The 144,179-nt window shown below is 46.9% G+C and overlaps 3 protein-coding genes across 5 annotated transcripts in view; all 3 read left to right on the top strand.

Annotated features, from left to right (window-relative positions):
• LOC137531534 (leucine-rich repeat and immunoglobulin-like domain containing-NOGO receptor-interacting protein 4) overlaps positions 1 to 11,905 on the top strand; it is a 13,206-nt gene extending 1,301 nt beyond the window's left edge. The window contains exon 2 of the mRNA XM_068251453.1: positions 8,969 to 11,905. Coding sequence (XP_068107554.1) covers positions 9,017 to 10,909 — 1,893 coding nt within the window. The 5' untranslated portion in view covers positions 8,969 to 9,016 and the 3' untranslated portion in view covers positions 10,910 to 11,905. The remainder of the gene's footprint in view (positions 1 to 8,968) is intronic.
• A 34,834-nt stretch (positions 11,906 to 46,739) lies between these two features.
• On the top strand, positions 46,740 to 107,824 carry CREB3L4 (cAMP responsive element binding protein 3 like 4). 3 transcript variants are annotated; one of them, XM_068252363.1, is made up of 10 exons: positions 46,740 to 46,974; positions 50,529 to 50,737; positions 80,591 to 80,858; positions 89,467 to 89,606; positions 91,275 to 91,361; positions 94,322 to 94,431; positions 94,512 to 94,580; positions 98,434 to 98,518; positions 98,595 to 98,694; positions 105,366 to 107,824. In XM_068252363.1, the coding sequence occupies exons 2-10, from the start codon at positions 50,564 to 50,566 to the stop codon at positions 105,692 to 105,694; spliced, it is 1,362 nt and encodes a 453-aa protein (XP_068108464.1). In that variant the 5' UTR covers positions 46,740 to 46,974; positions 50,529 to 50,563; the 3' UTR covers positions 105,695 to 107,824. The 3 variants fall into 3 exon arrangements, with proteins under 3 accessions (XP_068108464.1, XP_068108466.1, XP_068108465.1); XM_068252365.1 differs by having other exon boundaries at positions 46,741 to 46,974; positions 89,470 to 89,606; XM_068252364.1 differs by having other exon boundaries at positions 46,742 to 46,974; positions 94,325 to 94,431.
• Positions 107,825 to 111,801: 3,977 nt separating this feature from the next.
• LOC137533406 (cocaine- and amphetamine-regulated transcript protein-like) lies at positions 111,802 to 124,288 on the top strand. The gene is made up of 3 exons (XM_068254807.1): positions 111,802 to 111,963; positions 121,053 to 121,133; positions 124,181 to 124,288. Exons 1-3 carry the CDS (start codon positions 111,802 to 111,804, stop codon positions 124,286 to 124,288), a joined length of 351 nt encoding a protein of 116 aa, XP_068110908.1.
• The last annotated feature ends 19,891 nt before the right edge of the window (positions 124,289 to 144,179 follow it).

Here is a 144,179-nt window from a genome sequence, read left to right as displayed (position 1 = left end):
AAAAATGCACGCAAAACGCTTGAAAAACGTATATGCGGGGGAAAAATGCTAACGCAAACGCACTAAAAACACATACAAAAAAAAAAACCTGCACACGACCTAAAACTCAACCTTTCTCGCACAGCCATGTGTGAACCCAGCCTGAAGGCACGCTGCATGTAGGTCACAACCAGTGGTGGCGCTGCGCTGGGGCATATGATATTATGAATTGTATTTGTAGAATAATTAATAGAACATTAGAAGCAAAGAAAAGAGTCTTATACTTTTATTTTCAGTTACATATTTTTTTATAACATTGCATCATTCTGTCATATTTGCAGTTTACACCCTACACTCTGCATTTTAAACTCCTCTGAAACAGAGCAGAGCTAATGACCCTTTGAACTTCCCTGCAGCAAAATCTTATCTGAAGTTGTATGTCATTGTTTCTTTGATGTATAATTGCCTCCGAAAATAGCACTGCTCTCTGACTAAATTAATGGGAGTCCTCAGAGAAGTTCTTTTGCATAGATGACAAATGAAGTTTCTTAACTCTTCCTGTACTGGAAACATTATGAGACTCATATCTGTGCTACCATTGATCTATTTCTTAGCTGTACTACACAAATCATTTTATATCATAAGTTTATTTTCACTTCAGATTCCCTTTACCTGTTTCCAGGCTCCAGGAGGGTACAGTGAACAGGATAGGGTCTGTAAGAAAAAATTCTCTATGTCAGCCTGAATCTATGTAATCATTACAAGACACATCCAAGCAAATATAAATTAAAAAAAAGTCCCTACCAGCTGTCATGTGCCCTCGCCGCAGCTCCGCTCACCGCTGGTGGCCCGGGGTCCCCTCCGGCGCAGAATGTCCGCAGAATGTCCCTTCCGGCGCAGAATGTCCACTGCGCCTGCTCTTAGAGTCGCACTGACATTATGCCCACTGTATTGCGCAGACGCAGCAGTTCTGCGCCTGCACAGTACCGTCCGGATGACGGCAGCGCGACCAGTGAGCCGCATGGTGGAGCGCAGGAGAAGCCGACCCGGAAGCCCACCTTGTGAGGTCAGCATTTGCACCAGAGGGGACCGGAAGCCACCGGAGCTGCGGCGAGGGCACAGGACGGCTGCCAGTTAAGTGGATTTTTTATTTTTAATATGCTCGGACCTTCCCTTTAAGTAAACCATTTGCCATAAATACCTCACAATCCTTACAAGACCCCTTGTAATTAATGTATCTGGAACAGGGATACAGTCTGAAGAAGGCTTACTAGCTGAAAGCTTACAGCTTTTCTTTTAAATTAGCCAAAAAATAGTATTATCCTAATTCAAAACTTCCTTTCTGTACAATACAAGCTCTATTTCCCAGCAATGCTTAGCTACTAAGATATGGAATTACACACACAGTGTTCCTCTCCCTACTGCTTTTTCCCACTCCCCCTTCTTGTAGAGGCAGGAGACACACAGGCTGGGGTCTGGAATGATTTGTCTGTGATCTGTCCACACTGGAGCAGCTTGCTAGCAAGTAAGGATTAAAGCATGCCAGCCAACTAGCGAAATACATCTGTAGATAACTTTTCTTCGATAATAGCACCATCATCTGGACAATCTGCTCTGCTCAAAAGCCTCTGAGTTCTGTTCGTGATGTTTACATTTGGTTCCTATCATTGCTGAAATATTAAGCCTTAATGTTATCACCTGAGAAGAAAAACAAAAGTTTTCTTTCTTAAAGAGACTCTGTAACATTAAAAAGATCCCCTGGGGGGTACTCACCTCGGGTGGGGGAAGCCTCCGGATCCTAATGAGGCTTCCCACGCCGTCCTCTGTCCCACGGGGGTCTCGCTGCAGCCCTCCGAACAGCCGGCGACTGTGCCGACTGTCAGTTCAATATTTACCTTTGCTGGCTCCAGCGGGGGCGCTGTGGCGGCTTTCCGTTCCGAACTACACGGAAATACCCGATCTCATTCGGGTCCGCTCTACTGCGCACGTGCAGGAAACTTGCGATCGGGTATTTCCGTGTAGTTCGGAGCCGACAGCCGTCAGAGCGCCTGCGGAGGAGCCAGGAAGGTAAATATTGACGTCACCGCTGCACGGACTCCACGGAGGGCTGCAGCGAGACCCCTGACGGATGGAGGACGGCGTGGGAAGCCTCATTAGGCTTCCCCCACCCGAGGTGAGTACCCCCCAGGGGATCTTTTCATGTTACAGATCCTCTTTAAAACAGAAAGAATTTGCGATAATTCAGGTTGGAGTGAGCTTGAGATGTCTCCCAGTGCATCACTGCTGAATATATGCAAATTAACCATTCTACCCTTAGAAGCGAAACACACCTCCAGAACAGCTGGAATGCAATGATGTGTCAGCTTGTTAATTTGTACAGAGCCATAATAATCCAACATGCATACAGACTGTTTCGGATTGTTTGATCCTCATCAGTGCATGGCATGATTTAATTTGGCTCTATGCAGTAGGGCTTGTAACACCGAGAGGTACTGACTAACCAGCAAGCTCATGGTGACCCAGAACTCATTGGAGTGTGTAAGGGACTACAATGGTCCTAAAAGCCCCCTTACTAAGCTGTTAAGAAAAACAAAAGTTTGCTTTCTTAAAACAGAAAGAATTTGCGATAATGCAGGTTGGAGCGAGCTTGAGATGTCTCCCAGTGCATCACTGCTGAATATGTGCAAATTAACCATTGTTACCCTTAGCAGCTAAACACACCTCCAGAACCGCTGGAATGCAATGATGTGTCAGCTTGTTAATTGTACAGAGCCATAATAATCCAACATGCATACAGACTGTTTCGGATTGTTTGATCCTCATCAGTTATCACATTGATTTTAATCACCCAAATGGATCCCACCAGCTAGCCATCGTGCCCCCTTTGTGCCCCCCAAAAATTTAAAACTGCAGCCACCACTGGTTACGACCAAGGTGGGTCCAATAAATCTATTTCTTTTCAATTATCTTGTGCAGGGCTGCAGCTTGGGAGGCTTCTGTTTAGGTGGGAAAAGTATTTCTGGTCGATGAAACTTCAGTGAGTGAGGTTTGATTGGCGCATTGAGCATCCAAATTGACCATGCATGGGTTGATTTCTTCAGCAGGTTTGGTCACTTTGATGCTTACATCAGAAAATGGTGAGAGGTGATTTGGGCACCAGGTGCAGCTACTACCGTGTTTCCCCTGAAGTAAGACATACCCTGAGAATGAGCCCTAGCAGGAATTCATAGCATGCTTGAAATATAAGACATTCCCCGAACGTAAGCCCTAGCAGCAGCCCACAGGACACCAGCAAGTCACGCTCAATACAAAGCCTGGATACAGGAGAGCAGCAGTATAAAGTGAGTTGTACAGTCCTGTATATGTGTGTCAGGCAATTTGTGTTTTTGTTGGAGGCAGCCCTCCTGATCTGTCCTGATAAGCATCAGCAGCACTTCACCTTTTCACCTCTTCCCAGGACTAGGGATGCTCATTCGGATTCCGTGGAAATGCAATTTCCGAAATTCCGATCGGAAATTGCATTTCCGCATCGGAATGCGGAAATCGGTAATTCTAGTGCGGTAGGCGGATTTCCGCCGGAAATCGCGGAAATTTCCGCCGGAAATCGCGGAAATTCCACCCGACTTTAACATTGATTTTCTCAAAAACTATAAGGTCTTTTTGAAAACTTTTTTTTGCATCTTGTTCACAAGATTCAGTTTAATAAACCCTGAAAATAGTGTTTCTAGGACTTAAGGGGGCTTTTCTAATAACCGCTAAAGTCAGTGGATTTTTACTGTAATGTAGAATGCAGAAAATCTGCTTCTGCCTATTTTCTGCATTTTACATTACAGTAAAAATCCGCCGACTTTAGCGGTTAATAGCAAAGCCCCCGTAAGTCGTAGAAACACCAAATTTTCAGGGTTTATTAAACAGAATCTTCTGAACAAGATGCAAAAAAAAAGTTTTCAAAAAGACCTTATAGTTTTTGAAATAATCGATGTTAAATTCGGGCGGAATTTCCGCGGTTTCCGGCGGAAATTCCGTGTTGGAATGCGGAAATTGGCAGCGGAAGGCGGAATCGGTAATTTGCCAATGGCGGAATGCGGATTTACCACGGAATCGGAAATTGGCATTCCGACCATCCCTACCCAGGACACACAGCTTATCCTATCATAGCTCTGGGGAGCCTGCCTGAGAGTTCTCTGCCTGCAAGAAATAGACTCTTACCCACATAATCAGCAGAATCAATTTCTTGTAAGTGAGAGCCAATATCTGCAAACCACAAGCTCTGTGCATGCTGCTTGTGTTTCAGCATGGCATGCAGTATATACATTTTGTATAGGAAAACTACCAGTGTTTTCACACAAAAATACGACATCTTCTGAAAATAAGCCCTAGCACATCTTTTGGAGCAAAAATTAATATAAGACACTGTCTTATTTTCGGGGAAACATGGGTAGTAGAATATGGACAATACTATCAATATTCTACTAATGGTGCTCATACATGGAACAATTTTTAATTTTTTTTGATTAGATAATTTCGTTTGATTATTCTGCTAGATTGAATATAAAGATTATTCCAACACGTCTGATCGGATTTTTATTGAAAAAAAAACGGGATAATCATTCGTTTTCTAGATAGAAAAAAAAAGATTATTTTTGACTTTCATTCAATTCAATCGTTTTGTACGAATAAACGGGAAAATCAAACGTTTTTATTGTATCGTGTGGGCACCATAAAGCTTTTACCTACACCTACACTAACTCTACCCCTAGCTACTGTCTAATCTAACCCCTACTGTAAACCCTGTACCTAACACTACTCATCCCTTCTTAGCTTGAACTCAGGGGCGTAACAATAGACCCTGCAAGGGATGCCTCCACAGGGGGGCCCAGAAGCCACAGGGGGTCCCGTGGGGGCAAAAGTTTGAGAGACTGACAACTAAGGGCATCGAAAGAAAACGTATTCTGCTCTAGTACCATTGTTATATTGACTGCATGTGTCCACCACACAGATAAGGACTCATACACACTTTGGAATTTGTACACTGTCCCTGCTTCCTAGGGTTCGTAAAAATCATCTGTCTCACACTGCAGCAAAGTTCTGATGACTTCATGTACAACGTTACAAACAAAGGAGTCACAGGTTGAAAAAAAGTTGTAGACTGGCCCTTATTCAGCAATCCCACAGAAGAGATTCCTAGATTCTCATCACACACAGGCTAGTGACCTTATGGTGTCTAATTACTGGACAAAGTGGAGTGGCTAAGATTGATGCCTGACTGTCGCTGGCTCATTGAAAGCTTGTTGTCTCATACTGAGTCCAAAATCCTGTAATAACAGTATCCATCAGTGACATTACAGTGACATGAATGTTTTGCCAAAGTTACATTGATACTATATCTTCTATTCAGCGTGTCATTGTTGTTCCTCCATATAGCATGTGCTCTCATGTAGTAAAATAATACAGCTGTGTATGTATGTACTGGGAGCAGAGCTGCAACGAGGGACTTGTCGGCTGCAAGGGGATAGAGGAAGCCCCGGGTAAGTAGATCTGGGGATAGCATAGATTCCTTTAAGTCTAAGTGTTTTTATCTTCATGGGGAAAACACAGTTTTCCTGTGCAGAAAGCGAGGGAGGTGGGGGTGCCCCATCCAAAGTTTCGCAGGGGGGCCCAGTGATGTCTAGTTATGCCCCTGCTTAAACTGAATCTGTAAGGAAGTGTATGTAAGTATTATCCCAGCCTCCCCCCACAGGATACTTACCTTGGGAGGGGGAAGCCTTCCAAGGTAAAGGTACAGGCACACATCCAACTTTTTCTAACACCTTGTCGTCCAACTTGTCGTTTGAACAACAAGTTGGACGTGTGTGTACGCGCTGTCGAGCGACTGATAAAAAGCCGGTTTGCCCGATCCACTCAGCGGATCCGTTGGATCAACTGTCATTCAAACGACCGTTATGCTGGTTACACACGATACGTTTTTCCTGTTCGATTCTCCACTCGATTGTTTTTTCCGCACGATTCTCCATTCAATTCTCTTATCTTCCACTCATTTTTCTTATCTTTTTCCATTCACTTCTATGAGAAATCAAGCGGTAAAACAATCTAGAGGAATATCGGACATGACAGAATTTATCAATCGAACGCATCTATCGAACGTAAAAACGTAATGTGTGTACCTAGCATTAGCTCCGTACATGTGTACAAACCACTCTATTGTGCAACTACCAGAAGTTCAAACAACAAGTCGTTTGATCAGTCGTTTAATCTAGTCCATCGTTTTATCCAGTCCATTGTCCGTTATCAAGTTGGTTAAACGACCTGTAAATTAGGTAAATTAGCATATCAGCCGCTTTGTTGGTCAGTGTGTGCATGACGTCTGAACGACCTGTTGTTTGCACTCCAAGTATTTCAAACGACAAGTCGGACGACAAGTTGTTGAAAAAAGTTGGACTTGTGTACGCACCTATCCCCAGGGGGTGTTCTTACAGATTTTCTTTAAGGTAAAAACACAGAATCCAGACTCGTCGCCTCAAGTTAGGATATTTAACCACTTGCTGACCGCGCACTCATAACACGCGTCGGCAAAGTGGCAGCTGCAGGACCAGCGACGCAGATCTGCGTCGCCGGCTGCAGGCTAATTAATCAGGAAGCAGCCGCGCTTCCTGTCAATTCACGGCGGGGGGCTCCGTGAATAGCCTGCGGGCCGCCGATCGCGGCTCGCAGGCTAAATGTAAACACAAGCGGAAATAATCCGCTTTGTTTACATTTGTACAACGCTGCTAACAGTAGCAGCGTTGTACTGGACCAGCGATCCCCGGCCAATCAGCGGCCGGGGATCGCTGTCACATGACAGGCAGGAGCCTGTAAGAGGCTGCACAGGACAGATCTGTTCCTGTGCAGCCTCCGATCTCCGGGAAAGGGAGGGAGGAGAGGGAGGGGGAATTTCGCCGCGGAGGGGGGCTTTGAGGTGCCCCCCCCCCGCAACATTCAGGCAGGCAGGAGCGATCAGACCCCCCCCCCCCCCAGCACATCATCCCCCTAGTGGGGAAAAAAGGGGGGCAATCTGGTCGCTCTGCCTGGTGTTTGATCTGTGCTGGGGGCTGTAGAGCCCACCCAGCACAGATCAGCAAATACAGCGCTGGTCCTTAAGGGGGGGTAAAGGCTGGGACATCATGTGGTTAAATAAGTAATAAGGGAGGTGCTAAAGGAAAAGGAGGGGTGGCTATCAAAACAGCAAAGTTGGTTAGCCCATTGCACATTCACATGCAAATATTCATGCAAATTATTTCATGGAAATCAATCATACAGAGACCACTGCTATCCCTACTGCTAAGTAGGCTGGGGTCTTTGTTACCAAAGAATACATTCTCTTGCATAATCACCTACACCGCGCAGAGGTATCCCAGTATAATTCCCCAGTGTCCTAATTCTGGTCCTGTAACATGCATATATGCAAATATGCAAACATTCTTTGCATCAAACCTATCTATGGATTAGGTGCACACATCCTGCTGTCTGTCCTCTATTGGGACAGGTAGTGCATCAAACTAATCCCACAAGGGAGCCAACAAAAGATATCCATGTGCAACCCTATCAGTGACCATTGTCAGTAAGCAACTACAACTGGCCTAAAAAGCACAGGAACCAAAAAGTCAGGCACCACCAGGGGGATCTTAGGGCTAGGCACCAACAGGGAGGGGTTAGGCACCACCAGAGGGGTCTTAGGGTTAGGCACCACCAGAGGAGTCTTAGGATTAGGCCCCACTTGGGTGGTCTTAGGGTTAGGCACCACCAGGGGGGTCTTAGTGTAAGGCACCACCAGGGGGGGTTAGGGGCGGGTCCTGTGTGAGAGTAGGGAGGCGTTAGGTCATAGTAATCCCCAGGGGCTGTCTTAGGGTTAGGCATCACCAGGGAGGCTCAGGGTTAGGCACCAAAAGGGGGGATAGGGTTAGGCACCATCAGGGGGGTCTCAGGGTTAGGCACCACCAGGGAGGGGTTAGGGTTAGGCACCACTGTGTGAGAGTAGGGAGTAGCTAGGTCATAGTAATTACTTTTCTTGGCTATAGCCAGAGCCATTTTATAGCCCTACGAATTTTGCCTATAACAGCATCCTTTTTATAAACTAAAACTAGCTTTTCAGCTACACCAGGCACCCTTGTAGCCGAATTTGGCATATGGGCTACACTATGCGCCCTTTGTAGCCGAATCTGGCTTTTTTTTGTCTATATCAGGAGCCCTTTTTTCCAGGAGCCCTTTTCAAATGTATACGGAAGGGGGCTTTGGAAGTGGAAGGGATTAATTCTATTAATTTTTAATTATAAATGTATGTGAATTGTGAATGTATGTGTGTGTATAATTCTCCTTTGTCGCCTCTAGATGGCACTGCGAACACTAGCCTGGTTTACAGGAAGTGTTCACTTTTTTTTCCTACAATTTACTACATACTATTACTACTTCCTGTACTATGAATGGATACGGCCCCTGATCTATTCATTCCAGGCATTGCGATTGGTTAGGGGAACTAATTGCGGAAATGTGACAGCATCAGTAGAAGGTAGGGAGAAGCAGGAATGCTCAAATCCGAACTTTGGATGAATCAGGATAGTTGTTATCCGGATTTCACCCAGTTAAATCAAATCACCTGTGCGGGCTGGGCGGGGGGTCAATCTTATCTCTCTGACTTCTTAGGTCCGTCCCTCGGTGCCTCCTACATTGCGGTCCACGCGCGTCACGTGAGTACAAACTCTTTCTCCTTCAACCCAGAAGGAGGAAGCGTTTGTAATCATGTGACCGCCGCTTGGACCGCAACATAGGAGGCACCGAGGGACCTAACCTAAGAAGACGCCAGAGAGGTAAGATTGACCCTGTCCCCCCCCCCCTCCGCCCAGCCCGCACAGGTGATAGTTTGGATATGAGCATCCCTAGTGAAAAGCAATAAGACATTACTATGGAGATTGTACTACAATCATAGACCTAATTGTCTCTGTTCATTAATCCCCAGGTGAAGACAATCACACAAGATGACAATCAGTTCCGCCTTCTGCTCTTTATGAAGATGGACGCAGGGAATTATATGCAGCAACTGAAACCCATGACCTTGGTGGTGACCCTTGGACTCCTGCTGAGGGGGCAGAGCTTGTGCTGCCCTCCTCCCTGTGACTGCCCATCACATGACAATGCCACCCTTTGCAAGCAACGCCTGCTCAGCTTGGTCCCAGTAGAGATCCCTCAGTCTTCCCATTTCTTGGACCTAAGCTACAATCGCATCCGATCAGTGCAGCATGGAGCCTTCTCCAACCTGCAGGATCTCCAGGAGCTGGATCTGAGCCACAACCAGCTATCTCGCATCGAGCCCGGGGCTTTCAGTGGCCTGCCAAATTTACGCATCCTTTTAGTTCATCATAATCAGCTCAAACTTCTGCCTCAAGGGGTCTTTTCCGGGATGCCTGGTCTGACCTGGCTTGATGTGCGGGCCAATGAATTGATCATTTTGCTGGATCAAACTTTCCACGGATTACAGGAGCTTAGACACCTTGAGGCTGGTGACAATCCTCTGTTGTTCATATCTCCTGCAGCTTTCCATGGAATGCCACTGCTACAGAGACTGGGGCTGGAGAAGACAAAACTGGGCAACGTTCCGTCTAAAGCCCTAGCTACTCTTCCACGACTATCTGAATTACGCCTGGGTGGAGTGTCTACCACTGTCCTACGTGATCTCTCATTTTCAGAGATGTCAACATTGAGAGTATTAGATATAGACCGTTGGCCAGCTCTTGCAACCCTTGGGCCACACAGTCTGGCTGGACTTAATCTTACTTCACTGTCATTAACCAACTGCAATCTAAGTTCAGTTCCAGAGGAAGCACTGAGATCCCAGGTCAATCTCCGAAGGTTAGACCTCTCTCAAAATCCAATTTCTTACGTTGCTGAATGGTCTTTCAGTTCCCTGAAGAAGTTGGAAGAGCTACGGTTGTCTGGCGGAAAGCTTAGATCCATACCTTACAACTCTTTTCGTCACCTGCACCGTCTTCGCTTGCTCGACCTTTCAGATAATCCAATTCGATGGGTGGAGGAAGACGCTCTCCCTCCTCCCGGAGTCCTAGAGACTTTGTTACTATCTGGGACCAATTTATCTTGTGACTGCCGTCTCTGCTGGCTCCTGCATCACAGAATTCAGTTTGGGGGAAGGCCCCCAGTTTGCTCAGCTCCAGCCCCGTTAAAGGGAACAGTTATCCCAGACCACTCGGAGCTACTTTGTCCAGGTCTCTTCACCTGCCAACCACCCAGGATACTAGAACCAGGACCACGTGAGTTTAGGGTTCAGGAGGGGGACAGGCTCACTATCAGCTGTCTGAGTCATGGTGTACCTGAGCCTTCTACCCAGTGGCTTCTGCCCCAACTACCATGGACAGTGGATGATCAGATGGATGCACCTGTCACAGTGGTTCCTCAGGATACTCTAGGAGATGCAGATGAGGTGACCGAGTCACTGAAGTCAATCACAGATTCTCAGAAATGGAGAACAGCAAAAGCAGCTGAACTGTCAAGACATATTCACCAATTAGAGGGTAGAATCTCCATTCTACCAGAAGGCTCCCTACAATTCCTCCCAGTGCAGTCACAGGATACTGGAGATTACCTCTGCCTGGCCACCAACTTGGCAGGAAATGACTCTGCCTTGATCCACCTGGAAGTCACTCCGTTCAATGGCAGCACTAATCTTCCTCCTCTTTCCTTGGTCCACAGTCATCTTCTCGTGGTCATCACTGCCGGTGGCATCCTTCCCTTTATCAGTTCCGTCACTCTCTGCTTCATCTTCATCTTTCTCTGGAGCCGTGGACGTGGAAACATCAAACACACCGCGAGCATCGATTACATACCAAGGACTTCTCGTGGAACTTCCTCCCCAGAGGACAATAAGTTCACCATGAAACTCATCTGATAAATACGAAACACGAATCATGTGGTAGAAAAAGGCACCGAGTTAAACATGGCCAACTGTGGCAACAGTCAATGCCATGCCAGTAACCTGAGTTGGCACAGATATTTCATACTCTAAATCGTATGTCCAGCTGTGGCCTTCAAAAGAGGGAGAACAAGGTTGTCGTGAGGATCTTTGATTAACAGTGCGAAGAAATGAATAGGTGAACTGGTAATTGTTGAGTTGGGTAACAGTAATTAACAAATAAGGCTTTCAATGAACTGAGGAATGGAATCCAATGAGGTAGAATCATTTAATGAAACTCTTTTGATGGATCACTGAAGAGGAAGAAGTAGCGAAGTACTGTGGCGGTTAGCCAACTGGTACAGCAGCCAAAGTCCATAATATAAACTGTAAAACAGTGACTTGTGAAGGAGTGCAAAGAGTAAAACATGCAAAAACATTTTTGAAAATGCAACCTGATCATTCATGATCGTTCATTGCATTACAGTGGGTAGACAAGAATAAAAGACAGAATCCAGAATTCATTTTTATGTTAGTTTGTGGGCCCATTTCCACTATCGCAAATTCGCATGCGTTTGCCGCATGCGAATTCGCATAGCCAATACAAGTGAATGGGACTGTTTCCACTTGTCAGGATTTCTGAGCGTTTTCGTCCGCGTCAAAAATTCGCATGGCAGAGCCATCAGAATTCGCATACCACATACCGCTATGCGGGTGTATGCGAATTTTCAAGCGAATTCGCATGGAATCAATTGAAAAGCACACAGGCACTGCCATGGTTAGATTCGCATACATCGTCATTCATGCGAATTCGCATGAAAATTTGCATACAAACACGTGCGAAATTCGCACCCGCATGCGATTTTTTTTCCACGGCAATTTGCACTGCACAAGTGGAAATGGGCCCTCAAAGCAAACCTGAAGCAAAGATAAACTTATGAGACACTGAATTGTATTTGTGTAGTAGGGATAATAAATAGAACATTAGTGATGGGCCGAACCGTTCGCCTGGCGACCCTTCTGGGCCTCTTACTACTTCCGGGTCACAATGACCCGGAGTAGTACGCCTGCGCTGCCCGGTGGAGCGCGTCCTAGATCGCTCTCCTGTTGCCGGGCACTCTCTGCGCATGAGCGTGACGTCGTTCATGACGTCACGCACATGCGCAGAAAGGGCCCGGCAACAGGAGCGTGATTTAGGACGCGGAATAAGAGATGTTAGCCGGCGAACGGTTCGGGAACCGTTTGCCTCATCTCTATAGAACATTAGTAGCAAAGAAAACAGTCTCATAATGATTTCCAGCACAGGAAGAGTCAAGAAATGTCAGTTGTTATCTATGCAAAACAGCTTCTCTGAGCTTTTGGGCCCGCTGGGTGGAATACAGTCCTGTTTTCTGAAGCACTTAAACATCCAAGACATAGTGAGAGACAGCTTGAGATAAGGTTTTACTGCAGGGAAGTTCAAATGGTCATTATTTCTGCTTTGTTTAATATCTTAAAAGACAGAAGTGGTTTAAAATTGCAACTGCGACAGTATGAGGCAATGTTATTTAAAAAATTTTTTAAAAAAGCTATATAACTAAATATTTTTATATTAAAAATATATGACTCTTTTCTTTGCTATGAATGTTCTATTGATGATCTGTACTACATATACAATTAATCATAAGTTTTTTTCACTTCACGTTTCCTTGAAATAGTGTGTAAAGATGCCAGAACCCTTTTTGGCGCTGTATGTGTCCCCATCTGGAAAAATATCTCTCATTTCCTGTCCAGACAGAAACTGGGTAAACCACAGAGAAGGGCTATCTTCCTCGTGCACACACACACACGCACGCACACACACCACTGGTCCGTACTCCTGGATACTAACCAATCAAGAAGAGGTGGGATGCTGTCATTTTATGGAGAGACAGAATGCTGATGTATACTCTTTTTTTTCTCTGACTGGGAGTAAACCGGGAGTAAAACTCATGACCTCATGCTTCACAGTGAGGGACAGTACCCCAGGACAAAATCAGCTGACTGTAAACTCTAGAGCAGTGCTGTCCAACTTTGCGGGCATGGAGGGCCGTTTTTTTTCCAGGCCACATGGTGGATGGCCCGCAGACTCTACCCGTCCACATCCCGTCCACATCCCCCCCCCCCCCCCCCCCCCCCCGGGGGGAAAAAAAAACTAGCAGCAGTTTCCCCACAAAGTGCATTTAGATTGGCTGCAGATGTCCTCACAAAATGAACTCAGATTGGCTGCAGATGTCCCCACAAAATGCACTCAGATTGGCTGCAGATGTACCCACAAAATGCACTCAGATTGGGAACAGATTTCCCCACAAAATGCACTCAGACCGGCTGCAGATGTCCTCACAAAATGCACTCAGATTGGCTGCAGATGTCCCCACAAAACGCCGTCAGATTGGCTGCTATAATGTAATATTTACAGCCCCCCTCCCCTCGTTCCCCCGTGCTGCCGCCGCCTCACCTCTCAGATCGGACTGGGCAGGAGATAGCAACCAGCCACACCAGCGCACGGCAGCCATGCGATGAATTTAAATGCAGGAAGTGACATCATCGGTCACGTCCAGCATTTAAAGTCCCCCATGCGGCTGCCGTGCGCCGGTGTGGCTGTTTCCTTCCTATCTCTGCCCGCCGCCGATCTGAGAGGTGAGGCGGCGGCAGCAAGGGGGAATGAGGGGAGCGGAGGGGGGCTGTAATATTACCTTATAGCCGAGGAATGGGGGAAACTGTTTTAAAAAAAAAAGTCCCCTCAGCTCTGGGGACTCGGGGGCTAACACTGCCACAGCAGGGGGGCCGCAGCAGAAGGCCTGGCGGGCCGGATGCTGCCCGCGGGCCGCCAGTTGGACAGCACTGCTCTAGAGCAAAAGCATATCGGGGTGGAGAGATAACACAGAGTATGGAGCCCCCATGGGTTTGTGGGTGGGGGAAAAGTTATTAATCCTATCAAGTTTTCATTTAATGTAGCCCAGACCAACAGGGGTTAGCGTAAAATGACTGAGGTCCCAGGGACCTTCAGAACTGCATGAAACCTGGTTATAATATGAAATAATTTTGTATGCCTATTATATCTATAAAGGCCAGCCTATACTTTGCATATGTCATCCTGCATCATTCTGTTCCTTTAATGAATTCTATTCCAACACCGAATGTTCTTTAGTTGCAAATGTAACCTCGCCAAACGGTGGTTTTTACGCACAATCTAAAGCCTGGTACACACTTTCAATTATGGTTGGCCAACCACTGACCAATTTTACCACCTCCATTTATTTATTTATTTGTTGTATTTATAAAGCGCCAACACATTACGCAGCGCTCCATGTAATATGGGGCCAACAGATTCTGAATACCAGGAACAGATTGTGTCGGTAGACCCTCATCCTACATGGAGGTCGTAAAATTGGTCAGTGATTGGCCAATCATAATTGAAAGTGTGCACCAGGCTATCGGAATAGCATTATTACACAGGTTCAAGGGGTGTAGGAAACACATAGAGACATGTCCCCTCTGTTTCGGTTTCACTGAATTTTCCTCTCTCTCTGAAATCACATGAAAAACAAAAGTTTGCTTTCTTAAAACAGAAAGAATTTGCGATAATTCAGGTTGGAGTGAGCTTGAGATGTCTCCCAGAGCATCACTGCTGAATATATGCAAATTAACCATTGTTGCCCTTAGAAGCTAAACACACCTCCAGATACGCTGGAATGCAATGATGTGTCAGCTTGTTAATTTGTACAGAGCCATAATAATCCAACATGCATACAGACTGTTTCGGATTGTTTGATCCTCATCAGTGCATGGCATGAAATAATTTAGCTCTATGCAGTAGGGCTTGTAGCACCCAGAGGCACAGACTAACAAGCAAGCTCATGGTGAACCAGAACTCATTAGAGTGTGTGAGGGGCTACAATGGTCCTAAAAGCCCCCTTACTAAAATGCTATGGAAAACAAAAGTTTGCTTTCTTAAAACAGAAAGAATTGGTGATAATTCAGGTTGGAGTGAGCCTGAGATGTCTCCCAGTACATCACTGCTGAATATATGCACCTTGAGCTTGCTGGTTAGTCTGAAATCACAGAGATGGATTTTGCTTATTCACTATCGCTGCATTACAGCATACAGAACCTAAAGAGTTATGCCTTCAAGCACACCTGAGTAATACATAGAGCTCTGACTCCACCTGGTGGTTACATGTGGAATGACCATTACTTTACTCACAATTTCCACAAGCACGTCAATGACAGCGCAGGAGATTTGGGTGCAGGGCCGGTTCAAGTAACAATTGGGCCCTAGGGCAAAATTATCCTGGGGGCCCCCAATAGACACCCCCGACCAAAAAGCGTCATTAGAGGCCCTTTGTTGCAGCCAAATTTCCCTTCTGGGCCCCTGAGCTGGCTGCTGACCCTCCCCCAATCACCTCCCAACTTAACTGTGAGAAGAAAGAGCTAAAGTTACTTTTAAAACGTTGTAATTCGGCCGCCAGCAGCGTGTGTACAGAGCATGGAGCAGCAGTGTGTGTACAGAGCATGGAGCAGCATCGTGTGTACAGAGCATGGAGCATCAGCGTGTGTACAGAGCATGGAGCATCAGCGTGTGTACAGAGCATGGAGCATCAGCGTGTGTACAGAGCATGGAGCATCAGCGTGTGTACAGAGCATGGAGCATCAGCGTGTGTACAGAGTATGGAGCAGCAGTGTGTGTACAGAGCATGGAGCAGCAGCGTGTGTACAGAGCATGGAGCAGCAGCGTGTGTACAGAGCATGGAGCAGCAGTGTGTGTACAGAGCATGGAGCAGCAGCGTGTGTACAGAGTATGGAGCAGCAGCGTGTGTACAGAGCATGGAGCAGCAGTGTGTGTACAGAGCATGGAGCAGCAGCATGTGTGCAGAGCATAGAGCAGCAGCGTGTGTACAGAACATGGAGCAGCAGCATGTGCACAGAGCATGGAGCAGCAGCGTATGTACAGAGCATGGAGCAGCAGCGTGTGTACAGAGCATGGAGCAGCAGTCTGTGTACAGAACATGGAGCAGCAGCATGTGTACAGAGCATGGAGCAGCAGCGTGTGTACAGAGCATGGAGCAGCAGAGTGTGTACAGAGCATGGAGCAGCAGCATGTCCACGGAGCATGGAGCAGCAGCGTGTGTACAGAGCATGGAGCAGCAGTGTGTGTACAGAGCATGGAGCAGCAGCCTGTGTACAGAGCATGGAGCAGCAGTGTGTGTACAGAGCATGGAGCAGCAGCATGTGTGCAGAGCATAGAGCAGCAGCGTGTGTACAGAGCATGGAGCAGCAGTGTATGTACAGAGCATGGGGCAGCAGCGTGTGTACAGCGCATGGAGCAGCAGAGTGTGTACAGAGCATGGAGCAGCAGCATGTCCACGGAGCATGGAGCAGCAGCGTGTGTACAGAGCATGGAGCAGCAGTGTGTGTACAGAGCATGGAGCAGCAGCCTGTGTACAGAGCATGGAGCAGCAGTGTGTGTACAGAGCATGGAGCAGCAGCGTGTGTGCAGAGCATGGAGCAGCAGCATGTGTGCAGAGCATAGAGCAGCAGCGTGTGTGCAGAGCATGGAGCAGCAGTGTGTGTACAGAGCATGGAGCAGCAGCCTGTGTACAGAGCATGGAGCAGCAGCCTGTGTACAGAGCATGGAGCAGCAGCCTGTGTACAGAGCATGGAGCAGCAGCGTGTGTACAGAGCATGGAGCGGCAGTGTGTGTACAGAGCATGGAGCAGCATCGTGTGTACAGAGCATGGAGCGGCAGTGTGTGTACAGAGCATGGAGTGGCAGTGTGTGTACAGAGCATGGAGCGGCAGTGTGTGTACAGAGCATGGAGCAGCATCGTGTGTACAGAGCATGGAGCAGCATCGTGTGTACAGAGCATGGAGCAGCAACGTGTGTACAGCGCATGGAGCAGCAGAGTGTGTACAAAGCATGGAGCAGCAGCAGGTCCACGGAGCATGGAGCAGCAGTGTATGTACAGAGCATGGAGCGGCAGGGTGTGTACAGAGCATGGAGCAGCTCTGGGGAACTTAACAGAGTCAGGTATGATCACAGCCCTGTGCCCTGCTGTGTGAATGCTTCACTTTCCCCTTCATTAGCAATGTTGGCTGTCCTCATTATCTGTAGCGAAACTGCTCCTGATCGATCCCATTGTTGGTCGGTCGGATGGGAAATTGCATTATGTGTACCCAGCACAATGTCCTACCATATTATTATACTGTATTGTGTGGGGCTGAGGAAGAACTTTCAGGAATCCCCCCTTGAAAATTCTGGGTTTGCCCCTGGTGTGAGACCCTTTTTTTGGGGGGGGACAGGCAGTATAAACTTTAAGGGCGGGTTCAGACGGGCGGCTTCCAGCTTCTCATTTCACAACGTCTCGTTCAGGGCCTTTCTACAGCGATCGTCAGCATCCCATCGCGATCGTCGGTTTTCGTCCCCGCAAGAGGACATGAAGATGCGGCGGTGAATCAACCCTAGAAGCCGCATGAAGCGTCCAGGGTAGCCTGAAACGATGGGGAAAATCGGGATCGGAACGCTGCATTTGCACAATCGATGGTAACCGCACAATGTGAAACGCTCCCATTTATTAACGTTTACCCGAAAAGTCCCATAGTCCCATACGATTGGCGGTAAACACTGCCAAACGTCCGTTTGAACCGGCCCTTAGTTAGCCAATAGACTATCATCCTGATTCAAAACTTCCCATTAAAGGACTTACGAGGCCAACAGAGCAAAAAAGTTAATTACCTGCATCGTCGTTTAAGGCACGGAGGACGCCGTCCGCGCCCTCTGTGCCGATCCGCCGGGTCCCCCGCTCACTAGCCCCCCGGGCCGGCTCCCGACCCCACGGCCCATGTCGGGCTCTCCTGCCTCTCCAAAAATGGCCACTTCCTCTGGCCGCGGTGCGCAGTCCGCCTGGCCGCGGGTGCGGCTGCGCAGCCCTAGGGCCAACCCCCTCCCCGATCCACGCTACGTAGGTTGGCCCTAGAGCTGCGCAGCCGCACTTGCGGCCAGGCGGACTGCGCACTCGCGGCCAGAGGAAGCGGCCATTTTTGGATAGGCATGAGAGCCTGACCCGATCCGTGGGGTCGGAAGCCAGCCCGGGGGGCTAATGAGCGGGGGGACCCGGCAGATTGGCACGAAGGGCGCGGACGGCGTCCTCCGTGCCTTAAACGTCGATGCAGCTAATTAACTTTTTTTGCTCCATTGGCCTCGTAAGTCCTTTAAAATTGGTCTGAAACTCAGCATTACCTCTTTGCTCTAAAATATTATTTACAGCATAAAATCTACTACCACAAAAACAAACTGAAGCAGAAAAGCATTCAAACAGTTAAACACAGCACTTTGTTTTTCAATGGAAAGCTCCTTGCTTCAGTGATAACATTATCTTTTGTTTACATTTCTTTGTCAGATACATTTAGTAAACATTGAAACTGAGATGTACCGAGGTGTACTGCGCTGAGAAGTGATCACTAGATATATTTTAATACATAAATACAGCAGCTATGCAATAAAATGCAATGGCGGCTTTCAGAGCAGATAAACTGTACTTTGGGAATATGTATTTGTAGACAGGCAATATTACTTGTACAAAAAAAAGCAAATACGATAACTGTATGGGTCATAAAAAGTAGGAAAACATAATTTTATTGAATGTTATGTCAGACTTTTCTCCCACTTAAAAGCAAAAATAAACCAATGAGATAAATGAATTGAGTGTGTAGTACAGCTAAGAAATAGAACATTTGCAGCAAAGAAAAGAGTCTCATATTGTTTTCCGATACAGCAAGAGTTAAAACACCTCACTGAGTTTTTATTTGTGCGAAAGAGCTTCCCTGAGCTATTTGACCAACCTGGTAGAAAACAGTCCTGTTTTCTAAAAGATAATCTGTAATTTCCCCCCAAAAAACAAAAAACCCTCTGGGGGATACTTACCTCGGGGGGGGGGGGGGGGGGGGGGGGGTCTCAGGATCCTAACGAGGCTCCCCCCCATCCTCCGGTGTCCCGGCAATCTAGCACGGCATCCTCCCCCTGAACCGTGACGAGGTAAATATTTACATACCGCGGTCCTACGCAGGAACACTAGCCGCTCTCCATTCGGGTTAAGGTGGAAATAGCCGAACCCGATCGATCCGCTCTACTGCGCAGGTGCGAGTCCTTTTCGCCTACACAGTAGAGCGGATACCATCGGGTTCGGTTATTTCCACCTTCCCCGAATGGAGAACCGCTAGGGCACCCCCGCAGGATCGCAGAGAGGTAAATAAATCAGCACTTGTCAAGCTCGTCAGGAGAGGTTTCAGGGGAGCCAGCGCTGGATTCCCCCTAAGCTACAGGCAGAGGCGGGACAAGGTCCTCCAGCACCCAAGGCTGAGACGCCAAAGTGCGCCCCTCCATCCCTCCCACCCCAGCCGTCACACTCTGATTGCTATTAGACTAAGAGGCGCCCCAGGGCCCCCAACACCTTAATATCTTGTTATCTGGCTTGTAGTCACTTCCATGTATCTCCTTTTCTTATTTCTTTCTATTTCAAACACAATTAGGAATGACAGCTGAATGAATTGTGCACCCCCTCCTACACTGCGCCCTGAGGCTGGAGCCTCTCCAGCCTATGCCTCGGCCCGGCCCTGGCTACAGGCATGGCCGTTTTTAGGTACGTGCGGGGCGTGCAACCGCCCGGGGCGCAGTGTGGCAGTGAGGAGAAGGGGGCGCAGGCAAAAGTAGGAGTGAAAGATGGTGACGCGCGGTGCAGCCTAACTGAAGAAGACCAGCGCGATCACCTCTTAGCTGCACTCCTCCTGGGCGTCCTGTTGCCTTGGCTGCGACGTCAAGTGAACACCACATGACCAGTTTGTGGTGACACTGACGTACTGCAGCTGTCGGGGTGCCCTAGTAGGAGGAAGAAAGGACTTGCTGCGGACCATGTGTGTGTTTTCCTGCCCAGGTTCCTGCTGCTTCTTCTCTCCTCCTGGACTTCTGTGACTTATGGCAATAGAGGCAGGTAGTTAGCCCAGCTCTTCCCCTGTCGCTCTTCTGATATGGCTGCTCTCAGTGGGAAGGGGGGAGGCGCAGGTTCCAGCTAGCGGCTGGAATGAATGATAGACAGTGAGTGTGGTCGGGCAGGGGGTTCATAAGTGCAGGGAAGCTGGGTGGCCAGTTATAACGGAGGTGGTGGAAGAGCGGTGGGCAGAGCAACACAGCTGCAGGCATGACACCGCCTGCAGCTCATCTGACAGCATGGCCTGGGATAACTTCCTGAAGAGTGGGTCACATCACGGGCAGCTTCTTCCCCCTCCCCTCCGAGAGTCCGAGTCCAGACAAAAGCATGGTGTCGGGGGAAGGGGGAGAGTGCTCAGCTGAACGGGCAAGATGTGTCTGTGTCTCTGCTGCCTGTGTCCCTGCCTGGCCTGCATGCTGTGAGTAGGTGCCCTGCTTCTGAGTCCTGACAACCCCTCCTCCACCCCACAGCATTAGGGGGCCTATTTGTCCCCTTCTCCATTAAGGTAACACTTCTCCCAGCAAGCCACCCTCCCCTTTGTATAAAGGTACCACTGCTCCCAGCAAGCCACCCTCCCCTTTCTATAAAGGTACCACTGCTCCCAGCAAGCCCCCCTCACCTCTGTATAAAGGTACCACTGCTCCCAGCAAGCCACCCTCCCCTTTCTATAAAGGTCCCAGCAAGCCCCCCTCCCCTTTCTATAAAGGTCCCACTGCTCCCAGCAAGCCCCCCTCCCCTTTCTATAAAGGTACCACTGCTCCCAGCAAGCCCCCCCTCCCCTTTCTATAAAGGTACCACTGCTCCCAGCAAGCCACCCTCCCCTTTCTATAAAGGTACCACTGCTCCCAGCAAGCCACCCTCCCCTTTCTATAAGGTACCACTGCTCCCAGCAAGCCCCCCCTCCCCTTTCTATAAAGGTACCACTGCTCCCAGCAAGCCCCCCTCCCCTTTCTATAAAGGTCCCCGTGCTCCCAGCAAGCCCTCCTCCCCTTTCTATAAAGGTCCCACTGCTCCCAGCAAGCCCCCCTCCCCTTTCTATAAAGGTACCAGTGCTCCCAGCAAGCCCCCCTTCTACAGAAGTACAGCTCCCAGCCTATACAGGTGCTACAGCTCCCAGCAAGACCTCCCCCCCCCCCCCCCTCCCCTTTATAGAGGCATTATACTGTAGCTCCTAGCATGCTCCTTTCATCCATAGAGGCACCACAGATCCCAGCATGCCCCCTCCTCTTCCATATAGTATTGTGATTTCCTTCAGGGCCCCTGAGCTGGCTAGGGAAACAACCTGGAGGCGCGCTCCTCTGTGTGTTTTTCTCTTTTCATCTTCACATGTGCCTCATGAGGCACCCACAAGGATGAAGCACACAGAGGAGCAAGCCAGTTGGACAGGTGAGTGAACTCCCCTGAAAATGTTTTGCAGGGTCCCCAGGTGACCACATTTCACATTGGAGGATGAACACTGCTGTGAACGCTGGTTTATTAATACAAAAGTATAAAATCACAGTGCAGTCTAGCAAACATGGGGAAAGAGATGAAACATATACCAGAGTGAGAGGAGGCACAATGGTGATGGGTACAGGATGCCTGATGTCCGTTTCACACTAAATTGTGCTTCTATGGAGGCTACGCAACTTAGCGTAACATGGCCGTCAGGCATCCTGTACCCATCACCCAGGCCCGTTCTTAGGGCCGTGCGGGGCGTGCCGCCGCCCGGGGCGTTGTTGGGAGGGGGGCGCTATAATGGAGGGGGGAGCCGCGGGGAGGGCAGCCTGACCTCTCCCGGGCCGCCCACCGTGCTCCCCCCTCAGATGCAGTGCGAGCGCAGCAGGAAGCACTGTTTACAACTCACCTGCCTGGCTCCAAGCGTTGCTCTCTCGCCGCCTGTCTCCTCTCTCTGCATAGATGCGGATACACACGCTGCTTCCTGTTTAGCCGGAAGCAGCGTGTGTGTGTATCCACATCTATGCAGAGAGAGGAGACAGGCGGTGAGAGAGCAACGCTTGGAGCCAGGCAGGTGAGTTGTAAACAGCGCTTCCTGCTGCGCTCGCTCTGCATCTGAGGGGGGAGCACGGAGGGCAGCCCGGGAGAGGGAGGGAGAGGTCGGGCTGCCCTCCCCGCGGCTCCGGCTCCCCCCTCCATTATAGGGGACAGCTACCTATCTAATCTATCCTGGGGGCAGCTACCTAATCTAACCTACACTGGGGGCAGCTACCTAATCTAACCTACGATGGGGGGCAGCTACCTAATCTAACCTACACTGGGGGGCAGCTACCTATCTAACCTATACTGGGGGGCAGCTACCTAATCTAACCTATACTGGGGTGCAGCTACCTATCTAACCTATACTGGGGGGCAGCTACCTATCTAACCTATACTGGGGGGCAGCTACCTAATCTAACCAACACTGGGGGGCAGCTACCTATCTAACCTACACTGGTGGGCAGCTACCTAATCTAACCTATACTGGGGGGCAGCTACCTATCTAACCTACACTGGGGGGCAGCTACCTAATCTAACCTATACTGGGGGCAGCTACCTATCTAACCTATACTGGGGGCACTTATCTAACCTGTATTGGGGGCACCTACCTAGCTAGCCTATACAGGTGGCAACTATACTGGCTACCTATATTGCAGGCACCTACCTAAATAACCTATACTGGGGGCACCTACCTATCTAACCTATGCTGGGGGCAACTATTCTGGCTACCTATATTAGAGGCACCCACCTAGCTAACCTGTACTGGGGCACCTACCTATCTAACTTATACCGGGGTGCCTGCCTATCTAACCTATACTGGGGGCAACTATACTGGCTACCTATACTGGAGGCACCTACCTGGCTAACCTATAGCAGGGGCAACTATACTGGCTCACCTATGCCTGGCTACCTATACTGGGGTACCTATTCTTGGCTACCTATACTGGGGGGACCTATACTAAGTGCAACTAGACCTGACTAACCTATACTGCGGGCACCCATACCTTGCTCGGGAGGGGCGCAATTTTTACACCCTCGCCCTGGGTGCATTTTAGCCTACAAACTGCACTGGCTACAGGGATGGGGAAGCCTCATTGGGACCCTGAGGCTTCCCCCTTCCCGAGGTAAGTATCCCCCCAGAGGGCGTTTTTTTAAGTACAGGTTCTCTTTAAGGTGCGTACACATTTTTGACGAATGTCAACGGACCTGATCCCTTTGGAGGACATCGCTGGGCCGGGCTGCACACACTCATGTCAGCTGTGTAGCTGATGAGGCGCTGTGTTCCTATGCGCAGCAGGTGGGGGAGTGGTGCAAACAATGGCTTCAGTGAGAAATCGGTATCGCTGGGGATGAGTAGATCTACCCCGCGGATAGATGGGTTGGGGGTCGCCGACCCCCATACACACGCCTGGTTATCGCCTGATGCGGTCCTCTGCCGACTTAAAGGGATACTGTAGGGGGGTCAGGGGAAAATGAGTTGAACTTACCCGGGGCTTCTAACGGTCCCCCGCAGACATCCTGCGCCTGCGCAGCCACTCACCGATGCTCCGGCCCCGCCTCCGGTTCACTTCTGGAATTTCAGACTTTAAAGTCTGAAAACCACTGCGCCTGCGTTGCCGTGTCCTCGATCCCGCTGATGTCACCAAGAGCGCACAGCGCAGGCCCAGTATGGTCTTTGTCTGCGCAGTACACTCCTGGTGACATCAGCGGGAGTGAGGACATGGCAACGCAGGCGCAGTCGTTTTCTGACTTTAAAGTCAGAAATTCCAGAAGTGAACCAGAGGCGGAGCCGGAGCATCGGTGAGTGGCTGCGCCAACACAGGATGTCTGCGGGGGACCATTAGAAGCCCCGGGTAAGTTCAACTCATTTCCCCCCCCCCCCCCCCTACAGTATCCCGTTAGGCATGTGTACAAGCTTTAAACAACCAAGAAACAGCGAGAGACAGCTTGAGATAAGGTTTTACTGCAGGGAAGTTCAAAGCATCATTAGCTCTGATCTGTTTTACAGCTTAAAATACAGAGTGTGGCTTCTAAACTGCAGATATGACAGAATGATGCAATGTTATAAATAAAGCTATATAACTGAAAATAAAAATATGAGATTTGTTTCTTTGCTACTAATGTTCTATTCCTTATCTGTACTACACATACAATTCATTATTCATAAGTTTATTTTTGTTTCAGTGTTGTCAGTATTTTTTAAGGGACACTAGATGGCAGCATTACAATAAACTTTACAAAGCCTGAACAATTAGAATGGTACAAGCCAATGCAGAAAGACTACTAGTATAAGTGAACCCTAACTGAGAGGAGAAGTGTTACTGTGCAGCCTCCATACATACAGAATAAGAGCAGCTACTGAGAATTACACCCGGCATACAGGACAAGAGAAGTGTTACTGTGCAGTGTCCATACATACAGAATAAGAGCAGATACTGAGAATTACACCCAGCATACAGGACAAGAGAAGTGTTACTGTGCAGGGTCCATACATACAGAATAAGAGCAGATACTGAGAATTACACCCAGCATACAGGACAAGAGAAGTGCTACTGTGCAGCACCAATACATACAGAATAAGAGCTGATACTGAGATTTACACCCAGCATACAGGACAAGAGAAGTGTTACCAGTGCAGGGTCCATACATACAGAATAAGAGCAGATACTGAGAATTACACCCAGCATACAGGACAAGAGAAGTGCTACTGTGCAGCACCCATACATACAGAATAAGAGCAGATACTGAGAATTACACCCGGAATACACGACAAGAGAAGTGTTACTGTGCAGTGTCCATACATACAGAATAAGAGCAAATACTGAAATCACACCTGGCATATCGGACAAGAGAAGTGTTACTGTGCAGTGTCCATGCATACAGAATAAGAGCAGATACTGAGAATTACACCCGGCATACAGGACAAGAGAAGTGTTACTGTGCAGTGTCCATACATACAGAATAAGAGCAGATACTGAGAATTACACCCAGCATACAGGACAAGAGAAGTGTTACTGTGCAGGGTCCATACATACAGAATAAGAGCAGATACTGAGAATTACACCCAGCATACAGGACAAGAGAAGTGCTACTGTGCAGCACCAATACATACAGAATAAGAGCAGATACTGAGATTTACACCCAGCATACAGGACAAGAGAAGTGTTACTGTGCAGGGTCCATACATACAGAATAAGAGCAGATACTGAGAATTACACCCAGCATACAGGACAAGAGAAGTGCTACTGTGCAGCACCCATACATACAGCATAAGAGCAGATACTGAGAATTACACCCGGCATACACGACAAGAGAAGTGTTACTGTGCAGTGTCCATACATACAGAATAAGAGCAAATACTGAAATCACACCTGGCATATCGGACAAGAGAAGTGTTACTGTGCAGTGTCCATGCATACAGAATAAGAGCAGATACTGAGAATCACACCCAGCATACAGGACAAGAGAAGTGTTACTGTGCAGCCTCCATACATACAAAATAAGAGCAGATACTGAGAATTACACCCAGTATACAGGACAAGAGAATTGTTACTGTGCAGTGTCCATACATACAGAATAAGAGCAGATACTAAGAATTACACCCAGCATACAGGACAAGAGAAGTGTTCCTGTGCAGCCTCCATACATACAAAATAAGAGCAGATACTGAGAATTACACCCAGTATACAGGACAAGAGAAGTGTTACTGTGCAGTGTCCATACATACAGAATAAGAGCAGATACTGTGAATTACACCCAGCATACAGGACAAGAGAAGTGTTACTGTGCAGTGTCCATACATACAGAATACGAGCAGATACTGAGAATTACATCCAGCATACAGGACAAGAGAAGTGCTGCTGTGCAGTGTACATACATACAGAATAAGGGCAGATACTGAGAATTACACCCAGCATACAGGACAAGAGAAGTGTTACTGTGCAGTGTCCATACATACAGAATACGAGCAGATACTGAGAATTACATCCAGCATACAGGACAAGAGAAGTGCTACTGTGCAGCCTCCATTCACCCAGTATACCGGAGAAGAGAAGTGATACTGTGCAGTGGTGTCCCAGCATTGTTTTGTACACAGTACTCTGCACACCGTCACCCATACATCTGCAGTAAGTGTTGGATTATCCTGGCATGGCGCACACTGTATTCCCCAGCCAGCAGGGGGCTCAGGTGTCTCCGGTCTCCCCAGTGGCACTGCTCAGTATAGCAGCATCACCAGGAATGCACAGCTTTTCTGCACAGCTTTCCCTCTTGGGACACAAAGATGGGAATTCAGAGGCCTCTGTGCAATCCGATGATGTCTCATTTATAGTTCTGAGTATGGAGAATGTCATCCTTAAGCCTCATCTACACGTGTAGATGAGGCGGCGATCCGGCGGCTCGATTAGCCGCCGGATTGCCTCTTCCGCGTCCCCGCTCGTGCGCCGGAATCAATACCCGCTCGTCCCCGCGCCGCTTATCTTCTGCTCTATTCCCTGCCATTGTCCCCTCGCGGGGAGCGAGCAGGGAATCGGCGGTGGGGAGATCCATCCTGTCGGATCTTATCAATCGAGCCGCATTAGCGGCTCGATTGATAAGGAACATCACGGCCGCATCTACGCGTGTAGATGCGGCTTTACACTCCAGCACAATCTCGCTAAGAAGATCTCGATTGCTTAAAGGAATACTACGATACCCACGTGTTCTAAAATGACAGTGTGCAAATAATGTCTAAGTAGCTGTGTAAACATTTTCCTACTTTTCATGTTAAATATCAGAGGCAAAAGCTGTAATTTATTGAGGGTAGGATTTAGCTATATTGGGACAAATCCATTGCAGAAGGGGTGTCTGCTTCAATGCACAGCCAGAGTTGCAGATCAGACTACAGAAAGCAAATATCAAACATATTAAACTCTGAAAGCAAAAACAGTATGAAAAGCTGTGACAATTAGTTACATTTCCTCTGCTCTCTTCAGACAAGTCAGTCAGAAACACAGGACACAGGAGCTGCAGCTGTTGGGAGCTCTCTCTCTGTCACACACAGAGCTACACATAGAGTTAACTGATCAAGTGTGAGGGGAATTTCCCCTCTCCTCATGGCTCAGTCAGCCATCAGTTTTGGTGTCCGTAAAGTTTGAATGTATTTTGATAACAGTAAACAAAGAAGTTGCTAGTAAAATGTATACACCAGTACTTAGCAGCACTTCCCAAACAATTCCTGTGTCAATTGAAAAAAATATGTGAATCGATAGTATTCCTTTAAGCCATACATGGAGAGATTTACCATTTGAATGATCGGCCTGAAGGTATATCTGGAGCAATGTGCTGATAATCACTCCGCAGCACGGTGGCGTAGTTATTAGCGCTCTCACCTTGCAATGCTGGGTCCCCGGTTCGAATCCCAGCCAGGCCAACATCTGCAAGGGGTTTGTATGTTCTCCCCGTGTCTGTGTGGGTTTCCTCTGGGCACTCTGGTTTCCTCCCATACCCCCAAAACATACAGAGAAGTTAACTGGCTTCCCCCTAAAATTGGCCCTAGACTATGATACATACACTACACGATATAGACACAGGACTATGGTAGGGATTAGATTGTGAGCTCCTCTGAGGGACAGATAAGTGACAAGACAATATATACTCTGTACAGTGCTGCAGAAGATGTCGGCGCTATATAAGTACTAAATAGTAATAATAATAAAAATAATTCAGTAAGCAATGATGAATGAAGAACAATTTCAGAAAATAGCAAAACAAAAAGTCAAACAAAAAATGTTGTGGGTGGCGTAAGGGGTCACAGACAGGTCGGCCACCACTCTCTCAGCCCAGTGCTGTATATAGATTTTCCAGCGTTCAGAACTAGAATATGTGTGCCAGCTAAGAGCACGTAGGTAATAAAGGGCGCTGAGCGCCCAGGAAAGCCGATAGCAGAATATCGATACATTTACCGATGTTCTACTATTAAAGTATAAAAAGCATCATAAAATTTTGTATAATATTGTAATGCTAATATTTTACTACAGATAAATCTAACCCTACTCTCACATAGAATCTTCCCCTGACACCTTACGCCCCCCCCCCCCCCCGCCCCCCCTACACACATACAGACAACTTTCCTGACACCTAACACTAACCGTCAACCCTTCCTCCCCCCACACAAAACGTTGCCTAACCATCCCCCCTTCCCCTGCACAAACATCCTACCTGATGCCTATTGCCTAACTCTAACCGTCCACCCATGCAAACCCTTCCTGATGCCTAACCCTAAACCCCCACCCCCTGTGCAAAAACCCCACCTGATGCCTAACCCTAACCAGCGCCGCGCACAGAAACCCTTCCTGACACCAAACCCTAACCATCCTCCACACACAAACACCCTACCTGACAGCTGACCTTAAAGAGGCACTCCAGCCTAAACAAACATACTGTCATTAAGTTACATTAGTTATGTTAATTAAAATAGATAGGTAATATAATCTCTTACCCACCCTGTTTTAAAAGAACAGGCAAATGTTTGATTTCATGGGGGCAGCCATCTTTTTGGTTGAAAGGAGGTGACAGGGAGCATGAGACACAGTTCCAACTGTCCTGTGTCCTGATTACCTCTCCCAGTTGCTAGGCAACGTGAATAACAACATAGGAAATCCCATCACCCTGTGCACAGCATCAGGGAAAAAAAGTTCGGGCTTTTTTTCTTTGATGGGTGGAGCTTAGCTAAAAATGCAGCTAAAAATGATGCTTTGGTAAGAAAAACAAAGTTCTGATGCTGTGAAACTGTTAAAGAAACACCAAGCCTTTTCAGTTCTGCTGAGTAGATTTTTAGTCTGGAGGTTCACTTTAACTGTCCCCCCGCTTTCCTCTGCACAAACACCCTACCTGACACCTAACATTAAAAACCACCCAAAACAAGCACTCTTCCTGATGCGTAACCTTAACCGACCCTCCACCCCGCACACACACCATATCTGGTGCCCAACCTTAACCAACCATTCATTTCCCATTGTAAAATCTTTCCTCCCCCCGATTTACATTCTGAAATGGATCACTGGTGGCGACATCTTTAGTTTTGCCAGGTGATCTGTATGGAATGTTATTTACTGTTCTATGCACAGAGGGAAAGGCCTCTTGCTTGGAAGTTGAAAAAAAAAAGCTGTTATTTCCCACAATGCAACAAAGTTAACAGACAGGAAACTGTCAGGACCGTGGTCATGACATCACACCGTGGGAGGGGTTTCACCGCAATATCAGCCATACAGAGCCCCCTGATGATCCGATTGTGAAAAGGAATAGATTTCTCATGGGAAAGGGGGTATCAGCTACTGATTGGGATGAAGTTCAATCCTTGGTTAAAGTTCCTCTTTAAGTGTGTCCCTCTTTTTTATGTTATAAAATTGGGAGGTATGCTTTTCTGGTACAGTATATCTCCATGGCAGCATAAAAATCCCCAGTGTGATGCTAGCTATGAGAATGGCAGTTGCTGGCTATGTAGGTACATTTTGTATGTGAAAGTCCTACAAGAGTTGAAGGGTGGAGCCATTAGTACTCTGACATGGAGGTGCGCCAGGAGAGGAAATTACACTAGGCAAGTATAGATTTTCCTGTTCTGTTATTGCTGGACAGGAAATGAGAAAAAGTTTTCTTGGGTGTGGATACAGAGAAAAATAAAAATAGTGATGATTGTAATATGCTAATTTTTCTTACAATTACATTTAATTAAGACGTCTGAATTTCATAGATTTTGCATAATCAATTTGTAATTAAAGGATACCTTAGCGCATAAAAACGGGGGGAGAGCAGGCATGCGTAGTGGGCTCTTCTCATGCCCACTGCTCCCCTCCCAGAGGCGCTTAGTGTTACACTGATCTGCAGCTGTTGTATGCTCCGTTTTTTACTGTCTGATGAAGCAGGGATACGCCTGTGAAACGTGTTGCACAATTTCTTGGAGTGTATAAATAAAACTTTTCACTGTTGAAATTGACAGTTTGTTTGTCTGCTTGAGGAGGTAAGTCCACCACTACCTCCTCTGTATTTATGTTTTTTGAAAACATTTTGTGGATTTCATTTGGCGCCCCTGTTCCCTTCACACAACCACTGCTCCCCTCCTCCTGCCCACCTCTGTTACCGGGTACCGATGCCCTGAACTTACTTCATGCTCAGGGTGGTCATGGCTGACTGCACATGCGTTGCCCGGCGGACACGGGTCCTTGATTGCGCGCCCACGGCCAGGAGCGTGTATACCGCTAATGGAAGAGGGGCGGATTCAGAAAGACAGATGGGCACAGACACAGAACAGTTAATGAAATGTACACATACATGCACATTATACTTTGGGGAACAACGGCGAGGTGGCAGATGCGACTGGGGATGAGCTGAAATTATGCTGAATTCACATTTACGCATAGTAATTGTAATGCAAAAGTTTGGGGAAAAGCGTAATTCATTTTGTATGTAATTGTAACCATTCATAATTACGCATGAATTTACACATAATTTACGTGTCATTTCCTGACGACTTTAGCGTTGAATAGCAAGGCCCTCATACATGCTATTGCTACTAAAATTGCTGCATATATTAAGGAGGATAGTGGGTACAAGTCAAAAAGACCTTGTTGTTTTTGAGAAAATCGTTTTTGTAAATACAAAGAAAAATGGTTTTTAAACTGACTTTTTTTAAAAAAAAAACATTTTTGTTTGCATTTTAAAAATCAATTTTGTCAAAAACTTTAAGGTCTTTTTGAAAAATTTCTCTTTTTTAGGCTTGTATGTAAGAATTTTGGTAGCAATAGCAAATATGGGAGCTTTGCAATTCACCGCTAAAGTCGGCAGGAAATGACACGTAAATTCATGCGTAATTACAAATGCTTATACAAAGTCAATGGAATTAACAATTCATACTTTTGTATAGGCGTCACTGTGAAAATGTACGTGTAATATCGCGTAATTGGCTAATTACAATCATTGCTAGATGCGACGGACTCAGGCGATTCCTGAGCGATTTCATGCTGAAATTGATCAGGAAAGGGCCTGCGGTGTATGGGGAGCCGACAGATCTCTCTCCAATCAGATTTGATGTGAGAGAAATCTGTCTCTTGGTGGCCTTATTTCTTCTATCCTATAAGTTCTTATACCTGTTCTAATGTGGTCTGGATTACTGCAGCCTTTTCTAGTTGCACTGTCTCTGTAATATATCTAATCTTCTTTTCTTTGTCAAGCTTTGTCGACCCAGAGAGGAATGCACTGCCTCTGCTGTGATAGGGAGAAGTTATGCACACCCCCTGCAGGCTCTGTGTGTGTGTGCTTTGTTTATCCCTCACAGACAGGGTCTCAGCTCTCAATTTCAGCTTGTCTGAGGGGGAAGGGAGCTGCCCATGCTGAGAAACTGAAAATCCCTGATAGGAGTGCAGATAATTCACTATGTAATTAAAACTTGCAGTATACTGTAACATTATATATATATATATATATATATATATATATATATATATATATATATATATATATATACAAACATCTCTTTCTGGTTAGCGGCCAAAGCAGCGCAAACGGCAAAGAGGGGCCCCGGAGATCACAGTGACTCACTCGATTGGTATGTTTTTTATTGTACAAATCGGATAGTACAGATTCTCTTTAAGTGACAGGGAAACGGCATTATTTGCATGCAGATGCTTCATATAGGCCTGTTTTTAGAGGAACTCCGGTCCCCGTGACAGATCAGATAAACTGTAAGAACAGCCCTCACCACTGTCTGCAGAGAGGGACACGAGGTAACCCGACAGACAGGATTTTTACTGAAGGAACTTCTCATTGTTAAATTACTTTATCAGATGCCAGATAGAAACGGATTTGGTGTCATGACTTCACTAAGGTAGGAATTTAGAAAACGAAAAGCAACACACACAGGCCTAGTTTGAGTGTATAAATACAGTTTTGTGGTTTTATTTAGAGATGGACTCCAATTTTGCATAATTATAACTTTGCATCAAAATTCGCATTTACAATACAAAGTCATAATGCAAAATTTCCGGTAAGTTTTTACTCAGTTCAGCTCATAACAGTAAATGATGATCTGTAATTTCCTGATTACACGAAATGCCGCCTGCAGCTTGTATAGGGCTATTGGAAGAGCAGCAGATTTGGACTTAATCCGCTACACAGGACAGGTAATGTATAAATACACACATATGTGCACAAAGGGGACAGCGCCGGGGGTTTCTTTGTGTTTGTCGCTCATCTTGATATCGCTTGCCGTTACCGTCGTGCACAGGGGTGCCACTAGAATTAACTGGGCCCCCCTACAAAACTTTGGATGGGGCCTGTCACGGACGATTGCGGGGACGCAGGCGCGTCCTGGACGACCGTGAAGAAAAAGCAATCGCACTCGATTCCCTGCATCGATTGCGCTTCAAAACGGTACAATCCGGGTTGAGTGTGTAGGGGCAGCTGCAGTCTTTTCTCAGCAGAGAGAGAGCCCCAGCCTAAATGCTGGTTGGCCCTTTTGATATGCTAATGAGCCTGGGCCCAGAGAGTCCCTGGCTTCAAGCTGTGCTGATGGCCCATCCATCAGGTATAAGGTGACAAACACCATGACAGAACCAATTTAGAGTGAGGAAACTCAGACACTCCGACTCCTTTTCCCAGCAGGGAGCCGACATGTGGCTTGCTGCTGCCAACTTCAAAGAACCTTTGCCTGGGAATGACCTGGTATAAATCCCAGGGGTCTCTCATATTCCATAAACTGCTATATGTATCATATTTTCTGTGTTGCCAGGCTGGCAGACCCTCCAAACTAACAGAGCAGGTAGGGCCCTGCCTGGCGTTGGTTCTGAGAACATTTCAGAACCTTCTGAGGTAAAGACTGCCCGTTAGGCAGTTCAACAGTGCCCTAATGGTACCACAGGGGTCCCACCCCTCATGTTTGGTATCAGACTGCTGGGTACATCGAGGCAGACCTGAAAATATTAGTAAATCTGCCCTGACCTGTACGGTTCTGTGAGATAGAGCCCATATATGGTTAAGGCATGATTTCTGGTCTCCAGGACAAGGGCAGGACTCATCTCATGTTCTAAGGGGGTGTGTGGGCCCGCCCTCACTCCCTCCTACTGAAGCAGGGGCATAAGAATGGCTGAGGACCCAAACTCAGGGTCCTCCACACTGAAACATCTTGAACTCATGAGATGCCAGCTTGAGGATATGCTGGCATCCACCTGGTCTGAACTCTGGACTTTGAAACCAAGAACTTTATGATTCTTCCCACAATAAGGACATCTTTCCAGGAACTAAGTATTTTTCTCCCTTCTTTTATTTTTCATACTGGCTATTACTGTCTTAATAATTGTGATTTTTAATAAATTGTCTGTATATATTAATTATTTATATTGCGTGAATAAACGACTTTCTCCAAGTCATTCACTTTCCGCTACCCTGCTTATCAGCACACACAGAACTGATCCCGGGTCTCTGAAGATACGCTACTGTTTGTTTGTTGTTGGCTAGACAGAATATCGTGTGTTTAACCGTTTTATTCGCAGGATTAGTCAGTCAGTTAGTGGGCCCCACGGTCCCATAGTAACCGCGGTGGTGGCAGTTTACTCTGAACCAGTAGGTGACGTTGTAATCACCCGTGTCTCACAGGCTCCCTTCTGAGTTGTCTGCGGCTAATTCTTAACGGTTCCTGCGCATTGACTGCGACCAGAGTTCGCACGATCTGTGCACTGGCACCGTTTAGAAGGCTAAGTGCGGTCAGCCACTGAGGGCTCCTGTGACAGTGTTAGGCAGCGGTTGGGACCTGTGTTGTGCTAAAAGTATCTGCGATAGCGCTAGCGCTATCGAGAAACGAACTAATTCGTTGGTGTAGCTGGAAGGCAATATATTTTTTATATATACAGAGAGACTGTGTAGCCAGTACCCCTTCCCCAAAGTTTTATTTTATTTGGCATGGAAATGTCCGGGAACTACCAGAACATGTGCCTAGCAGACCTGGAAAATCTTTGCGAAGAGAGGGGCATTGGCATCCTCCGCAAGACAAAACGGGACCTGATAGCAGACTTGTCCAGATGGGATGCCCAGCAACTGCGGGAGCCGGGAGTGTCCGCTGAGGTGGATACCAGCCCATCTGACAATCAAGGGGAACCAGAGGCTGAAGATCTTAGGCGTACAGAGGTTGAGCATCCTGTGGGCCCTGTTGCAACAGTTACGCCAGAGACTGTCAGTATGGACCCCAATCCCAGAGTTTCTGACATTACTCGCCCGGAACTGGCCAGTACTGGACTGTCCATGGGTGCTGACCCGGTAATGCAGCAGGCATTACAAAAGCTGATGGAGACTGACCTGGAAAAGTACATGCAATACATGGAAGCACGAGAGGAACGGGAGCGCCAATCTGCAGAACGCAAAGCTGCTGCTGCTGCTGCTGAACGCCACGCGGAGAGGGATGCCGCAGAGGCGCGGGAGAGACGACAGCATGAGCTCAACATGGCAAAGGTGCAACAGGCCAGCCGGAGTTCACCGCCCAGCCTCCCTGCTGAAGGAGCTGCAGCACCCGTAAGTGCAAAATTTAAATTTGCTAATATTGAAAAAGACACTGACATTGACTTGTTTTTGCGGTCTTTTGAAAAAGCATGCCGTCAGTATCGTCTGTCCCAAGACCAGTGGGCCAGACATCTGACACCGTTGCTGCGCTACAAAGCGCTTGATGCTTTCGCAGAATTGCCTGCGGAAAAGGATAATGATTATGCTGCTATAAAAGACGCTATCATTACTAAGTACCAGCTGACGCCAGAAGCCTATCGGAAAAAGTTTAGGGCCTGGCAGAAAAAGCCTTCTGATTCGTACCGAGATGTGGCCAGCAGCTTGCTCACCACACTCCGGCAGTGGACTCTAGGCCTCACCAAAGGGTCTTATGATGTCCTGGAGGACTTGATAGTCCTGGAACAATTTCTGAACATTTGCCCTGCTGATGTACGACAGTTTGTGTTAGAACGCAGGCCGGCTTCAGCCACTGTCGCTGCAGACCTTGCTGAGACTTTTGCAACTACCCGGGTGGCTGATACACGCAGAACTGTCCCATCCAGCTGGAGAGGAGGTCAGCCCAATACCTCGGCAGACCCTCCTGCCCCTGTGAGCCGTCCGCCACAGAGGCCACCCAGCGCAGCTGCTGCACCCAGGCCTGCAGCGCCTGGAGAGGTCACCTGTCACTACTGCCGCCAGCCCGGACACATGAAATTCGACTGTCCGGAGCGGAGACAGACACCACCAGCACCTGGATCATCTGCATCACCTGCACCTCACCCACAGCAGAGGCAACCCGCCAGCGAACCACAGCCTGGATCATCCGATTTTGTCCTGTTTGCCCGCGGAAAGGAAATCCGCGACCGAACCGACCAGCAGCAACTTGTTAGAGTGAACAGCAAAGTTGTCACCGGATTTCGAGACACCGGAGCTGACATCACGTTAGTTCACTCACATCTTGTGCCAAAGGAGAGCATCAGCTCCAGCCGATCCCTTGCCCTTACTGGAGTAGAGGGCACCCTTTTCCACATAGCCCAGGCAAGAGTGAAGCTGGATTGGGGAGTGGGAGGGGTCCACGAAAGGGTTGTTGGGGTTATGAAGGATCTCCCAGTCCCTGTGTTGCTAGGGACTGATTTGGGCAAGCTTGTGTCCTACTATGAACCTGCCACGACCGCCTTGTCGCTCACGGAAGGAGACGGACTCTCCACCCACCACCAGGTACTTTATACACTTGGGGGAGCACCAGGGGGAGGTGGGTTGAATGTGCCCAGTTCAAGGGTACCAGGTTCAATAGTGCCTGCTTCAAAGGCACCTGAGTTTGATGTACAGACTGTCTGTTGTGATGATGCTGTAACTGTACCTGAGTTTACTGTACAACCTGTCTGTAATGAAAAAATGTCTATACCTGTCAATATCATTACTGCATGCAATGATGATTTGAGTACTGTCCGTCTGTGCCATTCTGACAGTGTACCTGTGCTAGCAGTACCGCGCAGCTGCACTGCTCAGAACCTGAGCTCAGAACAGGTGGAGGGGGTTCCGGCCTCCTCCCCCTCCTCTGACCGCAGGGATGAGACCTTTCAGCCGCTGGCCTCGTGTGACATGAGCCAGTTGGCTGAAACTGACAGCGCCGTATTCTCAGCTGCACTACAAAGTGACCCAAGCCTGGAGGTGCTCAGGCAGCAAGCCGCTGAGCCCCTCGCAGACGGGGCCACTTTCAAGGTGTACTGGGAAGGTGGGAGACTGTACAGTGAGTCTGTACAGCCCCCTACAGGTAGATCCCACGCGAATACCAAATGGCTTGTGGTCCCGAGTGCGTTCAGGGGACATGTGCTGAAATCTGCACATGGTAATCCTCTGACAGGGCACTCAGGGGTCCGCAAGACACTTGCCGGTATTCGGAACCAGTTTTATTGGCCCCGGATGAACAGGGATGTAGCAAACTACTGCAGGGCATGTGCCGTCTGTCAGGAGCTGGGAAGGTCCAGGGATTCCCGCGGGGTTCCCTTAGGTCCACAGCCACTCAGCAGGGGAACCCTGCGTGGGCTGGCTGTTGACCTAACCAACCCACTGCCCGTTGTCAGCAGTCCCGGCAGGCACCACGTCCGACTGCAGTGGCGCAAACGCCCTGTCCAGAACGGTCCGTGTTGGGTCAACCCTGAGGGTAGCAGACCGCGACCGGTCCAGGGGAACCGAGCCACAGGCTCCAATAGGTTTTCCCGCCGTACCGGCAACTCGAGGCCCGTCAGCCAGGTTAGCGGCGCCGCCACACATCTTGCGGATGAGTGGCTAAGCCACGGACAAGGGGGAGGGCTGTCACGGACGATTGCGGGGACGCAGGCGCGTCCTGGACGACCGTGAAGAAAAAGCAATCGCACTCGATTCCCTGCATCGATTGCGCTTCAAAACGGTACAATCCGGGTTGAGTGTGTAGGGGCAGCTGCAGTCTTTTCTCAGCAGAGAGAGAGCCCCAGCCTAAATGCTGGTTGGCCCTTTTGATATGCTAATGAGCCTGGGCCCAGAGAGTCCCTGGCTTCAAGCTGTGCTGATGGCCCATCCATCAGGTATAAGGTGACAAACACCATGACAGAACCAATTTAGAGTGAGGAAACTCAGACACTCCGACTCCTTTTCCCAGCAGGGAGCCGACATGTGGCTTGCTGCTGCCAACTTCAAAGAACCTTTGCCTGGGAATGACCTGGTATAAATCCCAGGGGTCTCTCATATTCCATAAACTGCTATATGTATCATATTTTCTGTGTTGCCAGGCTGGCAGACCCTCCAAACTAACAGAGCAGGTAGGGCTCTGCCTGGCGTTGGTTCTGAGAACATTTCAGAACCTTCTGAGGTAAAGACTGCCCGTTAGGCAGTTCAACAGTGCCCTAATGGTACCACAGGGGTCCCACCCCTCATGTTTGGTATCAGACTGCTGGGTACATCGAGGCAGACCTGAAAATATTAGTAAATCTGCCCTGACCTGTACGGTTCTGTGAGATAGAGCCCATATATGGTTAAGGCATGATTTCTGGTCTCCAGGACAAGGGCAGGACTCATCTCATGTTCTAAGGGGGTGTGTGGGCCCGCCCTCACTCCCTCCTACTGAAGCAGGGGCATAAGAATGGCTGAGGACCCAAACTCAGGGTCCTCCACACTGAAACATCTTGAACTCATGAGATGCCAGCTTGAGGATATGCTGGCATCCACCTGGTCTGAACTCTGGACTTTGAAACCAAGAACTTTATGATTCTTCCCACAATAAGGACATCTTTCCAGGAACTAAGTATTTTTCTCCCTTCTTTTATTTTTCATACTGGCTATTACTGTCTTAATAATTGTGATTTTTAATAAATTGTCTGTATATATTAATTATTTATATTGCGTGAATAAACGACTTTCTCCAAGTCATTCACTTTCCGCTACCCTGCTTATCAGCACACACAGAACTGATCCCGGGTCTCTGAAGATACGCTACTGTTTGTTTGTTGTTGGCTAGACAGAATATCGTGTGTTTAACCGTTTTATTCGCAGGATTAGTCAGTCAGTTAGTGGGCCCCACGGTCCCATAGTAACCGCGGTGGTGGCAGTTTACTCTGAACCAGTAGGTGACGTTGTAATCACCCGTGTCTCACAGGCTCCCTTCTGAGTTGTCTGCGGCTAATTCTTAACGGTTCCTGCGCATTGACTGCGACCAGAGTTCGCACGATCTGTGCACTGGCACCGTTTAGAAGGCTAAGTGCGGTCAGCCACTGAGGGCTCCTGTGACAGGGCCCCCTTCCTTATCAGTGGCTGAGCAGATGTAGTCATTTGAACAATTGTGCAGAGAGCAAAAAGCTTTTTCTCTCCGTGTCCAGACTCCTCAAGCATCACTACAGTACACAGCTCTTGGGGATGAGGTAGAGAGGCTGAGGGTAGAGCAGAACTGAACACCAGACCCTGCTGTACACTGAATAGGGACTGTCTACAAATCTTTGTCTGCAATGTATGATCCCTTATCAGTGGCTGAGCAGATGCAGTCATTAGAACAACTTTGTAGAGAGCAGATTGTTTTTTCTCTCCATGGCCTTAGTTGTCAGTCTCTCGGGACAGGGAAAAGAAACTTCTCCCCCCACAGGGCCCCCTATGGCTTCTGGGCCCCCCTGCGGCTGCATTCCTTGCAGGGCCTATTGTTATACCCCTGGTCGCGCACCTGATTGACCATGATGGCCCGACATCTTGTAGTATGTCAGATCGACATGCTCGGCCCGAAATCAGTCATGTCGTCAATTGGGCATGCACTTGGCGGCACCCTGTTTTCATCAAATTCAATAGTAATTATCGAATCCGATGGTCGATAAGCCCCACCCCTCTGCGCTGCTGTCTGTGTGCCTTCTCCAACAGTGGCCCCAAAACATACTAAAAAGTAGAATTGACACTCTAATTGATTTATTTGACATGAGCTAATCAAAGAGCTTCACCATAAATAAAGACAAGCTCTGCCACTGAGTGACCCGAAGCACTAACATCTTCTGCAGCACTTTACAGAGTACATAGTCATGTCACTGGTTGTCCTCAGAGGAGCTCACAATCTAATCCTACCATAGTCATAGTGTAATGCCCTACCATATCATTATTACTATGTGTTTATATAGCACTGACATCTTCTGCAGCACTTTACAGATTACATAGTCATGTCACTGACTGTCCTCAGAGGAGCTCACAATCTAATCCTACCATAGTCATAGTGTAATGCCCTACCATATAATTAGTATGTGTTTATATAGCACTGACATCTTCTGCAGCACTTTACAGAGTACATAGTCATGTCACTGACTGTCCTCAGAGGAACTCACAATCTAATCCTACCATAGTCATAGTCTAATGCCCTACCATATTATTATTATGTGTTTATATAGCACTGACATCTTCTACAGCACTTTACAGAGTACATAGTCATGTCACTGACTGTCCTCAGAGGAGCTCACAATCTAATCCTACAATAGTCATAGTCTAATGCCCTACCATATTATTATTATGTGTTTATATAGCACTGACATCTTCTGCAGCACTTTACAGAGTACATAGTCATGTCACTGACTGTCCTCAGAGGAGCTCACAATCTAATCCTACCATAGTCATAGTGTAATGCCCTACCATATAATTATTATGTGTTTATATAGCACTGACATCTTCTGCAGCACTTTACAGAGTACATAGTCATGTCACTGACTGTCCTCAGAGGAGCTCACACTCTAATCCCTACCATAGGCATAGTCTAATGCCCTACCATATTATTATTATGTATTTATATAGCACTGACATCATCTGCAGTACTGTACAGAGTACACAGTCATGTCACTGACTGTCCTCAGAGGAACTCACAATCTAATCCTACCATAGTCATAGTCTAATGCCCTACCATATAATTATTATGTGTTTATATAGCACTGGCATCTTCTGCAGCACATTACAGAGTACATAATCATGTCACTGTCTGTCCTCAGAGGAGCTCACAATCTAATCCTACCATAGTCATAGTCTAATGTGCCACCATATTATTATTATGTATTTATATAGCACTGACATCTTCTGCAGCACTGTATAGAATACATAGTCATGTCACTGACAGTCCTCAGAAGAGCTCACACTCTAATCCTTTTCTTGCCATAGTCAATGTAATCCCTACCATAGCCATAGTGTATTGTCCTACCATAATTATTATGTATATATATATATATATAGCACTTTAAAAAAGTACATAATCATCATCGTATAAGGACCAGTTAACCTGTCTGTCTGTTTGGGGGATGTAGAAGGACATGAGAGTGCCTGGAGGAAAGCCACAGCAATATAGGAAGAACATACAATACACAGTGTCCTGGTCCAGATTTTGAACCAGGGAGCCCAGTGCCACAAGACAAGAATGCTCTGCATTATATATAAACCACGACGCTGCTCACATATTTCCTTCCTGCAGAAGCAGAGGCGGCATTTCAAGTGGAATTCTGACCATCATTAAAAGAGTCCATGAAACTGATGGCTTTATGTTACACTGAAGCAGGGCCGGATTTACCAGCAGGCACTGTAGGCACGTGTCTAGAGGCGCCTGATGATGGGAAGGCGGCTAACTCCCCTTCCCTAGTGCCTTTATCTCTCCTTCCCTATGCACAGCCCCAAGAAGAGCATAAATGAGAAGTTACTCACCCAGCTTTCGGCATTCCATTGACAACAAGATCTCCCCACCTCTGGCTATCTAATGCGAAGGAACACCTGTAGCTACCTTTGATGGGCAAGGGAAGTAAGGGAGAAGTGACAGCTGGGACTGTCAGCACACTTGCGGTGCGGTTTGGTGGGGTTTTGTAGGGTCATGGAGGGCGGAGTGTAGGGTGCCACAACATCTGTGCCTATAGGCTCCTGTGATGTAAATCCGGGTCTGCACTGAAGTGAACCCCAGTAGTAATAGGCAGGAGGCTGCGGGAAACTAGTTTGATGAGCTTGGAGTTCCCTTTTAAAGTGTTCCTTCACCAGTGGCATAACTACAACTCATGGGGTCCCCCAGCTAAACTTTGATGGTGTCCCCAATATGTTCACACCTCTTCCCTTGCTGCCCCCTGGTGACCCTAACGGCCTCGGGGTCCATCTCACAAGGGTCATAAGACAAGTGTGGCCGTCATGATCTTCACACCCATAACAAGTGTAGCCACAAAAACACCTGATCTGAAGTATAGTCCCCTGTATAGGAGGAAGGGAAGGTTAGTAGAAGCCCCCCCCTCCCCCATCACAAGGGCCACTCCCCTCTAGTTACGCCCCTGAGTCCTTCACATGCTTACTAAGAAGAGGGAAGCCTCTGGATCCTAATGAGGCTTCCCACAGCCTCCTCCGTTCCCCCATTGCTGAGGGCTCCAGTTCTCTTTAACTCATTAGCAGCTTCAAACATTTTTTTTTTCTAAATGCTGGTGCATTCTAAGCCTCTGTCGGCATATCTGGTTTGGCTGCCTGAACTTCCAACAGGTCTTCTGGGTGCGTGTATCAAAAAAGGGCGCCTGGAAAAAAGGGCGCGGGGTATAGCCGAAATTGTAAGTTTTAATGCAAAACCATATTTTTCGTTTAAGAGGTTGTAAACGAAAGTTTAGTGCTAAATAGGTTAAATAAACGGAAATGAAATGGCAAAATATCGTCTATAACAACAAACGAATTCTGAAAAGAAACGTCAAATAGCGTCTATAACAAAAACGATATTTACACTTGTATTAAGCATAGCAATGCAATGTAACCCTAACCACCCCCCTGGTGGTGCCTAACCCTAACCACCCCCCTGGTGGTGCCTAACCTTAAGACCCCCCTGGGGGTGCCTAACCCTAAGACCCCCCCTGGTGGTGCCTAAACCTAAGCACCCCCTAGTGGTGCCTAACCCTAACCACCCCCTGGTTGCGTATATTATACTGTAACTATACCTAACCCCCCCTGTACCTATCCCTAACCCCTAGACCCCCCTGGTAATGCCTAAACCTAACCATCCCCACCGCACAAACACCCTAAACACATATAAACAATAATATATTTAATCCTTAAAATAACATGAATAAAATAATTTATATATTTGTAATAGAATAAATAGCCTTTAAATAGCCTTAAAATCACGTATACATTAATATTATAAATAGAGAAAAATATATATAAATATATACAATACAATAGATAGCCTTACAATTATGTACACATTAGAAATCTTAAAATAACAGTAATATTAAAAGCGATATTTTAGTAACTATAATCAACGCATTATAAGTGTAAAAACAAAGTTAATACCAAAAGTGATGTATTTGTAATACAATAAGGTTGAAAACGGTGTTTAAGCATTATACATATGAAAACAAATTTTTAAATGATCAAAGAAGTGTAAACAAAAATTTAGTTGTTATACTTTTGTAAGCAAAATTTTAAAACTAAAAAATAAGTAAAAACTGATATAAGCGAAATTTAAAAACGAAAAAATAAGTATAACACAAACTCAAAATGAACTTGTAAACGATATTTGTTAAAAACCTTATTTTGTAAACGAAAAAACTTTTGTTAACACGATCCCTGTAACCGCTATTTCTCGGGCGCCCTTTTTTCCTGTCTGGCTTTTTGTCCACTATCCCTGTGCGCCCTTTTTTACTAGCACCCTTCTGGGTCCCGATCACATCCAATCACATGATATGACATGTGATCGGGATCCAGGAGACAGTGTCAGCATTAGAGTGGGGCCGAACCTCCTATTTTAGGTTCGCGAACTTCCGCGTAAGGTTCGGTTCGCGGAAAAGTTCACGAACCGCAATAGACTTCAATGGGGATGCGAACTTTGAAAAAAAAAAAATATGCTGGCCACAAAAGTGATGGAAAAGATGTTTCAAGGGGTCTAACACCTGGACCCCCAGGTGGAGGAGTGGGATACATGCCAAAAGTCCCCGTGAAAAATCTGGATTTGACGCAAAGCAGCGTTTTAAGGGCAGAAATCACATTGAATGCTAAATGACAGGCCTAAAGTGCTTTAAAACATCTTGCATGTGAATACATCAATCAGGTAGTGTAATTAAAGTACTGCTTCACACTGACACACCAAACTCACCTTGTAACGCACCGCAAACAGCTGTTTGTGTAGTGACGGCCGTGCTGGACTGGTGCGCACCATGGCGAGAGTGCAGGTTTTGGTGGCTTTACAGCCCATATGGTCGCCTGGCTGATGTAGCTGAATGACAGAATATATCACACTGCGTGCACTCACGTAGGTAGGTTGGTTCACTTAACTGCACAGGTATGCGCACTGATGCGGTGGGTTCACTGAACAGAACAGGTATGCAGTGGCAGGTTCACTGAACAGGTATGCAGTGGTGGGTTCACTGAACAGGTATGCAGTGGCAGGTTCACTGAACAGGTATACAGTGGCGGGTTCACTTAACAGGTATACAGTGGCGGGTTCACTGAACAGAACAGGTATACAGTGGCGGGTTCACTGAACAGAACAGGTATACAGTGGCGGGTTCACTGAACACAACAGGTATGCAGTGGCGGGTTCACTGAACAGAACAGGTATGCAGTGGCAGGTTCACTGAACAGAACAGGTATGCAGTGGCAGGTTCACTGAACAGGTATGCAGTGGTGGGTTCACTGAACAGGTATGCAGTGGTGGGTTCACTGAACAGGTATGCAGTGGCGGGTTCACTGAACAGGTATGCAGTGGCAGGTTCACTGAACAGGTATACAGTGGCGGGTTCACTGAACAGAACAGGTATGCAGTGGCAGGTTCACTGAACAGGTATACAGTGGCGGGTTCACTGAACAGAACAGGTATACAGTGGCAGGTTCACTGAACAGAACAGGTATGCAGTGGCGGGTTCACTGAACAGTACAGGTATGCAGTGGCAGGTTCACTGAACAGGTATGCAGTGGTGGGTTCACTGAACAGGTATGCAGTGGTGGGTTTACTGAACAGGTATGCAGTGGTGGGTTCACTGAACAGGTATGCAGTGGTGGGTTCACTGAACAGGTATGCAGTGGTGGGTTCAATGAACAGGTATGCAGTGGCAGGTTCACTGAACAGGTATACAGTGGCGGGTTCACTGAACAGAACAGGTATACAGTGGCAGGTTCACTGAACAGAACAGGTATGCAGTGGCGGGTTCACTGAACAGTACAGGTATGTAGTGGCAGGTTCACTGAACAGGTATGCAGTGGTGGGTTCACTGAACAGGTATGCAGTGGTGGGTTCACTGAACAGGTATGCAGTGGTGGGTTCACTGAACAGGTATGCAGTGGTGGGTTCACTGAACAGGTATGCAGTGGTGGGTTCACTGAACAGGTATGCAGTGGTGGGTTTACTGAACAGGTATGCAGTGGTGGGTTCACTGAACAGGTATGCAGTGGTGGGTTCACTGAACAGGTATGTAGTGGTGGGTTCACTGAACAGGTATGCAGTGGCAGGTTCACTGAACAGGTATACAGTGGCGGGTTCACTGAACAGAACAGGTATACAGTGGCAGGTTCACTGAACAGAACAGGTATACAGTGGCGGGTTCACTGAACACAACAGGTATGCAGTGGCGGGTTCACTGAACAGAACAGGTATGCAGTGTCAGGTTCACTGAACAGGTATACAGTGGCGGGTTCACTGAACAGAACAGGTATACAGTGGCAGGTTCACTGAACAGAACAGCTATACAGTGGCGGGTTCACTGAACAGAACAGGTATGCAGTGGCGGGTTCACTGAACAGAACAGGTATGCAGTGGCAGGTTCACTGAACAGAACAGGTATGCAGTGGCAGGTTCACTGAACAGGTATGCAGTGGTGGGTTCACTGAACAGGTATGCAGTGGTGGGTTCACTGAACAGGTATGCAGTGGTGGGTTCACTGAACAGGTATGCAGTGGTGGGTTCACTGAACAGGTATGCAGTGGTGGGTTCACTGAACAGAACAGGTATACAGTGACAGGTTCACTGAACAGAACAGGTATACAGTGACGGGTTCACTGAACAGAACAGGTATGCAGTGGCGGGTTCACTGAACAGTACAGGTATGCAGTGGCAGGTTCACTGAACAGGTATGCAGTGGTGGGTTCACTGAACAGGTATGCAGTGGTGGGTTCACTGAACAGGTATGCAGTGGTGGGTTCACTGAACAGGTATGCAGTGGTGGGTTCACAGAACAGGTACTGTATGCAGTGGCAAGTTCACTGAACAGATATGCAGTGGTGGGTTCACTGAACAGGTATGCAGTGGTGGGTTCACTGAACAGGTATGCAGTGGTGGGTTCACAGTACAGGTATGCAGTGGTTGGTTCACAGAACAGGTATGCAGTGGCAGGTTCACTGAACAGGTATGCAGGTATCCAGTGGGCTCACTGAACAGAACAGGTATGGTGGGCTCACTGAACAGAACAGGTATGCAGCCAGGAACAAGCTAAGCCTAATTAATCTTTCCCTATGAGAGACAGTCTGCAGCAGCTCGCCCTACTCTCACTAACGCAGGCACACGAGTGAGCTTAATGGCCGCCGCTGCCTGCCTTTTATTAGGGGGGGAGTGGCTCCAGGGGCTAGTGTAGCCTAATTGGCTACACTGGGCCTGCTGACTGTGATGTAGAGGGTCAAAGTTGACCCTCATGGTGCATTATGGGGCGAACCGAACTTCCTGCAAAACTTCGCCTGCGGGACGCAAACGCGAACCACTGAAGTTCGCATGGAACCGTTCGCAGGCGAACCGTTCGGCCCAACTCTAGTCAGCATTACAGCACCACCCGGTGGTAGAAGAGGGGGGATGGAGAGGTGGTAGAGAATCTTCCATCACCCGGTGGCGTGGTAACGCTGACACTGTCTCCTGATCACGTCATATCATGTGATCAGAACCAAGAAGACATGTTTATATTACCTGTGTTTCTCCGAAAATAAGACAGTGCCTTATATTAATTTTTGCACCAAAAGATATGCTAGGGCTTATTTTCAGAGGATGTCTTATATGTCTACGATCACACAAGTTACTTGGCTGTGTGTCCTCCTGCCTTCCCCACTGTGCCACCTCTCACGGGCCCCTGTGTCCCCCTTGTTAGGTTCCTCCTGGCATCCCCATCTGTAGCCCTGTCCTCCTCTATCCCCTGTCCTCCTGTGTCCAGTGCCCCCCATATGTCCTCCTAGTGTCCCCTTCTTTACCCCAGCTCCAAGCCGCTGTGTCCCCAATCTTCAGCCTATGGGGAAGAAGTACGACAACTTGTGTTTCTACTGGAACCGATGGTCTTGCAGGCAGAGCCATGGCTATGTTATTGAGCCAATCACTGCACTCGCTTAGTAGCAGCAAGTGCAGTGATTGGCCCAGTGATGGAGCCATGTTCCTGCCCGCTAAACCATTGGATCCAGTAGAAACTCAAGCTGCTGTACATGTTCCCCTTACTGCAGCTGGGGCCTACTTTTGGGGTAGGGCTTATATTTTAAGCATGCTCGAAATTCCTGCTAGGGCTTACTTTCAGGAGATGTCTTCATTTCAGGGAAAGAGAGTACATCGCTGCCGCGTTGGAGGAAGAAGAAGCCGATGCAGCCGTCCGTACAGGTAAGTATGAAAGCTCCCTGCGGCCCGCTCTGCATACCCTGCCAGGCTGGTGAAGGCACACTTCCTCAGCCTGGCAGGAAGTTTTACTTTATTTGGCTGCTAAAGGGTTAAATAGCCATGGTACAAAGAAAGGCTTACATCCCTGTCCTGACAGGTTCTCTTTTTTACAGAGCACACTGCATGTCACTGCTGCTTTTCCTGTACGGTGACACTTCCCTCTCTCTCGTCCCTCGACAGGGACACACCTGTGTAATTCTTGGTCACCACTTACAGCTCAGAGTCGCCTTGTGTGACAAGTGCAAGCGGAGAAGGTGCACACCCATCTAACCTGCCAAACAGGAGCTCCTCCGTGCCTCTTCCGAAGACGTGAGGGAGGGCCCTGGCCGCCCCATCCAGGATGTCCAGATCCTGGAACCGAGCAATCTAATCTGCGCACAGAGAGAAGGAGCAGCCATTGCCATCACTGGGGAGACAACAAGAGACCTCTGTGAGGAAGGCCTGGCTTCTGTGAGAGGAATGCTGCTTCTCCAGGTCAGTAACTTGCACTGCCTCTGTCTACTGCCCTCACTGCTGCTTCTGCTAGGAACAAACAGGGACGTAACGAACTACAAACCATGGGGGCCCAGCAAAACTTTTATGCAGCCCCCAAATGTTTTCACCCCTTCCCTTACTTGGGCCGCCTCACAGCCTCAGGGTTCATCTGGCAGGGGTCATAATTGTGTGGTCATCATAATAATCTTCACACCAAAAACAACTGTAGACACAAAAACATCTGATCTGGAGGATGTACACCTGTATCGGAGAAAGTGAAGCTGAAGTTAGGGTGCGTTTACAGCTCTGGGCCCCCATGCACTCACACTGGCTGCACCCCTGTACTTACGCCCCTGGGGACGAGGGGGGTCTGTAAAAAGGGGAATAGAAGACAGTAAAAATGGTGAGTGGTCTTCACTTTAAAATAGTTAAAGCTAGAACTGAGGGTGATGTGCCCATTCTGGGGGGGGGGGGGGGGGGGCATGAGAAGGTGGCACCGTATACTTCCTGAGCTGATGCCACTGTCACATGTGATCATTGTATGTGTAACAGTATATACCTGATTGTTTACTATACTTTCTCCGTGCATCACTAGAAGGACTTGCATGGCCTGTTTCTGTAGGCTTGGATGCTACCCGTTTCCACAACCCACAGCCTTGCACACAGTGGCGTAGCTAAGGAGCTATGGGCCCCGGTGCAAGTTTTATATTGCACCCCCCAAGCACACTATACATAACGATACCAAAACCAATACACACCAATACCTGCCAAGGACAACCACAGTGTCAGAGGTGCAAGAAGGGGATGGGGAACAGTTTGTTAATGATCACTACTATTCAAAGCATCTATAGAAGTGATCATTACCAGCACAGGACCAATGGAGAGCTAAAACGTTGGTTGAAGGAGGGCCCAAGGGCCCCAGTGCAGTTGCAACCTCTGTCTGCACCACTTATTGCTACGCTCTGCTTGGGCACCTGCACATCGTTTTTCAGAGTGCGCACATGATCCAGGGTTGTTACTGCAAATCACTGGCCTCCCCAGAATAAGGGTGCCTGTACATAACTCGATATGGCAGACCGATCACATTATCGAGGCAACAGAGAATCATTGCCGCAACATGGCGCCCAATCTTTTGACCAATTCCTGGCTTAAATCGGTCGCATGGAGCGATAAGAAACAGCAGAATCTTGGTGGCAATGGCTTGGTCAGGTGTGTGGCGGTAACAGTGTTCGAAATTGTGGTGCCGACAGCAGGAGCGTAACAATAGGGGGTGCAGAGGTAGCGACCGCATCGGGGCCCTTGGGCCAGAGGGGCCCTTCCTCAACTGTGGTATTAGCTTTCTATCAGTCCCGTGCTTATAATAATCACATTTATAGATGCCTTGAATAGTGGTAATCATTAACAAGCTGCTCCCCATCCCCTTCTTGCTCCTCTGACACTGTAGTTGCCATTGGCAGGTTTTGGTGCGCCGTATCAATTGTTATGTATAGAGTGCTTGGGGAGGCATTGTAAAACTGTAAAAAGGGAATTTGCGCACGCAATCGCGAATTTTCACGCAAAAACGGCCATGATATGAGTTTGTGCTCAAGCCCTTGGAGCACAAACTGTGAATTTTGCGGCTCGAAATTTCACGATTTTGCCTCTGTTGCAATTGTGATTCCCGTTCAATAGAACGAGAATCACATTCCAATTGCCGCAAAAATGCTGCGTGCAGCACATTTGCGATTTATACAAACACTGCGAATGCGAATACGCAAACACTGCAATGAGAATGATCTTATAGTGAAATCCGCACAGCGCTTTTGCTGAAGCGCTGAAAGGTGCTCCAGTGTAAACCAACCCTGATGGGACTCCACAAGGCTCCTGTATAGAGTTTGCTGTCCTGCTTCAAATGCCGAGTTCTGAATTCAGAACTGTCCCTGTGTCCGTGCGTTTAGGTCAGCGTGCATGCGCGGCACGTGGGCGGACTTTAGACAGCACAGGAGGATGGGTACAGCTGGCAGGCGTGTGCGCACGCGTTGCAGCATGCGTGCGCGTTGCGGCCGTTGTGTTGAGCGGACGTGTATGTGTAGCAGCCGCGTACGCATAAGGGGCTGACCATGCGGGCGATGTTGCGGGTGCATTGGCCCAGGCGACGGAGGGGGGGGGGAGGAGGTTGAGGGTCGTAGCGGCCAAGGCCTAGCGCCCATTATTGTAATAGCCCTAAGGTCAAGTCCTGAATAATGAAGTACATGTTGTTGCGGTGCCTCTCTAAGACTCTGTGCCGGAACTGGCAGGATATGGGTGACTCACGCAGTATGGATCGGCAGATAATAACTCTACAGGCTTCCTCGGGGAAACAGAACTGCAATTTCCCTTCAATTATAATGGTGTCCCCAAAGCTTTAGGATTGCTGGAGGCTGCGGTGGGTCCGGCCCAGCAGAGGTACCATCGGCGAATGACGCTGGAAGGGCTAAAAACAGCAGCAACGCAGGAGGATCACAGCACCAGAGATAGGGCAAAAACAGCAGCAACGCAGGAAGATCACAGCCCCAGAGATAGGAGACATCAGTAAACATCACTGATTGTAGAGCTCATTTGGCGCACACTGTAAATAGTTCCTAGGTTACAGGACTTCTATTACGAAACATTTTAAAATATAAAACACGTACAAATAAGAGGTACGTTTCTTCCAGAGCAACATAAGCTATAAATTTCTTTTCTCCCATGTTGCTGTCACTTACAGTAGTTAGTACAAATCTGACAGACCTGACAGGTCTTTGACTTGTCCATCTTTTCATGGGAGATTCTCAGTACTTGATTTATTCTTTACAATAGCACTCCCTGTAAAGGATCTATATACAGAGATGCAGAAAAATGCATATATTAACATAGATCTGTACATGAGTCTTGAAAGAGGGACAAATGAGGAAGAAAGGACGGGGTTCCCAAACAGGGACTGTCCCTCCAAAAGAGGGACAGTTTTGGAGCTATGTTTATTGGGCAGAAAAAATAAATAAAATGTATGTAGTGGCCTGATGCGTTTTCCAAGGATAACTCGTTTCATCAGAGGCAGTTTGGCAATAATTCATTGATTCATTGCCAAACTGCCTCCGATGAAGCGAGAGTGATCCTTGGGAAACGCTTCAGGACTCTGCATGCATTTTATTTATTTATTTCTGTCCAATAAACATTTGTTACTTACCTTTTGGCACAAATAGCCTGTAATTTACTAATATTCCGATCCAGCCAAAGCAGGACTTATCTGGAGATTCCATATTGGATCCCTGGACGGTGCTTCCCCATAGACGGGACGATCGAGGACAGATCAGCAATGGATTATCCACTAATACACTGGTATGCTGCACTGTCAATATTAGCATTTTTAGCCTTCTAATAAGCTGAGCCGCTTTCTGCATTGAGAGGCGAGGATCTATTTTATGATTGTATAGGTGGCAGAACTCCGCCCAGGAACCTCTGAGGTGTTCATAAGGCTATAAAAGCTCTGCAGTTGTACAATGATGACGTGACGTAGATAACTTATCAACAGTATTAACTGTGTGTGTCTATTTCAGGGCTAATTTCCCTCTACCTCCCCCTCCATGAGAAGATGGACTCTTCCAGGCCAGAACTGTTGATCGAATCCATCTTTGAGTCGCAGGATGAACTATTTCCTTCTCCGGAGGGGTTTCCAGGGACGGACTCCATGACTTTCCCCCTGTCCGAACCCCACGGGTTTCCCCCGGAGAAATTATATGAAGAGTGGCAAGTGAACGGCAGGACGGTGAGTGGTGACGTCGCAGAAAGGTCCTTTAACCTTTTCCGGACCGCGCTAGTTGAAATCTACGTCCTGCTGGTGGCTGCGTGGCTCTGACAGGGCGTAGATTTCAACCTCGCCGCCGTGCGGTCCCTCCGCTCGTGCTGATCGCGCAGCTCAGCCCCCACCACAGCTCACTCACCCTGCCGTCAGTACGACAGCAGAGCTCTGTGAGCCAGTCAGGAGATGATTTCATTGTGATCACTGTGAGCCAATCACATTGGCTTGGACAGTGTCATTGACTCCTGGCCGGTGTACATAGCTCTGCCGTCATAGCGACGGCAGGGAGAGGGGCCTGCAGCTATGGGAGAGCGGCGTGACCGGCGAGAGCAGCAGGCAGTGGCGGCTCCAGCTTCAGATTTTTGGGGGGGCTCAAAGAGGGCACAAGAGCTGGCAGGCCGGGCTTGGTGGGGGGGGTGTCAACTTGTGCGAAAAATTGGGCGTGGTCATGATGTCATGTGGGCGGGGCTAACTGTAATGTAGTTGTACCAGCTAACGTAGTTACATTAAAAAAATGAAGTAAACGCACATAATGACAGACAGCGTTTCCCCAGTAAATGCACATAAGAGACAACTTTTCACCAGTAAATGCACGTAATGACAGACTGCATTTCCGCAGTAAATGCACATAAGAGACAACTTTTCACCAGTAAATGCACGTAATGACAGACTGCATTTCCGCAGTAAATGCACATAAGAGACAACTTTTCACCAGTAAATGCACATAATGACAGACAGCATTTCCCCAGTAAATGCACATAAGAGACAGACAGCATTTCCCCAGTAAATGCACATAAGAGACAACTTTTCACCAGTAAATGCACATAATGACAGACAGCGTTTCCCCAGTAAATGCACATAAGAGGCAACTTTTCACCAGTTAATGCATGTAATGACAGACTGCATTTCCCCAGTAAATGCACATAAGAGACAACTTTTCACCAGTTCATGCACATAATGACAGACAGCATTTCCCCAGTAAATGCACATAAGAGACAACTTTTCACCAGTAAATGCACATAATGACAGACAGACAGTGTCCCCAGCATAGGTAGCCAGGTGTATAGCTGTCCCCAGTATATGTAGCCAGGCTGGTGGTGGTGGGCTGGGGGCCCCAGGGCAGCTAAGGCCTGGCTGGTGGTGGTGGGATGGGGGGCCCCAGGGCAGCTCAGGCTTGACTGTTGGTGGGCTGAGCTGAAGGTCACAGGCCTGGATGGTGGTGGTGAGCTGGGGGCCCTAGGGCAGCTCAGGCCTGACTGGTGGTGGTGGTGGGCTGGGGGCCCCCCATGGCAGCTCAGGCCTGGTTGGTGGTGGTGGGCTGGGGGCCCCAGGGCAGCTCAGGCCTGGATGGTGGTGGTGGTGGGCTGGGGGCCCCCAGGGCAGCTTAGGCCTGGTTGGTGGAGGTGGGCTGGGGGCCCCAGGGGAGCTCAGGCCTGGATGGTGGTGGGGTAGGGGCCCTAGGGAAGCTCAGGCCAGGCTGGTGGTGGTAGGCTGGGGGTCCCCCAGGGCAGCTCAGGCCTGGTTGGTGGTGGTGGGCTGGGGGCCCCAGGGCACCTCTGGCCTGGCTGGTGTGAAAAAAAATTGCCAGCTGTCCACCCACCTTCAGTCTTCCTCCCTCCAATCCTCCTGCTGCTGCTGCTGCTGAGCTGCCTCCAGTCCGACTATATCGAGTCCTTGGAGAGTTGGAGGCTCGGACTTTTGTGCATGCTGCCTGTCTGCTGTGCTGTCCGTGGGGTGTGTGAGTGCTGGCTCTGGCTGGCAGCCAGTCACTCACAGTAACGCAGGCCTGCTCCCTATTCGGCCGTTGGCGGCAACTGAAGCTGCCTGAGCGCGCTGCACGTGTCACGTGACGCCAGACGTCGTCACGTGACACAAATGTATACGCCAGCAGCCCACCATGAACGTACCCTTGCGGGCTGCTCTGCGTGTCTGCCAGCATCTATGACCCGGGCGGGCCGGAGCGGAGACTGATCACTGTCAGTCAGTCAGGCCCTCCTCTAGACAGTCCTCCTACTCCTTATTTTGCCTGTCTGTGTGAACAGCAAAATAGGAACTTGCAGTGCCCGCTGGGGGGGCTTTAGGTGGGGCTGATAGGTCGCCAGCTGGGGCTGAAGCCTGGGTAAGCCCCAGTGTGGCACCGCCACTGCCAGCGGGTATGTGTGGCGATTCATTGGTAAGCGCCGTTTTGTGGTACCAGCAGTCTCTGGTTCTCTGGGAACCCAAACTGAGGTGGTTTTAGATTTTTCCTTTTAAAATAATACCAGTTGCCTGACTCTCCTGCTGATCCTGTGTCGCTAATACTTTTAGCCACAGCCCCTGAACAAGCATGCAGATCAGGTGCTCTGACTGAAGTCAGACTGGATTAGCTGCATGCTTGTTTCAGGTGTGTGATTCCAGGGGCGTAACTAGAAATCACTGGGCCCCCCTGCGAATATTTGGATGGGCCCCCCCCCCCCCATAGGTGCCAAATAATCGTAATGGGGCAGCGTTTCACTGTAAATTAATTGTAAAGTGGGCAGCATTTTACCAGACAATCGTAATGTGGGCCAGAAAATCGTAATGTGGGCAGAGTTCACCAGAAAATCGTAATGTGGGCCTTTAGAAAATCGTAATGTGGGCAGAGTTCACCAGAAAATCGTAATGTGGGCACCAGTCACCAGAAAATTGTAACGTGGACAGCATTCACCAGACAATCGTAATGTGGGCAGCGTTCACCAGAAAATCATAATGTGGGCAGAGTTCACCAAAAAATCATAATGTGGGCAGAGTTCACCAGAAAATCGTAACGTGAGCAGCAGTCACCAGAAAATTGTAACGTGGACAGCATTCACCAGACAATCGTAATGTGGGCAGCGTTCACCAGAATATCGTAATGTGGGACAGAAAATCGTAATGTGGGCAGAGTTCACCACAAAATCGCAATGTGGGCAGCAGTCACCAGAAAATCGCCATGTGGGCAGCAGTCACCAGAAAATCGCAATGTGGGCATCAGTCACCAGAAAATCGTAATGTGGGCAGCAGTCACCAGAAAATCGTAATGTGGGCAGCAGACACCTGAAAATCGTAATGTGGGCAGCAGACACCTGAAAATCGCAATGTGGGCAGCAGACACCTGAAAATCGTAATGTGGGCAGCAGGCACCTGAAAATCGTAATGTGGGCAGCAGTCACCTGAAAATCCCCCTCCAGCTAGTCAATGTGTGTGGGCAGCGGGCAGCGGGCAGCAGCGGGATACATACCTTCTTCCTTGCGTTCCATCGCCGCCTTCTCGCTCTAGCGGCTGACGTCACTTCCGCTTCCGGAAGTGACGTCAGCCGCTAGAGCGAGAAGGCGGCGATGGAACGCAAGGAAGAAGGTATGTATCCCGCTGCTGCCCGGCCCGCTGCCCACACACATTCACTAGCTGGAGGGGGCGCAGAGGGGAGAGCCCCGAGGTGAGGGAGAGGGGGGAACTTCCCCTCTCCCCGCCGACTGTGGGCAAGGCTTTCCCCTCATGCTGCCACCCCTCCAGCCCCCAAAAAACGGCCCCGAGCGGGCCCCAGGGGGGGGGCCGGGCCCCCCTGCGGGCGCAGGCGCTGCAGGGCCTATTGCTACGCCCCTGATTCAGCCACTACTGCACCCAAATAGATCAGCAGGACTGCCAAGCAACTGGTATTGTTTAAAAGGAAACACCCATATCCCTCCCTTTAAGGGACCCGAGGCTGCTGGTACGCAAGGGGTTAAGGTGGTCATACACATTACATCCAGATTGTTCAATTTTTACAATTATGATTAAAAAACAAAAATAGTCACCTTAAAATAAAAAAAAATGTTTTTTTTTTTATTGCAGTATCTTAATATAGTATAGAATTAAAAATAAAATGTGTGTGTGGGGGGGAGGGGGGGGTGAGGGGACAGACACTAACTAGCACTACTCCGGAGAAACTGGCTGTATTGGCTGATTTCAGCACTTCCTCGTTGTATAACGAACATCCTGGTTTATATCTGATAAGCTGCGTTTCCCAGGATCTCATACCTCACATCCTGTCCGCGGTCCGCTTGTGTCAACCTGGACTGAGATCTAATCAGCGGCGGTATAATGTGCTGTTAATGCTCCCCATTCAGACGCTGTTTGCTAGATCAATTATGGTTTTCATAAATCACATTAGCGGTTTGCCTAAATAAACTGCTCTCCTGTCAGTCTCGCATGGCTGCCAACACAAGCAGCCCATAAGAAAGGGTTATATCTATGTGCCAGGCGTAAAGACATGATTAGCTTACAGGAAACACGAGGTGAAAATAAACTGATGAGATAAACAATTGTATCTATCCTCCTTCTCCTAAAAATAACTTTTTTAGACATCCCACAGCCACAGTTTTATTTTGTTTTTAAAGCTACTTTTTAAGTATTTACAGTTTCATTATCTCTGCTCAATGACACATGCATTGAAGTATGCCAGAGCTAAAATCTATGAACCATTGATCCTTTTTGTCTCTTTCCTGCTCTCAGAAGATATTTTATGCCAGGAAAGTGTTTTATGGCTGTAATTCCTTATCAGTGAAAGTTACTCTATAGTCTGACCCGGACCAAAACTGTACCTTGCATACATGATTTTTAACTCTTTCAGGCACAGAAAGAAATTAAGGAACAAAGAATAGCGGGCAGCACGGTGGCGTAGTGGTTAGCGCTCTCGCCTTGCAGCGCTGGATCCCCGGTTCATATCCCAGCCAGGTCAACATCTGCGAGGAGATTGTATGTTCTCAGTGTCTGTGTGGGTTTCCTCCGGCTACTCCGCTTTCCTCCCACATCCCAAAAACATACAGATAAGTGAATTGGCTTCCCCCTAAATTGGCCCTAGACTCCGATACTGGGAACTGTACAGGAGAGGTAGGGGGTATATTAGACACCAGGAAACTGTATATAGGGAAGGGGCCACTAGAAACCAGGGAACTGCATAGGGGAAGGAGGGGAAGTACTAGAGACTAGGTAACTTTATAAGGGAGGAAGGGGCCACTAGACATTGAGGATGGCCCCTGATTTGGTCCTGGTGTGCAGTTTCGGCCAACTTTGCAGGGCCGGGCCGAGGCAGAGGCTGGAGAGGCAACAGCCTCAGGGTGCAGTGTAGGAGGGGGCGCACAATTCATTCAGCTGCCATTCCCAATTGTGTTTGAAGCAGAAAGAAATAAGAAAAGGGGATACATGACAGTGACTGCAAGCCAGATAACTAGAGGTGTTGGGGAGGTTGGGGGCCTTGGGGCACCTATTAGTCTAATAGCAATCAATGTGTGACGGCTGGGGTGGGAGGGATAGAGGGGCGCACTTTGGTGTCTCAGCCTTGGGTGCTGAAGGATCTTGTCCCGCCTCTACAACTTTGTATTTGAGTTTGACACTCTTGATTCAGGGTACGTTTCCACTAACGCAAATTTGCATGCGTTGTTCGCTTGCAAATTCGCATAACCAATACAAGTGGATGGGCCTGTTTCCACTTGTCAGGAATTCTGTGCGATTTGCTGTGCAGAAAAAATCTGCACGGCAGAGCCGTCAGAATTCGCATGGCGCACACCCACACGCGAATCGCCGGTAATGTAATTGAATAGGAAAACCGCAAGCGTTTTTGTCTTGCGATTTTCCGTGCGTTTTCCATGCGTTTTCGCGTGCGTGGTCGCATAAAAACCCATGTCAATGCTTACCGGCATTGACATGGTTAAAAATCGCATAGCGCAAACCGCATGCGGATTCGTTGACGCGAATTTCGCATCAAAAATGCAACGCACAAGTGGAAACGTACCCTTAGGCTCAGTGCACACCAAAAACCTCTAGCAGATCTGCAAAACGCTAGAGGTTTTTGGAGCTGATTTCAGAGCGATTCTAGGCATGTAGAGAGGTTTTCTAAACATGCCTAGCGTTTTTGGAGCGTTTTTGTGTAGCAGATTACAAATATTGTTACAGTAAAAGCTGTTACTGAACAGCTTCTGTAACAAAAACACCTGGAAAACCGTTCTGATCTAGCATTTTCCAGAGCGGTTTGAGCTTTTCCTATACTTTACATTGAGGCAGAAGTGCCTCAGAAATCTAAAAAATGCTGCAGGACAGCAGTTTGCATTTGGGGGAAAAACGAACCTCTCTGATGTGCATCATCCCATTCACTTTCATTAGCCAAGCGGTTTTCCCCCTGCAAGCGTTTTTTAAAAACGCTCCAGAACCGCTCCTGTGTGCACCAGAGGGTAAGGCGGTTATGATAGGTCATTCTCTGCACCACATTGCGTGTGTAAGGGGGGTTCTTTTTGTGTGTGCAATTTTAGATGGTTTTAATTGTTTGTAATTGACTATGGCTTCCCTGTTCTAATAAAGTTGTATTATTCAGTTATTGATGGTGTAGCCAGCTTGTCAGCATTTCTTTCCTCCCTTTGCTGTAGGAACATTAGTTCTGTGGCATTGCACGCCCTTTATCATTCATCTGGTGTACAGATATGTAAATCACTTTCACCTTGCCAGCTGTAAAGATGCCAGCAGCTGTGATCATGTGTTAGGGCGGGGCCCACTATGAGCGCTTTTGCAGGGCTTGCCAATCAGCAAAGCACTGCAACAGTGGCGACCCGGTGATGGTGATCCCACTGCGGCATTGTGATCGCAGTATTTTCAGGGTGATCCTGGAGGTATCGCATGGAGGGATTGCAGGGGCAAAAAGCATTCCTGAAGATCAGGGAATCTCGATGAAAATCACGGTGCATAAACGCAAACGCTAGCATTTTACAAAAGTGAAAGGAATACTACGAATCAGGGTGAGGTAAGATTTTATAATGTGCAAATTCTGACACCTGGTCAGTGTGTTTGCAGTGCGATGCTCCGCCCCATAGGCAAAAGCAGAGGGGGATTACAGCCAGGGGAGGACTGGGACCTTTTGGCCTGGAGGGAAAACACAAACTAGAGGCCCGGTTTCACAGCAACCCCAGCCCAATTGACGTCACATGCGCCTCAAGTGCTTTATACCGGTAGTCATGTTGGTCGCCAATGCAGCAAGGATACTCAAGGGACAGCATGACAGGTAAAGTTTCAATGCACAGGCACCATGGGGCACATAATACACTTTGAGGGACAACGGCCGGGGTTTCCATCGTGTTCATAGTTTGTTATTATCACAATTCATGACCACATCGGCACATCGATACATTCAACTACTTTACACCCAAAATAAGTCAAATTGTTATATGGGCATGCTTGTGGTGGCACAGATTTCTTCATCCGATTGGATAATAATTATGAAGCGATTGGTGGATCAGCCAGCCCTAAATCATTAAATGAGAGGCAGCCTGGGGGGAAATCTCCCCCCTTCCCCCCTGGCCAGTCCTCCCCTGATTACAGCTGCCCAGAATCCACCGATTAGACCAGGGCCAGTGCAGTGTCTGGGGACAGGCACAAGTTGAGACACCAGAATATCAGTAGGTATCCTGCAGCTCACAGCACCGTGTTTCCTCCTGCACTTTGTGCTGCCTCGTCCCCTTTCCCTGCCACAGTTGACTTTGGATGTAGCAGCAGCGTGTGTACAGAGCATGGAGCAGCAGCGTGTGTACAGAGCATGGAGCAGCAGCGTGTGTACAGAGCATGGAGCAGCAGCGTGTGTACAGAGCATGGAGCAGCAGCGTGTGTACAGAGCATGGAGCAGCAGCGTGTGTACAGAGCATGGAGCAGCAGCGTGTGTACAGAGTATGGAGCAGCAGCGTGTGTACAGAGTATGGAGCAGCAGCGTGTGTACAGAGCATGGAGCAGCAGCGTGTGTAGAGAGCATGGAGCAGCAGCGTGTGTACAGAGCGTGGAGCAGCAGCGTGTGTACAGAGCATGAAGCAGCAGCGTGTGTACAGAGCATGAAGCAGCAGTATGTGTAGAGCATGGAGCAGCAGTGTGTGTACAGAGCATGGAGCAGCAGCGTGTGTACAGAGTATTGAGCAGCAGCGTGTGTACAGAGCATGGAGCAGCAGTGTGTGTACAGAGCATGGAGCAGCAGCGTGTGTACAGAGCATGGAGCAGCAGTATGTGTAGAGCATGGAGCAGCAGTGTGTGTACAGAGCATGGAGCAGCAGCGTGTGTACAGAGTATGGAGCAGCAGCGTGTGTACAGAGCATGGAGCAGCAGTGTGTGTACAGAGCATGGAGCAGCAGCGTGTGTACAGAGTATGGAGCAGCAGCGTGTGTACAGAGCATGGAGCAGCAGCGTGTGTGTAGAGCAAGGAGCAGCAGCGTGTGTACAGAGCATGGAGCAGCAGCGTGTGTACAGAGCATGGAGCAGCAGCGTGTGTACAGAGCATGGAGCAGCAGCGTGTGTACAGAGCATGGAGCAGCAGCGTGTGTACAGAACATGGAGCAGCAGTGTGTGTACAGAGCATGGAGCAGCAGTGTGTGTACAGAGCATGGAGCAGCAGCGTGTGTACAGAGCATGGAGCAGCAGTGTGTGTACAGAGCATGGAGCAGCAGCGTGTGTACAGAGCATGAAGCAGCAGTATGTGTAGAGCGTGGAGCAGCAGTGTGTGTACAGAGCATGGAGCAGAAGCGTGTGTACAGAGCATGGAGCAGCAGCATGTGTACAGAGCATGGAGCAGCAGCGTGTGTACAGAGCATGGAGCAGCAGCGTGTGTACAGAGCATGGAGCAGCAGTGTGTGTACAGAGCATGGAGCAGCAGTGTGTGTACAGAGCATGGAGCAGCAGTGTGTGTACAGAGCATGAAGCAGCAGCGTGTGTACAGAGCATGAAGCAGCAGTATGTGTAGAGCATGGAGCAGCAGCGTGTGTACAGAGCGTGGAGCAGCAGCGTGTGTACAGAGCGTGGAGCAGCAGCGTGTGTACAGAGCATGGAGCAGCAGCCTGTGTACAGAGCGTGGAGCAGCAGCGTGTGTACAGAGCATGGAGCAGCAGCATGTGTACAGAGCATGGAGCAGCAGCGTGTGTACAGAGCATGGAGCAGCAGCGTGGGTACAGAGCATGGAGCAGCAGCGTGTGTACAGAGCATGGAGCAGCAGCGTGTGTACAGAGCATGGAGCAGCAGCGTGTGTACAGAGCATGGAGCAGCAGCATGTGTACAGAGCATGGAGCAGCAGCGTGTGTACAGAGCATGGAGCAGCAGCGTGTGTACAGAACATGGAGCAGCAGTGTGTGTAGAGCAAGGAGCAGCAGCATGTGTACAGAGCATGGAGCAGCAGCGTGTGTACAGAGCATGGAGCAGCAGTGTGTGTACAGAACATGGAGCAGCAGTGTGTGTAGAGCAAGGAGCAGCAGCATGTGTACAGAACATGGAGCGGCAGTGTGTGTAGAGCAAGGAGCAGCAGCGTGTGTACAGAGCATGGAGCAGCAGCGTGTGTACAGAACATGGAGCAGCAGTGTGTGTAGAGCAAGGAGCAGCAGTGTGTGTACAGAGCATGGAGCAGCAGCGTGTGTACAGAGCATGAAGCAGCAGTATGTGTAGAGCATGGAGCAGCAGCGTGTGTACAGAGCATGGAGCAGCAGCGTGTGTACAGAGCATGGAGCAGCAGTGTGTGTACAGAGCATGGAGCAGCAGTGTGTGTACAGAGCATGGAGCAGCAGTGTGTGTACAGAGCATGAAGCAGCAGCGTGTGTACAGAGCATGAAGCAGCAGCGTGTGTACAGAGCATGAAGCAGCAGTATGTGTAGAGCATGGAGCAGCAGCGTGTGTACAGAGCGTGGAGCAGCAGCGTGTGTACAGAGCGTGGAGCAGCAGCGTGTGTACAGAGCGTGGAGCAGCAGCGTGTGTACAGAGCGTGGAGCAGCAGCGTGTGTACAGAGCATGGAGCAGCAGCGTGTGTACAGAGCATGGAGCAGCAGCGTGTGTACAGAGCATGGAGCAGCAGCGTGTGTACAGAGCATGGAGCAGCAGCGTGTGTACAGAGCATGGAGCAGCAGCGTGTGTACAGAGCATGGAGCAGCAGCGTGTGTACAGAGCATGGAGCAGCAGCGTGTGTACAGAGCATGGAGCAGCAGCATGTGTACAGAGCATGGAGCAGCAGCGTGTGTACAGAGCATGGAGCAGCAGCGTGTGTACAGAACATGGAGCAGCAGTGTGTGTAGAGCAAGGAGCAGCAGCATGTGTACAGAGCATGGAGCAGCAGCGTGTGTACAGAGCATGGAGCAGCAGTGTGTGTACAGAACATGGAGCAGCAGTGTGTGTAGAGCAAGGAGCAGCAGCATGTGTACAGAACATGGAGCGGCAGTGTGTGTAGAGCAAGGAGCAGCAGCGTGTGTACAGAGCATGGAGCAGCAGCGTGTGTACAGAACATGGAGCAGCAGTGTGTGTAGAGCAGGGAGCAGCAGTGTGTGTACAGAGCATGGAGCAGCAGTGTGTGTACAGAACATGGAGCAGCAGTGTGTGTGCAGAGCATGGAGCAGCAGCGTGTGTGCAGAGCATGGAGCAGCAGCGTGTGTGCAGAGCATGGAGCAGCAGTGTGTGTACAGAACATGGAGCAGCAGCATGTGTACAGAGCATGGAGCAGCAGTGTGTATACAGAGCATGGAGCAGCAGCGTGTGTGCAGAGCATGGAGCAGCAGTGTGTGTACAGAGCAAGGAGCAGCAGCATGTGTACAGAGCATGGAGCAGCAGCGTGTGTACAGAGCATGGAGCAGCAGCGTGTGTACAGAGCATGGAGCAGCAGCGTGTGTACAGAGCATGGAGCAGCAGCATGTGTACAGAGCATGGAGCAGCAGCGTGTGTACAGAGCATGGAGCAGCAGCGTGTGTACAGAACATGGAGCAGCAGTGTGTGTAGAGCAAGGAGCAGCAGCATGTGTACAGAGCATGGAGCAGCAGCGTGTGTACAGAGCATGGAGCAGCAGTGTGTGTACAGAACATGGAGCAGCAGTGTGTGTAGAGCAAGGAGCAGCAGCATGTGTACAGAACATGGAGCGGCAGTGTGTGTAGAGCAAGGAGCAGCAGCGTGTGTACAGAGCATGGAGCAGCAGCGTGTGTACAGAACATGGAGCAGCAGTGTGTGTAGAGCAGGGAGCAGCAGTGTGTGTACAGAGCATGGAGCAGCAGTGTGTGTACAGAACATGGAGCAGCAGTGTGTGTGCAGAGCATGGAGCAGCAGCGTGTGTGCAGAGCATGGAGCAGCAGCGTGTGTGCAGAGCATGGAGCAGCAGTGTGTGTACAGAACATGGAGCAGCAGCATGTGTACAGAGCATGGAGCAGCAGTGTGTATACAGAGCATGGAGCAGCAGCGTGTGTGCAGAGCATGGAGCAGCAGTGTGTGTACAGAGCAAGGAGCAGCAGCATGTGTACAGAGCATGGAGCAGCAGCGTGTGTACAGAGCATGGAGCAGCAGTGTGTGTACAGAACATGGAGCAGCAGTGTGTGTAGAGCAAGGAGCAGCAGCATGTGTACAGAGCATGGAGCAGCTCTGGGGAACTTCAAATCTACCAAAGCTGATGAAAGCTAAAGTTTTATACATACCTGGAACTATCCGAACTTATGAGGCTGGAGGAAGCCCCAGGAATGTATAAAACATTTAGCTTTCATCAGCTCTAGTTTCCTTTAAGAGTCAGGTATGAGCACAGCCCTGTGCCCTACTGTGTGAATGCTTCGCTTTCCCCTTCATTACCAATGTCGGCGTCCTCATTATTATCTGTATCCAAACTGCTCCTAATCGATCCCGAGCAGATCGGACATTTAGGAAATATTGACAGATCCTGTCAGGGGGTTCGAGAAATTGCATTTCGTGCATGATGTCCTACCATATTATTATACTGTATTGTGCGTAGCTGAGGGAGACCTTTCAGCAATCCCCCCCCCTTAAAGTCCTGGGTTTGCCCCTGCGCCCCATGACAAAATGTCATTCATAACCCTGCAGCAGAGTGTGTTGACAGGGTCATATGCCAGCGCTGCCTCCCCCGCCCCGTACGCCCTTTGCCGCCCCTCACCCAATGACATACTCCCTGCTGGACAGGAAGTGTGTCACTGGAATTCCCGGATTCGTATTCTCGTCGTTCTGCACATGCGCGCTGCACTGTGGACAACTTACAGTACTTTAACATTTCTGTGTTGCCCATTGACTTTCCTCACTTCTGCCGCTGCTGCGTCCCCGCGGAAGTCTGACGGACGGTAATGCACTTTGCCGTGGCTTGGTGGCCACTCGGACAGTTTAATGGAAATCTACACCGTTAGGCTCCCTGCACACTGCAAATCCGTTTTCCGATTCCGATTCCGATTCCGTTTCCGATTCCGTTTCCGATTTTCCTTGAATACATTCAACAGAAAAACGGATCAAAAAACGCAGCATGCAGTTAAGATTAAAAATCTGAATCGGAATCGGATGTAAAAACAGATTAAAAATCTGAATCTGAATCTGATTTGCTTGCAGTGTGCAAGTGCTTTTCTCCTGTTGGACTGCGCTCAAGAGCTGCAGCCACTGGGATGCACTCAAGGGGCCACCTTGCTGTGTTAGGGAGTCTTGTCTAAGGACTCCTTACTAAATAGGTACTGACTCTAGGCTCTAGCCAGGATTCAAACCCTTGCCTCCCATGTCAAAGGCAGAGCCCTTAACCAGAACACTATCCAGCCACTACCGGTACCCTGCAGTAAAAAAGGGTAACGCAACGCACACTTGCAAGGCAAGTGTGGCAATCATTCAAAATTAATATTGTAAAAAAAATAAGCAATTTTTTAATATGAAGTCCGGGCACTTCCACACCCTGCACCGCTGAAACCAAGGTAGAGAGGCTCATTACCATATAGAAAGGTATTGTACGGGTGTGCCACATTCTCGGAACTGGAACTCAATCGCTCAGGATGCCTCTAGGTGGTTAGAGGTGGATGCACTTAACAGTTAATTACATTTTCAAAATTCATGCAGGTGACAAGTTTATTTTTAAACTTCTAAAGAATTAACTTGCAGATTTATTAATGCAGAAAATACACTTTTTTCAGTTTTTACCATTCCTAAGTTTTATGACAAGCCTCACAGTTATAAAACTCATAAAATTATATTCTTTAGCTCTTTCAAATTAAAATGATGCCACATATGCCTTAATTTACTACCAGCTGGGCCGGGGCATGTGGCAGACCATTATCTATAGCGGTCCGATGTGACTGCTAGGGCGGAGCCAAAGGGCTGTATAAATGCATTGCTAGGCAACGGCAAGGAAACAAATCTGTACAGCATTGGGTCCCTGAACTGTCGCCCTGTGACAATTATTAAAGGAGTTATCAGGCAAAATTTAAAAAATGAGCTTTACTGCCCTGGGGCTTTCTCCAGCCCCTTGCAGACGACTGTCCCACGCCGACCGCTCTACTCTCCGCCATCGTTCCGGGCCACTGTGTAGTTCTTCGCCTGTGCAGTGCGCCGCGGACAACGTAGCCATGATTGACAGAGAAACTTCGCACAGACGCAGTAAGGCCGACTCCGAGGTCGGCCTCTGCACCGTGCGGGGAGCCCGGGACGGCGGCGGAGAGCAGAGCGGTTGATGTGGGACAGTCGGCTGCAAGGGGCTGAAGAAAGCCCCAGGTGAGTAAAGCTCATTTTTTAAATTTTGCCTGATAACTCCTTAACAAGTATAGGTATTACAGGGTTTAAAAAGGGATTGATAGGCTAGGTAGGAGTTAACTTATTTGAAGAAAAAACACTTAATTTCTTCTGCTATCGTATCAGAATCAGAATCGTTTATTTCGCTAAACATGAGTGGGTCATGCCTGGAATTGGGTTTGGCTAGTGCTGGGCCGAAATTACGCATTAGCGTAATTACGCATCGTAATTCACTACAAATGCACCGTAAGCGTTACGTGTAAGGTTACGGTATTACACATAATTAATTACGCGTAGACCGTAAGTTACGTTATTACGCGTAACAAATTCCGCGTAAGACCGTAAACTCCTATTGAAATTACACAGTCTGCCGTAATCGCGTAATATTACGCTCCAGTATAATATAAAAAAGCCGCCAACTTTAAGTGTTAATAGCAAAGCCCCCTTAAATGCTAAGAGCCTCAAATTTGGAGAATATATTAAGGAGATCAGAAGGAATAAGAGGAAAAAAAATTTTTCAAAAAGACCTTATAGTTTTTCATAAAATCGATTTTAAAATTTCAAAGGAAAAATGTATACATTTAAAAACCCGCCGACTTTAACGGTTAATAGCAAAGCCTGCTTAAAATTTAGGAACACCAAATTCCCAGGGTATATTAAGGGGATCAGTGGGAATAAGAGGAAAACATTTTTTCAAAAAGACCTTATAGTTTTTGAGAAAATCGATTTTTAAGTTTCAAGGGGAAAATGTCTTAAATTCGGAAAATGTCAGTTTTTTTTGCACAGGTAACAATAGTGTATTATTTTCATAGATTCCCCCAAGTGGGAAGAGTTTTACTTACTTCGTTCTGAGTGTGGGAAATATAAAAAAAAAACAACGTGGGGTCCCCCTCCCAGACCTCTTTAACCCCTTGTCCACCATGCAGGCTGGTATAGCACCGGCCGTGTGGGGCTCCGCACCCTGACTATACCAGCCCGCATGGTCCATGGATTGGGGGGTCTCGGAAGGGGAGGGGCAGCCAAGCTTTCCCCTCCCCCTCCGAACCCTTGTCCAATCCAAGGACAAGGGGCTCTTCTCCACCTCCGATGGGCGGTGGAGGTGGAGGCCGCGATTTCCTGCAGGGGGGTTCATGGTGGCATCTGGGAGTCCCCTTTAAAAAGGGGTCCCCCAGATGCCCACCCCCCCTCCCAGGAGAAATGAGTATAGGGGTACTTGTACCCCTTACCAATTTCCTTTAAGAGTTAAAAGTAAATAAACACACAAACACTTAGAAAAAGTATTTTAATTGAACAAAAAACATAACCACGAAAAAAGTCCTTAAATATTCTTAATTAACCATTAATACTTACCTGTCCCTTTAAATAAATGATCCCTTGCAAACACCCCCCCCCCCCCAGGAAATCGCGGCCTCCACCTCCACCGCGCATCGGAGGTGGAGAAGAGCCCCTTGTCCTTGGATTGGATAAGGGCTCGGAGGGGGAGGGGAAAACTTGGCTGCCCCTCCCCTTCCGAGACCCCCCAATCCATGGACCATGCAGGCTGGTATAGTCAGGGTGCAGAGCCCCACCAGCCTGCATGGGGTGACAAGGGGTTAAAGAGGTCTGGGAGGGGGGACCTCACGTCGTTTTTTTTATATTTCCCACACTCAGAACGAAGTAAGTAAAACTCTTCCCACTTGGGGGAATCTATGAAAATAATACACTATTGTTACCTGTGCAAAAAAAACTGACATTTTCCGCATTTAAAAGACATTTTTCCCCTTGAAACTTAAAAATCGATTTTCTCAAAAACTATAAGGTCTTTTTGAAAAAAAAATGTTCCTCTTATTCCCACTGATCCCCTTAATATACCCTGGGAATTTGGTGTTCCTAAATTTTAAGCAGGCTTTGCTATTAACTGTTAAAGTCGGCAGGTTTTTAAATGTATACATTTTTCCTTTGAAACTTTAAAATCGATTTTATGAAAAACTATAAGGTCTTTTTGAAAAAAAAAAAATTTCCTCTTATTCCTTCTGATCTCCTTAATATATTCTCCAAATTTGAGGCTCTTAGCATTTAAGGGGGCTTTGCTATTAACCCTTAAAGTCGGCGGCTACCTAACATTGATCCATGCGTCAACTTTTCCGCTTGGGTGCATGGCCTTACGCATTAATTGCTAGTAGGAATTTACGCGTAAGACCGTACTGTAACAACCTGCATTACGGTATTATTACGCGTAATTGCGTAAGGACCATGCGTAATTACAGACATGAAACGTAGATAAATGTCTACGCCGTAACCGTAATTGCATAATGCGTAATAGCGTAAAATTACGAGTAATGATCCGTAAGCGTAGATTTTTCCATTACGACCAGCACTGGGTTTGGCACAATACATAGCTCAGTAGGGCTAGAGGTAGATAGATTAGGAGGCACAACATGCAGTTTACAAAGCAAAAAGAAGACAGTGATAAGGGAAAAAGTCAATGGGAACCGTGCTTACAAAAAAGGTCAGATACTTACCTAAGGAGAGGGTCCTAATGAGCATTCCCTCTCCTCTCCCGGTCCCTGTCCCAGTGCTGGCTCCCCGTAGCAGTATTTGACTAAATTAGTCAAATATCGCTCTCTCCGCCCCTGAAGGGATGCTTCGGAAGTCTTCGGGGAGCCTGAGTGCGCACACACATACTGCACAGGTATGAGCGTCCTCTCTCCCGCACTCACAGTTTGGAGCCGCCTGTCTTCAGGAGGACCCGGTCCCCAAAGACTTCCAAAGTCTGCCACAGTCCGCCACGGCGGGGGATTTAAACGGGGGAGCCAGCGCTGCACCAGGAGAGTGAAGGCTCACTGGGACCCAGAGCCTCTCCTTTCCTTAGATAAGTATCTGATTTTTTTTTTTTAACAGACGCTTATTAGATTTAAAAGGACTTCTGTTGCGAAAATCTTAAAATTTTAAATACATGTAAACATACACAAATAAGTACTTTTCTTCCAGAGTAAAATGAGCCATAAATTACTTTTCTCCTATGTTGCTGTCACTTACAGCAAATAGTAGAAATCTGACATTACCGACAGATTTTGGACTAGCCCATATTCTCATGGAGGGGTTTCCAGGGTTTTCTTTATTTTTAAAAGCCTTCGTGAATGGCAGTTGCTCCGTCCAACTGCCAAAATAGTGTACGATGAGCAGGGAAGCTGGCCAGCATCTTTGTATACATTTTTTTCAGGGAATGTCTTTATAAAGACTAAAGGCCATGCTGAGAATCCCCTATGGAGGGATGGACTAGCCCAAAACCTGTCAGTAATGTCAGATGTCTAGTACCTACTGTAAGTGACAGTAACATAGGAGAAAAGTAATGTATGGCTCATTTTACTCTGGAGGAAATATACTTCTTATTTGTATGTGTTTTGAATTTTAATAATTTCACGACGGTTCCTCTTTAAATTATGATGTCCGATGGAATGATTGCCTGGAAAACACTACACTAATCACTCACAACTCAGCAGGTGGTGGGGCACTAACGGAGGCTGGTAAAATATGGAGGGAATTCAGGAGGCTAACGGCTGAGGGGGAAAAAAAGAGTGCCTGTGTCTGGTGGTCTTAGTGGAGATGCCCCGAAGCCTCCGACCTATAAAGTTATATTTACCTGCCGGCTCCGTTCCTCCTGAAGTCGTGTGGCCGTCAGGTTCCGTCACGTAGCCCCGCCCTCTGCTGAAAAAAATGCTGTCCTGTTTTCTATACACGAGATAGAAAACTGAATTTTTTCAGGAAGGGGTGGGGCTATGCGGCAGAACCCGGCAGTCACGCGGCTTCAGGAGGTTGACAATACGATAACGGAATAAAATAAAAGTGTCACTTAGGCTAGGGTCACAGTGGTTGTATAACACAGTTGTTAAAGTGAGTGTGAACTGTAATGGAGAAAGGACATACAGTAGAAGCCTGCATGCAGCAAATTAGAATAACACAAAGGGCTTGAGTCACTAAGACAAATAGCATGCCTTATCCGAGTTAACACACCTTATCAGAGATAACATGCCTTATCAGAGTTAATACGCCTTATCAGAGTAGCATAGAGAGCGCTACAAACGTATGCCTGCTAATTTGCAATGATGAGAGCTCCACTCGTCCTGCTCTGAGCCCCTGCGAGTTCATAGCGCTTGCTATGCTACTCTGATAAGGAGTGTTAACTTTGATAAGGCGTGTTAACTCGGATAAGGCATGCTATTTGTCTTAGTGAATCAAGCCCAATCTGTTACTGTGAACAGTCCCATAGAGTTGTATAGGCAGTGAGCTGACATGCAGAGTTATGCCCTGAGCCTGTATAGCCTGTTTAACTTTTAAAACTTTTTTTTTTCACCTAACTTTAATGAATGGTTGCTGCTACAGCAGGAATTATTCACTTTAAAACAGGAACCTGCAGTCGCGGGGCGGGCAGCTGGTTTACATCCAGGATGTAGATTCTACGTCCAGGAACACAGCGGAGGACTTTTTTTGGATGTAGGATCTACATCCTGGAATGTAACTAGTTAAATAATACCGGGTGCCTGGCAGTCCAGTCCTGTTGATCTCTTTGGCTGCAGTAGTGTCTGAATCACACACCTGAAACACGCATGCAGCTAATCCAGTCAGACTTCAGTGAGAACACCTGATCTGCATGCTTGTTCAGGGGCTGTGGCTAAAGGAATGAGAGGCAACTGGTATTGTTTAAAAAAAATAACAAAATACATATAAAATTAAATATACTGCATAATAATATGGCAACCTCCATATTCTTCTTGCTTCAGTTGTCCTTTAAGTGTTGCACTCATCACTATAAATAAGTACAAATGAACAATTTTTAACAACTAATACATATTAAACTGAAGTCAAAATAACATAATGTATAAACTTTATTTTTTTTTTTTTACAATATTCATTCATAAGTTAGTATTTATTCAGTGTTTGCTTATTGTAACATCTTTCCTCTCCCTAATTACGTACTGGATTAGAGCTAATTGTATTGGTTTACCTTCAGGCGGCAACATCTTTAGTACCGGCAGGTTATCTCTGCATAATGTTCGTTTACTGAGAGTTCTAAAGCCAGTAGAAAGTAGGGGATAATTAAACATAATAAACAGCCCTAGACTAAGGCCACATACACACATCAGATAAAAGTCTTTTGAAAATGAAAGACCACAGACCAATTTTACCCCCTTCCATGTAGTATGAGAGCCATACCTACACAGTCTATTCTATTGAGCTGAACTCCCCATCAGAAAAAAATCTTTGCAAGATGCTGCACACAAACATGCTGCACAGACACAAAATTGGAAAATTGTATACTTACCTTCCGTAATTTTCCTTTCCTGGATCAAACGATGGCGGCATACGACTGGGTTTAGCCCCGCCCCCTAAACCCGGAGGACAGTCCACTAGAAAAGCCTGAACCACTCCCCCCCTCGCCATTCTCGTAAAAATAAGACCTCGAATGGACAAGGAGGGAGGGATTCGTATGCCGCCATCGTTTGATCCAGGAAAGGAAAATTACGGAAGGTAAGTATACAATTTTCCAATTTCCAGGATCAAACATGGCGGCATACAACTGGGATATAAAAAATCACACACCAGGGAGGGAACTGCTGCAAACATAACTGAAAAATTTATTTCTTGGCTGCAGAAATAACAGATTCTCCAAAACTTAAAGTAGTAAGACAGGCAGGATCTACATGGTAATGTGTCATGAATGTGTTAAAGAGAACCCGAGGTGGCCTTGTATTACGTAAGTGGGGCACAGAGGCTGGTTGGGCACACTAACACCAGCCTCTGTTGCCCCATCGTGTGTGTCAAAGACCCCCCTGCTCGCCGCTATACCCCCGCAGAGCTGGCGACACGCAGCGTGTCGCCAGCACAATGTTTACTCTAGCGCTGTCTGTCAGCGCCGCTCCGCCGCCTCCTCCGCATCGCCGCTACCCGCCCTCGTCCCTTCCCTCCCGCTGATTGGAGGGAAGGGACGAGGGCGGGTAGCGGCGATGCGGAGGAGGCGTGGGAGCGGCGCTGACAGACAGCGCTAGAGTAAACATTGTGCTGGCGACGCGCTGCGTGTCGCCAGCTCTGCGGGGAGTTTAGCGGCGAGCAGGGGGGTCTTTGACACACACGATGGGGCAACAGAGGCTGGTGTTAGTGTGCCCAACCAGCCTCTGTGCCCCACTTACGTAATACAAGGCCACCTCGGGTTCTCTTTAACAGAGGACCAGCTAGCTGCCTTGCATATTGTATCAACTGACACCTTAGAGAACGATGCCCAAGAGGCTGCCATTCCCCTGGTAGAATGGGCTCGGATTTCCTTAGGCACTTGCAAACCCCTTAGCCGATAGCACTGCTGAATGACCTTCACTAACCAGGCTGAAATAGTTCTGGAAGATACTGACTGCCCCCTTTTACACCCCTGATGGTTAATAAACAAGTTTTCTGAAGACCTAAACGGTGCTGTAGCAGCCATATAGGCTTTAAGACATCTTCCTATGTCCAAGGGATGTAAACCTTGATCTGAGGAGAAGGTTGGCAATGTGAGTTCCTGGTTAATATGAAATGACTTGGAGACCTTCGGTATGTGATGAAGGACTGGTCTAATAACAACTCTGTCTGGGAAAAACTCCAGCAAATTGCCTGTGCATCCCAAGGATTGAAGGTCAGACACCCTCTTCGCTGATGCGATGGCCACCAGAAAAACAGCTTTTAATGTGATTTGCTCCACCGAGGCAGATTCCACCGGATGAAATGGACGAGAGGCCAATACCTCCAGAACTAAGGACAAGTCCCACTGCGGGAAGAAAGGCTTCCTTGGAGGACGGATCTTTGTGACTGCTTGTATGAACTGTATGACTAGTGGGTGCTGTGCCCATCGTCCCGGTTAATGCAGACAAGGCTGATATCTGAACCTTAATTGCGGCTAGGCTCAAGCTCTTCTCTACCGCAGATTGCAGAAACTCCAATATATTATGAATGAGTGGAACTCTAGGATCAAAATCCCTTTCTTTTGAAAAACAGATAAACTTCTCCCAAATCCCATGGTAAGTATTGTTCGTAGTTGGCTTTCTTGACCTTAGCAAAGTTGCGATTACTTCGTCTGAGCACCCCACACTCAAGAATCTTTCCCTCTCAAGATCCACACCGCTAACCTGAGCTTCTTCAGGTCGGGGTAAAGTAGATCTCCCTGGGTAATCAAATCCGGAATCCGTGGTAGACTGTAAGGTTGAGACACACTGAGGCTCATCGCTAGGGAGAACCAAGGTCTTCTCGGCCAGAAAGGAAGAATAGTTATGATCGTGCATAACTCGGTTGAGACCCTCTGGAGAAACTTTGGTATCAATGGAAACGGAGGGAAAGCATACCCCAGCTTGAACGTCCAAACTTGAGACAGACAGTCCACACCCAATGACCGGGGATGATGGAATCGAGAGAAGAATCTCGGGAGTTTCGTGTTCTCCGGAGTTGCCCAAAGATCGCACTGCGGCAACCCCCATCTTTCCACTATGTCCCGGAAGATCTTTCTGTTCAAGGACCACTCGTGCGGACTGTAAAACTGTCTGCTTAGGTGAACTGCCAGTTGATTCTGGGGACCTGGAATGTAAAGTGCAGATAATCCCCTCAAATTCCTTTGGGCCCATAGCATTATGTGGCTGGTCTCTTGGAGAAGAGCACGACTTCTGCTTCCCCCTTGCCTGTTTATATACGACACCGCCGTAGTATTGTCTATCCTCAGGAGTACAATCTTGTTCCGGATCTTGTGAGAGAAGGATTTTAGGGCCAGAAAGGCAGTTCTAGCAGGTTTGACGGAACACTGTGCTGAGACACACTCCATTTCCTTTGCACACAAGCTCCCTCGCAGTGGGCTCCCCATCCTTCCTGACTGGCATCTGTAGTTATTACTACTGGCTTGTCCTGTACAATCTGATGAGAGTTCTCGAGATGTGTCGGTTCGAGCCACCAAGTCAGGGACTTTTTCACCTCCTGGGGTAAAATTAGTCTCTGTGACATAGCCTCCTTTCCCCAATTTTTTAGGAAAAAATTTTGTAGACCCCGAAGGTTCCAGTGAGCACACTTGACCATGGGGATGGTTGCTGATAAAGACCCCAGGGTGCTTAAAGGGACACTTAAGTCAAACAAAAAAAATGAGTTTTATTCACCTGGGGCTTCCAATAGCCCCCTGCAGCTGTCCGGTGCCCTCGCCGTCTCCCTCTGATCCTCCTGGCCCCGCCAGCAGCCACTTCCTGTTTCGGTGACAGGAGCTGACAGGCTGGGGACGCGAGTGATTCTTCGCGTTCCTGGTCACAATAGCGTCATCTATGCTGCTATAGCATATATCATATACCATATAGCAGCATAGAGGGTGCTAATGTGTCTGGGAACGCGAAGAATCACTCGCGTCCCCAGCCTGTCAGCTTCTGTCACCGAAACAGGAAGTGGCTGCCGGCGGGGCCAGGAGAATCGAAGGGAGACGGCGAGGGCACCGGACAGCTTCAGGGGGCTATTGGAAGCCCTAGGTGAGTAAAACTCATTTTTTTTGTTTGACTTAAGTGTCCCTTTAAGCACTCTGAGGCTGTCAGGTAACTGCAAGAAAGAACCCATCTGATCTTCTGAATTAAAGATAACATTTTCTGATCTGGTAGACATAATCTGTTTTGTGCTGTCATAAATCTCGCTCCCAGGTAGATCATATCCTGGGCATCAATTGACTTTTTGAAAAATTTATAATCCAACCGAGAGACTGGAGGAAGTCCAAGACTATACTATGATGTTGTAGAAGGATTTCCCGGTCCTGGTGTAACAATAGGACGTTGTCGAGATAATGAAACACTCGGATTCCTCTCAACCTGAGAACTGCAATCGCTGGTAGCAGCACCTTGGAAAAGGTTCGCGGCGCTGTGGATATGCCGAATGGAAGGCACCGGAATTAAAAGTGTTGTCCCTTTACCGCGAATCTGAGAGATTTTTGAAATCCTTCGGCAATTGGTATGTGAAGGTAGGCGTCTTGGAGATCGATTGTACACATCCAGTCCTGAATCTGCACCTGCTTCACAATTGTCTGGAGAGATTCCATCTTGAAATGATGAATATTTATGAACCTGTTGAGGAACTTGAGATCCAGAATCGGCCGCCAACCTCCTGAGGCCTTTGGGACCACGAATAATGGAGAATAGATTCCAGAGAAGTGTTGATGTCCCGGGACTGTGATTATTGCCTTGCTTGCCTGAAGAGTATTTACAAAGTCCAGGAGTACCTGCCTCTTTAAGGGTTGAGCAGGGATCTTTGTTGCCACAAATCTTGTACGAGGAGGCCTTCTTTTGAAACTCCAAGAGTGTCCCTTTTGGATGGTTCTCAGTACCCATGGATCTTTCACAGAATCCACCCAGACCGTCCAGAAGAGACCTAATCTGGCACCGACTGGAGATGCCTGGGTGGATATCCCCTCAAAAGGGCTTCTGTCCTTGTTGGGAAGACGAAGAGACTTGCTTTGATTTGCCAACCCTGAGAAACGAAGACTGAGTCCCCCTCCAATTCCGATTAAAGGGTTTCCCTGGCCTGTACGACCTCGCTTGTTGTAATCTATTTGTGTACGTCTTCTTAGGATGCTGAAAAGATTGTCGAGGTTTCCGATCCTGTGGAATCAACCCCGACTTTCCCCCCGTCACTTTGGTAATCGCTTCGTCCATTTCTGGACCGAACAGATGAATACCGTCGAACGGAATCTTGCACCAGTTATTAGGAAGGATCCGCCGACCAGGGCTTTAGCCATAAGGCTCTCTTCGCCGTAACATTGTACAGCATGGCTCTTGCAGAAGATCGTATCGTATCTATCGCCGTTTCCCCTATATAATCTCCCGCTAATTTGAGCTCATCCAGCGCCTTTATTATCTCCTGCTTTTCCAGATCAGCATTGACCGCTGTCTCGATGTTATTCACCCATACCTTCGCCGCCTTAGCAAGAGAGGTCAGGGCAATTGCAGGCCTACAGGCCGCCCCTGATGCTAGAAAAGCCTTTTTCATATCCAAATCAATTTTCCTATCTAAAGGGTCTTTGAAAAATACTGCATTCTCCTTAGGCAACGTAACATGTTTAGCGAGCCTCATAACGGAAGCATCTACAATAGGCGCGGAATCAACTAACTTTGAATCCTCCTCACTCAATGGATAAAGCTTGGAGAACCGATTACTCAGAGAAGGCTTTTGGTCTATCTTTTTCCACTCCTTCATCATAACCTCCTTTATCACCTTCATTAACGGAAAGGAGCTTGGTTGCGTATTGAGATGGGGATAATATTTATCTTGCTTATCCTCCGATTCCTTGTCCTCTTCCCACTTAATTGCCGACTTAATAGCGGTGAGAAAGGCAGGAACAAGAGCAAAGTCAAATCCAATCGGAGGAGCTTCTGCACCCTGTACTGAACTCTCTTTCTGAGGATGAACTACAGAGGCTGAGGCCGATTGGGATGTAGATAACTTTTGAAATGTGTCTTGAACAGCCTGCTGAATAAAGCTCAACACTTGTTGGTTGTCCGCTTCCTTATCTCTCCCTAACTCCCCAAAGCATAGTTCGCAAACCATTTTGTCTGGCATAGCCGGCTGCCCGCAAGACCAACAGAGAGTCTTATCCGGCCTCACATGTCTCACAGGAGAAGGAGATACAGATTTATGATGCCTCCTTGAGGCCCCGTCACTTGGACGATATCTCTGAGGGGAATAATTCCTAACATAAAGTCTATCAGGAGATTTTCTCCTATAATAATTAGAAGTATCTCGTCTGTAATAAGAGTCCCTTGAGGATTTCCTCCTTGGACTAAGTCTGAAATAGTCTCTTGAGTAAGAGGAAACAGACGAATCTCTTCCTGAAGTACGTCTCTCCTGCGAGCGTCTTCTGGGCGATCTTCCATGTGTAGAGTACAGTTCAGAAGATGTGCCCTCCTTAGACCTTGATCTTGATCGATAGTCTGTTGATAGGGACTGGAGTCCTTTAGACACCCTCTGTCCCTGCAAACCTCCATGCGGACTGTGAAGACATAATAAAAAGAGAAAAAAAAAAACTATGCATTCACAAAAGACCGCAACAAGAACTATGGGAGGTCGCTGCACTCTTTTAAAAACCCCAGTGACATCTATAGACAAAGGGATCACCCAGTGAAAAATATAGAAATAAAGGATGCATAGTGCACCCCATACCTGGGATCCTCAGGTGCCCTATGGGCTTGCATATTGAACTCTGAAAACATAATAAATGGCCGTAAATGTACCTTCCTCCTCCACAGGCAGCAAGCAAAACAGCAATCCATGACCAAACATCGGAAAATGCATTCCTACCTTCGCCCAAAGGCTAACTTGTTTGAAGCTCAGACCTCAGAGGAGACGCAGAATGGATCTCTCCACCGCTGCCGAATGGAAGGCACTTGCTTTCGCCTCAGCTCCCACTGCCACGCTAGAAACGCCGGAAGAAGTCACATCCAAAGATGTCAGGCGTCCAATCAGGCGCGTCCCGCCTCTCGCGAGACCAGCAAGCCAATCCAGCGCTCTCTCCTGGCTCTCAATCCGATGGTGGCCGGCTACCTACCTAGTCTCATTTAGAGACTGTGATGCGCCACTCAGGCTGTGCGGGAGAGGCTGAACCCGCACAGCGCACTGCTCAAAAAAAGGTAGGGGAAAAAACGAGCAGGACTGGGGAAAAAAAGTGAACTTGTCCAGAGAGGACAGGAAAAAAGAATGGCGAGGGGGGGAGTGGTTCAGGCTTTTCTAGTGGACTGTCCTCCGGGTTTAGGGGGCGGGGCTAAACCCAGTTGTATGCCGCCATGTTTGATCCTGGAAAGATCAGTATCTGCAAAAGATCTGTTCCTGCCACAGATCCGTTCCTGCAAATTGCATTCATAGTCTATGAGATCTGCAGATCATTGTACACACCTTGTTTAACTGACATTCATCTGCAGATCAGACAATCATCTGCAGATCTGAAAATCCATCCTGGTGGATCTGATCTGCAGATGAATGTCTGTTAAACAAGGTGTGTATGATGATCTGCAGATATCATAGACTATGAATGCATTTTGCAGAAACGGATCTTTTGCAGGAACAGATCTTTTGCAGATACTGATCTGTTGCATGTGTACAGCATCTTTGTGCGCAGAATCTTGCAAAGATTTTTGTCTGATGGGGAGTTCAGCTCCATAGAATAGACTGTGTAGAGCAGGGGTCCCCAAACATTTTGGGTCGAGGGCCGGGTCAACATACTTCAGACTGCTGGGGGGCCGGAGTATATATAAAATGATGTCTTTGCAGGCCAGAAAGTGAAGCATAACCAGGTGTCACCTGATGTGGAATTTGATTGGAAACCAGTGAATTACTGCTTTCTGGCTTCCATGTGGATGGGTGGTGCCAGCACTGCTATTCTTTTTGTGGACCACCAATATTTAAAAATGTAGCTGACCGCATCTATAAGTAATACAATTTGTGTATGGGGGCCGGTAAAAAAGCCTCAGGGGGCCGTATTCGGCCCGCGGGCCTTAGTTTGAAGACCACTGGTGTAGAGTATGGCTCTCATACTATATGGAAGGAGGTAAAATTAGTCTGTGATCTTTCATTTTACAAAGACTATGGTCTGATGTGTGTATGAGCCTTAATGCTACATACACACTTGAGATAAAAGTCTTTGGAAAAGGCAAGATCACAGACCAATTTTACCCCCTTCCATGTAGTATGAGAGCCATACTCTACACAGTCTATTCTATGGAGCTGAACTCCCCATCAGATAAAAATCTTTGCAAGATGCTGCACACACAGATGCTGTACACATGCAACAGATCAGTATCTGCAAAAGATCTGTTCCTGCAAAAGGTCCATTCCTGCAAAATGCATTCATAGTCTATGATATCTGCAGATCATCATACACACCTTGTTTAACAGGCATTCATCTGCAGATCAGATCCACCAGGATGGATTTTCAGATCTGCAGAAGATTGTCAGATATTCAGATGAATGTCAGTTAAACAAGGTGTGTATGAGATCTGCAGATATCATAGACTATGAATGCAATTTGCAGGAATGGATCTTTTGCAGATACTGATCTTTTGTGTCTGTACAACATGAAGGGTACATGAAGGGTGGTAAGATTGGTCTGTGATCTTTCATTTTCCAAAGACTTGTATCTCAAGTGTGTATGTAGCATAAGCCACAGTGGGAGGGTGGGACTACATACCAATAACAGAGAAGGATTAAAGTAGACCTGAACTCTTGCACAGGACAGAAGGAAAACGTAGAGAAATGCAACCTGTATGTATTTAGAGAGTTTAGCCTAATTCGCTCATTTGTGACTAATCACCGGTGTAATTTGATCTCTCAGCTGTCAACTGGCTGCCTCAGCAGAGCGGCTAATGTGTAAACACAGGATGTTAACAATATGTCTGCTCCATGAAAACAGCATTTGTAGCATTTGTATCGGCTATAACAAAGAAATGTTTTACTTTAAAGGTCATTATGCTGTTGCTTATCTTTTAGAGCAGAGAGGAAATTCTGAGTTCAGGGCCACTTTAACTTGAAATGGGGCTCTAGGCAAGATGCCAAATTTGGGCCCCACTGTTGGTCATCTGGTTTCTTTGGTACAGTAAGATGAGGGAGGTTAGTTAGTCAAAGTGTAAAAGTGCCAGGCAGGCCCTAGGCACCTGCCTTACATGGCTTGTGGATGATCCTGCTCTGACCAATATATAGCAATCTATAGCTATAGGAAGTGTGTTTCTGATGCTGAAACCAGGATGCTAAACACAAAAGTGGGAATCTTGAATAATTTACTGCATTGTACTATATGGCCTAGTGCACACCAGAGCGGTTCTGCTGCGGTTTGTGATCCGCTTGCGGGTGCAGATCCGCTAGGGTAATGTATTTCAATGGGCTGGTGCACACCAGAGCGGGAGGCGTTTTGCAGAAACGCATACTCCCGGGCTGCTGCAGATTTTGGATTGTGGATGCGTTTCTGCCTCAATGTTAAGTATAGGAAAAACGCAAACCGCTCTGAAAAACGGCACTTCAGAGCGGTTTGCCAGGCGTTTTTTGTTACAGTAGCTGTTCAGTAACAGCTTTACTGTAACAATACATGAAATCTACTACACCAAAAACGCTTCACAAAACCGCAAAATGCTAGCTGAAACGCTGCAGAAAAAGAAGAAAAAGCGTTTCAAAATCTGCTAGCATTTTGCAGATCTGCTAGCGGTTTTTGGTGTGCACCAGGCCTATGTGGTTGCAGATTCCTCATACATCATACATTTTCTTCATCGTGTTACTTTTGTCACTGTAATTACTAAGGGCTGGTGCACAAAAGAGCGGTTCTGGAGCAGTTTTAAAAACACTGGAGGTTTGAAAACTGCTTGGGTAATGTATTGCAATGGGCTGTTGCACACCAGAGCGGTTCATTTTTTTCACAAACGCAAACTCAGGGGCTGCAGCATTTTTTAGATTTCTGAGGCGTTTCTGTCTCAATGTAAAGTATAGGAAAGTGGAAAACCACTCTGAAAAACACTAGATGGCCTAGCGCACACCAGAGCGGTTCTGCTGCGGTTTGCGATCCGCTTGCGGGTGCGGATCCGCTAGGGTAATGTATTTCAATGGGCTGGTGCACACCAGAGCGGGAGGCGTTTTGCAGAAACGCATACTCCCGGGCTGCTGCAGATTTTGGATTGCGGATGCGTTTCTGCCTCAATGTTAAGTATAGGAAAAATGCAAACCGCTCTGAAAAACGGCACTTCAGAGCGGTTTGCCGGCGTTTTTTGTTACAGAAGATGTTCAGTAACAGCTTTACTGTAACAATATATGAAATCTACTACACCAAAAACGCTTCACAAAACCGCAAAATGCTAGCTGAAACGCTGCAGAAAAAGAAGAAAAAGCGTTTCAAAATCTGCTAGCATTTTGCGGATCTGCTAGCGGTTTTTGGTGCGCACCAGGCCTACCAGAGCAGTTTTCCAGGCGTTTTTGTTACAGAAGCTGTTCAGTAACAGCTTTACTGTAACAATATGTGTAATCTGCTACACAAAAACGCTCCAAAAAACGCCAGGCATGTGTAGAAAACCTCTCTAAACATGCCTAGAATCGCTCTGAAATCAGCTTCAAAAACCTCCAGCGTTTTGCAGATCTGCTGGAGGTTTTTGGTGTGCACTGGCCCTACGTCTGTATTTCGTTACCAATTCTGTACAGTGATGGGCTTACGAGTATTTACGAGAGGCTAAGCACTCAAATTTGTGATTTAATTGAGGCACAATAGCCTCAGGTGTGCGGCGGGTAAATAAGGGATTATTTACCCATAAGTCTGGCGTATATCGTGCGCTCCAAATAGCTTGCACGTGTCCTACTGGACGCGTTGCAAGCCTCACCACCATGTATTTCCTCCTTCTGGCTAAAAGGAGGAAGTGCGCGTAGTGAGGCTTGCAAGTTGCAACGCGTCCAATAGGACGCGTGCAAGCTATTTGGAGCACACGACATACGCCAGATTATGGGTAAATAACCCCTTATTTACCCGCTGCACACCTGAGGCTATTAAGCCTAATTTAAATCACAAATTTGAGTGCTTAGCCTCTCGTAAATACTCATGAGCCCATGCCTGATTCTGTATTTTGTATATTGATGTACACCATTGTATTATTACGTACCCCATTTTGTTTCTTACTTTGTACAGCGCCACGGAATATGCTAGCGCTTTATAAATCAATAATAATAATATCCAATACAATAACATTTCTATAGCGCTTTTCTCCCATGGGACTCAAAGCGCTTAGGCTCTCTCAGATTCAGTAATTGGTAGTAGGATGAAGTATTCACACAACAAAAATTATATTTCGACAAATACCAAACTGAACAGGTGGATTTTCAGTCTGGATTTAAACACGTCCAGAGATGGAGCTGTCCTGATCTGCTGTGGTAGGGCGTTCCATAATGTAGGAGCAGCATGACAGAAGGCTCTGGGACCAAAAGTTTCCAGGTGGACTCTGGGTATGACTAGATTATTAGAACCTGTTGATCTGAGAATGCGGGGATTGCTACGCAGCTGCAACATTTCTTTCATGTATCCAGGGCCCAGATTATTCAGTGATTTAAATGTCAGTGGGCCGATCTTGAATAGGACCCTTTATTCTATAGGTAGCCAGTGAAGGGAGTGCAGGACTGGCGTTATGTGGCAGTGACGGGGTTGGTTGGTTAACAGTCTGGCAGCAGTATTCTGTATCAGCTGTAGGCGGTACAAGTCCTTTTTTGGAAGGTCGGTGTAGAGAGCATTAATATGAGCCCGTCAGTAATTGTTTGACTCTTGAGTAATTGCAGCTCTCTCTCTCTTGGACTTTGTAGGGTCTAAGTGAACGGGAGGATCCCGACGACTTCCTGCAGATGATGATCAATCCCAATGAGGTCTACAGCACAGAAGCAGCCGCCAGCGAGTCCCCGGAGAGTGACAGCGGCTTCTCTGATGACCCCCGGCCAGAGACCCCCACTAACTGCGACAGCGTCACCCCCATCCCCGAGCCTGCCGCGCTGTACGAGCTGATATATGACATCGGGGTCATGGAAGAGCGGAAGGCGCGCGGTGAGATGAGCAGCGTCATATCTATCCAGCTAGGTGAGTCGCGTGCCAGACACATGGTTTTCTGCACTGCCGGGTGTGTTCCCAGCCTGAGGAGAGGTAATGCATGAGATAAACAGATAAGGAGAGATACACCATGAGTAATGCTATGTACACACAATACAATTTTTTTGTTAAATTTACCTGCCAGATTGACTACATCCAACATGTCCGATCTTAATTTCAATCGATTTTCTGATCAATTTCCATAGAGGTGAACGGAAAATCGATCAGAAAATCAATTGCAGTTAAGATCGGACATGTTGGAAAAAAATCGATCTGGCAAGTAATTCTAACAGAAAATTGTATCGTGTACCTAGCAGGACTTCTATCAGGTCCGCCTAGGGCGGGGACTTGAAGTCACTGGCAACAGGCGGACCCAGGAGTTCGGGGGTCATCTGGCCAGGAGGGGCTGGATAGATGGGAAGGTTCAGCGTACCTCGTCCTATCAGCACACCGGCATGTAAGTCTCCCATCAGGTCCGATAACTTAGGACCATTATGATTGGTGCAAACTGATTTGAATTGATTGGCTGCCGTTAACCATGTATAGTATGTATAGTATAAATACCAATGTGATTGTTATGTGATTGTGACTTCCAGTAAAGATTGACAAAGAGGCGTGCAGCCTTGAAACGTTGCGTTATCTGCTGGAATGATTTGATATAATAAAAGTGCAGAAGAATTTAACAGATGGTGCCGGCTTCGTCCTTTTTACTTTGGTAAATGATCCGGAATGCTGCTGGATTACTAGCCAGGCACATCGAATTGAAAGCTTATTGGAGTGTGCGCAGTCACACTAGTATCTATCAAATATGGAGAGATAAATTATGAGTAAAGTTAAGAAGAGATAAATTGTGAATGAATAAGGCCTAGTTCACACTTGCCGTGGCAAACGGGTCAGTTTCCACTCCGCTGATTCTGTTCCGTTTCCCCACATCTCCCCCAGAAGACCCCACCCCCAATGAATTCTGCCCCTTAGAATAGTCCGTTTCTTCGCTAGTGTGAAGAAACTGTTCATTTTCTAATTTCCTCCAATGCAGGGCTTCAGCTTGCGTTTCCGTTCCGCTGGGCTCAGCAGTCTGGAAAAATTGTTGCAGCAGGAAACTTGTGTTCCGTTCAGCGCATCATGCGTAACGAATCCGTTTGAACAGATGGATGTGAACGGATCCATAGGTTAACATTGGATCCATTCGCATCTGTTAGGATTCGTTCCGATCCGCGAACTGAACACTTTTTAACGCCAGTGTCAGTGTGAACCAGGCCTAAGTAAGGTGAGATGGTTGAACAGAAAGGCTTTGTGAATAAGACCCATAGAACCTTATTCAATTCTATTTTTCTCCTAAGTTTTCTTTCACAATAAAATGTCTTTTAAGCCACCAGCGAGCAAGAAAATACTTTTTCACCTACTTCTTGGTACTTTTTCAATTGCAATTCTGAAAAGTTATCCATTTCCCAACCACAAGTTTTCCCCCTTAAAATCCATAGCAATTTTCAAATCATGCTCCTCCTTTTGATTCAACAATTACTTTATCACTTGTTATCACCGCAAAATGATAAAATGATCTACATATTTTTTTTTTGTTTTGCCACAAAATTAGGCTTTCTTTGGATGGTACTATTTTCTAAGAATTATTTTATTTTGTATGCATTTTAAAAAAAGAATAAGAAGGAAAAAAAAAAGAAAAAAAATCATTATTTCTTAGTTTTCAACCATTATAGTTATAAAAATAAAATGTGCTATTGTAGATAAAATCCACACATTTTATTTGCCCATTTGTTCAGGTTGTTGTAACATTTTAATTATGTCTCTAGTACAATGTATGGTGATAATATTTTATTTGGAAATTTTTATACTAAATCAATAATTACAAGCCTCTATTTACAAAAATAACAGTATTACACCCTCATGACATAGTGTAGTGTATCTGTACTTTACTTTCACTTTGTGAATGAAAACCGGCATCTCGTTGATGCCAGCTTTCATTCATTACAGGAACAGTGTTTAGCTTTGGGAACAGCCGTTCCCATTCACAGATCACGGACCAGCGGGATGGCGAAGTAAACGAATGGGAGCGTGCTGACGATCGTGAGCAGCAAGGTAAATAAACAGCTACGCATATCTAAGCCCCAGGTGCGCAAGTGAAGTTTTAAGGGGCGTAGATACAGTATGTGTACCAACGATGGGAAAGGGGTTAAGGAGAAGATGAAAAATTATGTCCTAGGAGACATTGGCCTCAATTCACTAAGATCGTGCTGGAGATAATAAGGCAAGAGAAAACTTACCACCACACAGTGAGAGAGTTATCTTATCTCTTCATTCCTTAAGTTACCTCCTCTGTAGTTAATTTACCTCCTCTGTAGTTATTTTCACACGCAGTTCATAAACAGCCTGTCTTTAACTCTGGAGTTATTTTAAGGATTGAAGAGTTAACTTAAAGACAGAAGAGTTAACTTTAGGTTTGCCTGAGGTAAAATGTTTCCTGAATACTACATGCTTCGTCACCATGGTGATAACTATAGAAACGTTATTAAAGACAAGTGTCACGGACGATTGCGGGGACGCAGGCGCGTCCTGGAACCGCCCGTGAAGAAAAGCGATCGCACTCGATTCTCTGCGTCGATTGCGCTTCAAATCGATAGAATCTGGATTGAGTGTGTAGGAGGTCTGCAGTCCTTTCTTAGCAGAGGAATAGCATCACCTTAACTGCAGGATGGCTCTTTTGATATGCTAATGAGCCTGGGCCCAGAGAGTCCCTGGCTTCAAGCTGTGCTGATGGCCCATCCATCAGGTATAAGGTGACAAGCAGCTGGCAGGAAGACTGGCCCTGTGACTGCTGATCAAGCCAGAGGTGTAAACTCAAAGTTGTCTAAGCAGATTTCACATTCAGATGTTAATTGAAGGAGCCAACAGGGCCTTTTCATAGACAAGAAGCAGACACAGCTGGACTCCAGTCAGGCTGACTCCGGCCTTAGCAGGAAGAAATGAATGTACAATATAATCTTTTGCCCATTTACAGAATACAATAAATAGGGTGGTTATGAGAGCGGTATCATTGGATCCGTAGGGTCATGCTGGATCTCTTGATACCAGTCGAGAGGGGCCCGGGGCCCCTACCACCCAGGTATGAATCTACTCAGGACCCTGATCTGATGCACTAGCCATGTCAGGTATCATATTAATCTGTATTTTCCTCCAAGTATGAAGCTGTTACCCCCCTAAATGTAACGTGTATGGTTCAGGAGTTACAGCAATTCATAAGTTTAGCTCTAAAATCTCTCAGAGGGAATGAACTGTCATTTGCTGGTAGCTCAGAGGGGGCTGGCATTGCCACACCCCCAAACCAGCTTCATCAAAAGCACAGAGCCAGCAGGCGGGCTGAGTCCTCCACACTGAACCATCTTGCACTCATCAGATGCCAGCTTGAGGATATGCTGGCATCCACCTGGTCTGAACTCTGAACTCTGGACTTTGAAACCAAGGACTTTATGATTCTTCCCACAATAAGGACATCTTTCCAGAACTAAGTATTTTTCTCCCTTCTTTTATTTTTCATACTGGCTATTACTGTTTTCATAATTGTTGATTTTCATAATTGTCTGTATATATTAATTATTTATATTGCTGTGAATAAAAGACTTCCTCCAAGTCATTCACTGTTTCGCTACCCTGCTTATCAGCACACACAGAAATGATCCCGGGTCTCTGAAGATACGCTACTGTTTGTTTGTTGTTGGCTAGACAGAATATCGTGTGTTTAACCGTTTTATCCGCAGGATTAGTCAGTCAGTTAGTGGGCCCCACGGTCCCATGATAACCGCGGTGGTGGCAGTTTACTCTGAACCAGTGGGTGAAGTGGTAATCACCCGTGTCTCACAGGCTTCCTTCTGAGTTGTCTGCGGCTAATTCTTAACGGTTCCTGCGCATTGACTGCGACCAGAGTTCGCACGATCTGTGCGCTGGCACCGTTTAGAAGGCTAAGTGCGGTCAGCCACGAGGGTCCTTGTGACAGTGTTAGGCAGCGGTTGGGACCTGTGTTGTGCTGAAAGTATCTGCGATAGCGCTAGCGCTATCGAGAAACGAACTAATTCGTTGGTGTAGCTGGAAGGCAATATATTTTTTATATATACAGAGAGACTGTGTAGCCAGTACCCCTTCCCCAAAGTTTTATTTTATTTGGCATGGAAATGTCCGGGAACTACCAGAACATGTGCCTAGCAGACCTGAAAAATCTTTGCGAAGAGAGGGGCATTGGCATCCTCCGCAAGACAAAACGGGACCTGATAGCAGACTTGTCCAGATGGGATGCCCAGCAACTGCGGGAGCCGGGAGTGTCCGCTGAGGTGGATACCAGCCCATCTGACAATCAAGGGGAACCAGAGGCTGAAGATCTTAGGCGTACAGAGGTTGAGCATCCTGCGGGCCCTGTTGCAACAGTTACGCCAGAGACTGTCAGTATGGACCCCAATCCCAGAGTTTCTGACATTACTCGCCCGGAACTGTCCAGTACTGGACTGTCCATGGGTGCTGACCCGGTAATGCAGCAGGCATTACAAAAGCTGATGGAGACTGACCTGGACAAGTACATGCAGTACATGGAAGCACGAGAGGAACGGGAGCGCCAATCTGCCGAGGCGCGGGAGAGACGACAGCATGAGCTCAACATGGCAAAGGTTCAACAGGCCAGCCGGAGTTCACCGCCCAGCCTCCCTGCCGAAGGAGCTGCAGCACCCGTAAGTGCAAAATTTAAATTTGCTAATATTGAAAAAGACACAGACATTGACTTGTTTTTGCGGTCTTTTGAAAAAGCATGCCGTCAGTATCGTCTGTCCCAAGACCAGTGGGCCAGACATCTGACACCTTTGCTGCGCTACAAAGCGCTTGATGCCTTCGCAGAATTGCCTGTGGAGAAGGATAATGATTATGCTGCTATAAAAGACGCTATCATTACTAAGTACCAGCTGACGCCAGAAGCCTATCGGAAGAAGTTCAGGGCCTGGCAGAAAAAGTCTTCTCATTCGTACCGAGATGTGGCCAGCAGCTTGCTCACCACACTCCGCCAGTGGACACTAGGCCTCACCAAAGGGTCTTATGGCGTCCTGGAGGACTTGATAGTCCTCGAACAATTTCTGAACATTTGCCCTGCTGATGTACGACAGTTTGTGCTAGAACGCAGGCCGGCTTCAGCCACTGTCGCTGCAGACCTTGCTGAGACTTTTGCAACTACCCGGGTGGCTGATACCCGCAGAACTGTCCCATCCAGCTGGAGAGGAGGTCAGCCCAATACCTCGGCAGACCCTCCTGCCCCTGTGAGCCGTCCGCCACAGAGGCCACCCAGCGCAGCTGCTGCACCCAGGCCTGCAGCGCCTGGAGAGGTCACCTGTCACTACTGCCGCCAGCCCGGACACATGAAGTTCGACTGCCCGGAGCGGAGACAGACACCACCAGCACCTGGATCATCTGCATCACCTGCACCTCACCCACAGCAGAGGCAACCCGCCAGCGAACCACAGCCTGGATCATCAGATTTTGTCCTGTTTGCCCGCGGAAAGGAAATCCGCGACCGAACCGACCAGCAGCAACTTGTTAGAGTGAACGTCAAAGTTGTCACCGGATTCCGAGACACCGGAGCTGACATCACGTTAGTTCACTCACACCTTGTGCCAAAGGAGAGCATCAGCTCCAGCCGATCCCTTGCCCTTACTGGGGTAGAAGGCACCCTTTTTCACATAGCCCACGCCAGAGTGAAGCTGGATTGGGGAGTGGGAGGGGTCCAAGAAAGGGTTGTTGGGGTTATGAAGGATCTCCCAGTCCCTGTGTTGCTAGGGACTGATTTGGGCAAGCTTGTGTCCTACTATGAACCTGCCACGACCGCCTTGTCGCTCACGGAAGGAGACGGACTCTCCACCCACCACCAGGTACTTTATACACTTGGGGGAGCACCAGGGGGAGGTGGGTTAAATGTGCCCAGTTCAAGGGTACCCGGTTCAATAGTGCCTGCTTCAAAGGCACCTGAGTTTGATGTACAGACTGTCTGTTGTGATGATGCTGTAACTGTACCTGAGTTTACTGTACAAACTGTCTGTGATGAAAATGTTCCTGTTACTGTTATAAATGCTTGTGACAATGATGTAGGTAATGCCAATATGTGCCATTCTGACAGTGTACCTGTGCTAGCCATACCGCGGAACCCGAGCTCAGAACAGGTGGAGGGGGTTCCGGCCTCCTCCCCCTCCTCTGACCGCAGGGATGAGACCTTTCAGCCGCTGGCCTCGTGTGACATGAGCCAGTTGGCTGAAACTGACAGCGCCGTATTCTCAGCCGCACTACAAAGTGACCCAAACCTGGAGGTGCTCCGGCAGCAAGCCGCTGAGCCCCTCGCAGACGGGGCCGCTTTCAAGGTGTACTGGGAAGGTGGGAGACTGTACAGTGAGTCTGTACAGCCCCCTACCGGTAGATCACACGCGAATACCAAATGGCTTGTGGTCCCGAGTGCGTTCAGGGGACATGTGCTGAAATCCGCACATGGTAATCCTCTGACAGGGCACTCGGGTGTCCGCAAGACACTTGCCGGTATTCGGAAACAGTATTATTGGCCCCGGATGAACAGGGATGTAGCCAACTACTGCAGGGCATGTGCCGTCTGTCAGGAGCTGGGAAGGTCCAGGGATTCCCGCGGGGTTCCCTTAGGTCCACAGCCACTCAGCAGGGGAACCCTGCGTGGGCTGGCTGTTGACCTAACCAACCCACTGCCCGTTGTCCGCAGTCCCGGCAGACACCACGTCCGACTGCAGTGGCGCAAACGCCCTGTCCAGAACGGTCCATGTTGGGTCAACCCTGAGGGTAGCCGACCGCGACCGGTCCAGGGGAACAGAGCCACAGGCTCCAATAGGTTTTCCCGCCGTACCGGCAACTCGAGGCCCGTCAGCCAGGTTAGCGGCGCCGCCACACATCTTGCGGATGAGTGGCTAAGCCACGGACGAGGGGGGGGGCTGTCACGGACGATTGCGGGGACGCAGGCGCGTCCTGGAACCGCCCGTGAAGAAAAGCGATCGCACTCGATTCTCTGCGTCGATTGCGCTTCAAATCGATAGAATCTGGATTGAGTGTGTAGGAGGTCTGCAGTCCTTTCTTAGCAGAGGAATAGCATCACCTTAACTGCAGGATGGCTCTTTTGATATGCTAATGAGCCTGGGCCCAGAGAGTCCCTGGCTTCAAGCTGTGCTGATGGCCCATCCATCAGGTATAAGGTGACAAGCAGCTGGCAGGAAGACTGGCCCTGTGACTGCTGATCAAGCCAGAGGTGTAAACTCAAAGTTGTCTAAGCAGATTTCACATTCAGATGTTAATTGAAGGAGCCAACAGGGCCTTTTCATAGACAAGAAGCAGACACAGCTGGACTCCAGTCAGGCTGACTCCGGCCTTAGCAGGAAGAAATGAATGTACAATATAATCTTTTGCCCATTTACAGAATACAATAAATAGGGTGGTTATGAGAGCGGTATCATTGGATCCGTAGGGTCATGCTGGATCTCTTGATACCAGTCGAGAGGGGCCCGGGGCCCCTACCACCCAGGTATGAATCTACTCAGGACCCTGATCTGATGCACTAGCCATGTCAGGTATCATATTAATCTGTATTTTCCTCCAAGTATGAAGCTGTTACCCCCCTAAATGTAACGTGTATGGTTCAGGAGTTACAGCAATTCATAAGTTTAGCTCTAAAATCTCTCAGAGGGAATGAACTGTCATTTGCTGGTAGCTCAGAGGGGGCTGGCATTGCCACACCCCCAAACCAGCTTCATCAAAAGCACAGAGCCAGCAGGCGGGCTGAGTCCTCCACACTGAACCATCTTGCACTCATCAGATGCCAGCTTGAGGATATGCTGGCATCCACCTGGTCTGAACTCTGAACTCTGGACTTTGAAACCAAGGACTTTATGATTCTTCCCACAATAAGGACATCTTTCCAGAACTAAGTATTTTTCTCCCTTCTTTTATTTTTCATACTGGCTATTACTGTTTTCATAATTGTTGATTTTCATAATTGTCTGTATATATTAATTATTTATATTGCTGTGAATAAAAGACTTCCTCCAAGTCATTCACTGTTTCGCTACCCTGCTTATCAGCACACACAGAAATGATCCCGGGTCTCTGAAGATACGCTACTGTTTGTTTGTTGTTGGCTAGACAGAATATCGTGTGTTTAACCGTTTTATCTGCAGGATTAGTCAGTCAGTTAGTGGGCCCCACGGTCCCATGATAACCGCGGTGGTGGCAGTTTACTCTGAACCAGTGGGTGAAGTGGTAATCACCCGTGTCTCACAGGCTTCCTTCTGAGTTGTCTGCGGCTAATTCTTAACGGTTCCTGCGCATTGACTGCGACCAGAGTTCGCACGATCTGTGCGCTGGCACCGTTTAGAAGGCTAAGTGCGGTCAGCCACGAGGGTCCTTGTGACAACAAGAGATAAGCATAGTGAATTGAGGCCAAAGTGAATTGAATAAAGGTCATAATCGCATATAGGTGTAGAGCTCGGTGTACTGGTTTGAAGTTCTTTGTTCTGACAATGGTTGATATGTAAGTTGTATGCTTGTGTATCAGCAGAAGACTGGCATTCTCCTGTGCTAATCCCAGAGAGCTGTGTCGTCAATGAGCTGCCAACTTTGCACGCCGGACTCTGCAAGGCCACGTCGCTACCGATCCGGGACTCCGCACAGGAGCTGCTGGCTATAGACGCCTTGGTAAGGGTCTGTGCTCTTCCCCTCCTCCATTTCTCTAAAGCTGACCATACAGTGTGCAATTACCTCATTGGGATTGGAGATGATCTGAGGTAGCGGGCTAGTACCCATGAAACGCGTTGACTACCGTATATACTCGGCTATAAGTCGAGAAATTTTGGACTGACTCAAAGTATAAAAGTGGGGGGGTCGCCTTATACTCGAGATAGTCCAAAATTTCCCCACTTATAGCCAGGAATGGGGAGGCACCTCTTTCTCTCCCCCTTCCTGTAATGTTAAGCAGACAGTTTATTGAAAATCCCCCTCCCTCCCACCACCATGCAAAGGAGCCTCTTGTCACTATTTCTCCCCCCTGTGTAATCGCTAAAGTGGAAGCTTCTCACTCACTAATCCATCGGAGCACAGCGCTCTTCTCCCTGTAGTCACGCTGGCTGGGCTGTGTGTGCATCAGCTCACAGCTACGAGCCCCGATGTCATGTGACTTCATGTATCACATTACATCGGGAGCTGTAGCTTATGCATACAGCCCAGTCAGCGTGACTACAGGCAGAAGAGAGCTGTGCTCGGATGAATTAGTGTGAGTTTGAAGCTTCCACTTTAGCAATTACACGGGGGAGAGATAGAGATAAGAGGCTCCTTTGCGTGGTTGTGGCTGGTGGGAGGGAGAGGGATTTTCAGTAAACTGTCTGCTTTGCAGCGCGGGATAGCTCAGTGAGTGATTGCTGGCTTCAGTGATCACACAGAGGGGGGAGAGGTAGAGAGAAGAGGCCTCTTTGCATGGTGGTGGGAGGGAGGGGGGCTTTTTAGCAAGCTGTCTGCTAACACTGCTGGGAAGGGGACACAGGGGAATAGCTATTGCCCACCAGTGACTGCACAGGCAGGGGGACACAGGGGCCTCACAGCAGGAGCCACACAGCCAGGCGGACACAGAGGCCACACAGCCAGGGGGACACAGAAGCCACACAGCCAGGGGAAACAGGGGCCACACAGCCAGGGGAAACAGGGGCCACACAGCAGAAGCCACACAGCCAGGGGAAACAGGGGCCACACAGCAGAAGCCACACAGCCAGGGGAAACAGGGGCCACACAGCCAGGGGAAACAGGGGCCACACAGCAGAAGCCACACAGCCAGGGGAAACAGGGGCCACACAGCCAGGGGAAACGGGCCACACAGCCAGTGGGACACAGATGACACACAACTAGAGGGGCCACACAGCCAGGGGGACAAAGGGGCCACACTGCTAGAAGGGCCACACAGCCCTTAACTTTGCTGCACCGACTTATATTTGAGTAATTAATAAATTCCTGTTTAAGAGGGTCAAATATTGGGGTCGACTTATACATGAGGTCGACTTGTATCCGAGTATATACGGTATTTTGTTTTTAATTAATACTTTTCCGGTACTACTGGTGTTTTCGTCATCAGGAGAAGTAAGAAATTACCTCTCATTCTTATTTTAACAATAAGAAGTTTATATATATATTTGCCTTTATCCTTACAAGTATCCAATCGATGTTCGATTGATATATTGATCTGAAGTGCCCTCATTTTTAACAGATTTACATTCAATCGGATGCTTTTATTGAATCGAGTTTCTTATCTACTTACAAGTTGCACAGTGTGTGGCCGTCTGAACTCTGCAGATTACTGACATTATCTTCTCCCCGCAGTATCCAGAGCTCCACCTGACTGATGAGGAGAAGAGGCTGCTGTCACAGGAGGGGGTGGCACTGCCCAACAATCTGCCCCTTACTAAGGTACGCAGTCCTGTGTCTCTCTGCTAGCAGATGTAGATCCATACTTCCTCATCTATAATCTCCCATGCACCACTGATAAGGACAGGCCTGGACTGGGCTAAAGGCATAAAGAAGGCCAGCATGAGCAGGGGCGTGGCTCTGGGTGGAGGTAAGGGAGGGGTTATAGGCTCTGGAGGGTGTGGCCTTACCTGATTGGTGTAAAGTGGGTGGTGTTAGAGATTCCCTCAGCCAGTGTCTGGTGGGCTTGTGACAGAACAGCGGAAGCCCAACTGTGTCTTATAGGAAATATCTAGAATGAAAAATATGAAGCTGCCATCCCTGCCCCTCTGCTGCCTGGCACGGTTGTCATCAGACACAGATTTACATCACAGGAGCCTATGGGTACAGATGACCTGGCACCTTAGACTCCACCCTCCATGGACCTACAAACCCCAAACAAACTGCACCACAAGTGTGCTGGCTGGCCCAGCTGTCACTTCTCTCTTCCTGGTGTAGGTAGCTACAGGGCATACAGTTAAAAATGGCGCAGAGCACAAAATGGCGCACCGTTCTGCTGATCATAAAATGCTATTTACCGTTTTAATGTAAAAACATTAAAACGGTAAATAGCGTTTTATAAAACAGCGGGACGGTGCGCCATTGAAAAGTGCAGGGAGCTAGTCAGGCAGCGGGGGTCGGGCTGGAGAGACAGCGGGCAGTAGGCTGGCAGCGGGGGTCAGGCTGGAGAGGCAGCGGGGTGGAGAGAGGACTAGGTAGCATTGGAATACATTACCTTGTCTCGGCCGGCGATCGCTCCTTCACTTCATAGCTTGCAGGAGTCCTTCATCCAGCCAATCACCATGCGGAAACTGCAAGCTATGAAGTGAAGGAGCGATCGCTGGCCGAGACAAGGTAATGTATTCCAATGCTACCTAAACCTCCCTCCACCCCGCTGCCTCTCCAGCCCGACCCCCGCTGCCAGCCTACTGCCCACTGCCTCTCCTGCCCAACCCCCACTGCCAGCCTACTGCCCACTGCCTCTCCAGCCTGACCCCCGCTGCCAGCCTACTGCCCGCTGCCTCTCCTGCCCAACCCCCGCTGCCAGCCTACTGCCCACTGCCTCTCCAGCCTGACCCCCGCTGCCAGCCTACTGCCCACTGCCTCTCCTGCCCAACCCCCGCTGCCAGCCTACTGCCCACTGCCTCTCCAGCCCGATCCTTGTTGCTTAAAATTTTTTAACATAAAACGATAAATATAGTTTTATGTTAATTACTGCAGCGCCATTCTGATACTATTGGCACTGTGCGCCATTTTTGCCTGTCCCCAGCTACAGGTGCCCTTTAGAATTAAGTAGCCAGAGGTACCTTCAGTATAAAATAGCTAGAGGTGCCCCTGACTGAAGAGCTATTGCATCAGTGGAATATCAAGAGCCGGGTGAGTACCCTCACATTTACACTCTGCTCTGAAATCTGCACAGGGAAGGAGGGAGCTCTTGGGGAGGGAAGTTAGCAGCCTCTCCATCATCAGGCGCCTTATGGTAAATTTAGCCCTGGTTGTCATGCAGATCCCTTGACTTCAGTAGAGTCAATTTGATGTACAAATATCTGTAATAGCTTAGCTGTGCACAGATGCCTGGATTCCATCATTCCCACAATTCCGACTGCAAGAGGAAAGGCACAGTCTAAATCTGTCTAAGAGGTTGGCAGCCTATAGCACAGACAGGCTGTTGTGCAGGAAGTGGCCACCGCCTGTGCCCTTGCATCGGTATTGTACAAGGCATGCATGGAAACAGGTCATTTTGATGTGAGATGTTGGTTTGGTGCATACATCTTATTGGTTAGTTAGAGTTAGGTGTCATTTAGAACAGTAATAAGCCCGTGTATACCTATCATTAAAGCAAACCTAACCTGAAGTGAAAAAAAAGCATGATATAATGAATTGTATGTATAGTATGGATAAGGAATAGAACATTAGTAGCAAAGAAAAGTCTACATTACATCATTCTATCACACTCGCAGTTTTAAAACCACACTCTGACTTTTAGACTATAAAACAGAGCAGAAATAATAATCCTTTGAACTTTCCTGCCATACAACCTTAACTCAAGCCGTCTCTCACTGTCTCTTTGATGTTTATGTGCTTCAGAAAATAGGACTGTATTCGGCCCAGTGGGTCCAAGAGCTCAGAGAAGCTTTTTTGCATAGAAAACAACTGAAGTTTTTTTTTAATTCTTCCTGTACTGGAAAACAACATGAGACTCTTTTCTTTGCAACTAACGTTCTATTTCTTAGCTGCACTACACATACAATTCATTATATCACAAGGTTATTTTCGGTTCAGGTTTGCTTTAATTGCTTGACGACTGCTCCACACCGATTGGCGTGAACGCGGCGGCAGCCCCAGGAGCACTCCACACCGATTGGCGTGAAGTCCTAGGGGCTCCGCTCCGTCATCAGCCTCCAAGTGGCGATCACCGCTGGGAGACTGTTAGATGGCGCCGGCTAATAACACTGTACAGGGCTGCGATCTAAGGCAGCGCTGTACTGGGGACAGACGTGTGACTAGGCTGCCCCCCATTAGGAGATGGGAGGGATCTGCTGTCATAGGCTGGCAGAGGGAGGGAGGGGTATAACAATTATACAAAAAATAGCTTTTTTTATTTAAAAAAAAAAAAAATTATATATATTTATTAAAAGAAAAAAAAATATCCTGGGAGCCATCACAGCCCACCAACAGAAAGCTGTTGGTGGGCAGAAAAGAAGGGTGGGGGGAATCACTTGTATGCTGAGAGGTTCGGCCCTGCAGCGCGGCCTAAAGCTGCAGTGGCCCAATTAGTAAAAAATGGCCTGGTCACTAGGGGGGTTTAAGACCGCGGACCTCAAGTGGTTAAGCACTTTAAGTACTTCTTTCTTCCAATTCTTGTCTGCAAATTCTTCCATTTTATTATCTATTGATTTCTTGTAATGAGTTTTTCCCCCTAGCAGGCCGAGGAGCGGATCCTGAAGAAAGTGCGTAGAAAGATCCGGAATAAGCAGTCGGCACAGGACAGCCGCAGGCGGAAGAAGGAGTATATAGATGGGCTGGAGAGCAGGTATGTGGTATACGGGCAGGACAGGGGATATCAGGATTACAGCCAGCATTGTGGAGTAACGAGTGTTTTGGAACTTGCAGGGTGGCTGCGTGCTCCGCCCAGAATCAAGAACTTCACAAAAAGGTTCTGGAACTAGAGAAGCACAATATGTGAGTATAGCCTGGCCACAGGAGCACGCACCAATGGGGAGCAGAGACAAGATGGCAGCCACATAGGTGGCATGGGAGCAATATGGCTGCTGCACATGTGAAGTGGAGGCAATATGGTTGCCTGGTGTGTGTAAGAAACATGGCTGCCACGTGGGTGACAAGGAAGTAATATGGTTGCTGCATGTGTGAAGTGGAGGCAATATGGTTGCCTGGTGTGTAAGGTATAAGAAACATGGCTGCCCATGCAGGTGGTGTGGAGGTAATATGCTGTGGTGTGTGAAGTGAAGGCAATATGGCTGCTATACGTCAAAAAAGGGAGCTTGCAAAATTGAGAGCCCAGAAAAGCCAACAGTAGAATATCCATAAATTTACAGAAATTCTACTATTAAAGTGGAAAAAACATTATTAAAATACCAGTATAAAATACCGATATTTTACTACTGCTAACCCTAAGCCTATTCTCACACTACCGATGCCTAAACCAGTCCCAGAAGCCTTACCTTAACCACCCACCCTGACACCTAAACTGAACCACCCCTCCCTCCCCAGCTAACCTTAATGCCCCCACCACAAATAGAACCCACAACCACGATAATTTTCAGGCAACGCTATTGGGTCCCATTGACTTACAGATAAGCAGGGGAATTTTGGGTGCCCACAGCGCCCGATTACTACCGGGAGTCAGGATCTGCAGCCCCGACTCCCAATATTTCTCAGGCACCACAGGCAACCACATTTCCCCTGCTTACTATTAATTCAGTGGGCCCCTATGGCAGCACTTAAACTTCTGCCACTAGTGGGCGCCGAAGTTTCCTGCTTCCACATGGCTGTCTTGCGTGGAGTGGAAGAGTCATAGCTATGGTGTGTAGAGTAATGAAAGTAATGGGAGGAAATATGGCTGCCATGTATGTGGATGGGAGTAAATATGGCTGCCATGCATACAGAGTGGAGGAAGCATGGCTGCCATGCATGCGGGGTGGATGGATGAAACATGTCTGCCATGGCGGTCGTGTGTCAAGTAAAAGTATTGTTACTGCCATGTATGTAAGCAAGTTACAACATTGTGTGAAGTATTGGCAATATGGCTGCCATGTGTGTGAAGCAGAAGCAATGTGGCTGCCATGTTTGTGAAGATGAGGAAATATGGCTGCCATGTCTGTGAAGTAGAGGCAATATGGCTGCCGTGTGTGAAGTAGAAGTAATATGGCTGTGAAGAAGAAGCAATATGGCTGCCATGTCTGTGAAGTAGAAGTAATATGGCTGCCATGTCTGTGAAGTAGAGGCAGTTTGCTTCCATGTGTGTGAAATAGAAGCAGTATGGCTGCCAGGTCTGTAAAGTAGAGGCAATATGGCTGCCATGTTTGTGAAATAGATACAATATGGCTGCAATGTGCGTGAAGAAGTGACAATATGGCTGCCATTAGAGTGACCAGATTTTTGTGGGTCCAACCTGGGGCGGGGGGGGGGCGGGGGGTGTGCGCCGCTGCGAAAAGTGGGGGGACTGAGAAGCGCGCAGTGATGAAGACTGGGGGTGGGGGGTTGTGGCACGCGCAGCGCGCCGATAAATGGGCATGGCCATGACATTGTATGGGCGGAGCTAACGTAATGATGTAACAGCGAGGCATAAGAAAGCAGTGTTTACGCCATGATGTGGTCAAACGAGACTTTGCATCATGGGTGTGCAGAAACTGTGTGATGCTAATAGTATACCGTAACCACAAAGCAGCAAACATAGCCATCTATGACCATTAAATAATAAATGCAGTAACAGTTACCCCGGACACCAGAAAATAAACGCAATGGGCAACATGTCAGCACAAAATAAACGCAATGCGGGCAAACATGTCAGTACAAAATAAACGCAATGCGGACAACATGTCAGTACAAAATAAACGCAATGCGGGCAAACATGTCAGTACAAAATAAACGCAATGCGGGCAAACATGTCAGTACAAAATAAACGCAATGCGGGCAACATGTCAGTACAAAATAAACGCAATGCGGGCAAACAGGTCAGTACAAAATAAACGCAATGCGGGCAAACATGTCAGTACAATATAAACGCAATGCGGGCAAACATTTCACCAGAAAATAAATGCAATGCGGGCAAACATTTCACCAGAAAATTAACGCAATGCGGGCAAACATTTCACCAGAAAATTAACGCAATGAGAGCACATTTCACCTGGAAAAGAAAGCATTTACTGACCTAGCAGAAGTCTCCGGCCTCTGGCGCACTGCTCCCGGGACCACATCCCTCCTGCTCTTGTCTCCCGCGCTGACAGGGCTACGGCAAGATGGCGCCTGAAGCCCTGTACTGGAGACACAAATAGTCTCCAGTACAGGGCTTCGGCAGCCATCTTGCCGTGGTCCCTGCTCGCCTGCCAGTGTCGGAACACCGGAAGACTAAGGAGGCTGGAGCGGGACTGCGGGCAATGAACTGGCACGGCGTCGCTGCCAGTTCATGAAGATAGAGTGGCCAGAGTCCCTAGGCCGGGAGGTCCCGCTGCTGAATGCGGGACGCTTCCCGGGACCCAGGGCCGGCCTTAGGTTTCACAGCGCCCTGAGCGAAATCTGATTTTTGTGCGCCCTCCCTCCCCTTCATCTGCTTCGTGCAAGCTCAGATCTCTGTGACGCATCACATATGTATAATAGAAAAAAAATATATTAATAACCACAAAATGGATGGAAAGAGTGCATTATCCTGAATAAACTTAAAAAATGAAAAGGCTAAAACCTTTCAGGAATATTAATTAAAACAATCAGTGGGACAGTTAGCCAATTTGGAATGATAGCACAGCACCGACAATTAGCACAACACGTTATTGCTCCAGCGCCCCCCCCCCCCAAAAAAAAACGTCAATTGTAGGTCTCCCCCCATAGGTAGCTAGGCTTAGGTGACTCCAGTATAGGTAGCTAGGTGTTGGTGCCTTCAGTATAAGTAGCCAGGAGTAGATGCACTCCCTTAGTATAGGTAGCCAGCTATAGGTGCCCCCAATATAGGAAGTCAGGTGTAGGTGCTCTCAGTATAGTTAGCCAGCTATAGGTGCCCCCCTTGGAAGCCGGCGCCCTGAGCGACCGCTCCAGTCGCTCATATCAAAGGCCGGCTATGCCGGGACCTCATGAAGCCTGGGACAGCGGACCCTGAATCTGGGACGCGTCCCGGGCAATTCGGGCGTCTGGTCACTCTACTGCCATGTGTGTGAAGTAGAGGCAATATGGCTGCCATGTGTGTGAAGTAGAGGCAATATGGCTGCCATGTGTGTGAAGTAGAGGTAATATGGCTGCCATGTGTGTGAAGTAGAGGCAATATGGCTGCCATGTTTGTGAAGTAGAGGCAATATGGCTGCCATGTGTGTGACGTAGAGGCAATATGGCTGCCATGTGTGTGAAGTAGAGGCAATATGGCTGCCATGTGTGTGAAGTAGAGGCAATATGGCTGCCATGTGTGTGAAGTAGAGGTAATATGGCTGCCATGTGTGTGAAGTAGAGGTAATATGGCTGCCATGTGTGTGACGTAGAGGCAATATGGCTGCCATGTGTGTGACGTAGAGGCAATATGGCTGCCATGTGTGTGACGTAGAGGCAATATGGCTGCCATGTGTGTGAAGTAGAGGCAATATGGCTGCCATGTGTGTGAAGTAGAGGCAATATGGCTGCCATGTGTGTGAAGTAGAGGCAATATGGCTGCCATGTGTGTGAAGTAGAGGCAATATGGCTGCCATGTGTGTGAAGAAGTGACAATGGCTGCCATGTGTGCTGAGGTAATTTGCCATCAGTGTGTGAAAAGCATGAATCCATATCTGCCTGGTGCATTATTACTGGTAATAACAGAATTATTGTCCCGATACAGATCTCTCATCACCCAGCTCCGCAAACTCCAGACCCTCATCAAGCAAACGTCCAACAAGGCAGCTCAGACGGGCACCTGCGTCCTGGTATGTCCTCTGTAATCCCCCTTATCTCCCTGCCCTTACCACATATCTTTGTCACAGAACTGACGCTCTATTGCAGATCCTCATATTCTCTCTGGCACTTCTCATCTACCCCACCTATTACCCGCTGCGCTCTGGACCCAACCTGAATGAGGGGGCTGTATACACACCCACTGGAGGTAAGTGCTCGCTCCATTTCCCCTGTTTTAATGCAAATACCTACCTGCATCTTTTCTGAGGCGTACGTTAAAAAAGGGCACCGAGAAAAAAGGGCGCAGGGTTTTAAACAATAAGCATGAATAACGTTTAAAAAAAATTGTGCTATATTTCGTTTAAAAATAATGTTTTATAAAGTTATAAATCATTAAATAATGTGTATGAAATCGGCAATTGAAAAAAACATTAATCTTCCCTGTTTAAAAAGTGAAATTTATAATAACGTTTTATAAAACATTAATAAGAATGTTACTAAAGCTATACCTAACCCTACTGTCACACAGAACCCTCCCTGTACCTATCCCTAACCCCTAGACCCCCCTGGTGGTGCCTAACCCTAAGACCCCCCTGGTGGTGCCTAAACCTAAGACCCCCCTGGTGGTGCCTAACCCTAAGACCCCCCTGGTGGTGCCTAACCCTAAGACCCCCCTGGTGGTGCCTAAACCTAAGACCCCCCTGGTGGTGCCTAACCCTAAGACCCCCCTGGTGGTGCCTAAACCTAAGACCCTCCTGGTGATGCCTAGGACCCTCCTGGTGGTGCCTAACCCTAAGACCCTCCTGGTGATGCCTAAACCTAAGACCTATGTGATAAGCATTAATAACGTTTTAAAAAAATATTGTACTGTTTTTCGTTTAAAAATAATGTTTCAAAAATTATAAATCATTAAATAATGTGTAATCATGAGAAGCAGTTATAAAACATTAAAAGTCTCCGGGCACCGCTTTTAAAACGTTATTTTTCTCCGGCGCCCTTTTTTCCTGTTGGGCGCCCATTAAACGATATTTATTATGGGAGTGAATGGCGGCGCCCTTTTTGTCCACCTGCCTCATGCGCCCAAATTTCCTGCTTCCTCTCTGAGTGCCTCATACACAAAAATCCTGCTTTATACAGGATATAAAGCTGGTATTGACATTGGATTGATCACTCCCCATTGTGTATATGCAGAGCCAGCATCCCTATGGATGCATACAATCATTCTCCTCTGTGGAATGAATCTGTCACTGCAGTAAGTGTGAAGTGGGATGCAATACATTTAATCTCTGCTTTGCACAGACTTAAAGTGCACCCGAGCCGAAGCTCTGGTCAAAAAGGTAATACAGTACTTACCTAGGAGGGAAGCCTCTGGATCCATGGCATCCTACAGTCCCCCGTTGCTGCTCGCAGACTACCCAAAGGTTTCCTACAATAGCTTGTCAATGTGTATAGGTTAACCTTTTGGGGACCGACGTAGTTTGAATCTACGTCCAGCAGGTGTTGCTGCTGCCCTGACTGGACGTAGATTCAGCTTCCACGATAACGAACCGTCCAGACGCGATCGTGCGCACAGGAGAGGGGAGATTAAAGAGGATCTGTCGCAAAAATCTTCAAATTTAAAACACATACAAATAAGAAGTACGTTTCTTCCAGGGTAAAAAAAGCCATAAATGACTTTTCTCATATGTTGCTGTCACAAAGGCCTGGTGCACACCAGAGGAGTTTTTCTGAGCGTTTTGAGTTTTTAAATCTGCTGCTAATGTTATCCTATGTGTCTGTGCACACTGGAGCAATGAGGTTTTGTAAAAAAAAAAAAAAAAACCCATAGCATTACATTGGGAAGAGCATTACATTAGGAAGAGGTTTCATAAAACAGCAAATCAAATTTCAGCCATTCTTACACTGTTAAAGGAAACCAGAGGCCCCAGGAAAAAGATTCTATACATACCTGGGGCTTCCTCCAGCCCCATACGCACGGATCGCTCCCACGCCGCCGTCCTTTGCTGCCTGGATCCGCCGGTACCGGGTCCCGTCACGGCCGCCAGTCAGTACATATACGTACGCGTGAGGCTGCTTACTGTGCAGCCACATGCGTACGGGTATGGAGGGAGCCCCTGTGATGCGGACAATTGGCCGCGTCCGCCGGAAGTGACGGGATCCGGTACCGCCGATCCAGGAAGCGGACGATGGTGGCGTGGGAGCGATCCAGGCTTATGGGGCTGGAAGAAGCCCCAAGTATGTATTAAGCCTCATCTACACGCGTAGATGAGGCTGCGATCCGGCGGCTCGATTAGCTGCCGGATCGCCTCTTCCGCGTACCCGCGCGTGCCCGCCGCGTGCCCGCTCGCGCGCCGCATTCAATTCCCCGCTCGTCCCCACCGGCGCGGCTTATCTTCCGCTCGATTCCCTGCCATTGTCCCCTCGCGGCGAGCGAGCAGGGAATCGGCGGAAACAAGATCCGTCCTGTTGGATCTTATCAATCGCATCAGCGGCTCGATTGATAAGGAGCAACGCGGCCGCATCTACGTGTGTAGATGCGGCTTTAAAGCTTTTTCTTTTTTTTTTTTTACGTTCCTCTCTGGTTCCCTTTAATGGCAGAGGCTTCAAACTTGCTACAGTCGGTCATTGGGTGACTGGGGCCCAAATTCACTAAAGGGGTAGGGCCAAAAGCAGCCAATCAGATTTCCTTGGTGGATAAACTGCTTCCAGACACACGTTTGATGCCAGGAACATGAAAGCTCACAAACTTGCTCATTGAGTGACTGTGTATCGAGGTTACAAAAAGTGGGCAGAACCAAACCAAATTTCCCTGGGAAAATATAAACTGCAGCTGGGGTTTATTTTAAAAAGAGGCAGAGCCACAAACAGCCAATCAGATTTGGTTAATTTCATTGGGAATATACAAATGATTGATACCAAGGACCCAAAGCTCATAAACTTGGTAAGTGAGTGACTGTATATCAAGGTTATAAAAAGTGGGCGGCGCCAACAACTAAATGTTTTACATGGGAAAATATAAACTGCAACCATTCTTCCCAAACTTGACACAGATAGCCACTGGGTGACTGGGATTAATATTCAAGAATGTGGGTGGAGCCTACAACAGCCAATCAAAATTCACCTATTGATTTTCAAGGGAAAATATTTACATTGCTGCCCTTCTTACACTCTTAATGGCAGAGGTCAGTCACTGGGAGATTGGGGTTTAAATTCTGAAAAGGGGGCGAGCCACAAACAGTCAATCAGATTTGTTTAATTTCAGTGGGAAAATTCAATTTATTGATGCCAAGGACCCCAAAGCTCATAAACTTGGTCATTGAGTGACTGTATGTCAAGGTTAGAAATAGTTGGCGGAGCAAAAAACAACTGTTTTTTTACATGGGAAAATATAAACTGCAGCCATTCTTACACTGTTAATGGCAGGGTTCTAAAACTTGACACAGTTGGTCACTAGGTGACTGGGATTAATATTCAGAAAAGTGGGTGGAGCCTACAACAGCCAATCAAAATTCACCTATTGATTTTCCAGGGGAATATTGAAACTGCTGCCATTCTTACACTGTTAATGGCAGAGGCTTCAAACCTGCTATAGTTGGTCAGGTCATTAAGTGACTGGGGTTCAAATTTACTAAAGGGGCGGAGCCACAAACAGCCAATCAGATTTCTTTGCTAGATAAACTGCTTCCATTTACACAATTTTGATGCCAGGAACCCGATATCTCAAAACCTCGGTCATTGAGTGACACTGTGTCAAGGTTACAAAAACTGGGTGGAGAAAAAAAACGGATTTCCCTGGGAAAATGTAAACTGCAGTCATTCGTACACTGTTAATGACAGAGTTCTCAAACTTTGCACAGTTGGTGAATGGGTCACAAGGGTTAAAATTCAGAAAAGGGGGCCGAGCCACAAGCAGCCAATCAGATTTGTTTCATTTCACTGAGAAAATACAAATTATTGATGACAAGGACCCCAAAGCTCACAAACTTGGTCATTGAGTGATTGTGTGTCTAGCTTACAAAAAGTGGGTGGAGCCAAAAACAAATTTCACTGGGAAAATATAAACTGCAGCCATTCTTACACTGTTAATGGCAGGGTTCTCAAACTTCACCCAGATGTTCACTGGGTGACTGAGATTAGTATTCAGGGAAGTGGGTGGAGCCTATAATAGCCAATCAAAATTCACCTGTTGATTTTCATGGGGATTATTTAAATTGCTGCCATTTTTACACTATTAATAGCAGATGCCTCAAACCTGCTACAGTTGGTCATTGGGTGACTGAGGTTCAAATGCTAAAGAGGGGCGGAGCCACAAACAGCCAATCTGATTTGTTTAATTTCTATGGGAATATACAAATTATTGATGCCAAAGACCACAAAGCTCACAAACTTGGTCATTGAGTGTTTGTGTGTTAGGGTTAGAAAAAGTGGCCGGAGCTAACACCAGCCAATACATACCCGGGCAACGCCGGGTCATCAGTTAGTTCTTTATAAAGACATTCCCTGAAAAAGATTTATACAAAAATGCTTTCCTGCTCACTGCACACTATTTTGGCAGTAGGACGGGGAAGCTGCCATTCACGAAGTACTTTTAAAAATTAAAAAAACCCTGAGAAATCTGACATTACTTCTCATACGGGGGGTATGAGAAGTAATGTCAGATTTCTACTACCTACTGTAAGTGACAGCAACATAGGAGAAAAGTAATTTATGGCTCATTTTACTCTGAGAGAAATGGATTTCTTATTTGTATGTGTTTTAAATTTTAAGATTTTCGCGACAGTTCATATGACAGCTGACATCTCCCCTCAGTGATCAGAAGCCATCGCGTATGGCTTCTGATCACGTGATAACTATGATTGCCGGCGGATCATAGTGATCACTTACAGAGCTGCGGCGATGGGGGGGGGGGTTGAGGATCCACTCACCTCCCTGCCGTTCCCTCGATGATCGGCGCTCCCCTACGCTCTGGCCGGCATCCCTGCTGTATTGAAGCTAAGTGCCGGGTCCCGGCTTGATGACGTCGTCAAGCCGCGACCTGAAACTTAGCGTCAGTACAGCGGGGAAGCAAGAGAGAGCGGAGGTGTCCACAGCTGCTCATCGCTGGAACCTGGGAGGGGGCATCTGGTAAAAGGAGGGACACACAGCCCAGTAAACCCCAGCAGGGATCCGGCTGCCTGACCCCCCCCCCCCAACCCCCCCCCCCCCCCCCCCCGCATGTAAAATGCCTGGTCCTTAAGGGGGGGGGGTAGGCAGCCGGTCCCAAAGGGGTTAAATGAAGGCTTACCTGAGACAGTAAACCACTGAAAATTACGGTATGTTCTTTGAGCACTAAACAACTCGTTTCATGGGTCACAGCCCGCTTCATCAGGTTCACGAAGTATCTGTGCGAAGAAAAGAAAGTCTGAGGCAGGCGCTCCTAGTGATGGACTTTCTCTGCAAAGACACTTATGAATCTGATGAAGCATGCTGCAACCCTAGAAACGCTTTTAGTGCTCAAATAAAGAACATTTCACTTATTTCAGTGGTTTACTCTCTCAGGAGGTAAGCCTTCATTTAACCTATGCACATTGTTTAGTCTATGTAATCCTCTTTGGTACTCCTCTAAAGGCTGCCATACACTGGTCGATTGCCACCAGAGCAACCAACAGATAGATCCCACTCTCATCGAATCTGATCAGAGAGGTATCTAATGGCTGCCCATACACTGCACACAGATTTTGAATCGATTTCAGCTTGAAATCGATTCACAACCTGTGGAACTGCCACTGCCTCGTCGCCCCCTGCTCCCCGTCCAGCAGCAATACATCACCTGGGTCTATGCTGTCCCTTCTTCCAGAGTGCTCCTCCGTCTCCTCCTCACTTTCTGTCTTGAGACTCTTGTCCTGTGACAAGCGGAAGTTCAAACAGTAGAGGGCGCTCTACTGTTTGAACTTCACCTTCTCACAGGACGGGACAGGAAGTGAGGAGGGAGAAGGAGAAGATGCCGGTGTAATGTCTGATTGCGCTGCCCGGAAGCTCCCTTCCACACTGAGTAGCACGCATGCTCAGTGTGAAGTTAATGATGCTGCTGGAGGTAAAATACTAAATATCTCCGCTCCCACACCTCTTACACTCCCCAAATTTTTAGGCTAGGGTGGGGACCCCCCCCCGAACTACCTCTATGCCAAATTGCAGCCTCCGAGACCCGCTGGTTCAGGAGATAGATTAGAGAAATCTATCTCGGGAACCAGCGGGTCTCGGGGGCTGCAATTTGGCATAGAGGTCGTTCTGGGGGTTCTCTCCCTACCTTGAAAATGTGGGGAGTGTAGGATATGAAGAAGCAGAGATATATAGTATTTTACCATCAGCAGCATAATTAAATAGGAACTGTGGCCGCACTGTCTCCTACTGCGCATGCGGGGCAGCGCAAATCCACAGGCAGCGTAATCAGACACAACACCGGAAAAAGTGACAGCATGGACCCGGGGACAGGTGATATTATTGCTGCGTCAGTCATCGCCGAATCAAGCTCAGCTAACGATGTGCTCCCACCCCGCCGGCGATCGAGCTAAATTTTCCGCCTAGACAGATCGACTGAATCGATTTCGGGTGGAAATCGGTCGATCGGTCAACATTTGCGCTAACAATTTCACAGCAAATTCGATCACCGTGATCAAATCTGCTGTATTTTGACGGGAAATCGTTGTAGTGTATGGGTACCTTTACACCCCGATGTAATTTTAAATCTAGTTCAGCCTTCCTTTTCTTAAGGTTCATGATAGTAAGTTTGCATTAATTAGCAAAGATAAAGTTTTTGTGCATTGCATGTCTGTATTTTTATTTATTTTTTTGCAAAATTGCCAGAAGCGTTATGGGCTGTAACCTTTCTATGTTTTTCAGTCATCTCCAGAAACATTCTGAATAAAGAGGGCTTCTCTGAGGCCACGGACCCTCCGGTGCCAAACGCCAGTCCCACACCTGACCCCCTGCTAGAAGACCAGGCCCAGGAACCTGCAGATGGGGGTTATGGACCCCCGGGACTCCCTGAGCAACAGGCCAGAGAGACGAAGGTACACGGTCTGGGGATACCCCTGGAGAGGCCAGAGTTACAGGAGGGAGCCCCCCTGGACCACCAGATGTTCCTCAGACACAAGATGATACCAGTGCTGGACCCAGGTGACTCTTCTGGGAAGGAACAGTCAAAGACAGTGCGGTCCGATGAGATATGAGAGAGCCATAGACTGAAACTCACTCAGCAGGACTCAATGCAAGCTGTGACTGGAGACGTTACTATTAGACTAAGCACTGGTACGCCAAGAGCTGAGAGGAGAAGGCCCACACTCAACTGCCAGAAATATCCCAGCAAATGCCTCGCTGGGGTACACCAAACACACAGATCCAGGGATATCCCCGAAACGCATACCTACTGCGTGGCACACTGATCACCAGTGCTGCCATTGTGGCACTGGAAGCTTTTGGTGTTGAGATATTTGTACAAAAAAATGGGCTAACCCCAGTTACCACATGAATGCCTCAGGTAAAAAATGAATGCCCAATCTCTGTTACTGCCCCACATATTCACAGAAATGTGCAGGCGCCTGGACATGGAACATTACAGCAGTCTCATGGCTTTGCAACAATACAAAATAATTATAATTTTTGAATGATCCTATCATCGGGGTTAAAATTCAAAGATATACATTTTAACCTTTTTTTTTTTACACCGATTGATTACTACCTAGGGGCTCTTTAAGCGACAAGGACAGCTTAAAGCTTGGAATACACCATACATTTTTCCGCTCCATAGATGGGTTTGATAGATAATTTCCGACATGTCCGAAATTCCTTCCGATCGTTTTTTGTGTCGATTTCTCAGAGAAGTAATTGGAAAAAGATAAGAAAAACGGGTGGAAAAAAACGATCGGATGCAAAATCGAGCGGGAAAAAGGTATTGCGTGTACCCAGCATTACACATTCCCATTGTTCCCCTCCTTACCCGCCCACCAGAAGTTGCTCCCTTGTGTGGCACTCCATTGTCCCTCCTCCCTTCCCCATAGCAACAGCACGTATACCATACTGGTTAAAAAAAAGTCTACGCATTCACAGTTAAATCACTTTATACAGTATAATGTATCAGGTCAATTATTATCAATACTGTTTTTTCATATTGGGTTATTAAAATGATTAGAGGTTGCAAATTTGTGTAAAAAGTGTATTTCTCTGCTCAGTCTAGCCTGCTGCTTCTGCTGATGCACAAATCATCCTGTCACGGTTCAAAGCAGGAGGAGGAGGAGACTGAGCACAAATCTCCGGCTCCACTTGTGCTATAAGTGTGACTAAGCAGAAGCAGCAGGCTAGATTGAGCAGAAAAAGTTAGGCTTCAGATACCTTCCAATCAACCAGTGCAGAAAGCAATTATTTCTAGCTGGCATTGTCACATGTCAGTGATCCGAGGACAAGACCTTTTTTTTTTACCATCAAATGTAAACTTTTTTTTTTTTTTTTTTAATTAACTTTTTAATGCTGTGAGTGGGTTCTATCTAAGTTGTAGATCAGGCAGCCGTATTTTCTGCCTAATTTTCGTATCCTGGTCAAAGTGAGCTTTTTGAATATTACATGGCAGAAAATCCACGCACAAGAAATAGGAAAAGAAAAGAGGGAAGGAAAATAGGCCTTTCCTCTAAAGGCACAAACACATCCTGATTGCTCAATAATTGTGAAAAAGCGCACAATATAGAATTCGTATTAATAGCAAAAAATTCCCTGCTTCACAACATTAGCGATTACTCTGGCATTTTGTGATCCCCAGCGTGAATGGACCCTAAAACGTTTATCCAGGGAGACGTTTACATCAGTGACTGGTGCCGAAATTGGCCCATTGGCAAGGCATGTACACATGACAGATTAAAGTTGGCTGAGCCCTCACGCCCCCAATGTGACATCACATCTGCGCTGTTCCATCGCCAACCCCTCCGCATTGCAACAGAACACATCATTAGCCCACAGGACAACTACACTTATCTACAGTCCTGGCCCAGCGATATCACTGGAGGGACTGGATCTCAATCCCCATTGGGCAACATCTATCTAGCATGTGTACAGCCCTGTAAGCTCACCCCATCAGCGATCATACATCCGTGCGCAAAACGCTCATTTTTCACACTCCGCCTCTCTCACGCCTCGTACCTCTTAACTCTTATTGGACTGGAACTTCCTGATATTCAGAGAATTATTTTATAATATTTATATGACTCATGATTATATTTTTGGGAGGGGTCAAATGATATCTCCTGTGATAAAACTTATGTGTAAAATGTTTAATAAAAAGTTTTTCATGTCGGTTTTTATTTTAATAAATATGTGACTATTTAACTGTTTCAGCCTGTTTTTATGAATCCTAATAATATTTATCGAGAAGATGAAATTAAGGGGAAAAAAAATCTTTCTACCTTTACAGGAAAGAATCCACAGCCTCACTCTTTACTGTAAACACTCCACAACCTAACCACCTTTTTAGTAATGTTGTAATGAACTGGCTATACCGATAGTAACTAAAGTATGGTATTAGTGGCAAACTGACTCCTCATACAGTGAAGAAGCAATCATTTGATTACCTTTATAGTAAAATCATGAATAAAAAAGGAATAGTCTAATTAAGCTCACAGCAAACACCTAACAGTCCATGGTCTCCTTATATAATTATCCAATTATAGTAAAGACATGAGAGCGTAAATATGGTTACTATAATTGGAGTCTTTTTGCTTTTACAGCAAAGAATTCCACGTCTAACTCCTTTTACTACAGAGAATCTGCAGTCAATCTACCCATACAATGTGGTAACCTACTTTATAGTGGATAATATACATTCTGACTACAGACAGGGGCTTAAAGAGAAACTGTGACCAAGAATTGAACTTCATCCCAATCAGTAGCTGATACCCCCTTTTACATGAGAAATCTTTTTCCTTTTCACAAATGGATAATCAGGTGACTCTGTATGCCTAATATTGTGGTGAAACCCCTCCCACAAGAAACTCTGAGGACTGTGGTGGTCCTGGCAGTTTCCTGTCTGGGAACCTTGCTGCATCGTGGGAAATAGCTGTTTCCAACTGCCAAAAAAGCAAGCAGCAGCTACATCACCTGCCAGCAGTAAAATGTCATGTGGTAAATGTCACAATGTAAATCAGGGAGAGGAAAGATTTTACAATGAGAAAATATTGACTAAATCATTTATACATAATTATTGTAAAAATGAAGCACTTTTTTATTACATTATTTTCAGTGGAGTTCCTCTTTAAAAAAAACAAAAAAATAAGGTAGCTATGGCTTTTTTCTGCTCTGGCAGACATTTTGTTGTTCCCACTGAGCTGCTTCATCTATTCTAATAAGGCGGAGTACAGTAGATTCCTTGCCATTGTAATACTGTGTATATAAAACACCTGGGGACCTACTCAGCCTTATTAGAGGTCTCTGTAGGAGCAACAAAACATTTTTTTAACACGAAAGAGTATCCACGTGAAGTCAAGTTTTCTTTGGATATAACATAGATGAAACCTTCACAGAAAGATATCTGCACATGCTAACAGCTCTTACAGTAAAGAATTCGACTGAGCACTTTTACAGTAAAGAATCCACAGTCTACCTTTACAGTAAAGGATGTAACCAGTCTGACTGCTGTTTTAATCATTGAATCAGGATGCAGCCACCATTACGATACAGGATAGGCACCCATCCCCCCATAATCTTCTGGAAAGATCTGTAGTAAGTCTCACATATCTGCAGGTGAAGTAGATGTTGTCTCGTGACGGGTCCACGCCCTGCATTGTGCCAGCGGAGCGCAGCAAGCTTCAGGAACTTGTCTCACGGACGTTACACTTTTCCGCACGTTCTTCACCTGTAAATATCACACCTGATCCCGCCTCCTGCTCTCCTTCCTGCTCAGGACTTTAACCCTCAATCCACCCAGACTACGCAATACACAGTTATATGTAATATATAATACGTCAGCATTCAGTCCATCCTCTATCGTCTTTACTGACCAACCAGTCATGTGTCACAGGACTATTCCACAGCCCCGACTACAGACATCCACACCGCATCTTTCACTATGAGATGTGATGGATAATTTCTCACACACCTGAAACAAGCATGCAAGAAACCCCTCATCTGGTGCATGCTTGTTCAGGACCTATGGCTAAAAGTATGCTTCGTACACACATCCAATTGTAATCTGCAGATGACTGGCCAATATTACCACTGCCATGTAGTACGAGAGCCAACAGATTTTGAATACTAGGAACAGATTGTGTATGGTTGCACGTTATAAAGTCTTATAACGCAGCTTACCGCACTGCAATGCTAATCCTATGGGCCGTTCACAGTGCGATGTTAAAGTGAACTCCGGACTAAAAATCTACTCAGCAGAACTGAAAAGGCTTGGTGTTTCTTTAACCGTTTCACAGCATCAGAACTTTGTTTTTCTTACCAAAGCATCATTTTTAGCTGCATTTTTAGCTAAGCTCCACCCATCAAAGAAAACTGCCTGGGCTTTTTTTCCTTGATGCTGTGCAAAGCATGATGGGATTTCCTATGTTTATTATTCACGTTGCCTAGCAACTGGGAGGGGTGATCAGCACAAAGGACAGTTGGAACTGTGTCTCATGCTCCCTGTCGCCTCCTTTCAACCAAAAAGATGGCTGCCCCCATGAATCACAAACATTTGCCTGTTCTTTTAAAACAGTGTGGGTAAGAGATTATATCACCTATCTATTTTAATTAACATAACTAATGTAACTTAATGACAGTATGTTTGTTTAGGCTGGAGTTCCTTTTTTAAAGTCGCATTAAAAATGTTGCGGTAACTCACTGCTTACAGTGCGTTGCCTCTTAATGCAGACTAGTTGCGACTTTAATGTCGCTTTAAAACACAACGTCCCACTGTGAATACAGCCTAAATGGAAATACATCTGACAGCCTCTATATCTCCAAATCACTCTCACTTCAAATGCCCTTTATGCACACTTAGGTGTAAGTACAATAACAATTTAAGTGTGTTTAAAATACTTTAATATGAGACCCTGCTCAATAATGTAATTTATTATTATTATTTACTTATATAGCAGTGACATCTCCTGCAGCACTTTACGGAGTACCTAGTCATGTCACTGACTGCCCTCAGAGGAACTCACAATCTAATCCTACCATAGTCATAGTCTAATGTCCTACCATATTATTATTCTGTATGTATATAGCACTGACATCTTCTGCAGCACTTTACAGAATACATAGTCATGTCACTGACTGTCCTCAGAGGAACTCACAATCTAATCCCTACCATAGTCATAGGGCCTGATTCACAAACCGGTGCTAACAGTTAGCACGCTGGTGAAAAGCCCTTTATCATGCCTAAACTCAGTTTAGGCATGATACGTTTAGGTGTGATAAGTTTAGGCGTGATAAGTTTAAGCGCCAACTGGGTTAGCACCGCAGTGCACAGCTGATCAAAAGTTTTGCGCTAGCAAAGTCTGGTGCACTTCGCATAGAGTTTAATGGCGCTGCTTTGCGTGCGGGACTTTGAAAGCGATCTAAACTTATCTAAACTTATCACGCCTAAACTGGCTTTTCACCAGCGTGGTGCAATGGTTATCACGCCTAAAGTCTCTAACTGGGTGAGCACCGCTTTGTGAATCAGGCCCATAGTCTAATGTCCTACCATATTATTATTATTATTATTATTATTATTATTATTATGTATTTATATAGCACTGACATCTTCTGCAGCACTTTACAGAGTACATAGTCATACCACTGACTGTTCTCAGAGGAGCTCACACTCTAATCCCTGCCTAACAAAGGACGCAAAAGTAGAAAATACAGGAAAGACTAAAAGCAACACAAGGAGAAAAGAACACAACAGAAAAACAAGGAAGAGGATAACAATATGAGCAAAAATAGAATCAAAAACTACAGCATCAAAACATTTATATAGAACAAAGAAGAAAGGTGGAATAAAAGCACAACAATAACAGCACATAACATAATCATAATAATAATAACAATAATAATAGGAGAAAATGTAAAAGAAACCAAAGAGCAACATAAAGGGAAAGAAGGAGGAAAGGAGATTAGGAAGGGAGAGGGGTTACAATGACACAAAGGAGTCACAGAGAAGAGAAGTGGAATAAGGGAGAAAGTGAGCAGGGAGAAGGGTGGGCAGATCGGGGAGGGGGGCTGCTGGGCTGGGCCAGAGACCTCCCAGCTGTAATATAAGCTGAGAGAATGGCACAGTTATCAGAAGCATCACCGAGCACCCAGTGACAGCACAGAAACCCCCACTATGGACCCTCACAGGCACCGCCTCCCTCTCACCCACCTGCCTCCCCGACTACCTGCCCTCCTGCTCACCCTGTGCCTGTCTGCCCTGGTCCTGCCCGGCAACACTCAAGACTCCAGGCTGTCAGTGTCAGCCGACGATGTCCCCATGTCACCCAACAACCTGGTGAGTACACATCATATCTGCAGAGCATTGCCCCATCTATTGTCCAATATGTAGTGATAACTCCAAAATTATTATTATTAAGTACTTATATAGCGCCCGCCGCCCACATCTTCCGCAGCGCTGTACAGAGTATATTGTCTTGTCACTTAAAGCGGAATATAACCCTGCATTTCAACTTTGCTCTGAAACATTATTTACAGCATATTCTATGCAAAAAGCATTTTTTTTAACTAGACCAGCATTGGAAGGGTTACACACAGAGGTTTAAAGTTCCCTGGAGAGATATGCAGAAGTTCAGATAGATACATTCTATTTAGTTAAATGTATCTATTGATAAATGTTACACACTCTTTGGCTGTCCTCCAAGCTCCTTCTCAGTCAGAGAGAGTGAGTCATATTCAACACTTAGATACATTTATGTAAACAAAATGTATCTATGTCAGCTTCGGATGCGTCTGCAGAAATCTCCAGGAACTTCAAAGCTCTGTGTAACCCTTCCAATGCTGGTCTAGTAAAAAAAAAAAAATGCTGGTTGCATATAATATGCTGTAAATAATGTTTTATAGCAAAGTTGAAATGCAGGGTTATATTCCACTTTAACTGTCCCTCGTAAGGGCTCACAATCTAATACCTACCATAGACATATGTCTATGTATGTATCGTATAGTGTATGTATCATAGTCTACGGCCAATTTATATTTTTGCGATGTGGAAGGAAACTGAAATGCCTGGAGGAAACCCACACAAACACAGGGAGAACATACAACCTCTGTGCAGATAGTGCCCTGGCTCGGATTCAAACCGGGAATCAATGCTGCTAGGCAAGAGCGCTAACCACTGCGCCACCATGCTGCCCAAAATCTACAACAGTCAGTAGCAAGAATAAAAATCTTCAATTACTCTATCTCTAATCTACAGGTGGCCATACACACATAGATTTATGCCCAATGTGGCAATCAGATCAATCCCTCTGTGATCTGAATCTAATCAGAGAGGGATTGATCTGCATCTAAGTAGAGAGGGATTAATTCCAGATTATCCCATTACTGGCCTCTCTAGAGATCTGCAGAACATTGCTCTGTCCCATCCCTCTCCTGACAGATACATATTGTATATATTCTGCAGATTATCCCATTACTGGCCTCTCTAGAGATCTGCAGAACATTGCTCTGCCCCTCCCCTCCTGACAGATACATATTGTATATATTCTGCAGATTATCCCATTACTGGCCTCTCTAGAGATCTGCAGAACATTGCTCTGCCCATCCCCTCCTGACAGATACATATTGTATATATTCTGCAGATTATCCCATTACTGGCCTCTCTAGAGATCTGCAGAACATTGCTCTGCCCATCCCCTCCTGACAGATACATATTGTATATATTCTGCAGATTATCCCATTACTGGCCTCTCTAGAGAACTGCAGAACATTGCTCTGCCCCTCCCCCTCCTGACAGATACATATTGTATATATTCTGCAGATTATCCCATTACTGGCCTCTCTAGAGATCTGCAGAACATTGCTCTGCCCCTCCCCCTCCTGACAGATACATATTGTGTATATTCTGCAGATTATCCCATTACCTACCGACCTCTCTAGAGATCTGCAGAACATTGCTCTGTCCCTCCCCACCCCCCTCCTGACAGATACATATTGTATATATTCTGCAGATTATCCCATTACTGGCCTCTCTAGAGATCTGCAGAACATTGCTCTGCCCCTCCCCCTCCTGACAGATACATATTGTATATATTCTGCAGATTATCCCATTACTGGCCTCTCTAGAGATCTGCAGAACATTGCTCTGCCCCTCCCCCTCCTGACAGATACATATTGTATATATTCTGCAGATTATCCCATTACTGACCTCTCTAGAGATCTGCAGAACATTGCTCTGCCCCTCCCCCTCCTGACAGATACATATTGTATATATTCTGCAGATTATCCCATTACTGGCCTCTCTAGAGATCTGCAGCAGGGCCGGGCCGAGGCATAGGCTGGAGAGGCTCCAGCCTCAGGGTGCAGTGTAGGACGGGGTGCACAATTCATTCAGCTGTCATTCCTAATTGTGTATGAAGCAGAAAGAAATAAGAAAAGGGGATACATAGCAGTGACTGCAAGCCAGATAACTAGAGATTAAGGTGTTGGGGAGGTTGTGGGCCCTGTGGCCCTCTTAGTCTAATAGCAATCAGTGTGTGACAGCTGAGGTGGGAGGGATGGAGGGGCGCACTTTGGTGTCTCAGCCTTGGGTGCTGGAGGAGGACCTTGTCCCTGCTCTTATCTGCAGAACATTGCTCTGTCCATCTACCTCCTGACAGATACACATTGTATATATTCTGCAGATTATCCCATCACTGGCCTCTCTAGAGATCTGCAGAACATTGCTCTGCCCCTCCCTTCCTGACAGATACATATTGTATATATTATGCAGATTATCCCATTACTGGCCTCTCTAGAGATCTGCAGAACATTGCTCTGTCCCATCTCCTCCTGACAGATACATATTGTATATATTATGCAGATTATCCCATTACTGGCCTCTCTAGAGATCTGCAGAACATTGCTCTGCCCCTCCCCCTCCTGACAGATACATATTGTATATATTCTGCAGATTATCCCATTATTGGCCTCTCTAGAGATCTGCAGAACATTGCTCTGCCCATCTCCCTCCTGACAGATACATATTGTATATATTCTGCAGATTATCCCATTACTGGCCTCTCTAGAGATCTGCAGAACATTGCTCTGCCCCTCCCCCTCCTGACAGATACATATTGTATATATTCTACAGATTATCCCATTACTGGCCTCTCTAGAGATCTGCAGAACATTGCTCTGCCCCTCCCCCTCCTGACAGATACATATTGTATATATTCTGCAGATTATCCCATTACTGGCCTCTCTAGAGATCTGCAGAACATTCCTCTGCCCCATCCCCTTCCTGACAGATACATATTGTATATATTCTGCAGATTATCCCATTACTGGCCTCTCTAGAGATCTGCAGAACATTGCTCTGCCCCATCCCCTTCCTAACAGATATATATTGTGTATATTCTGCAGATTATCCCATTACTGGCCTCTCTAGAGATCTGCAGAACATTGCTCTGCCCCATCCCCTTCCTAACAGATATATATTGTGTATATTCTGCAGATTATCCGATTACTGGCCTCTCTAGAGATCTGCAGAACATTGCTCTGCCTTTTCTCCCTCCTGACAGATACTCCTGGTGGACTCAAAGCGCCAGAGCTGCAGCCACTAGGACACAGTCAGGGGGCATTACAATAGACCCTGCAAGGGATGCAGCCGCAGGGGGCCCAGAAGCCAAAGGGGGCCTCATCCTGAGAAACTGACTAAGGGCTAGGAGAGTAAAAAACGTTCTGCTGTCTGCACAATTGTTCTAATGACTGCATCTGCTCAGCCACTGATAAGGAATCATACAAAGTTTTGCAGACAAAGATGTGCAGACAGTCCCTATTCAGTGTTCAGCAGGGTCTTGTGTACAGCGCTGTTCTAACCTCAGCCTTTCTACCCCTCTCCAAGTGCTGTGTCCTGTAGTGATGCTTGAGGAGTCTGGGCACAGACAGAAAAAGATTCCTATTCTTTGCACAATTGTTCTAATGGCTGCAGGGAGGGGGCCCCATCCAAAGTTTCGTAGGGGGCCCAGTGATTTCTAATTACGCTCCTGGGCGCAGTATTGGCAGTAGCAGTGTTAGGGAGTCCTGCCCAAGGTCTTGTTACTAAATAGGTGCTTGCTTAATGAACAGGAAGAGCCGAGATTCAAATCCTGGTTTCCTATTACAGAGGCTGAGCCCTAAAGGAAACCTGAGATTAAAAAAGATACAAGTTTTATACATACCTGGGGCTTCCTCCAGCCCCCTCAGCAGCGATTGCTCCCACGCCGTCTTCCTCCGACCTCCTCCTGCTACTGGTAGAAGCCCCGTAAGTTTGGCCAGTCGGGGTTGCTCTGCGCATGCGCTGCCCAGCCGCATGCACATGTCCCACCGCGCTTCCAGCAACCGGGCGCAGAACGCACCCAACCGCAGGGCGGGAGTATACGTGCAGCAGCACTGCGCATGCGCAGACTGTCCCAGACTGACCAAAGTTACAGGGTTTCTACTGGCAGGAGGAGGAGGTGGAGGAAAACAGCGTGAGAGCAATCGCTGCTGAGGGGGCTGGAGGAAGCCCCAGGTATGTATAAAACTTGTATATTAATTCGTCTCTGGTACACTTTAACCAATGCACTATCCATATATATATATTCTTAAAGGACAACCGAGGTGACATGTGACATGATGCGATAGACATGTGTATGTACAGTGCCTAGCACATAAATAACTAGGCTGTGTTCCTTTTTTTTTTTTTTCTCTGCCTGAAAGAGTTAAACATCAGGTAGGCAAGTGACAGTTTCTGTCTGGGTTGGGATCGGGTCGGACTGGGTCACACTATAGCAGTGATGGCTAACCTTGGCACTCCAGCTGTGACAAAACTACAAATCCCATCATGCCTCTGCCTCCCCGAGTTATGCTTAGAGCTGTCAGAGTATTGCAATGCCTCATGAGACTTGTAGTTCCACCACAGCTGGAGTGCCAAGGTTAGCCATCACTGTCCTATAGCATAACCCTCACTGATAAGAGATTACAACCATAAAACACTTTCCTGACAGTAAACGGCTTCTGAAAGCAGGAAAGAGATAAAAAGAGTCAATAATTCATAGGTTTGAGCTCTGGCATACTTCAATGAAGGTGTCATTGAGCAGAGACAGTCAAACAGTGAAAAACTTAAAAACTAGATTCAAATATAAAATAAAACTGTGGGATAGCTAAAAAAAATCATTTTTTAGGAAAAGGAGGACAAATACAATTATTTTTCTCCCCAGTTTATTTACACCTTGGATGTCCTTTAAAGTGATATAACTTGCAGTTTACTCTATTACTGCTATTTGTAGAGATCTGCAAACCATAGCTCATACTATAATTAAAGTGAATCTGAAGGGTACTTACCTCTCCCAGCTGTCCCTCTCTTGGAGGGACAGTCCCTCTTTGGGAACCCAGTCACTCTGTCCCTCTTTCCTCCTCTTTTGTCCCTCTTTCAGGACTGATGTACAGATCTGTGTAAATATGTGTATTTTCCCCCTGAAAATGTGTTTCAATGATTCTAACCTTCATTTCCATCCTTTAAATTGATATATTTCTTAGGACCAGTGTGGTTTGAATTATAAAACAGCATATCTTTCTTATGAAATCTTTATGGTATTCATGATTAGGACTGCGTCAGGGGCGTGATTAGGGGTGTGGCTGGGTCGTGGCTTAAAGAGAACCTAAAGTCAAGGAAAAAAAATGAGATTAAAGCGGAATATAACCCTGCATTTCAACTTTGCTCTAAAACATTATTTACAGTATATTATAAGCAACCAGCATTTTTTTTGTTACTAGACCAGCATTGGAAGGGTTACACAGAGCTTTAAAATTCCTGGAGATTTCTGCAGACGCATCCGAAGCAGACATAGATACATTTTGTTTACATAAATGTATCTAAGTGTTGAATGTGACTCACTCTCTCTGACTGAGAAGGAGCTGGAGGACAGCCAAAGAGTGTGTAACATTTCTCAATAGATACATTTAACTAAATAGAATGTAACAATCTGAACTTCTGCATATCTCTCCACGGAACTTTAAACCTCTGTGTTTAACCCTTCCAATGCAGGTCTAGTAAAAAAAAAAAATGCTTTTTGCATATAATATGTTCTAAATAATGTTTTAGAGCAAAGTTGAAATGCAGGGTTATATTCCGCTTTAACTCACCTGGGGCTTCCCTCAGCCCCCTGCAGCCGGTCGGTGCCCTCGCAGCCCCGCTCCGATGGTCCAGGACCCGCCAGCGAACACTTCCGGTTTGTCCGTCACCGGCCGACAGGCATGGGAACACGAGTGATTGTTTGCGTTCCCAGCCTGTATATCGCCCCCTATGCTGCTATCGCTCATACCGGCGGGTCCTGGACCATCGGAGCGGGGCTGCGAGGGCACCGATCGGCTGCAGGGGGCTGAGGGAAGTCCCAGGCCCAGGCGAGTTAATCTCATTTTTTTTTCTTGGCTTTAGGTTCACTTTAAGTGTCCCACTTTCTTATTTCAAAAAGTAGGGAGGTATGCAATAGACTGATCAGGCTCAGCTATTTTCAGCCAGATCATGCAAAGTGTATGCAGCTAAGCTTGGAGCTGAGACAATCAAAATGATCAAGAAGTGTATTTGATTAACACGGTTCAATGCTGTATTATGCATACAATTAGCATGGGAGCTGTCTTTTTTTGGTAAGAGTTGCAACTTCCCATGTCAGCCACTAGATGCAGGGCCGGAGCTACCATAGGAAAAAATGGGCAATTGCCCCAGGGCCCCAGAGCCTGTAGGGGCCCCCAAGGTGTCCCTCCCCCATCTTAACTGTTGCTCCCCAGGGACTCTGCAGAGTCTGTTACATAGTTACATAGTTATTTTGGTTGAAAAAAGACATACGTCCATCAAGTTCAACCAGTATAGTGTTAAGTTGGGAGGTGATTGGGGGAGGGTCAGCAGCCAGCTCAGGGGCCCAGGAGGGAAATTTGGCTGCAACAAAGGGCCTCTAATGGTGCTTTTTGGTCGGGGGGTGTCTGTTGGGGGCCCCCAGGCTAATTTTGCCCTGGGGCCCAATTGTTATTTGAACCAGCCCTGACTAGATGGTGCTATGTAAACACCCTCCACAACTGTCAAAAGCCGCAAAAGACTCTTCTGGTAGAGTTGTCCCGAACGGTTCGACTGCAAACTTATTCGCGCGAACATCGGTGGTTCGCGTCGAAATGCGAACTTTAAGGCGAGTTCGACCCGACCCTATACTACATCATTGGGCTAAACTTTGACCCTCTAGTCTACATCACAGTCAGCAGGCACATGACAGCCAATCAGTCTGCACTCCCTCCTGGAGCCCCCCCCCCCCCACTCCCCCTTATATAAGGCAGCTGCGTCGGCCATTATCTCACTCGGTGTTGCTGCAGTAGTGAGAGAAGGGAGAGGAACCTGCTGCAGAGATAGGGAAAGCTTAGTTAGGCTCTTGTAGATTGCTCCTAGCTGATATTTGTTGTTGAATAGCACCACAAAGAGCTCTTTTCAGAGCTAATGTTCTTGTGACGCTGCATTATACAGAGCTGTGCGTTGCAGCTGGCCCTTGCTAATTGCTATACTGTGCAAGGCCCAGCAGATTCAGTGCCTATCTTTTCACTGCACCTGTGTGTGACAGCTGCACATTTATAATACCAGTCTGACCGTGCATACCTGTTCATGTTCACTGCACCTGCGTGACAGCACACAGTGTTATACACCAGTCACTGCATAACTGTTCACTGCACCTGTGTGTGTGACAGCTGCACATTGTAGTGATACCAGTCACTGCATACCTATTCACTGCACCTGTGTGTGACAGCTGCACATTTATAATACCAGTCTGACCGTGCATACCTGTTCATGTTCACTGCACCTGCGTGACAGCACACAGTGTTATACACCAGTCACTGCATAACTGTTCACTGCACCTGTGTGTGTGACAGCTGCACATTGTAGTGATACCAGTCACTGCATACCTATTCACTGCACCTGCGTGACAGCACACAGTGTTATATAACAGTCACTGCATAACTGTTCACTGCACCTGTGTGTGTGACAGCTGCACATTGTAGTGATACCAGTCACTGCATACCTATTCACTGCACCTGTGTGTGACAGCTGCACATTTATAATACAAGTCTGACCGTGCATACCTGTTCATGTTCACTGCACCCGCGTGACAGCACACAGTGTTATATACCAGTCACTGCATAACTGTTCACTGCACCTGTGTGTGTGACAGCTGCACATTGTAGTGATACCAGTCACTGCATACCTATTCACTGCACCTGCGTGACAGCACACAGTGTTATATAACAGTCACTGCATAACTGTTCACTGCACCTGTGTGTGTGACAGCTGCTCATTTGTAATACCAGTCACTGCCACCTGTTCATGTTCACTGCACCTGCCTGACAGCACGCAGCGTTATATAACTGTCACTGCATAACTGTTCACTGCACCTGTGAGTGTGACAGCTGCACATTTGTAATACCAGTTCATGCATACCTGTTCACTGCACCGGCGTGACAGCGCACAGTTTTTTATACCAGTCACTGCATACCTGTTCACTTCACCTGTGTGACTGACTGCACTGCAGGCCGCTTGACTGCCTTCTCCGCCACCACCAACAGGTTCCAGGACTCCAGGTGGATTCCTGAACAAAAAGAATAATCATTTTTCTGGTGCGTGTACATGCCTGCCTAATTTTTCTGGCTGCACAGCGGCTGCAACAACAAAACAAAAGGCATGTACATGTGTCAATTCCCCTTTGTGATCGTATCACAATGAAGCAATGACCTATATGAGTGTGTTGGGGGGGGGGGCACACACAAGATAATAAGGTCGTTGCTTCATTGTGGACAGACCAATTTCGATCAGCTGGACAGTCACTGTTGTTCTATCATTGAGCTACCTCAGCCCGGCGACCATATGGGCTTGAAATCCGCTATCGCCTGCACTCTCGCCACGGTGCGCACCAGTCCAGCACGGCCGTCAGTACACAAACAGCTGTTTGCGGTGCGTTACACGGTGAGTTTGGTGTGTCAGTGTGAAGCAGTACACTAATTACACTCCCTGATTGATGTATACACATGCAAGATGTTTTAAAGCACTTTAGGCCTCCAATTTAGCAATAAAATGTGATTTCTGCCCTTAAACCCTGCTGTGCGTCAAATCCTGATTTTTTTCCCGGGGACTTTTGGCATGTATCCCACTCCGCCATGCCCCCCTCCAGGTGTAAGACCCCTTGAAACATGTTTTCCATCACTTTAGTGGCCACAATTAGTGTTTGTAGTTTCGAAAGTTCGCCTGCCCATTGAAGTCTGTAGCGGTTCGAAAAATTTGCGAACTTTCTTCGCATGTTCGAGTTCAAGGTTCGCGAACCAGAATCGGAGGTTCACGACAACTCTATCTTCTGGCTATCAGTGGTGACTCATGTTCTCTCTGTCTTTTTGTTTCAGGCAGTGGCTCTAGGGGAGCTGTTGGAGTATAACCAGGACAGGAGCCTAGTGCTGGAGAAGAAAGCCAGCCAGCTGCCTCGGGTGAGTGTAGGAATTGCTGTATTATTATTTAGTATTTACATACCGCCGACATCATCTGCAGCGCTGTACGGAGTATACTGTCACTTAGCTGTCCCTCAGAGGGGCTCACAATCTAATCCCTACCATAGTCCTATGTCTATGTATGTATCGTGTAATACATGTATCGTAATCTAGGGCCAATTTAGGGGAAGCAAATTAACTTATCTGTATGTTTTTGGGACACGGGAGGAAACTTGAGTGCCTGGAGGAAACCCACACATACATGGGGAGAACATACAAACTCTATGCAGATAGTGCCCTGGCTCTATCACTACCGTGATAGAAGTGGTTAGTACATCAGATCGATTTTATTACTCTGATCGGATTGGTTAGGAGATTTTTGGCCATTGGTGGTCCCAAACGATCATTTCCGATTGTTCATGCCAAGAATCATTCGTAAATGATAATTTGGCAAGTTGTATCATTATCGGCCACCTTTATACTTACCATATTTATAAAATCCCCAAAGAGATCAATAAATAGCAGGAGGACACTATTGACTTCAATAAGGCAGCCTGGAGACTAACGTGTTGTTTTCAAACCCCTGTTGGCGGTTTTGGGTACTGGTGACCACTCAAAAATGGTCAATCCATAGACGCAATTGAAGTGAACAGAAGTCCCACTCTAGGTGAACACTGTATTTACTACTTGAGATAGTAGTAGGTTGAGTCAAGGGAATGGAATTGCGGAGTGCCACTTAAAGCAATCAAAGTGCTGATTCACATTACAGTAAATATAAATATGGTGATCTTAAAGTGAACCAGAGACGAAGCATCTTCATGTATTTTACCATATATATCAGTGGGAACATTAGAGAAAACAACTTCCCTGCTCTTTTTTTCATTTTTCACTGCACTGTCTGCCTATTATCAGCTCTGATAAGAATCCCAGACTGAGCATTCAGTCTGGCTTTGCTCAGGAATCATTATAGCTGAGGCTGTCTTCTGTGATGTCTTTTCAAGCCCAAGCCTGCCCTCTTCTGGCTCTGCTTTCCTACTATGTATCCTCATAGCAGGAAAGCAGAGCCAGGAGGGGGCGGGCTTGGGTTTGAAAAGACATCACAGACGACTGACTCAGCTATAATGATTCCTGAGCAAAGCCAGACTGAATGCTCAGTCGGGGATTCTTATCAGAGCTAATAACAGGCAGACTGTGTAGTGAGAAATGAAACAAAGAGCAGAGTGGGTGTTTACTGTCATGTTCCCATTGATATATATGGTAAAATACATGAGGGTGCTTCGTCTCTGGTTCTCTTTAAAGAGGAACTTTAACCCAGGATTGAACTTTAGCCCAATCAGTAGCCGATATCCCCTTTCCCACCTGAAATCTTTACCTTTTCTCCAATAGATCATGGTATGGCTGATACTTTGGTGAAACCCCTCCCACAGTGTGATGTCAAGGCCATGGCCATGACAGTCGTCTCCTGTTTGTGAGCTTTGTGGGAAATAACAGTTGTTTCCAATTCTCAAGCAAGCTGTATCTCCTTCTGTGTGTAGAACTTTCAGCAACCAAACATTCCGCAGTATTGCTCCTGGCAGCAGTAAAAATGTCGCCACCGGTGAAAATTTTAAGAATGTAAATCAGGATGAGGAAAGTTTTTAGAAAGCGTAAACACTGCCCATCAACGGTACAATATTTTTCTCAGATGCGATCATGCAATCAGATTTTTACATTCGGATTGTGCAGAAAACCATGCAGTAGGTGGAGAAAATCGGATTTGCAGAAAGTGCCCTAATCAATCAGTTTATGGGGACAATCAATAATTACCTTCTGATTCCTGAACTTGTGATCCTGCAAATGTGGACGAATGATCTCATCTGAGAAAATTATTGTTTAGTTAATAGGCGCCTTTAGGCCTCTTTCACAGTGGGACGTTGCGTTTGATGCGACGTTAAAGGGACACTTAAGTAAAAAAAAAAAAGAGTTTTACTCACCTGGGGCTTCCAATAGGCCCCTGCAGCTGTCCGGTGCCCTCGCCGTCCCCCTCCGATCCGCCTGGCCCCGCCGGCAGCCACTTCCTGTTTCGGTGACAGGAGCTGACAGGCTGGGGATGCGAGTGATTCTTCGCGTTCCTGGCCACAATAGCGCCATCTATGCTGCTATAGCATATATCATATACCATATAGCAGCATAGAGGGTGCTAATGTGTCTGGGAACGCGAAGAATCACTCGCATCCCCAGCCTGTCAGCTCCTGTCACCGAAACAGGAAGTGGCTGCCGGCGGGGCCAGCCGCCAGGAGGATCGGAGGGAGATGGCGAGGGCACCGGGCAGCTGCAGGGGGCTATTGGAAGCCCTAGGTGAGTAAAACTCATTTTTTTTGTTTGACTTAAGTGTCCCTTTAAAGTCGCACAACGTGCCCCTAACGCAGCGCATGTAGGTTATGAAATTGGACGTTATTTTGCACTGCGTTATGTGTCTCTTGGTGCGCCGTTTTTGTTGCATACTGATGGAACGAAAACGGCGCATGCGTTACATTTTTTTTTTAAACCATTACTGAGCATGTGCAACACACATAACACAGCAGATACATTGCTAAACGCACAGCATGCAGCACTTTCTAATAACCCTACACGTTACACACTAACGCAACGTCGCACTGTGAAAGAGCCCTTAAAGTGGACCTAAACTCTTGCACAGGACAGAAGGAACACATAAAAAATGCACCCTGTATGTATTTAGAGAGTTTAGCCTGTATAATTCTCCCTCATCTGACTGTGACTAATTACAACTGTAATTTGATCTCTCAGTTGTGCCAGCTGGCTGCCTCAGCAAAGCAGTTAATTGGTAAACACAGGATGGTAACAATAAGTCTGATTCCATGAAAGCGGGTAGTAGACACACTGCAGATGTATTGCAGGATTTGTATCAGCTGTAACAAAGAAATGTTTTTCTTTAAAGGTTATTAAGCTGTTACTTATCTTTTAACACAGAGAGGAAGTTCCAATTTCAGGTCCGCTTTATAGTGCTGTATTTGCCGTTGACCGTTTCTCTCTCTCTCTCCTCACAGTGTGACATGGGTGAGCGCTGCGCCATGAAGCACGGCCCGCGGATCGGGAAGTTGTGCGACTGCCTGCGGGGAGCCTCCTGCAACACCTTCATGCTGCGATGTTACTAGTCCCCTCCCACTGCCGTCATGTGACCGCAGTGTCCTGTATGTACTCTGTGCTGTGTACCCCCCATATCACCACGCTGGCTGTATCCCCCCACTTTCACGGAAGCACCAGATCTATCGGACTGACAATCCAGAGATATTGGGGATGTTGAAGTTATGCCCTATATACCCTTCGTTATACATGTATTAGGCCACACCCCTTTGTGATCAAACTATTGCTATTTACAATTTAATGATGTTATACCAATACCACCTCACACCTTTTATCTGTCACTCCTGTTTGTGCCAGTTTATTCTATCAGGGTGGAATCTCTGCCGTCCTGAGTTCCCAGCTCTGTAACCATGATGGGGGCTCCCCCTCCCCCCCCCCCCCCCCCCCCGGGATTCTCCATTTATCACAGAGGAGGGGGAATACCCAGGGCAGAGCTCGGACTATGGGCGGGAAACGTAACTACAGGAACCGCCAAGAGATATACCTTATATACTCGCGTATAAGCTTAATTTTCAGCACAAAAAAATGTGCTGAAAAGTTACCCCCCTCAGCTTATATGCGAGTCAGTGGAGCAGACGGATGGTGGATTGTGCACTGGTGAAGTCTGATCTTGCCAGCTGGCCCCCAGCTGTGTCCGTGCCCTCCATCCCCTGCAACATGGTGTGCAGAGTGCGCTGATCAAGCCTACCCGTGTCCCCTGGGTTGTGGAGCGCAGCGTGCCAGCAGCGTGTCAGCTGTGCAATGATCCAAAATTCTTCTTGTGTGGCAATCGCTGTGTCTCATATCTATGATGCCATCTAGTGGCTTCTTGAGACACAGCTGTATCATCCTTGGGGCACATCTGGCTACTGTGGAGGGGGGGCTATATTGGGGTGGGGCTTATACACAAGTCAGTCACTTTTATCCTGGTTTCTGAGGGAAAAGTAGGTTCCTCGGCATATACGCAGGTCAGCTTATATGCGAGTATCTATGGTAAGAAATCTCAATAAGGAGAAAAGGGAGGGGACTGTGGGACAAGACTGAGAGCCAATATAGTGCAATACCTTTTTAAAGGGAACCTAAACTGAGAGGAATATGGATTTTTCCTTTTAAACAATACCAGCTGCCTGGCTGTCCTGCTGATGGGTTTGGCTGCAGTGGTGGCTGAATCCCATACCCGAGACAAGCATGCAGCTAATCCAGTCTGACTTCAATCAGAGCACCTGATCTGCATGCTTGTTCAGGGGCTGTGGCTTAAAGTATTAGAGGCAGAGGATCAGCAAGACTGCCAGGCAACTGGTATTATTTTAAAAGGAAAAATCCACATCCTTCTCAGTTTAGGTTCCCTTTAACCACAGGAGGGAGATAGATGTGAACAATTATACTCACAATACAGGAGAGCAAATCCAACCCCACTCCGGTTAAAAAGTCGCTCTCTCCAGGACAGGACAAAATCCAGGGGAAAAAATCCTCCATTTGGGGTGGTACAAAACTATAATAAATTTAAAATCCTCCATTTGGGGTGGCACCAAAATGAAACAAAATAATTAAAAACAGTTTAAAAAGAGGAGGTAGGTATGAACTTACTTCCTCTCAGGGAAAACACTGAAAAGCAAGATAAATAATTATAGCTTTAATATTCCAAAAAAAAACACCCTTTAACAGATTGCAACACGTTTCTTGGGACTAGGTTCCCGCTTTACCAGGCAAATATTGAGAGAAAAATCTCAAAAAAGAGCCATTTGCTAGCCCTGCACCTCTTGCTTTCTTGAGATTTTTGCTGGGCTTGCATGCAGCTGTTTTGAGATATTGCTCTCGATATTTCCCTGATGAAGCATGAACCTAGTCCTGAGAAATGCATTGCATTCTATAAGAGCTGTTTTTTGAAATAGTAAAGCTATAATTATTTATCTCACTCTTGAGTGTTTTCCCTGAGGGCTTGTTTCCACTGTTGCGACGCGATTTCGCCGGCATTCCGACGCTTGTAAAAACGCATGCGGATGCGTTTCCGCATGCGTTTTTACCCGCGATTTCGCGTGCAATTTCGCATGGCAGGGTGCCATGCGAAATTAACCATGACACTGCCAGGGCAAAATAAAATTGAAAAAGGTGCGAAATCGCACGCGAAATCGCGGGTAAAAACGCATGTAACAAACGCATGCGTTTTTACTATTAAATACATTAGCGGCGATTCGCATGCATTCCACTCACAGGCGAATTCGTTGGCTCTTTTGTGCGTTTTATTACCGCTGAAAAAAACGCACCTCAACAACGCTACAGTGGAAACAGGCCCATCCACTTGCATTACATGTGCGAATCTGCATGCGTTGGACGCATGCAGATTCGCGATAGTGGAAACGAGCCCTGAGAGAAGGTAATTTCATAACTACCTTCACTTTTTAAACTGTTTTAAACTATTTTATTTCATTTTGGAATAAAACTGAAACTTAAAGGACAACTGAAGCGAGAAGTAGATGTAGGCTGCCATATATATCTCCTTTTAAGCAATACCAGTTGCCTGGCCGCAGGGCCAGATTTACACTTCAGGAGCTTGTAGGCACAGAGATTCTAGTGCCCTAAACCCTGCCCCTCAACATAGGCCACACCCCCAATCCCTTCCTTTATTTTCTTATATCACATAAAGAGCTAAATGTACATGAAATTAGCGGCAGTGTAATTCAAAGAGTGGGCCTGCCCAGCCAAATCTTGGATAAGGCCCCCTCTACTTTAATAATAAACTATAATTGTTATATATATCCTAGTTACATTACAAAACAGGTTGCACACAATCGGGGGCGGGGCTACACATGATTGGAGGCTACACACAACTAAGCTACCATACATTGTCTCAAGCCCACCCCTCACCAAGATGAGGAGAACAGGTGTGAATGGCAGTGTGTGTGTGGCCAGAGTGCATAGCTGATCTGCGCTGCAGCTGGTGTGGTGCAGGGGCAGATGCAGGAGGATGCAATACCCACACTGCCCACCGCGCTACTATCACTGTCACAGGAGGCACCGATTAAGCCTTGGATCTCCACCCCTAATTACGTGCCTGCCGGACTGGAGTTGGGTGGTGAGTGACATCGCCCTCCGGCTCTGCTGAGAGGACATTGGGGAAGGGAGGGGAGCCTCCTCTGCCATATAAGGTGCCTGTAGGCAGGCACCTACAGTGCCTCTTGGTAAATCTGGCCGCTGCGGATCCTCTGTCTCTAATACTTTTAGCCGTAGCCCCTGAACAAGCATACAGCAGATCAGGTGTTTCTGACATTATTGTCAGAACTGACAAGATTAGCTGCATGCTTGTTTCTGGTGTTATTCAGACACTACTGCAGCCAAATAGATCAGCAGGACTGCCAGGCAACTGGTATTGTTTAAAAGGAAATAAATATGATCGCCTCCACTTACATCTCATTACAGTTGTCCTTTAAGAGTCAAGAGATATATGAAGGCACCGTATACTTAATGCAATTGCATAAATGTTATTTTAGTGAATTATGCATTAAAATGTGGTATTAAAAGTTTCCGTTTTTGCAAACTGAGAAGGAAAATGACTGCTGTTCTGTAAGGATTCTCATTTATCCTTAGTAGAGAAGGGGGTACTTTTCCGTTAGCCGGGCGCATCCACTAGGTGGTGATAATTACTATTCCCCCTCCAGGCCGCCATGGATAGTAGGGAAAGATGTAATTCTGGTGGAGTTTTATTGCCACCTAGAGGATGCGCCCGGCTAACGGAAAACTACCGAGAAGGGTAAGACCCCATTCACAATTGAGCATTTTGCCGGAGATTTCGACAAAACGCTAAACCGCTAGCGCTTTTGAAAGCACTAGTGTAATAAAACCCTATGGGTCCATTCTTACTTGGGCTATTTGCGCTAATCGCCGCAAATTGCGAAATGCAAACGCGTAGTCTGCACCATTTTCAGGCGATTTCCCGGCGATCACGTTTCAGTGCTATAGAAGTGCTAAACGCGATCGTGAAGAAATCGCTGCACTGTCCAGTGATCTTTCCGTGTGAAATCGTGGAAAAATCACTCCCACAAAACGCCGCTTCTAAGGCCACATACAGACATCAGACCATAGTCTTTGGAAAATGAAAGATCACAGACCAATCTTACCACCCTTCCTGTAGTATAAGAGCCATACTCTACACAGTCTTTTCTATGGAGCTGAACTCCCCATCAGACAGAAATCATTGCAGGATGCTGCACACAAAGATGCTGTACAGACACAAAAGATCAGTATCTGCAAAAGATCTGTTCCTGCAAAAATCCATTCCTGCAAATTGTAATGATATGCTACGTACACACATGCGACAACGATCGTTCGTTGAGGACGACGAACGAACTTTTAATTGACGAAAGAACGACCGAAGTAAAGTTAGTTGTAAAAAGTGTGTAACGATCACATCGTTAGAACGAACGTTACACCACGTAAAAGCACTTAATGCGCCTGCGCATAAAATTGTAAAGTTCCTTGGAGAAAAAGTGAAATACGCATGTCCAGCCTGGTACGAACGATCGTTTCCAACGATGTACCACTTTTGCTAACGATCGTCGGTGGTAAAAATCCGCCAAGACAGAACTTTGTTTTGTAGAGATTTGCCTCGTTCGTCGTTTGCCTTAATAGTCGTTGGTTCGTTTTTTGTAACGATCGTCGTTGGTAAAGATCGGGGAACGATCGTTACAAACGACTATAGTCGCATGTGTGTACGCACCTATAGTCTATGAGATCTGCAGATCATCATACACACATGATTTAACTGACATTCATCTGCAGATCAGATCCACCAGGATGGATTATCAGATCTGCAGATCTGCAGATGAATGTCAGTTAAATCATGTGTGTATGATGATCTGCAGATCTCATAGACTATCATTGCAATTTGCAGGAACGGATCTTTGGCAGGAACAGATCTTTTGCAGATACTGATCTTTTGTATCTGTACAGCATCTGTGTGTGCAGCATCTTGCAAAGATTTCTGTCTGATGGGGAGTTCAGCTCCATAGAAACGACTGTGTAGAGTATGGCTCTCATACTACATGAAGGGTGGTAAGATTGGTCTGTGATCTTTCATTTTCCAAAGACTATGGTCTGATGTCTGTATGTGGCCTTATGGTGTGTACACACTTGAAAGATAAATGAAAGATATCAGACCAATTTTACCCCCTTCCATGTAGTATGAGAGCCATACTCTACACAGTCTGTTCTATTGAGCTGCACTCCCCATCAGATAAAATCTTTGCAAGATGCTGCACACAAAGATGCCCGTACACACTCAAAGATCATTATCTGCAAAAGATCTGTTCCTGCAAAAGATCCATTCCTGCAAAATGCATTCATAGTCTATGAGATCTGCAGATCCTCATACACACTTGGTTTAACAGACAATTATCTGCAGATCATCTGCAGATCAGATCCACCAGGATGGATTTTCAGATCTGCAGATGATTGCCAGATATGCAGATGAAGTCTGTTAAACCAAGTGTGTATGAGGATCTGCAGATCTCATAGACTATGAATGCATTTTGCAGGAATGGATTTTTTGCAGGAACAGATCTTTTGCAGATAATGATCTTTTGAGTGTGTACGGGCATCTTTGTGTGCAGCATCTTGCAAAGATTTTATCTGATGGGGAGTGCAGCTCCATAGAAAAGACTGTGCAGAGTATGGCTCTCATACTACATGGAAGGGGGTAAAATTGGTCTGTGATCTTGCATTTTCCAAAGACTTTTATCTCAAGTGTGTATGAAGCATAAGTGTGAATGGGGCTTAATGAGGTGCTAATCATTTTGGTCTGCATGCAAGTTTAATGCAAATTGCGCCTTGGAATTGGGCCAATGAAAATCGTCAGGTAGAGCATTAGATTGTCTCACTTCCAAGTAGGGATAGTCAGTGAATTGCAAATATTCCGAGTTTGATTTCTGCATGCAAATTTATGCAGCTGGAAAATGGGCCAATCGAATCCCACCCAGGCTCCGTGTGACTGGTCCACTTTCAAGCTGAAGAAATGTGCATAGAAAATGTATTCCTGCATCAAGCTCAGAATTATTTGCATCTCATTGACTTTCCCTACTTCTAATCTGCTTACAAATTGCATGAAATTTGCATGCAAGATTGAAATATTAGCATGTCATTGGCCATATCTAATGCTTCATACACACTTGAGATAAAAGTCTTTGGAAAATGAAAGGTCACAGACCAATCTTACCCCTTTCATGTAGTATGAGAGCCATACCTACACAGTCTATTCTATGGAGCTGAACTCCCCATCAGACAGAAAGCTTTGCAAGATGCTGCACACACAGATGCTGTACAGACACAAAAGATCAGTATCTGCAAAAGATCTGTTCCTGCAAAATATCCATTCCTGCAAAATGCATTCATAGTCTATGAGATCTGCAGATCCTCATACACACTTGGTTTAACAGACTTCATCTGCATATCTGGCAATCATCTGCAGATCTGAAAATCCATCCTGGTGGATCTGATCTGCAGATAATTGTCTGTTAAACCAAGTGTGTATGATGATCTGCAGATCTCATAGACAATGAATGCATTTTGCAGGAATGGATATTTTGCAGGAACAGATCTTTTGCAGATAATGATCTTTTGAGTGTGTACGGGCATCTTTGTCTGCAGCATCTTGCAAAGATTTTATCTGATTGGGAGTGCAGCTCCATAGAATAGACTGTGTAGGTATGGCTCTCATACTACATGGAGGGTGGTAAGATTGGTCTGTGATCTTGCCTTTTCCAAAGACTTTTATCTCAAGTGTGTATGAAGCATTATCCTTGCCAATCTTCAGCTGCCTGCTCCATTCCACTCAGTCTGAAAGACATGGTTCCTGATAGCCTATGACAGTGTTTCTCAAATCTGTCCTCGTGACCCCCCCCAATGGTGTATGTTTTGCAAGCAACCTCAGCTATGCACAGGTGGGCTAATTAGTATTTCAGCTACATGGAACCCACCTAGCTGTGGCACTAATTACCCCACCTGTGCATAGGTGAGGCTGCTTGCAAAACATACACCATTGGGGAGTCCCGAGGACAGATTTAAGAAACGTTGGCCTATGAGGTACCGGGTAGGCGTGGCTTCATTGACACAAGTGGGAGTGCCTCAGACTGGCTAGGAGTGAGCAGACAGTAATCAGTCGCTGCTGATCTATGAAATTATGCTACAGGCATCTTATACTTTTCGTTTAGCAAATATTACGGAATTTGGTACATGCGTTTTTTATGCATAATTTATTCTAAATAATTGTGTGTTAGATGCAGACATAAACGGTGACTGAGGTGGGGATTTTAAAGCACACCTAAAGTAAGAGGGACATGGAGACTTCCATATTTAGTTTAGTTCCTGGCAATGCACATTGCCAGGCTGTACTGCTGATCCTCTACCCCTAATGCTTTTAGCCATAGACCCTGAACAAGCATGCAGAAAATGTGATGGAGTGGCGTGGGAGATGGCAGCGTGTTGGATGTAGTCGGTACACACTGTCTGGAAACTCAGATCAGTACTGGATGGCGTCATGTCGGATTTTATGGGCAACAGCGCCATCTAGCGGCAGCAAGTTATTCCTATGTGGAACTATGTCTTACATTGGCCCTATAGAGCGCAGGTGTCAAATACAAGGCCCGCGGGCCGAATGTGGCCCTCCTTTCAATTCTATGTGGCCCTCAAGAGCTTCAAATGTCCACCATTAAAATCAGCAACAGAATGACCGCACATTGCCTTATCATCCAGAGGAGAACACCAGTGACTGTGCTTCTGACTGAAACATTGCCAGTTTTACCTGGGGTGCAGCAATAACCCACAAGACCCCGCCCCCCAACAAAATTAAATGGGGCCCGCTCTGGGGATCCAAACCTCTCAGCCCTGCCATGTGGCTGGTAAAACACACAGCTTCACCCCCAACATCATCTCCCCACACAGCAGAGTAGCGCAGTGGAGCAGTGTAATGTTTACCTGCCCCAGCGATGTGCTGTGTCTCTTCTTTTCCTCTTGGCAATCACTCGATCTATGCTGCATACTTCCTTCTCCTGATCACATGACATGCCTCAGGAGCCAGAGGTATGCTGCATACTTCCTCCTCCTGATCACATGACACGCCTCAGGAGCCAGAGGTATGCTGCATACTTCCTTCTCCTGATCACATGACACGCCTCAGGAGCCAGAGGTATGCTACATACTTCCTTCTCCTGATCACATGACACGCCTCAGGAGCCAGACGTATGCTGCATACTTCCTCCTCCTGATCACATGACACGCCTCAGGAGCCAGACATATGCTGCATAGTGCATGTGGTTGACAGGAAGATCAGAGGAGACCTGAAGCAGCACTGGAGCAGGCAAATATTAAACTGCTCCACTGTGCTACTCTGCACAAGGGGGAGGAGCTGGGCCCCATGGTTGCTATAGTTACACCACTTAGTGTGACACTGTTCAATAAATGTTAAATCCTGATAAAAAAAATTTGGCCCACGACTTATGTTTTAGAATTTGTCCCCATCCATGATTGAGTTTGACACCCCTGCTATAGAGGAAAAGGCCAATGTCGAACATAGTCCGACATAGAATTGGAAATGGTTTAAGTCCCTTTTAGGATTTAGGTCCTATAAATTAAAATGTGAGGTGTGATAATGTTTGTGGCCGATACTTCTCAATGGCCTCTGCAGCATTCCATGCAATTAACTTCTGTCATCCAGATCACTGGCTGAAATCTGTACGAAAGCACTCCATGCCGGACTCAGACCGTAGCTCCTCCCCTGTTGTCATTGCCTGCCCCTTCCACTCCCTCAATCTGTTACTTATTAAGTGTTTTTATGCTGGTTTGTATAGCTCCTCCCCTGTTGTCACTTCCACACCCCCTCCACTTCCTCAATCTGTTATTTATTGAGTGTTTTTTATGCTGGTTTGTACAACAAAATAAAGATGAGAAAGTCTCCTGTGTCTGGTGTGACTGTGAGCGATACCTGGAATGAACAGATCGCCATACCTCCCAACTTTTTGAGATGAGAAACAGGGACACTTAAAGGAGTTGCCAGGCAATTTTAAATAAAATAAATGCTACTTACCGAGGGCTTCCTCCAGCCCCAAGCTCCCAGGACCTCCCTCGCCACATCTCTGCAAGCAGCCATTTGCAGTCCGCTCCGGCCCATGTGGCAGTGATTGACAGCGCCGATCGCGCAGGCACAGTAAAGAGCGACCTCCAGGTCACTCTGACGTCATCGCCGAGGACCGGGTCGGAGCTCCGGCAAACGGCTGCTTGCAGAGATGCGGCAAGGGAGGTCCTGGGAGCTTGGGGCTGGAGGAAGCCCCCAGTAAGTAGCGTTTATTTTATTTAAAATTGCCTGATCACTCCTTTAAGCCCCACCCCTGATCATACCCCTACCACACCCCCAACAGGCCCTAGTCATGCATACCATAAAGATTTCATAAGAAAAATATGTTGTTTTATGATTCAAACCACACTGGTCCTCTCTATCCTGGTTCATTTTACTTCATATTAACATTTTAAAATGAGAAATATATCAATTTAAAGGATGGGAATAAAGTGTAGAGTCAATCAAACACATTTTTTAGTGTGTATATATATATATATATATATATATATATATATATATATATATATTTATATAGACAGAGGGACAAAGTCCTGAAAGAGAGACAAATGAGGAGGAAAGAGGAACAGGGCTCCCAAAGAGGAATTGACGTGACTGGAAATACACCAATCAGGTGTGACAGCTGCTGCATTGGATTGGTCCATTCCCAAGCTGAATAAATTGAAGAAAATCTGCATCAACACAAAATTATTAATTATATAAAGTGGGTACTGCACCAACTTTAAAATAGTTCAGCAGAATTCTCGTGGGATCGCATAAACAAAACTTCCAGGAGTTACAGAATGAAGATGGTGTGTTTGTTGCGCGCTCTACACAAGCACACATGTTCCTGAACCCAAACGAAGTATTTAAAATTAAAATGATTGCTATTTCAATGAGCAACAGTAATCGCTCCATTGTAAAATGACAGTAACTGTCCTTTCCTGTTTGAGCTGCATGTTAACCAGACAGGAAATGTGTGGGGACATCTAGTGGGCAAAAAGAATATTACAATACAAAAAAATTAAAATATACATTTCCTTTGCCTATAATAAGGCCAATTCTTTATGCTCCCTCCCTGCCCCCATATAAAAAAAAAAGTGACAGAATTTAAAACAATACAGAAATTGTTATGTTAGGGACTTAACTTTTAAAATATGTATGCTATTAGGGTGAATTACTGTTATTTTTTTTTTGCAAATAAGTGCTTACATTATTGTTAGAGTACTCAAAATCACATAATGGGAAAAATACACCTTTATTTCCAAATACAATATTGTCACCATACATTGTACTAGGGATACAATTTAAAGAGACTCTGTAACAAAATTTTCATCCTTATTTCTTCTATCCTATAACTTCCTATAGCTGTTCTAATGTGCTCTGTCTAACTGCAGCCTTTCCCAGTTGCACAGTGGCTGTATTATCTCTGTTATATTGATCTCATCTTCTCTCCTCTGTCGGCTCTGTCGGTCTGAGGCAGTCAGGCTGGAATGTGCTGTGCTGCTTGTGATTGGATAGAAGCTATACACATCCTCTCCAGGCCCCCTGCACACTCTGTATGACTCACACTTGTAAGGGCTCTTTCACACCAGAGCCCTTTTTCGGCGTTTTAACGCAAAGTCTATACTTTGCGTTAACCAAGGTAAAAGGAAAGTCCATAGACTTTCATTTTACCTTTCACACCCGACGCTGCATTTCGATGGTACGACGCACACGGGCGCATTTTATCGTCGGAAATCGGCGTTTCCAATGCGGGTTAATTAACTACTACCGCCGCTACTCAGTGTCGCACCGCAGATTCCCGACGACACGCCGCAATGCGTGCAGGCAGCCGTTCCCTTGCACGCTTTTAATGTGTAACCGGCCTAAGAACTCTCAGCCTATTGCTTGCTATGTCTTTTGCTTGTAAACACTGGATAAAACTGGCAATTACAAGCCAGGATTGCAGCAGGGAGTGGCAGAAACAGCACAGAGGGGCCCAGGAGAACATAATGAATAGAATGGTATGCTTTTTATTGTAAGAATTTTAGAGTACAGATTCTCTTTAAACGGTGTAATAACCGAGACAAATTGGCAAATAAAATGTGTGGGTTTTCATTACAGTAGCATTATTTTTCTTTCTTCTTCTTCACTTTAAAATGCTTATAAAATAAATCTTAGCAAAAAGTACCACCCAAAGAAAGCCTAATTTGTGGAAAAAAAAACAAAACACTGTATAGTCAGATCATTTCAGTGAGGTAAGTAGTGATGAAGTAATTGCCGAATGGATGGACGCAGTGCTGAAAATGTGAAAATTGCTCTGGTGTTTAAGGGAAAAACCGCTCAGTGGTGAAGTGGTTAATCCAGCTCAAAAAAAGCATAAAATATAATCTGTAGCGTATTAAGTAAACAAAGACCATGCCCCCCTGCTGCTAAAATTGCACTTACACTTCCAAATGCGCAGTGCCAGTGCTGTATGATGTCAGTTTCCAGGAACTACACTGGTGTCCAGGAGTTCTATTGTCATAGGGCTATACAGGACAGGGTTTGAGGGACGCCGCAGTCGTTTTCCCTACCAGTGCTGGGGGAAGGGGGGGGGGGGGGGGGGAGCAGCGGGAGCACCGCATTTGTTTACTTCAAGTGGACCTGAACTCTTGCACAGGATAGAAGGAAAACAGAGAGAAATGCACCCTGTATGTATTTAGAGAGTGTAGCCTGTCTGATTCCCTCTCATCTGTGATTAATCACAAGTTGAAATTTGATCCCTGAGCTGTGTCAGATGGCTGCCTCGGCAGAGATCTCATTTGTAAACACAAGATGTTAACAATATGGCTGCTTCCCTAAGGCTAGTTACACACCAGGACGTTGCGTTTTAGGGGACGTTATAGGGCACATTACGTGCCCCTAACGCAACGCCTGGTGCTCTCTGGTGTGGACGTCGGAGTGAGCCGCGTTGTGCAGCTCACTCTGGCGTCCGTGATGCCGTGATGCGTACTCTTGGACGCATGCGGCATCACGTGGTCCCGCCCGGCCAATCGCCGCACAGAGCGGCCGCTCCAGGAAGTAAACACTGCACGTCACTGAGTGCAGTGAAAATTAATTAGCCATGTGCCCGGCCGCTCTCCCCTCCTCCCCAACATGACTGAGCATGTGCAAACAGTCTAACGCGGCTTAGCCGAGTAGAACGCACAGCATGCAGCACTTTGCTGCGTTACAATGTAACGCAACGTGGGCAGTGTGAACAGCCCACTTGTGTTACATTGCTGTGCATTGGGGGAGCGTTACAGGCTGCACTAACGTGCGCCTGTAACGCCCCTGTGTGCAAGAAGCCTAAAAGCAGGAAGTAGACACACTGCAGATTTATTGCAGGTTTGTATCAGCTGTAACAAAGAAATTAATTTTCTTTTAAAGGTTATTATGCTGTTGCTTATCTTTTAGAGCAGAGAGGAAGTTCTGAGTTCAGGTCCACTTTCTTACGCTATGGATTACATGTTATGCCTGTTATGAGATGGATTAAAGAAGCTTTACCTCTGAGAAAGGTGCTGCGTTTTGCCGGTGAGGATTTTACCCACATACACGCTAGGTCCACCTGATGTCTCACTAGAATGAAATGAGAATAGAATTCTCAGTAAAAAAATAAACATTCTGCAGAGATGCACCTGACAGGACTAAAGATGTCGCCACTAGTGAAAATGTCAGAATGTAATCAAGTTGAGGAAAGATTTTACAATGGGAAAACTCTGACTACATAATTTATAAATGAATATTGTAAAAAAAAAAAAAAAATTATAAAAAAAATAAATAAGCAATTTTCACAACAGTTCCTCTTTAAAGTAAACCTGAGATGAAAGACGTCTCAGATTCTATACTTACCTGGGTCTTCCCACTTGAGGACCACAGTCTTTTTGCCCCTTAAGGACCAGAGCCTTTTTCTCCATTCAGACCACTGCAGCTTTCACGGTTTATTGCTTGGTCATACAACCTACCACCTAAAGGAATTTTACCTCCTTTTCTTGTCACTAATACAGCTTTCTTTTGGTGCTATTTGATTGCTGCTGCGAGTTTTACTTTTTATTATATTCATCAAAAAAGACATGAATTTTGTCAAAAAATTGACTTTTTTAACTTGCTGTGCTGACATTTTTCAAATAAAGTAAAATTTCCTATACATTTGAGCGCGAAAGTTATTCTGCTACATGTCTTTGATAAAAAAAAAAAACCATTCAGTGTATATTTATTGGATTGGGTAAAAGTTATAGCGTTTACAAACTATGGTGCCAAAAGTAAATTTTCCCATTTTCAAGCATCTCTGACTTTTCTGCGCACCTGTCAAGTTTCATGAGGGGCTAAAATTCCAGGATAGTACAAATACCCCCCAAATGACCCCATTTTGGAAAGAAGACATCCCAAAGTATTCAGTGAGAGGCATGGTGAGTTCATAGAAGATTTTATTTTTTGTCACAAGTTAGCGGAAAATGACACTTTCTGACCAAAAAAAAAAAAGTTTCCATTTCTTCTAACTTGCGACAAAAAAAAAATGAAATCTGCCACGGACTCACTATGCTCCTCTCTGAATACCTTGAAGTGTCTACTTTCCAAAATGGGGTCATTTGTGGGGTGTGTTCACTGTCCTGGCATTTTGGGGGTGCCTAATTGTAAGCACCCCTGTAAAGCCTAAAGATGCTCATTGGACTTTGGGCCCCTTAGCGCAGTTAGGCTGCAAAAAAGTGCCACACGTGGTATTGCCGTACTCAGGAGAAGTAGTATAATGTGTTTTGGGGTGTATTTTTACACATACCCATGCTGGGTGGGAGAAATATCTCCGTAAATGACAATTGTTTTATTTTTTTTACACACAATTGTCTATTTATAGAGATATTTCTCCCACTCAGCATGGGTATGTGGAAAAATACACCCCAAAACACATTATACTACTTCTCCTGAGTACGGCGATACCACATGTGTGGCACTTTTTTGCACCCTAACTGCGCTGAGGGGCCCAAAGTCCAATGAGTACCTTTAGGATTTCACAGGTCATTTTGAGAAATTTCCTTTCAAGACTACTCCTCACGGTTTAGGGTCCCTAAAATGCCAGGACAGAATAGGATCCCCACAAATTACCCCATTTTAGAAAGAAGACACCCCAAGGTATTCCGTTAGGAGGATGGTGAGTTCATAGAAGATTTTTTTTTTTTTGTCACAAGTTAGCGGAAATTGATTTGTATTGTTTTTTTTCACAAAGTGTCATTTTCCACTAACTTGTGACAAAAAATAAAATCTTCTATGAACTCACCATACTCCTAACGGAATACCTTGGGGTGTCTTCTTTCTAAAATGGGGTCATTTGTGGGGTTCCTATACTGCCCTGGCATTTTAGGGGCCCTAAACCGTGAGGAGTAGTCTTGAAACCAAATGTCGCAAAATGACCTGTGAAATCCTAAAGGTACTCATTGGACTTTGGGCCCCTTAGCGCACTTAGGGTGCAAAAAAGTGCCACACGTGGTACCGCCGTACTCAGTAGAAGTAGTATAATGTGTTTTGGGGTGTATTTTTACACATACCAATGCTGGGTGGGAGAAATATCTCTGTAAATGACAATTGTTTGATTTTTTTTACACACAATTGTCCATTTACAGAGAGATTTCTCCCACCCAGCATGGGTATGTGTAAAAATACACCCCAAAACACAATATACTACTTGTTCTGAGTACGGAGATACCACATGTGTGACACTTTTTTGCAACCTAGGTGCGCTAAGGGGCCTAACGTCCTATTCACAGGTCATTTTGAGGCATTTGGATTCTAGACTACTGCTCACGGTTTAGGGCCCCTAAAATGCCAGGGCAGTATAGGAACCCCACAAGTGACCCCATTTTAGAAAGAAGACACCCCAAGGTATTCTGTTAGGAGTATGGTGAGTTCATAGAAGATTTTTTTTTTTTGTCACAAGTTAGCGGAAAATGACACTTTGTGAAAAAAAAACAATACATATCAATTTCCGCTAACTTGTGACAAAAAATAAAATCTTCTATGAACTCATCATACACCTAAAAGAATACCTTGGGGTGTCTTCTTTCTAAAATGGGGTCACTTGTGGGGTTCCTATACTGCCCTGGCATTTTAGGGGCCCTAAACCGTGAGGAGTAGTCTTGAACCCAAATGTCTCAAAATGACCTGTGAAATCCTAAAGGTACTCATTGGACTTTGGGCCCCTTAGCACAGTTAGGCTGCAAAAAAGTGTCACACATGTGGTATCGCCGTACTCAGAAGAAGTAGTATAATGTGTTTTGTGGTGTATTTTTACATATAACCATGCTGGGTGGGAGAAATATCTCTGTAAATGACACATTTTAGATTTTTTTTACACACAATTGTCTATTTACAGAGAGATTTCTCCCACCCAGCATGGGTATGTGTAAAAATACACCACAAAACACATTATACTACATCTCCTGAGTATGGCGACACCATATGTGTGACACTTTTTTGCAGCCTAGGTGCGCTAAGGGGCCCAACGTCCTATTCACAGGTCATTTTGAGGCATTTGTTTTCTAGACTACTCCTCACGGTTTAGGGTCCCTAAAATGCCAGGGCAGTATAGGAACGCCACAAGTGACCCCATTTTAGAAAGAAGGCACCCCAAGGTATTCCGTTAGGGGTATGGTGAGTTCATAGAAGATTTTATTTTTTGTCACAAGTTAGTGAAAAATGACACTGTGAAAAAAACAATAAAAATCCAATTTCCGCTAACTTTTGACAAAAAATAAAATCTTCTATGAACTCATCATACACCTAACAGAATACCTTGGGGTGTCTTCTTTCTAAAATGGGGTCACTTGTGGGGTTCCTATACTGCCCTGGCATTTTACGGGCCCAAAACTGTGAGTAGTCTGGAAACCAAATTTCTCAAAATGACTGTTCAGGGGTATAAGCATCTGCAAATTTTGATGACAGGTGGTCTATGAGGGGGCAAATTTTGTGGAACCGGTCATAAGCAGGGTGGCCTCTTAGATGACAGGATGTATTGGGCCTGATCTGATGGATAGGAGTGCTAGGGGGTGACAGGAGGTGATTGATGGGTGTCTCAGGGGGCGGTTAGAGGGGAAAATAGATGCAATCAATGCACTGGGGAGGTGATCGGAAGGGGGTCTGAGGGGGATCTGAGGGTTTGGCCGAGTGATCAGGAGCCCACACGGGGCAAATTAGGGCCTGATCTAATGGGTAGGTGTGCTAGGGGGTGACAGGAGGTGATTGATGGGTGTCTCAAGGTGTGATTAGAGGGGGGAAATAGATGCAAGCAATGCACTAGCGAGGTGATAAGGGCTGGGGGCTGAGGGCATTCTGAGGTGTGGGCGGGTGATTGGGTGCCCGCAAGGGGCAGATTAGGGTCTAATCTGATGGGTAACAGTGACAGGTGGTGATAGGGGGTGATTGATGGGTGTTTAGAGGAGAGAAGAGATGTAAACACTGCACTTGGGAGGTGATCTGATGTCGGATCTGCGGGCGATCTATTGGTGTGGGTGGGTGATCAGATTGCCCGCAAGGGGCAGGTTAGGGTCTGATTGATGGGCAGCAGTGACAGGGGGTGATTGATGGGTGGCAGTGACAGGGGGTGATTGATGGGTGATTGATAGGTGATTGACAGGTGATCAGTGGGTTATTACAGGGAATAACAGATGTAAATATTGCACTGGCGAATTGATAAGAGGAGGTCTGAGGGCAATCTGAGCGTGTGGGCGGGTGATTGGGTGCCCGCAAGGGGCAGATTAGGGTCTAATCTGATGGGTAACAGTGACAGGTGGTGATAGGGGGTGATTGATGGGTGATTGATGGGTAATTAGTGGGTGTTTAGAGGAGAAAAGAGATGTAAACACTGCACTTGGGAGGTGATCTGATGTCGGATCTGCGGGCGATCTATTGGTGTGGGTGGGTGATCAGATTGCCCGCAAGGGGCAGGTTAGGGGCTGATTGATGGGTGGCAGTGACAGGGGGTGATTGACGGGTGATTGACGGGTGATTGACAGGTGATCAGGGGGGATAGATGCATACAGTACACGGGGGGGGGTCTGGGGGGGGGGGGGGTCTGGGGAGAATCTGAGGGGTGGGGGGTGATCAGGAGGGAGTAGGGGGCAGATTAGGGACTAAAAAAAAAATAGCGTTGACAGATAGTATCAGGGAGTGATTGATGGGTGATTAGGGGGTGACTGGGTGCAAACAGTGGTCTGGGGGGTGGGCAGGGGGGAGGTCTGAGGGGTGCTGTGGGCGATCAGGGGGCAGGGGGGGGGGAATCAGTGTGCTTGGGTGCAGACTAGGGTGGCTGCAGCCTGCCCTGGTGGTCCCTCGGACACTGGGACTACCAGGGCAGGAGGCAGCCAGTATAATAGGCTTTGTATACATTACAAAGCCTATTATACCAAGTTCATGCGGCGATCCGGGTGCTAGCAACCCGCCGGCGCTTCCGAACGGCTGGAGGGTTGCAGCGAACGGGGGGCAGAGCCAGTCCCCGGCGGCTGATCGCGTCACGAATGACGCGATCGCCGCATAGCAACACCCGCAGCCGCCCCCGCCGATGGGCGTATTGCGGTCGTTTGGGCCCGGACTTTGCCGCCGCCCATCGGCTGGGGGTGGTCCTCAAGTGGTTAAAGCACAACCGAGGTGACGTGACATGATGAGATAGACATGTGTATGTACAGTGCCTCCGCAGGTAGACGAGCCGAAATCTGATTATATAACGTGTGACATAATCTCCCGCTTAGCACAAGTGGAAGTGATTATCCGTGTCTGATAAGGTGAGCGACTCACAATCAGAGTCTTACATAATTGTCACCTTACAGACATCCGTGCGCTCTGACGCCGGGGGGGTGACCTGGGTGACAACAGACCTAATTCTGCATGTGTACAGCCATCTGCAAGCCCCTGCAGTACATGACTGCTGACAGTGATCAACACGCTGCTCATTCCCTATAGAGATGTTGTAGCGGTTCAAATACTAAATACCCAATATCAATCATTCATTATCTTCCAGCAGATACTAGATAACGGCCCATACCCAATTCACTTTTTCTCCTGCGTTCTCACCTAGGTTATATTTTTAAACTTGAGAATAAAATGCCTTTTAAAGTGACACTGAAGTGAAGAAAAAAAACTTATGATGTGATGATTTGTATGTGTAGTACTGATAATTAATAGAACATTAGTAGCAAAGAAAAAAAGTCTCAATTTTTAGATATATAGTTTTTTTTTTATATAACATTGCATAATTCTGTCATATTTGCAATTACTCTGGATCTTAGACTATAAAACAAGCGTAGCTAATGACCCTTTCAACTTCCCTGCAATAAAATCTCCTCAATCTGACCGTTTCTTTGATGTATAAGGCTGCTTTCACAGTGGGACGTTACAGGCGCACGTTAGAGCAGCCTGTAACGCAGCCCACCGCACAGCAATGAAAAATCAATGGGCTGTTCACAGTGCCCACGTTGCGTTACATTGTAACGCAGGACGTCTACATAACGTACTGCATGCAGTACTTTACACGCGGCTAAGCCGCGTTACACTGTTGGCACATGCTCAGTAATGTTGGAGGAGGAGGTCTCCCCTCCTCCTCCTCTGCCAGCCACATGGCTAATTAATATTTGATGCACGGTGTGACGTGCAGTGTTTACTTCCTGGAGCGGCCGCTCTGGCAAGCGATTGGCCGGCGGGACCACGTGATGCGGATCACGTGGTCTCCGCATCCCATAGCATAAAAAAGGCGCACCAAGAGCTGCATAACGCGGCTCTAGGTAGCGTCCTCCACCAACACCACCAGGCGTTGCGTTAGGGGCACGTTATGTGACCTATAACGTCCCCTAAGGCCTCTTGCACACTGCACGCGATTCCGATTCAGATTCCGCTTTTTAATCAGTTTTTACATCCGATTCAGATTCCGATTTGCAGTGTGCAGGGAGCAAACTGCAAATCAGAATCTGAATCGGATGTAAAAACTGATTAAAAAGCGGAATCTGAATCGGAATCGTGTGCAGTGTGCAAGAGGCCTAAAGGTGCGTACACACATGCGACTATAGTCGTTTGAAACGATCGTTCCCCGATCATTTCAAATGACGATCGTTTGAAAAAAAAGCAGCCAACGACCATGAAGTCTAACGACGGACGAGCTAGATCGTTCAAAACGAATGATCTAGCTTGGCGGATTTTTCCCAACGACAATCGTTTGCAAAAGTAGTACATCGTTGGAAACGATCGTTCGTACTAGGCTTGACATGCGCATTTCACTATTTCTCCATGGAACTTTTCATTTTTATGTGCAAGCGCAATTGTTGCTTTATTTGTTGTAACGTTCGTTTTAACGATCTGATTGTTACACACCTTTTACAACTAACTTTACTTAGGTCGTTCTTTCTTCAATGAAAAGTTCGTTCGTCGTTCATAACGAACGATCGTTGTCGCATGTGTGTACGTAGCTTTAAGGCTAGTACACACTAGCAATTTTGATTGACCAATGATTGCTCAATTTTACCACCTCCATGTAGTATGAGGGCCAAACAGATTTTCAATTCTATGCAGATTATATAGGTAAATGGTCATACTACATGGAGGTGGTAAAATTGAGCAATCATTGGTCAATCAAAATTGCTAGTGTGTACTAGCCTTAAGTGCTTCAGAGAACAGCACTTCAGAGAGCTCAGTGAAGCTGTTTTGCATAGACAACAACTGAAGTTTCTTAACTCTTCCTGTACTGGAAACAATATGAGGCCTGGAACCCACTACAAATCGCTATGGCAATCGCTAGTGTTTTTAATGAGCGTTTTGTAAGCGATTTCATGAGCGTTTTCTGGCGA

The sequence above is a fragment of the Hyperolius riggenbachi genome, chromosome 9 (assembly GCF_040937935.1).
Source record: "Hyperolius riggenbachi isolate aHypRig1 chromosome 9, aHypRig1.pri, whole genome shotgun sequence".
NCBI lineage: Eukaryota > Metazoa > Chordata > Amphibia > Anura > Hyperoliidae > Hyperolius > Hyperolius riggenbachi.
This window is presented reverse-complemented; position numbering and strand designations above follow the sequence as displayed.

Coding starts and splice junctions, on each gene's coding strand:
- CREB3L4 (XM_068252363.1), top strand. CDS start 50,564: ATGGACTCTTCCAGGCCAGAACTGTTGATCGAATCCATCTTTGAGTCG. Junction 91,362..94,321: donor ACAATCTGCCCCTTACTAAG/GTACGCAGTCCT, acceptor TTTTCCCCCTAG/CAGGCCGAGGAGCGGATCCT. Junction 98,519..98,594: donor AGACGGGCACCTGCGTCCTG/GTATGTCCTCTG, acceptor GCTCTATTGCAG/ATCCTCATATTCTCTCTGGC.
- LOC137533406 (XM_068254807.1), top strand. CDS start 111,802: ATGGACCCTCACAGGCACCGCCTCCCTCTCACCCACCTGCCTCCCCGA. Junction 111,964..121,052: donor CCATGTCACCCAACAACCTG/GTGAGTACACAT, acceptor TTTTTGTTTCAG/GCAGTGGCTCTAGGGGAGCT. Junction 121,134..124,180: donor AAGCCAGCCAGCTGCCTCGG/GTGAGTGTAGGA, acceptor CTCTCCTCACAG/TGTGACATGGGTGAGCGCTG.